Raw genomic sequence first — 144,179 nt, 5'->3', positions numbered from 1 at the left:
GAATAATCAAAACATTAAACACCCATCCCTACTGTAAACAGACATTTCTAAGATCTTTTTTTCAGACTCGACAGCAAAGAAAGTATTGCCAAGAAACATAAATACCTCCTACTTTTATATCACATCAAAATGATTTCACAAATGCAAAATACACAGTTACTGTTTTAACAAACTCAGTTTTCTGTAAACAAGTGCTGTAACATGGAAATATGGCCAATAAACCCGATAACCCAATAAAGGTGTGTAGTAATTTAACCTTTTTTTTGTAAAAAAAAAAATTCTCGCTGATATGAAAGATACATGCCGCGCAACGCAAGAGATGGGTGTTAATGTTTAGTGCAAGAGTCTGGGCTCTTAACATCAGTCCCCTGATCAGCAGATACTATCGTCAATAGATGCTAAAGCAGTTAGCGTCTATGAATTTATTTATTTTACCTTTATTTAACCAGGCAAGTCAATTAGGAAACAAATTCTTATTTTCAATGACGGCCTAGGAGCAGTGGGTTAACTGCCTGTTCAGGGGCAGAACGATAGATTTGCACCTTGTCAGCTCTAGGGTTTGAACTTCCAACCTTCCGGTTACTAGTCCAGCCGCACCATGAATGGGGTAGGTGCAAACAGGGGGGATGAGTCCCAGAAGATGGAGCAAACAGATTGTTTTTTTTTATTTTTTATTGAACCTTTATTTAACTACACTCTCTAATTGTATGGGTTCAATATGGAGAATGCATGTGCCACTGTTTTGAAAAGAAATAGCCTAGACCAGTGTTTCCCACATTCCAGTCCTCAAGTACCCCAACCAGTACACATTTTAATTGTAGCCCTGGACGAGCACACCTTATTCAACTAATCATCAAGACCTCGTTAAGTTGAATCAGGTGAGTTTGTCCGGAGCTACAACAAAAGTGTATGGTGTTGGAGTAGACTGGAGTTGTGAAGTGCTGGTCTAGACAAACTGCTACATTCTGAAATACACATTACAGAACACAATGTTTAGGGCAATTGGTGGTTCTGAGAAAAGTACAGGCAACAACTAACATTGTGATGGAAAAACAGGAGGCAGTCAGTATGTAACACAGGCTATCCCAAGAGGGCTGTCCTGTGGCTGCCGATGTGGTTGCTATGTACTGTCTGTACTATAGACTCCACTACATTTACTGGCTTGCATCATGCAGTCAGCATCTGGCGAGGGAAGTAAAGATGCCTCTCCTTAACCCATTAGTCAATTGTTTTTCATAACATACCTGGAAAATAATGATCCTTCTCAGTTGAAGCTGCATAAGAGTAAGGCACACGTGTGCACTTTTACAACATGTTTCCAGCTGACAGAATGGGAACATGTTACCATGGGAATCTCCATTGAGGATAGCATATCCTGAATGGGTAGGAAACTAATCCTGCCTTTCTTCCCTATAGTGATCCTGGTTCATGCGTCTCTGAGGCTGCGCAACATGAAGAACAGACTGGAGAATAAGATGGAGGGAGTGGGCATGAAAAAGTCCCCGATGGGCATCATCCTGGATCTGCTAGACCAACAGGAGGAGAAGATCAACAAGATCCAGGACTTCCTGGAGTCAAAGCTAAACAAGGATTGAGGGGAGAGAGCCAAAATGGCACCCGCAACCTCATTCTGATTAAATTCAACATGGTTTGCTTTTTCCTTTAACACCAAAATCAAGTGTGTTGATTTGTACCCCATATAATATCAGTGTTGTCGCATTCCCCCTATTTATCATTCTCACTCCATTTGTTTTGTTATATTGAAACACCTTTGTACATTTTGTGTCACACAGTCCCTGATTTTCTTTGGAGCATTTCAGAAAGATTTGTACTGTCGTGTATGGATCAGATGTTGGGGGGAAGGCACTTGGCACAATGAAATGAGGCATGAGCATTCCTGTGTATATTGTGTGTCCATTCAAATAAACACACAATACACATGTCATTATGTAATTGCAATGTGTATCCAGGCACATTTTGACTTTTGAGTGTGCGTGTACAATGTCAACAACAAAAAAAGCTGCATGCCAGAATGCAACTATTGCATGTTAAACCAATTGTGTTCAGTAGCGTAGCATTTTTAATTATCTTTTTTAATTTTTTTAGGTCAAAGCATTTAATCAGAACCAATTTATTTGCTACCTCAGAAGAATAATCATCGCTGTATTTTCTCTTAAGCTGAACTGGTGTCGCTGGGCTCCCCCTTAAATTCACTGGACCAGTGACTGCTTATCGACAAGTAGCAATAATGTCCCTCTTGTTACTTCAGACCCTGTGGGTTGGGCTTGAGATGAACATTATCAGATCATAGTTATGCAATATGGGAAAATGAATGGCAAATGCAGCTTTATTAATTGAAGTAGTCATGTTGTATATGTTAAAGTTGTGCGTTCATGTATCACCAAATCTTCTGTACTTGTGTATTCAGCATAAAGCATGCAGAAAACAAATGTTTGCATTACAAAAAGGACAGGGTAAGGCACCAAAGTATTAATGGAAAAAATATTAGTGCAAGAAAATTACCTCTGTACTATTAAATATTACACACATTATGAATGTTTGGTGTATTTTTGTTGTGTATTTGAAAATAGGGATTCTGATTGTATTTTCCTGTATTTCCCAGATGTTTGGATATTTTTTTTAGCCATATTAAAATGCCAATCCAATTTATCCAATTCCAGGGATCACCATTGGTAATTCATATAAAACGATTAAATTGATTTTAAGACGCTGTTCAGATCCCAGAATGAAAGGCCCAGTGCAGTCAAAAACATGATTTCCTGTGTTTTATACATAACCTCAGCAAAAAAAGAAACGTCCTCTCACTGTCAACTGTGTTTATTTTCAGCAAACTTAACGTGTGTAAATATTTGTGTTTCAGGGATGCCCTCATGCCCTCCCCCAACTGTTGCTTTCAGATCTCGCTATGCGTTTCGGATGGGATTCAGATCTGTACTCTTAGCTGGCCACTCCAGAACAGTCCAGCATCTCTTATTGAATCATTCCTGAGTGCTTTTTGACGTGTGTTTGGGGTTGTTGTCCTGCTGTGGGGTTGCTTTGCTGCCTCTGGTACTGGGGGCCTTGAATGTGTGCAAGACATCATGAAATCACCAGGCTATCAAGGTGTTTTGTAGTCCAATGTTCAACCCAGTGTCCAAAAACTGTGTTTCTGTTGAAGGTTGTGGGTCTTCCAGAAAAACAACGACCCAAAACACACATCAAAAGCACCCTGGAGTGGTTTAAGAAGAAACACTGGACTGTTCTGGGGTGGCCAGCGAAGAGACTGGATCTGAAAACAGCAGTTGGTGGAGGGAACCCGTCTAACATTGAAGAATTAGAACAGTTTGCTGCTGAAGAGTGGGACAAATTGCCAGTAGAAAGGTGCAGCAAGCTAATTGATGGCTACAAGAAGCATTTGTTGGCAGTTATCTTGGCCAAAGGTGGTGCAACCAAGTACTAGCTCCGGGGTGCCAATAATTGTGTCCATGCCATTTGTCTTTATTTTTTGAATTAAAATAAAAAATATTTTACAAAAATAAAATGGGTTCTGAAATGTTGAAAATCCAATAACAAGGTGTGGAGAGTTATTTTCAATTTCAACTTCGAAGAAATAGGGAATGACGCAACTGTAAGGTCATACAAATGTATGTTAATGAAGGAAAGATTGATATCTGAAACATTTTGTATGTACACTGATTTTTTATGTCAATACAGTTTTTATTCCAGATCTGATCCACAGTTATACAGTTATACCACATTATACTTCCAGACTGATCCACAGTGTTTTACACAGTAAAAGACTAAGGGCTGGATTCAATCCGTATCGCCAAAGTATCATGGAAGATCCACATTATAGCTCATTGAAATGTAGGGCTTGATTCAATCTGTATTGCTAAAGTGTTACAGATTGCGCAATCAAAATGTTAAGCTAATTTACTATTGAGCTGACATATGCAGCGTTTACCGTGAATGCAGTCTCTGCAAATACTGTATATTCTCTATATGGTGTTCAGCTATATCTATATTGAAAAGTTGGCAGTTAGACACCATAGTGGTTTTAAAATCCCATATATGAAAGATCCAAGTCATCAGTAGAGGATGTATTATGGTTTTGGGGCTGTACAAAGTCATGGAATTATACACAAACAAATATAACTATTTTTTTCTTAGACATTCTTCATTGAGTCTACTTATGATGCACATTCTATGGTGCATTTTCCAGCTGTAGACTCATATCCAAATACCATAAAAGTTCTTCCAAACCTCAAAGAACAAAACTTGTTCTGCCTGACCATGAGAACTGTGGCAGACAATTGTTACAAGTGGAAGACATTAAACACATCATGTTGAACAAACACAGCCTGGTGTTGTAAATTCCTCAGAGATTGAAGAGACTGGTTTCTCTTGATTCCAATTCTTTGGGGAGCGGCACCTGTATGAGTAATACATTACGCAAAGAAACAGCTGTGAGAAAGCTTTGATTGGTAGTGGAGGATAAACAGATATATCACCTAATTTGAATTTCACACTATAACTCTGGTGTACATATTTGCTAGTGTGTGTCTAACATGGGTTAAAGCTAACAAGCTTGATTGGACTAAGTTTCTCCAGTTCAAGAGTGTTCCACAATACATAAACTCAGCAAAAGAATAAACATCCTCTCACTGTCAACTGTGTTTAGTTTCAGCAAACTTAACATGTGTAAATATTTGTATGAACATAAGATTCAACAGCTGAGACATAAACTGAACAAGTTCCACAGCCATGTGACGAACAGAAATGGAATAATGTGTCCCTGAACAAAGGGGGTGTCAAAATCAAAAGCGACAGTCAGTGTCTGGTGTGGCCACCAGCTGCATTAAGTACTGCAGTGCATCTCTTCCTCATGGACTGCACCAGATTTGCCAATTCTTGCTGTGAGATGTTACCCCACTCTTCCAACAAGGCACCTGCAAGATCCCAGACATTTCTAGAGGGAATGGCCCTAGCCCTCACCCTCCGATCCAACAGGTCCCAGACGTGCTCAATGGGATTGAGATCCGGGCTCTTCGCTGGCCATGGCAGAACTCTGACATTCCTGTCTTGCAGGAAATCACTCACAGAACGAGCAGTATGGCTGGTGCCATTGTCATGCTGGAGGGTCATGTCAGGATGAGCCTGCAGGAAGGGTACCACAGGGAGGAGGATGTCTTCCCTGTAAAGCACAGCGTTGAGATTGCCTGCAATGAAAACAAGCTCAGTCCGATGATGACACACCGCCCCAGACCATGACGGACCCTCCACCTCAAAATCGATCTCACTCCAGAGTACAGGCCTTGGTGTAACGCTCATTCCTTCGACGATAAACGCGAATCCGACCATCACCCCTGGTGAGACAAAACCACGACTCATCATTGAAGAGCACTTTTTGCCAGTCCTGTCTGGTCCAGCGACGGTGGGTTTGTGCCTATAGGCGACGTTGTTGCCGGTGATGTCTGGTGAGGACCTGCCTTACAACAGGCCTACAAGCCCTCAGTCCAGCCTCTCTCAGCCTACTGCGGACAATCTGAGCACTGATGGAGGGATTGTGCGTTCCTGGTGTAACACCGGCAGTTGTTGTTGCCATCCTGTACCTGTCCCGCAGGTGTGATGTTCGGATGTACTGGTCCTGTGCAGGTGTCGGATGTACCGGTCCTGTGCAGGTGTTGTTACACATGATCTGCCACTGAGAGGACGATCAGCTGTCCGTCCTGTCTCCCTGTAGCACTGTCTTAGGCGTCTCACAGTACGGACATTGCAAATTATTGCCCTGGGGAACATCTGCAGTCCTCATGCCTCCTTGCAGCATGCCCAAGGCACGTTCACGCAGATGAGCAGGGACCCTGGGCATCTTTCTTTTTGTGTTTTTCAGAGCCAGTAGAAAGGCCTCTTTAGTCCTAAGTTTTCATAACTGTGACCTTAACTGCCTACTGTCTGTAAGCTGTCTGTCTACTGTCTGTCTTAATGACCGTTCCACAGGTGCATGCTCATTAATTCATTAAAGCATGAGAAACAGTGTTTAAACCCTTTACAATAATAATGTTATTCGGATTTTTATAAATTATCTTTGAAAGACAGGGTCCTGAAAAAGGGAAGTTTCTTTTTTTTGCTGAGTTTATATTACAAAAAAATGTTTTAAGCAATAATCAGACAACTTCTGACATCTGACTAAAAACTGTGAAGGCTGGTCAGATCAAGTTTGCTAACAATATGTCTGTTAGTGCTAATCTAATTTGAGAATCATCAGTTGAACTCATTCATGGCTTTGAGATAGGCCACATTGCTCTTTACATTTTTTTTTTTACCCCTTTTTCTCCCCAATTTCATGGTATCTAATTGTTGTAGTAGCTACTATCTTGTCTCATCGCTACAACTCCCGTACGGGCTCGGGAGAGATGAAGGTTGAAAGTCATGCGTCCTCCGATACACAACCCAACCAAGCCGCACTGCTTCTTAACACAGCACGCATCCAACCCGGAAGCCAGCCGCACCAATGTGTCGGAGGAAACACACCGTGTACCTGGCCACCTTGGTTAGCGCGCACTGCGCCCGCCCGCCACAGGAGTCGCTGCTGCGCGATGAGACAAGGACACCCCTACCTGCCGCCTTCGAGGAACAGGCTTTAATGTCTTCATCACATCTTTCAGAGTGGCCTTCAGTTCTACCATCTCATCAATGCCGGTACACCTCTGTTTTCCTGTTGTCTTCCTGAGCTGGACGTTCAGCCTCTCTGCTCTCCTGTCGTCCCTTGGGTCCACATCCAGAAAAGGGTCACGCTTTTTGGGGGTCCTCTTCAGCTGGATGTTTCTTAGAGGGTTACCAGACGAGTCCATGCTGGGGAGTTGTTGTGGAATGGGGTTGCGCTGTGGAGCGTGGTAAATCTGCTTGTGTTGATACTGTGGAGAAGTGTTGGACTGCTTGACTCGGGAGGAGGGCTCTGGTTTGGGTTCCATGGGACCCTGTGGACCCTTGGGCAGCTGCGGCATGAGGGCCGCGATTTCGTGAGGGACGTAGCCAAGCAACGCCAATAGCCCTGAGGGCAGGTTCAGAGCCCGTTCATACATCTCAAACACCTCCTTCTGCTCCTGCTTCTGCTGCTTGCTCTGCTCCTCGTTCCTCTGTTGTCTCTGGCGGTCCAGGTTCCTGGTCAGTAGGTTAGTCACCACCATCCTAGGCCCTGCCTGCTCAAAGTGGTAGCCCATCTTCAGGAGGGTATTGTTGGCCTTGAGCAGGCGCGACACCTCCATCTCCGCGTGGTGGCCCAGCATGTGTCTCTGGTTGTGGAAGCGGAGCTCAGTGAGCGTCTCTTTGAACTGTAGGCAGCGGATAATGGCGATGATGCCCTTCCCTGTTATGAAGTTAGACTCTATGTTCAGTGTGGTGATGCAACGGTTCTCTCTCAGCATGTTGGCCAGGGTGAAGGCAATGTTTTCGTCTGCATCGGTGTTGGCTATGCTAAAGGTTTTTACGTGTTTGTTCTTCTTCAAGGCATTGACGTATTCTATAAGCATTTCTTTGGGAATGTTTTCTATGTTGTTCAGGTTTACATCTGTGATAGTGGGGTTGTTGTTGCAGATCTTATCCAGGGTGGTGTCCAGGTTTGTCTCATTCCCTGAGGGTCTTGATGTCTTCTTGGCCCCATCAAGGTCACCAAGGCCCCCGCCAAGGGCCAGCGATGGAATATTTAGCTTGTTTATTACTCTCGCCCCTTTCTCCGGGACAAAACAGGCCCTCTTCTCCTCTGGAGTCGTCTATGTTACTTCAGGAGTCTCTGTGGTGTTCATTTCTACTTTCTCAGATATTTGTGATGTGCTCTTTTTTTGCTCTCTGCTCTCAGTCTCTTTCTTGTTGGTGAACTCTGGAGGGGGCTGCAAGGGACTGGTAGTGTATACAGGGTTTGTGCTGTTGTCATCCAATGACTCATTTAAATGTTTATTCACTGGATGTTCATGTTTTCCTATGACCCTTTCATAGTTTATGTCCTTTTTATCCTCATCCTCTTCCTCCACTACAATTTCCTCTCCTTCAACACCATCTGTAGCTTCCACCTCAATGACTTCTTCTTGCACCTCATACACAATTTCCATGTGTTCGGCATTTTCTTTATTTTCAGCATCCTCTTCCATGGTTTTCTGATGAAGACAAGTAGTACAATCATTTAATAAACTTAGCCTTGTAGAACATACAGTCAGTCAGTTAATTATGTTTGTTTATAATGTTATAATAATTAAAGTGGTATACAGTATGATATATTAAGATGTTTCACCAGATAGGTGCAGTGAAATGTATTGTTTTACAGGGTCAGCCATAGTAGTACGGCACCCCTGAAGCAAATTGGGGTTAAGTGCCTTGCTCAAGGGCACATCAACAGATTCTTCACCTTGTCGACTCAGATATTCAAACCAGCAATCTTTTGATTTCTGGCCCAATGCTCTAACCGCTAGGCTACAAGCCACCCTATTTGAAGGCTATATCTACGGTATATTGACCATTGGTTATGTAGTCCCTTACCTTATTGGGCAGGAGAGTGACGGGGATCCTCTTCTCCTCCAGCATGCGTTTGGACTCCTTCTCCCAGTACAGATAATCCACCAGGCCCCTGTGGTCAAACGAACCTTCTCTGTCTGGCTTTTCTGCCTCTGACCCACAGGTACCCTCTCATCTGGGGCTATAACGTCCATCTCTTTCTGGAGCTCTTTCAGCTCCTCAGGAGACAAGTTTGCCAGGATGTCATTTTCATCGATGTCTTCATCATCAGAGTCTGCGGATGGCTTTTCTTTCTTCTGGTCCTTCTGTCTCTGACCAAGCGGCACTCTCTCGTCTGGAGCTAAAACATCCATCTCTTTCTGGAGTTCTTGAAGCTCCTCAGGAGACAAGCTAGCCAGGATATCATCTTCATCAATGTCTTCCTCATTTATGTCCTCCATGTCCCAGGTCTCTTTGGTTGGACATATCCATCTAGAAGTCGTTTGACAAAATAAACTGTTTGTCAATCAACCTAAAGGGTAAAAAGCATATCCACAATGACTGAACAGTTCTAGAGCTGAGTGGACAGTGCTACTGGCTCTGTCTCTAGCTGGTAAATGGCCTGCTCACGCCTCAGACAAAGTCTAAAATTAACACATAGGATCACATGGAAATATGTTTGGTGCAAGAGGGTCAGGGGAGACATACTAACATATTCCTTTTTCAGCAGCTTGAGTCAGCTCAACAAACTTCATGATCTTGCAGCATGGCAGTTGATTGTGAGACAACAAGAGGGGGAGATAGACAGTAACAGGTGGATTGTTTTTTTACAAGCCTGGGGAGGAATCCTAGGGTCCACTGCGTAGAGGGCTCCGCCCAATCCCCCAGAGTTCCCTGAAAAATGTAATAATATCTCCCTAAAGTGATGCACAACAATGAACAGCTTATATAAATGAGAATATCTGATATGTAGGGGGTTGCTATACTCAATAGGAATGTCCTGTTATCAGTATGACACCCTGTAGCATGTAATTGAGAAAGTCTTGTTTATCACACACAGGGCTAAAGAAGTCACACTACAAATAAAGTCTCACACTGTTTTTTATTAATGTCCCAAATCCAAATGGGAGATATTCACTCAGAGTAGGAGAAGACAAACAATACATGGACAATGTAGAAATATGTAGAGAAACAAATAAAGGAACATTATTTGAGGGTTATCCAGTTCAAAGACATATTTTTTTACATCATACAAAAAACCTACTTATCAAAAGTTTATGTTCTCCACATGAAAGCAATTTACATCACAATAACACATTCACAAATAATAATAATCTATAAACATGTACATTCAGATTCATACTTGGGAGAGGAGAGAGTGTCAGTCCATGGACTGACAACCTGGGACTAAAGAAGGGTTAGTATATTATTTTGTTATCACATTTTGTGAATAATAACTCCAAAATGTATACCTAAAATGTTTTACAAAGATATTAAAGTTGATTTACAATATGTATAATGTCATAATACAATTGGTTCAATATATTTGGGTCAAAGATATCCCAGGGTTCGAAATTCACAATGATGAAGCTTCTTTTCCAGATCAGCAAAACTTTTGTGCCATCACCACATCCATGTCTTCCTGAATAATATTGATCTCCATCCAATCCAAGGCACATGGGAGAGTCATTCTCAAGCTTCATAGTATGTATACAGATTGGTTAGTTGGCATCCATCCAGAGGTCTGTGCTTCCAGTGTCAGGGTCATTGTGACAGATTTCATTCCAGTCCTCTTACCTTCAGTAGATGCTCATGTAATTTCCATCCATGAATATTCTCCTGTAATAAAGAGATGAAAACAGACACATTTGAGTCAAGGTCAATATAAAAGACTCTCATACTTTAGGATAGCATATTACTGCATGAAACCCCCTGCATGCTGCAACAGCTGAGATGATAATCTACTGTACAGGCATGGAAATGGAACAGAACAAACCAGGGATAAACATCATGAAGAAATATGTTATTAGAAATAAGGATGTTTAACAAAAGCAAATTACCTACTGTCTTGTCAAGCATGCCATGCAATAATATAAGGAATGTAACATGTGAAATTAGAACTTTCCACTTAATATGGATCACAATTTACACTAATGAGAGGCAAGCGAAAGTAGGTACATTCTACTACTGGTGCTATGAGGTACAGTATGTGCAGGATGTGGTGTGTAAACTGTGCATGTGAAGGTAGACAATGTGAAAGTGGGGTTTCTAGCTACAGGATGTAATGTACCATTTGCTTCACATTTCACTGGGCACAGACGTCGTTAGCTCAACGTCTAGTTTTGATTTAAATGGTTGAGTTGTCCACTAATGTGAATTCAATGTGAAATCAACAAACCATTTCATCATGTCATTGGATTTAGGTTAAAAGTTGGGTTAAAAATGCTAAATTCCCTTACATTGATGACATTTTGAAAGTCCAATCAATTTTCCATGATGATTCAACATCGTCACATTTCATTATTTTGTTGAAATGACATGGAAAGTTTTTCCCAGTGGGATGCAGCCATACTGAATTTGTGAGCCTGCTAATAGACCAAGATAATTTGGCAAAATCTTTGATCGAGCGGGTAAGGCATGGTCATCCATGAGCTAGAAGTATCTGGATTGGGCCTTGGCAGAATGTGTTACCACTGCTCTGGCTGTACATTTAATGGATGGTCTACATATTGATTTCACCTTGATTTTCACAGCACTAAATGAGCTACGCTATATTGATCAATCTGGCAAATGATGAGACGCAGATGGAAACTGAAAACAGTGGCACTGATGGAAATGGATTAGCACTACCACAGCCTATTTGCATCTCACCCTTCTGTGTTTGAATGACTGCCTAATGGTCTTCCTCAGCGCTATTGGCCACAGCACCAAACATCTTTACTGAATCTACCGGCATCGTATCAGACCTCTTCAACACATTGCATTCTGGGGGAAATCTATGTACATGAGGATTGAGGATGGACAGATCGTGAAAGGAGAGAAAGAAAGGAAGAAAGCGAAAAGATCACCAGTTCACAAAGAACACACCCACACTCATTAGAGACTGCTTCGTTATTGGGGTTTAGTTTCACACCAACAGGCCAAACACACTGATGTCACTTACTATCAAAGACTGTTCATAGATAAGGATAACATCTTAAAGTGTATCTGACAGCCAAAATGACCTGTCCAATCATGAGGAATAGGATGAAGGTGGAGAAGAGGAGAGGATGCAGGAATATTAAGAGCAGGTGGAAGGATAGTGGTAAGTGGTGACAACGAACGCTAGGATGGTCCTGAGGTTCAATGTCATTACAGGCAAACACAGAGAGTCAACAGAGATGACATCCACAAGAATACCTGCCATTGTGCATAGGGAGGAGAAAAATATGAGCATGTTTTTACCTGGTAAGTTGACTGAGAACACATTCTCATTTACAGCTTCAATCTTGGGCATAGTTACAGGGGAGATGAATGAGTCAATTGGAAACTGGGGATGATTAGGTGGCCATGATGGTATGAGGACCAGATTGGGAATTTATCCAAGACACTCCTACTCTTATGATAGATGCCATGAGATATTTAGTGACCACAGAGAGTCACCTGGAGAGAGACCACAGAGAGGACACCTGTTTAACATCCAACCCCTACACAGGGCAATGTCTCCAATCACTGCCCTTGGAAATTGAGATGTTTATTTTGACCAGGGGAAAGAGTGCCTCCTACTGGCCCTCTAACACCACTTCCAGCAGCATCTGGTCTCCTATCCAGGGACCAACCCTGCTTAGCTTTATATTTAAGCCAGCAGTGGCTGCAAGATGGTATGCTGCTGGCTAAATAACCCTCATAAGACTGGTCTTGATTGAAACATTTTATTTCCCTTAGTTTAGGTCACACAATGAATGCTACTATTTCCTCTAAAATCATGTGGGATATATAGATGACTACATGTAGGTGTGGGGTTGTAGTAGGTACTCACCTGATATGGGTGGGGCTCCGGTTGTAGGTGCCATGGGCTCCTGGGTGATGGTGCTGTGGTGACTCTGCCATGTTATCATTGTCTGTTAGACCCACAGTTAGCTGGCTGCGCCAATTTCTTGTGCTGGTGGATGAGGAAACTAGAAAGATAACACTTTTTAGTTGCAAAAATAAAGGTGAGTCTCAGTGAATGACACCCTAATCCTAACAATTAATACAGAATAATATTTTCATACAGTATGTTAGGAATGTATGAATTGTATTAATAAAAAATAAAAACATGTCCCTCTGTGTTACCGAGGGTGAACAGACAGAGTATGGTTTCTGAGGTGACCTGTATGATGAGAAGCAGGATCAACTACTACCTGAGGAGTAGGAGGTGGTTCGGCTGGAGTGGCTGAAGGGGGCTGGCATGGTCTGGTATCCAAGGCTGAGCTGAGAGCCGTTATCGTAGTCATACCCAGCCAGACCTCTACCTGCCTCTATGTGGCCCCCGCTGCGGTGGTACCAGCCTCTCAGGTGCTCAGCCACCATGGCCTTCTGCATGTTCTTCTGTAAGGGCTCATTGCGGGGCCCATGTCTGGTCCGGGGCAATCTCATGGTAGCGTAGGGGTTCTGAGCAAGGCTGTCCGCCCGATCACTACTGTAGGTCCTGTATCGCTCGTGTCCGTAATTGTGGACTTGGTAGGAGGGGTTGACATTGTAGTGGCCCTCCATCTCGTTCTCATAGACGTAAGCACCGTTGGAGTAGGGCTCCATGTCTGGACAGGGGTAGCCTGCCACGTAGTAAGCAGTTGGCGCGTAGTGTGCCTGGGGCTCGTAAGTATCACTAAAGCCGATATGGTTCTGGACCAAATTGGGCATACTGCCTGTATTACCGTAGACCTCCACCCTCCTGTGCAGCTGATGGTTGCGGGTCCGAGAGTCCAGGGTGCAGTAGTGGGGGTTGCCTGCGTAGTCCAAGCTGGACTGGCTGGTGTAGGAGGAGCAGTCCTCCAGGGCTTCTGTGCTGTTGTTCCTGCGGGCAGGGGACTGGGTAAACACTGGCTTCTCTGAGTCAGTATCCTTTAATAGCCGTTGCTGTGACTCCAGACTCCCACTGCGGTGCCTGAAGGACTGAGAGTTCCCATCCGACCTGCAAAAGTCACACACACAAAAGAAGCAAATAGTATGGTTAAGAAATCCAGATGTACAGCACACTAAATTACAATTGTTTTCTGCATCCTGCATTCCACCCTGCATCCCACTGCTGGCTTGCTTCTGAAGCTAAGCAGGGTTGGTCCTGGTTGGTCCCTGGATAGGAGACCAGATGCTGCTGGAAGTGGTATTGGAGGGCCAGTAGGACGCACTCTTTCCTCTGGTCTAAAAAATATATATTCCAATGCCCCAGGGCAGTGATTGGGGACACTGCTCTGTGTAGGGTGCTGTCTTTCGGATGGGATGTTAAACGGGTGTCCTGACTCTCTGAGGTCATTAAAGATCCCATGGCACTTATCGTAAGAGTAGGGGTGTTAACCCCGGTGTCCTGGCTAAATTCCCAAGCTGTCCCGCATACCATCACGGTCACCTAATCATCCCCAGCTTACAATTAGCTCATTCATCCCCCTGTAACTATTCCCCAGGTCGTTGCTGTAAATGAGAATGTGTTCTCAGTTAACTTACCTGGTAAAATAACGGTAAAATAAAATAAACAATTGTTTTCTGTTAAACGGTGGGATGCAGGTAAGGTAGGAGAGTATAGGATAAATGTTCAGGGTCGGGGTGAGAGGGTAAGAGTTTGGCTAGGCATGGTCTGAGGGGTGGTGGAGGGTCTCACCTGAGCTGGCTGCTGCTGTAGGCGTTGCGGGTCATAACGGGAGTGGAGGGCATGCTGCGTGCGTCCCGTGAAGGTCTGGGTAAGGTTTTGTAGGGGCTGCTGTGTGCGGATGACACCTCTCTGGGGTGGTAGTGGTGTGAAGCATCCTGGCCGTCAAACGCTAACCTGTTGAGACTCTTGTTGTTGTGGTGATCTAGGGAGTGCGTGGGGCTGAGCTGAGGGGAGCACTGGACAGACCGTGACCGGGGCCTCTGAGCACCATCAGAGTCATCTGGACCAAAATACAAAACTCATGATCAGATGGGATTGGTAAAGCAGCTGTGCAACAAAGGTCAGGTAGCTACTGTATGACTGAACTCTGTGTCCCACTCACCGTCATCCAGAATCTGACTATCTGACAGGGAGCTGGTCTCTAAACGGATAAATTCATCTGGGGAAGAAGAAGGAAAGTATATTATAGGCTACAGATTAAAGTACAAATGTATAAAGTCATATTGTGGAATGTGAGTGCATGTGTTTGTCGATCTTTATCCCCAGTACCTGTGATAATCATAGAGGCTCTTTGGGTAGGCTTCTTGCCTTTCTTGATTCTGTACTGGTTCATCTCGTCTTCAACCTGCTGCAGTTTCCTCATGGCGTCCTGACAGTTCCTCCTCCTCTTCCTCTTCACAGTCTTACAGAGCTCTGCCTCTGAGGCCAGCTTCTTAGCTGCTTCTACGATCTTCTGCTGCAGAGCAAACATGCTCTCCAGGTTCCTCAGATAAGGGTCCTAAAGATCAGAGTACAGACATTATTATAGACATTATTACATCAGAGAATGGCAGATCCATTTCAATATCCACTGAGCACTTTAAATGCAATATCCAATTGTAAATTACAGTAGAATGTAGTCATATCAACAACATAATATTTTACAGTATGTGCCTGTATTGGGAAAAGCATCAGGCAACTCATCAACACGTGATCCATACGAAACAGGACAGGACATGATCCTAACTTCGTCACATTCCATTCATGACACAACATTTTTTTTTTCTTCAGTGTACAGTATATGTGTTTCTCTGCTTACAGTAATATCCTAAAACCCCAAGTTCAAATCCCTGAGGAATTCATGGAATTCATGTTATGTCATATTCTGCAAAATATTAGTCTTGTTACAAACTTAACAAGGCCAACATGTACAACGGACGTCACACTGCTTGCTTAGCAGGTACCGCTTCCTGATTGGGCTCACACAAAGGCTGGAACACAGGACCTCTGCCTTGCTAGCACGCATGACTGCCCTCCTGAAGCGTATTACCAGTTTGGCACCACCGAAAAGTTAATAATTAGGCAGCGCAAATGACAGCACTTCAGGCTGAGGAGTAAATTTCACACATCACATTCACACTGTCATGACTTCCACCGAAGTCGGTCCCTCTCCTTATTCAGGCGGTGTTCGACGGTCGGCGATCTACCTTTCATTTTCCATTTGTTTTGTCTTGTCTCCCCACACCTGGTTCCAATTACATAATTACATGTTGTGTATTTAACCCTCTGTTTCCCCCACATGTCCTTGTCCAGAATTGTTCATTGTGAGTGCTTGTGCACGTTATGTCTGGGGGTTTTCTCCCATTGTATATATATTGTTTGGTCACAGTGATTTTTATCATTAAACTGCGCCGTTGTAACACAGTCTTTGCTCTCCTGCGCCTGACTTCTCTACCGCCAGTACGCACGGCTTAAACATCCCCATGTGCTACACATGAACGTGAGATTTGGTTCTGGGTTCCTAGATCAGTTTGCAAAATATATGTCATATACTGAACAGTGCAGTTTCAATACAGACCTCGTTGTATGGGAAGAGGTCATCCAGTTTGAAGGTCGTTCCAACGCGTCGTCTGACATGAGGAGGTCTCTCGCCTGCAAACAAGGGATACTCTTTTGGCAGTTTGCCCGTGAGCTCCTGGAAACACACAACAAAATATCCAGGTCAGTTAGCTTTACAGAAAACAATGTGAGAAAACACAAAACAGACACTCTCTGTGGCACACTGGCTCGTACAGTTACACAGTGTTTCACTCCAATAGTCTCAATTGCCCAAACTAAAGCAATTTGTACAGTAGCTTGACTGATGTTTCACTGACTGACCCTGACTGAAATGAATTGCTGAAGTGTATCAGCCTAGCACCTCCAGAAATCAATGTAAGTAATTGTCCAAGAGAAAAATGGGCCTTTCACCGCCTCCAGCAAGCAGATTTTCTTCAGCTCCTTTGTTTTCTGGGTCAAGACGTCTTGGATCTCTTGTTCCTTCTTCTTTAGCTCAGAGATCTTCTCCTTTCTCTGCTCTTCGTCCACCGCTGAATCGGCAGACCCTGTAGTGGCGACATTTTTTACACTATAAATGTACCGCAGGCCTATGTTTTAGTTTTGGTTGTACTTTTCTAACACAGTGCATACAAATAAGGGTATATTTTTTCCTAGCCCTTTATACAGGTATTTTAAAACACTTAGCTAAATATAGACTTTCAGCTACCAGAATGCTGACCTACCTGTTGACGCCAGGCTACCAGTGCTAGCCATAATGAGGTTGTGCTTTAGGTTATCTCCTAGTCTGGTTATCTTGGTTCCTCCTCCATGCTCTGTTAGATCGACGGCAATATCACCCAAACTTTTCGCTGCAGTTATTTTACCCTGTTGGATTAGGGATTTATGGGGTGAATACATACTACAAACCTACACTGTCTACATGTAAATATCAGCATTTAATCCGACATGAATACATGTAATAATTTAGGGACGCATGAAGGTACAGAACACAGGTACACTGATTAGGTCAGGACTAAAAAGAGATAATATGACATGGTACCTTGCTTTGCTTCCTGTCCAAGTAAAACTGGTGCTGACTGATGGCCATGACCCAGATGGTTTTGATCAGTGAATGGCTGGCGTACCATGTGTGGATGACCAAGCCGGTCTGGCCGAATGTACGCTTGGTCACTGCCCGCCTGTTTAGAGGAAATACATTAGGCTCAGGAAGAAGAGCTTCTTTAGCTGTCTAGGAAATGTAGTTGTGATACATATTTATAGTTTGACTTGCCCTCACCTGTGAGGGTCATTCACCTCAACAGCAAATTTCTTCTCCCGAAAATACAAGTTCTCCAGTTGCTTCCACTGATACAGCTATGGAGGTAAACACAGAGAGACACAGAGAAACAACTGATTAATGATTGGTGAAACATTTACTTGAACTTTAACTCTCAAATCCTGCATATGACACCTTTATATAAACTCATATAAAGTATATGATTAAATAATAAGCATCTGTAATGATGAATCACAACAGATATATTACAATGACCTTATACTGACCTGGCTATGTCATAACACATGCCCACATAGTCAATCCCATGATGTAATAACTAGCAAACCGCAACCTTTAATCAAGTAAGTTAAATCACAACTATAACTTCAACAGGTCTATGATAGCATTATATCATTATGCAGGTGCTAGTCCAGAGTAAATAGCATTTTGCTACAAAGGGGCATACCACAAAGACAAATAGCAATGTGTAACAGCTTCCATGGCTCATCACATTGCTCAGTAACCCCTCCAGGTGCTGACTGTTTACAGTAAGATATGAAGAATCCACAGAGGTGCATGACTCATCACCATGTCTAGGTTCGCCACACGAGGCAGGCATTTACAGCCTTGTTACAGACCCAAACGAATGGTTGGATTTTGTAATCCACCCCTCTCTCTCCTATTATAGCTAGTTCTGTAGCCTATCTGTAACATTTACCAACCCTATTGTACCTATTACATAATATCAGGGACAGAAAAAAACAATAACCCAGATTGTGCTACCATCAAAAATCACATCATAAAAAAGCATGATATCATCATATATGTAGTTGTTTTTCATTTAACAAAATGTTATTGTCAATATAAAATATGTAAAACTGTTGCTTTATCTCTTACCAGTAGAGGTCCAGTAATCCCGTTTCTATAGTAATGCTGTCTCTAATCCTTTTTGTCAAGGTCAAACAACACAAACAACTCCTTCTCTCTGCTTCCAACAAGTCTCCTCAGGTACTCTCAGCACTCTGAAGAGTAACGCCCAGTACCCTGCCTTCCTGTCTTTGACATCACATACACACCATCCTCCCTCCTCTCAACACTAAATGTCTGCCCAACCAGATCTCCTTCTCTCTCCGTGTTCAAACTGATACGCACATAGATCATTAACTTAACACCGTGATCATGTAGAGGCAGACCACAAAGCTTGGTGTTTGTCCAGGAGAACAGCAAGCTATAAAACATCCACTGAACCAGAAGAGCGGGTTACACACTTGACACTTTATGTAGGACTCTCAGAATGATGGATATATCTACATGTATTAACTGATCTGGTAGAAGTTGAGCAGGCATACCTCTGTTATAAGTGATAGGCATAAATATTATAAATACAGGCCTCCAAAGTAATGTTTACCTAAAGGGATTGATCACAGAGTTGTTATAAACTATATATTCAAGTCTGGCCTTCTTCAGCTGTATTGAGGGCCTAACCCCGATCAGATGAATAGGTGATGAATGTGTGTGAGAGGTTAGTGAATCATGATAGTGCTACGTGCTGGAGGTATCTTTATCACTGTCATTTTCATCTTTCCTCAAACAGCCTGCTGAAGCTCCTAGCGCTGTCAGGTATAATGCTACAGTAGCAGGCCGACATCTTATCTGCTAAATTAATCTCCTATATACCTGTAAAGACTATACTGCAAAACAACCGCTGTATGCTGACAATAAAATATCTCATGCAAAACTAATCCTGTACTCCTCCATAGTGTAAGAAGAACACAAATGGGAACAAACAAATAACTGTACCTTCCTTGGTTTCAATTTGTCCTGCAAATCATATTGGCCAATTCCTTTGTAGCTGATCCCAAGCCACCATGGGATACCTTGCTTGTCCTGTAAGGCAAAAGCATAGTTTCATGACTGAACTGCATACATCCATTCCCTTACAGAAATCTGATTTATAATTGTATTTATTAGGATGTATAAGTGCAATGCACAGCTGTTGTTGTGTGCATAATGCAATATACTGTATTATTACCTTTACTTCATAATAATGAACACCATACGTGGGTAAGGATTCCACTAGAGTCAAATACCTGAAATAAAATAATTTTATTTTACAGTAACATCCCAGAATCACTCTTTAACTTCCAAAAGGTGGTTTCCAGGGATATTATAGATGGTACAGGACAATGAGAGCATGATATGTTAAAGGTGCCTACAGTGAATCACAATGATTCACTGGCCAGACAGTAACTGAACTGGGTTATTGATTTCTATCAGGCCTTGGCTACGAGAAAGGAGAGTGTGAGAAAGAGAGCGAGAGAGAGAGAGAGAGTAAGGGAGAGAAGAAAAAAGAGAGGGTAAAGAGAGAGAAGAGAGTAACGAGAGAGTATTTGAGAGAGAAAACAGAGAGCAAGAAAGGGAGTAAGAGATAGAAAGAGAAAAAGAGAGAGGACTGAGAGATAGCCAGGGCCTGATGTTTTCAATCTTATGACTTGTGGTAAACAGGAGTGTGTGAGGGCAATGAGGGATCATTGTTTTTCCAATACTCACTGCACTATGGCATGTCCGCGGGAGACTCCTTTCAGCTGTTTGTAGTGCTCTATCACTCGATCCTCACTATAATAAACATTGTAAAAATGCATGATGATGACACCTTCAACTTCGAAGTTATGGGCTGCATCCCTCCTCCCTCTCAGGAATGCATCATACATCCTAAATCATTGTCTGCTACAACATTTCTTTTGCAACAATTTTTATTTAGCAGTTTTGTAAACTAAAAAGTTACTAAGGATGCACATCATATTCAAGGTTATTTTACCAGTATGTAAGTGATGGGTGCTCCTTTAGCACCTTGTTGGGAAGAGTTGGGAGCTTCTTCAGATCCATTCTGGTGGTTTCATCACTGATAATAATGATAAAACAGAATGTGGATAGTGAAATACAATATACTGTAGGCCCAATGCAGCCATTTTTATCTCAATATCAAATAGTATCTGTGTAACAGTTAAGTACCTTACTGTGATTGTTTTCATACTTTTTTCTCTCCAAAATAAACAAAAATAGCATCTTAGCAAAGAACATTTCTCAAGCAAGACTTTTACTAGGACTGCCTGGGAGTGGTCAGTGGGGAGGGGAACACTGAAAACCTGCTTTCTAATGTATCACCTGGTGATTTCACCAGGTAGGCCAAAACTCCATCCCACCAAAATATCATAGTGTGGAAATGTATATAAAACACAGGATAATCACGTTTTTGCCTGCACCAGGCCTTTAAATAATATTCTGTACATAACAGTTAGCAAATTACCATACAGAAATGATGTAGAGAAACCAGTGCAATAAGGTCTTCTAAAGTACAAACAACTTGGAATGAGCTGCTAAAGGATATCACCCCTATTTAATCAGACTGTCTGACCTGACCCACTGGTGCAGAAACCTCATTGGCAGACATGTTCCAGGTGCATGGCCACATGCAGAGGAAGGTTCTTCATAATGAACTAACTGAAGCTCCATTCTCTGGCCATCTAACCCCTGTAATTAATTTTAATTTGGAATGAGACAGGTGTGAATACAGACAAAGATCCACAGTGTTCCATAAGTCTCTGTCTACAGTATGGTTCCAACTGAATGCTCCCTGACAGTAAAGAGGATGCTGCTCCTGCAATAGACGCTTTATTAAAAGTGGTAGAGCTTTGATGTTAGAATGCAGCCCTGCAGACTGTAGTAGTCTTGGCCGAGCTGTCAGTGGTATGATACTCATTCGAAGGCCTGTGTGAGATTTCAACACATCGTGGCAGGCCTCACAATACACAACATCTCTGCCTTCCCTCTTATAACTGCCTTCGCTGTCATTGTTTTAATGTTTTGTCTGGAAAACCAGCTCCAATATTTAAAGTCTTTGCTAAATGTGTGATGTTGTCTTGTTGCTTAGGTAGCTGTTGTGTTTGATACTCATTAGAATGTATGTCCTTACCTTGAGTAATTCCCCTTTGCTTCCTGAATTGATATAAAAACAGCATGTCAGAAGATGTATGCTTTAGAGTGGCCAATTAATATACAGTACAAATCCCAAGAAAATAAGAAACTAACCTGCAAGGCGTTTGCTGCTAATTTGAATACATTCTCACTTTCCACCTCTATATCCCCCTGTAAGAAATAAAGCATCATCATAAATGTGTTAATGTACTTATGGGCTGCTGAGACACTTTGCAGATGTCTGTATCTCAGCTCTGTTCCTATGACTAACACATATTCATCAAAATATAATTATTTTCAACTAAACAGCAATCTACTCTTTCTGACTGTCTCATCTCATTCCAACAAAACAGTGTCTCACGGCCACAGTCAGACTGAGGTTTGGTGGTTTATAAAGAGGGACAATGAGACGGTGAATCACCATTTATCTCAACACACAACAGAATAAGATAAGTAGCTTACATTGTAGACGGCAACTTTTGCATTTAGGAAGAATAATTCCACCGTTGTGTTGTCTTTCAGCAGTGTTATACTCTCGATGTAAAACCTGCAGGGATACGTACAAAGACGTTTCAAAGACTATTTGTTGAATTTAATTATAATGTACATATTCCATGCATAATCAGTAAGACATCTCATCACCCACTACTAGATATTCCCTAATGTAATAAAACTACTGCCGTCATTATCATCTTAAACCAATAACAGGATATATGTGGTACAGATATGGACCTGGTGCAATAACTACCTGACCAGGAAGTTGAGGGCAATAGGCCCAGTAGCCCTCTTAGAAAAGTCATGTTCTAGAACTCTTCGGTCCAACTGCAAGTATTTACACTGGCCACTACAAGAGACAATGAAGAAAAGTGTTAAGTAAACAAACAGCACTGGTAAGAAGCATACAAGCAGACATTTATCAGTGGAGGATCCTCATGGGAGGAAAGGGAGGACCATCCTACTCAGTGAATTTCCCAAAAAATGTAAATAGATAAAACATATACTAAATATATTCTCGGCAATATATTAACGTGTGATTAAAACACACTGTTTTTAATGAAGGTTACAGTAGCCTCAACAGCACTCTCTGGGGTAGCATCATGGTGTAGCCGGGGGACAGCTATTTTCTGTGTGCATTGACTTCAATACAAAACCTATGAGGCTCATGGTTCTCACCCCCTTCCACAGACTTACACAATAATTATGACGACTTCCGGAGGTCGTCCTCCAACCTATCAGAGCTCTTGCAGCATGAACTGACGTGTTTTCCACCCAATCAAAGATTCAGAGAATTAATCTAGTAATGAAAGCATAATCTACAGCTAGCTAGCACTGCAATGCTAAAATGTGGTGAGTAGTTGACTCAAAGAGAGAGAAAGACAATAGTTGAACAGTTTTTAACTAATTTATTTCTTTAAAAATTAAGGAGAAGCACCAGAGAGAGAGAGAGAGAGAGAGAGATTTCATTGTATTTTTTAAAACTTTTACTTTCACTTACTTAGCTAGCTAATTTAGCCTACTCAAACACCAGGCTCAAACAGAGAGGAATGCCATTTATTTTTGTTAGCTAGCTAAGGCTATCCAACAATAGAACTCAAGGTCAAGGTAAGCTTTCGGTTTTATTAATTTATTGCCACCGGGGCCCGCCGGTGTAACTGCTAAACTGCTTGCTGTACACAGTACTGTGTGATCGTAATGAGTTAACTAATGCTCTAGCTCTAGTGATCAGGGGTGTATTCATTCCACCGATTCATTCCATCAAAAAACTTTTCTTAAAAGAAAGCACACAGAACGAAACGGGGATAAACCTACCTGAATTTGTGCTTGTCTCCACCCCCCTCCAGGTGACGCCCATCTTCCCCATTATCCCCTGTGCATTTATACCTGTGTTCTCTGTTTGTCTGTTGCCAGTTCGTCTTGTCTTGTCAAGCCTACCAGGGTGTTTTTCTTACTCCTGTTTCCTTGAGGCCGTTTTCTAGTTTTCCATTTTTTTTATCATTCTGCCTGCCCTTACCGAGTCTGCCTGCCGCTCTGTACCTTTTGGACTCTGCCTGGACTACCGACCCCTGCCTGCCCTTAACCTGTCCTTTGCCTGCCCCCTGTTTAAATAATAAACGTCCGTTATTCGAACACTCTGCATCTGGGTCTTTTCCTGAGCCGTGATAGTTGGACTAATGATTACACTCTAGATCAGCTAGATGACGGTATTTGGTGTGTCACTGTCTGTCACCTTGATTACTCAAATTTGTCTCTCGACCTGTGCACCTACGTTATAAACTTTCATTCATAGGCTAGTTTGTAGCAACCTCATGATGGGTATAGGGAAAAATACGGTATCATGTAGTAGCCTAAACCTATCAATGTTACATTGTGAATGGAATATGAATGACAGTCATCCAATATGCTGTAATAGAAATATGCTCATAAAATGTTTAATTGTCCTCCCTAATCTTAAATCGCAAGCACTCACACACACTGGCACAAACACACACACACACACACACACACACGCACGCGCACGCGCACACACACACACACACACACACACACACACACACACACACACACACTGTATGCTCTAACACCCATATACTTACAAAATAAGCAGTGTCTTACCTGTCATCAACAAATGTTAGGCCGAAGTATTCCTTCTCTTTGAGGTTAAAATGGGAGGACACCAGATCTAGCAGTTCACGGGACAACAGCTTGGGCTGTGGAATAGGAAATTGTTTAAAGAGGGCATTAGGCCTATCTATTTGAGGGCATTATCATTTTTGGTCCAAATGATTTGAAATTCATAGGAAACTAAAGTACTGTTACAATAATCTCATAAAATTATTTAAGATATTGTACCTGAACCAGCAGATCAAGTTTCCTGCCGTCAAGGAGATGAACCTGGCAGAGTCTCCCCTCCGTCATCTACAATGGAGTACAGGAAGTAAATGCTGAGTATTGGATTTGTTCATACTGTCAATCAACACCAACCCTGCTTAGATGCAAATGCAATTGATGACAATTGTAGGACATTTCAGTTGTGTAGAAATCTTGTCTCAGTCAATACAAATTGACCAAAATCAAACATCAGCCATGGCTTTCTTTCTTTTTGTAAAACCTTATATTTACCCCTTTTCTCCCCAATTTCATGATATCCAATTGGTAGTTACAGTCTTGTCCCATCGCTGCAACTCCCGTACAGACTCGGGAGAGGCGAAGGTTGAGAGCCATGCGTCCTCCGAAACATGACCCTGCCTAGCTGCACTGTTTCTTGACACACTGTTCACTTAACCCAGAAGCCAGCCGCACCAATGTGCGGCTACAAAGGAATTGGCCACAGTGCAGCTACAAAGGAATTGGCCACAGTGCAGCTACAAAGGAATTGGCCACAGTGCATCTACAAAGGAATTGGCCACAACTGAAGTCAGCGTGCGTGCACCCTGCCCGCCACAAGGAGTCTCTAGAGTGTGATGGGACAAGGACATCCCGGCCAGCCAAACCCTCCCCTAACCCGGACAGCGCTGGGCCAATTGTACGCCCCGCTTCATGGGTCTCCCAGTCGCGGCCAGCTGCGACACTGCCTGGGATCGAACACAGGTCTGTAGTGACGCCGCACGCACTGCGGTGCAAGGCCTTAGACTGCTGCACCACTCAGGACTCAGGACTCACCACTTTTTAACAAAGTCAATGCACAGGATAGAGAGCTTAATCACGTTCAGGAAATAATAACTGATGTTGTTTTTAATTACAAGGACTCCATTGTCTCATGGATTTAGCACTAAAGTAACCCAAAGAGGATTTGTTGTTCTGAAGGTTTTTAAGTAATTCTGTAGGGGAGAGTGGGGTAAGTTGAGGTTTTTTACATTCAGCATCACTCCGTCAAGGGAAACATAGTATTCCTTCCAACAAAGATATGTACATGTATTTCAATATGTTGTGTATCCCTAAAACTAATCAGAATTCATGTACATTTCAGTTTTGAAAACATAGCTTATCTAAAAAAAAGTGGTCTCTTGGCACAAATTACACCGGGTATTGGGTAAGTTGAGCCGCAGGTCAGGGTAAGTTAAAACCTCTACAGGATTGGTGGCTCCCCTGCGGAACGGTTGAGCTAACCTAGGCTAATGTGATTAGCATGAGGTTGTAATTAACAATAACATTTCCAAGGACATAGACATATTTGATATTGGCAGAAAGCTTGAATTTTTGTTAATCTAACTTCACTATCCAATTTACAGTAGCTATTACAGTGAAATAATACCATGCTATTGTTTGAGGAGAGTGCACAGTTATGAACTTGAAAATGTATTAATAAACCAATTAGGCACATTTGGGCAGTCTTGATATAAAATGTTGAACAGAAATACAATGGTTCATTGGATCAGTCTAAAACGTTGCACATACACTGCTGCTATCTAGTGGTCAAAATCTAAATTGCGCCTGGGCTGAAATAATACATTATGGCCTTTCGGTTGCATTTCAAAGATGATGGTACAAAAAATATGTTTGTATTATCTTTTACTAGATCTAATGTGTTATATTCTCCTACATTAATTTAACATTTCCAGAAACGTCAAAGTGTTTCCTTTCAAATGATATCAAGAATACCATATCCTTGCTTCAGGTCCTGATCTATAGGCAGTTAGATTTGGGTATGTCATTTTAGGTGAAAATTGAAAAAAAGGGGCGGATCTTTAAGCAGATTTCAGTACTGAATTAAATATTAGCACTACCTTTTAAAAAACATGTCTATCTTTATTTCCAAAACACAATTAAACTAAATCACTAAATCATCACTTTTTTTGTCTTTTAATCCTTTGAAGCATCTTTTAACATAGGCTTAACAACTATCAAACACTCTGTACTTTTTTTTACATAGGCCAGGCCCTGTTGTTGCCTCATATCCAATTGAAAAATGCCTTGCATTACGCCTGTGAAGAAAACACTTCAATTTGCTCAACTTGCCATGGGCTCAACCGTTGGCTTAACTTACCCCATGGCTATTGTCCCAATTTATCCCAAAACGTTTTGACTATATTAGTCCACACAGCTACAAGGATGCACTTTCATGCTAGGTACAGCCATTTTAAAATGATCTACTTTGGTTTAGATACAAGCATCATGATCCCTCTAACACAATAAATTAATTTGACTTGGCGAAAATCTATTTTTTGGACCTAACTTTCTACCACTTTTTTCATGTGATTTCTTCCTTCACAGACTACATGAAATGATGACATCTACCTAAATATTGAGTAAATTATACATTTTTTGTATGGTTTCATAGAAATAAGGGTGGCTCAACTTACCCCTTTGGCTCACCTTACCCTACTCTTCCCCCAAAAGCCTTTTGTAGCACTGAAAAACGTAAAATACATACACATACTCCAAAAACAATCAACACCACACCTGACTCTAATCTGTGTCCACCAAATTATGGCATGAAGTGCTAAAATATAAAATATACAACCTGCAATGGCTCACAAAACATTCTCAATATCACATATAGTAGTTACAGGTAACACTAAAGCAGGCAAAGACACACACCTCCACCAGCCCTGTCCTCTAACAGCCCTATACTGTAAATGACAGATGAAGTCCTACTGATCTATAAAGTGCTGCTGTACCTGGTAGAGTTCCCCTGGGAGGACACACGTCTGAACACATCCCTGTCCAGAGCTCATCATCCCTAGCATGTAGCCCTTCTTCCTCAAGATCCACACACTGACAACCAGCACAAAGCGAGCACCTCTGACCAACAGCTTGTCCATACTGCACGCTAGCTAACACCCAGCCGGGCTTTGGCTTGGCTGTCCCTGCATGGCAACGCCTGATACCTACCAAACCCAAGTCTGGCTGGGTTGGTTTGCGTAACAATATCATTGATATGTGCTGCTAACCCATTGAGCTAAGGCACGTCTGGGTCAGATGCTAGACTACAGACTTTTCTTTCAGAGCACTGCTTCTGCTAAGCCTGAGGGAAAATGGGTCAGCCAGGAGACGTGGTGCAGGTGACTCCTATTGTAGCCAAATCATTTATGCTCTAGGAAACATAGAGCATGAGGAAACCGAGGTGTTGGATACCAGACAGTAATACCGCCTCTGTCTCAGACAAATCTAATAATACATTTTGTATAGCGCTTTTCATTACATAAAATAATCTCAAAGAGCCTAAAAAGCTAAACCAACTAATTTAAATTGAGATGGTAGAGATGGAGATTGAATGTCTCTATTTGGCTTTGGACAAAAGGCTGGGAGTTGAAGCAGTTCGGATAGGAAAGTCATAATTAACAAATCACCCTCTGTTAATTATGTTAATTAACAATCATTCAATTAAGGGGTCTGATTTAAAGGCCCTGTAACACTGACAATGTGATCAATTAAAAAAATATGATATAATGTTAAATATGCACATTCAATGGATCCAATTAATTTTGCATGACTGCATGTCTCTCACAGAGACCTACAGTATTTGTCACAATGCACTGACATTGTTATGCCAGTATTATAGCAGCAGGATGTCTAGTGTATTTGTGATGACAATGCCATCATGCTTTAATGTGTGCAGATTGCAGAACCAGCTGCCAGGAGCCGGACAGTTGTAGGTAGCTATTACATTTTCAGAATTAGATGGGTCATGGTGATTTGTCACTACAGTGAGTATTCTGGGGCGGCAGGGTAGCCTAGTGGTTAGAGCGTTGGACTAGTAACCGGAAGGTTTTGAGTTCAAACCCCCGAGCTGACAAGGTACAAATCTGTCGTTCTGCCCCTGAACAGGCAGTTAACCCACTGTTCCCAGGCCGTCATTGAAAATAAGAATTTGTTCTTAACTGACTTGCCTGGTTAAATAAAGGTAAATAAAAAAATAAAAAATTCTATGTGGGGCAAAAAATGTCAAGAAAATGTTTTTTACTTAAGGCCCTCATGTGCATGAACATGTGAGGATTCATTTCCAATGTGTACTTAGAGTATCAGCCAATTTAATTGAATGAGCGTTTTGTGATTGGTTTTCCCACATTTAACATTTGGTCAGTGGGAAATGTCAAATCCTCTCAACATGATCTATTTTTATCACTCTGGACAGAGCTTTCCACAAGCTTTTCCAGATGCACAGATCTAGGAGCTAAACGCTAACTTCTATGTCACTTCTAAATTCTATTTCACTTTTCTTTTAGGATATTTATAGCCAACCCATCCTCATATCAAGTCCCGTTGAGATTCAGCCTGTACATACTGTAGCAATAATATTTGCACGTATAACCATATAAAGTCCATTTATGCTAATGCATGAGATGATAATGATATTGATTTATTGACTGGAATACTGATTCCAGTTTTCCAGTGTTGTGTTTATCCAAGACCACTGACACTGCTTAGTCAACCAAACGCATTACATTCAACAGCTCTCAAGAAAACACCACTTGCCTTCAGACATGCAATTAATCCCACGTGGCAGAGATGTAGCGGGACATGATGAAAGAAGTGTAAAGGCTTTCTGTGTGTTTTTGGAGCCTGACTGCTGTCTGAGAAGTGGGCCACAGGCAATGGGCATGGGACTATAAGGAATAGGGCCTAGGGGCCTGGGTGATATGGAGAGCTTGTCATGGATGGCCTGTTACGGATTGGCGCTGGCCCTCTGCACTAATATCAACTGTGTTAAGTGGGTCTAAACATTACCCTCTTATAATGCTTGACTTGCATATATGTCATCATAAATGTCTTGCTTCACATAACGTTATCAACAATGGCACTTTCACATGGCAGTTTGTAATGATTATAGACTACGTGACAATGATGATGAGGTTTAATGACAGGCTAAGTATTCAGGCATATTGTTGCATGAACCAGTATCTGAGCAAAAGTGACGATGAATATGACGAGATCTCCTCTCTGCCCAGAAAGCTTCCATTCATCTTCCCATTAGACAGCTCTGCAAGCGTTATAATGTTAAAATAAGTTCTTTACACACCAAATATGCCTGCCCTGCCTGCAACTATCCTCATTTACTGCCGTCACACCCAGCATGTACTTCCAAGAAAGGTCTAAATAAAAATGGTCAAGCAACCCCCCAAAAAAGGTATGGATTGTTTTTGACCGGAAGAGGTGTGTCTTCCGGTCAAAAACAATCCATTCATATTTTTCCGGTTGCTTGTACATTTTGATTTAGACCTGTTTTAGAAGTACATACCAGGTGTGACGGCAGTAAATCACAAGAAACGGCTGGTTTTGTCATCATGGCCTGGCTGCACCTCCTCTTATCTCGGTTTCCTGGCTTCATGCATTATTGATGAAACCTGGTCTCGCACGCCAGCCCACGTCTGCTCTTTAGACTTATATACTTGTCCTCTGCACATGGTTTAGACATGTACTGTGACGCATGGCTAAATGATCTCTTGATTCCTTTATACACATTTCTATGATCAGGTTGACATTTCCTGGAGTCATACTGCAAAGCAATGTTTAAGACTTAGTCTATGTTTTTGTGGTAATTTGCCTTGATGTGTCAAGGGTGGATTTGACAACTTTAGTTCAGTAAAAACTCATTAGAAACTGAACGAGTTAACATCAGGGTTCCCACTCCAAAAGAAAACCAAACACTCTTAAGCAGCCAAAACAATGTCTTCCTGTGATTTCAGGTGTCTGTAAACAGGATACCCAGCTCCAATTCTATCAAGCCAGGGTGACCTCAATGTAATCAAGTAGTTTTCCATTCAGTCACAACACTCTTTTCAGCTAGGGCACCACAAAACCTCTCCGGTGTTGTGACACGAGACCACTTGTTGGTTGCTTGGGAAGGAAATGACCCAAAATCAACTTGTAACTTGCATCTTTGACTTCTGCTGATGACTGGTCATGACCTCCAGCACCATAGCTAACCTCTAGGTAAGGCTACACAGAGCAGCAGTATTTGAGGGGAGGCTGAGACACCTGTTCCCCCAGGGATCCTGAGGCAGTGAGTTGATAGGAGTGGTGTTTGGAATTCTACCATATCTGATTTCTCCTTTGGCCAAATTTAGTCATTGGTAAAATATAATGACCATGGCCTTCATCTAGCTGGAAACTGCTGATTTTTTTAATGGAATATCTACATAGGAGTTCAGAGGCCCATTATCAGCAACCATCACTCCTGTGTTCCAATGGCACATTGTGTTAGCTAATCCAAGTTAATAATTTTAAAAGGCTAATTGATCATTAGAAAATCCTTTCGCAATTATGTTAGCGCAGCTGAAAATGTTGTGATGATTAAAGAAGCAATAAAACTGGCCTTCTTTAGTCTAGTTGAGTATCTGGAGCATCAGCATTTGTGGGTTCGATTACAGTGTCACGATCGTCGTAAGAAGCGGACTGGCCGCTCTGGAGGATCTTGGCTGAATGGCAGCTCTGGAGGATCCTGGCTGACTGGCAGCTCTGGAGGATCCTGGCTGACTGGCAGAGACAACGACTAACACCTGCTTCTGATTGAGAACCATATCAGGCCAAACACAGAAAAGACAAACTAGACATCCAACATAGAATGCCCATCCAGCTCACATCCTGACCAACACTAAAACAAGGAAAACACAAAAGAACTATGGTCAGAATGTGACATACAAGCTCAAAATGGCTAGAAACATAGCACTTTCTTCTGAAACTCGTCAGTTTATTCTTGTTCTGTGAAATGAAGGCTATTTGAATGAAGGCCAGTTGAGAACAAGTTCTCATTTACAACTGTGACCTGGCCAAGATAAAGCAAAGCAGTGTGACACAAACAACAACACAGAGTTACACATGGAATAAACAAACGTACAGTCAATAACACAATAGGGGAAAAATCTATATACATTGTGTGCAAATGAGGTAAGATAATGGAGGTAAGGCAATAAATAGGCCACAGTGGCGAAGTAATTACAATTTAGCAATTAAACACTGGAGTGATAGATGTGCAGAAGATGCATGTGAAAGTAGAGATATTGGGGTGCAAAGGAGCAAAATATAAATAACAATATGGGGATGAGGTAGTTGGATGGGCTATTTACAGATGGGCTATGTACAGATGCAGTGGTCTGTGAGCTGCTCTGACAGCTGATGCTTAAAGTTAGTGAGGGAGATATGAGTCTCCAGCTTCAGTGATTTTTGCAGTTCGTTCCAGTCATTGTCAGTAGAGAACTGGAAGGAAAGGCGGCCAAAGGAGGAATAGGCTTTGGGGGTGACCAGTGAAATACAGTAGGGCAAAAAAGTATTTAGTCAGCCACCAATTGTGCAAGTTCTCCCACTTAAAAAGATGAGAGAGGCCTGTAATTTCATCATAGGTACACTTCAACTATGACAGACAAAATGAGAAAAAAAATCCAGAAAATCACATTGTATGATTTTTAGTGAATTTATTTGCAAATTATGGTGGAAAATAAGTATTTGGTCAATAACAAAAGTTTATCTCAATACTTTGTTATATACCCTTTGTTGGCAATGACAGAGGTCAAACATTTTCTGTCTTCACAGAAAATCTTCAAGTCTTCACAAGGTTTTCACACACTGTTGCTGGTATTTTGGCCCATTCCTCCATGCAAATCTCCTCTAGAGCAGTGATGTTTTGGGGCTGTTGCTGGGCAACACGGACTTTCAACTCCCTCCAAAGATTTTCTATGGGGTTGAGATCTGGAGACTGGCTAGGCCACTCCAGGACCTTGAAATGCTTCTTACGAAGCCACTCCTTCATTGCCCGGGCGGTGTGTTTGGGATCACTGTCATGCTGAAAGACCCAGCCACGTTTCATCTTCAATGCCCTTGCTGATGGAATGAGGTTTTCACTCAAAATCTCATGATACATGGCCCCATTCATTCTTTCCTTTACACAGATCAGTCGTCCTGGTCCCTTTGCAGAAAAACAGCCCCAAAGCATGATGTTTCCACCCCCATGCTTCACAGTAGGTATGGTGTTCTTTGGATGCAACTCAGCATTCTTTGTCCTCCAAACACGACGAGTTGAGTTTTTACCAAAAAGTTATATTTTGGTTTCATCTGACCATATGACATTCTCCCAATCTTCTTCTGGATCATCCAAATGCTCTCTAGCAAACTTCAGACGGGCCTGGACATGTACTGGCTTAAGCAGGGGGACACGTCTGGCACTGCAGGATTTGAGTCCCTGGCGGCGTAGTGTGTTACTGATGGTAGGCTTTGTTACTTCGGTCCCAGCTCTCTGCAGGTCATTCACTAGGTCCCCCCGTGTGGTTCTGTGATTTTTGCTCACCGTTCTTGTGATCATTTTGACCCCACGGGGTGAGATCTTGCATGGAGCCCCAGATCGAGGGAGATTATCAGTGGTCTTGTATGTCTTCCATTTCCTAATAATTGCTCCCACAGTTGATTTCTTCAAACCACGCTGCTTACCTATTGCAGATTCAGTCTTCCCAGCCTGGTGCAGGTCTACAATTTTGTTTCTGGTGTCCTTTGACAGCTCTTTGGTCTTGGCCATAGTGGAGTTTGGAGTGTGACTGTTTGAGGTTGTGGACAGGTGTCTTTTATATTGATAACAAGTTCAAACATGTGCCATTAATACAGATAACGAGTGGAGGACAGAGGAACCTCTTAAAGAAGAAGTTACAGGTCTGTAAGAGCCAGAAATCTTGCATGTTTGTAGGTGACCAAATACTTATTTTCCACGATAATTTGCAAATAAACTCTTTAAAAATCCTTCAATGTGATTTTCTGGAATTTTTTTTTCTCATTTTGTCTGTCATAGTTGAAGTGTACATATGATGAAAATTACAGGCCTCTCTCATCTTTTTAAGTGGGAGAACTTGCACAATTGGTGGCTGACTAAATACTTTTTTGCCCCACTGTATACCTGTGGGAGCATGTGCTACGAGTGGGTGCTGCTATAGTGACCAGTGAGCTGAGATAAGGCGGCACTTTACTTAGCAAAGACTTATAGATGACCTGGAGCCAATGGGTTTGGCGACGAATATGAAGCGAGGGCCAGCCAACGAGAGCATACAGGTCGCAGTGGTGGGTAGTATATGGGACTTTGGTGACAAAACGGATGGCACTGTGATAGACTGCATCCAATTTGCTGAGTAGAGTGTTGTTTTGGCTATTTTAGAAATGACATCGCCAATGTCAAGGATCGGTAGGATAGTCAGTTTTACGAGGGTATGTTTGGCAGCATGAGTGAAGGATGCTTTGTTGCGAAATAGGAAGCTAGATTTCTAGATTTGATTTTGGATTGGAGATTCTTAATGTGAGTCTGGAAGTAGAGTTTACAGTCTAACCAGACACCTAGGCATTTGTAATTGTCCACAAATTATGTCAGAACCGTCCAGAGTAGTGATGCTGGACGGGCAGGCAGGTGTGGGCAGCGATCGGTTGCATTTAGTTTTACTTGTATTTAAGAGCAGATGGAGGCCACTGAAGGAGAGTTGTATGACATTGAAGCTTGTCTGGAGGTTAGTTAACACAGCGTCCAAAGAAGGGCCATAAGTATACAGAATGGTGTCGTCTGCGTAGAGGTGGATCAGAGAATCACCAGCAGCAAGAGCAACATCATTGATGTATACAGAGAAAAGAGTCGGCCTGAGAATTTAACCCTGTGGTACCCCCATACAGACTGCCAGAGGTCCTGACAACAGGCCCTCCTATTTGACACACTGAACTCTGTCTGAGAAGTAGTTGGTGAACCAGGCGAGGCAGTCGTTTGAGAAACGAAGGTTGTTGAGTCTGCCGATAAGAATGTGGTGATTGACAGAGTCGAAAGCCTTGGCCAGGTCGATGAATACGGCTGCACAGATTTGTCTTTTATCGATGGCGGTTCTGTTATCGTTTAGGACCTTGAGCATGGCTGAGGTGCACCCATGACCAGCTCGGAAACTAGATTGCATGGCGGAGAAGGTACGGTGGGATTCGAAATGGTCGGTGATCTGTTTGTTAACTTGGCTTTCGAAGACCTTAGAAAGGCAGGGTAGAATAGATATCGGTCTGTAACAGTTTGGGTCTAGAGTGTCTCCCCCTTTGAAGATGGGGATGACCGTGGCAGCTTTCCAATCTTTGGGGATCTCAGACGATACGAAAGAGAGGTTGAACAGGCTAGTAATAGAGGTTGCAACAATTTCGGCTGATCATTTTAGAAAGAGAGGGTCCAGGTTGTCTAGCCCAGCCCAACATTAGAGTGTCTAGTTTGAGAAACAGACAAGTCCTCAACTGGCAGCTTCATTAAATACTACCCGCAAAACACCCGTCTTAACGTCAACAGTGAAGAGGCGACTCCGGGATGCTGGCCTTCTAGGCAGTGTTCCTCTGTCTAGTGTCTGTGTTCTTTTGCACATCTTAATATTTTCTTTTTATTGGCCAGTCTGAGATTTGGCTTTTGCTTTGCAACTCTGCCTAGAATGCCAGCATCCCGGAGTCGCCTCTTCACTGTTGACGTTGAGACTGGTGTTTTGCAACTACTGCAATCAAAGAGCACTCAGCACTGCACACTAGCCATGCTGTCTACGCTGTCTAATAATGACAGCTGTAGTAGCAGTATTTTCAGAAGTAGTGGAAGTATTAGCACTAAGTAGTGGTTAAGGTAGCAGTAGAGGTAGTAGGCTAGTAGGTGTAGAAGTAAAGTAGTAGCAGCAGTAGTAGCAGTAGTAGTAGTAGTAGTAGTAGTAGTAGTGGTAGTAGCAGTAGTAGCAGCAGTAGTAGCAGTAGTAGTAGTAGTAGTAGTAGTAGTAGTAGCGGTAGAAGCGGTAGTAGTAGGAGTGGTAGTAGTAGTAGAAGTAATAGTATTGGTATTAGTAGTAGTAGTGGTAGTAGTAGTTGTAGTATAAACAGTAGTAGTAGTAGTAATAGTAGTAGTAGTAGTAGTAGTAGCAGTAGTAGCAGCAGTAGTAGCAGTTGTAGTAGTAGTAGTAGTAGGGGTGGTAGGAGTAGTTGTATTATAAGTAGTAGTGGTAGTAGTAGTAGTAGTAGCAGTAGTAGTAGTGGTAGTAACAGTAGTAGCAGCAGAAGTAGCAGCAGTAGGAGTGGGAGTGGTATTAGTAGTAGTAGTGGTAGTGGTAGTAGTAGTTGTAGTATAAGCAGTAGTAGTAGTAGTAGTAGTAGTAGTAGTAGTAGTGGTAGTAGTAGTTGTAGTATAAGTAGTAGTAGTAGTAATAGTAGTAGCAGTAATAGTTGTAGTACTAGTTGGAATTGTTGGAGTAACAGTAGTAGTGTAGTATTAGTAGTAGGTAGTAGTGGTAGTAATAGTAGTAAATCAAATCAAATCAAATTTTATTTGTCACATACACATGGTTAGCAGATGTTAATGCGAGTGTAGCGAAATGCTTGTGCTTCTAGTTCCGACAATGCAGTAATAACAAGTAATCTAACTAACAATTCCAAAACTACTGTCTTGTACACAGTGTAAGGGGATAAAGAATATGTACATAAGGATATATGAATGAGTGATGGTACAGAGCAGCATAGGCAAGATACAGTAGATGGTATCGGGTACAGTATGTACAAATGAGATGAGTATGTAAACAAAGTGGCATAGTATAGTATAAAGTGGCTAGTGATACATGTATTACATAAGGATACCGTCGATGATATAGAGTACAGTATATACGTATGCATATGAGATGAATAATGTAGGGTAAGTAACATTTATATAAGGTAGCATTGTTTAAAGTGGCTAGTGATATATTTACATCATTTCCCATCAATTCCCATTATTAAAGTGGCTGGAGTTGAGTCAGTGTCAGTGTGTTGGCAGCAGCCACTCAGTGTTAGTGGTGGCTGTTTAACAGTCTGATGGCCTTGAGATAGAAGCTGTTTTTCAGTCTCTCGGTCCCAGCTTTGATGCAACTGTACTGACCTCGCCTTCTGGATGATAGCGGGGTGAACAGGCAGTGGCTCGGGTGGTTGATGTCCTTGATGATCTTTATGGCCTTCCTGTGACATCGGGTGGTGTAGGTGTCCTGGAGGGCAGGTAGTTTGCCCCCGGTGATGCGTTGTGCAGACCTCACTACCTTCTGGAGAGCCTTACGGTTGAGGGCGGTGCAGTTGCCATACCAGGCGGTGATACAGCCCGCCAGGATGCTCTCGATTGTGCATCTGTAGAAGTTTGTGAGTGCTTTTGGTGACAAGCCAAATTTCTTCAGCCTCCTGAGGTTGAAGAGGCGCTGCTGCGCCTTCTTCACGACGCTGTCCGTGTGAGTGGACCAATTCAGTTTGTCTGTGATGTGTATGCCGAGGAACTTAAAACTTGCTACCCTCTCCACTACTGTTCCATCGATGTGGATAGGGGGGTGTTCCCTCTGCTGTTTCCTGAAGTCCACAATCATCTCCTTAGTTTTGTTGACGTTGAGTGTGAGGTTGTTTTCCTGACACCACACTCCGAGGGCCCTCACCTCCTCCCTGTAGGCCGTCTCATCGTTGTTGGTAATCAAGCCTACCACTGTTGTGTCGTCCGCAAACTTGATGATTGAGTTGGAGGCGTGCGTGGCCACGCAGTCGTGGGTGAACAGGGAGTACAGGAGAGGGCTCAGAACGCAACCTTGTGGGGCCCCAGTGTTGAGGATCAGCGGGGAGGAGATGTTGTTGCCTACCCTCACCACCTGGGGGCGGCCCGTCAGGAAGTCCAGTACCCAGTTGCACAGGGCGGGGTCGAGACCCAGGGTCTCGAGCTTGATGACGAGCTTGGAGGGTACTATGGTGTTGAATGCCGAGCTGTAGTCGATGAACAGCATTCTCACATAGGTATTCCTCTTGTCCAGATGGGTTAGGGCAGTGTGCAGTGTGGTTGAGATTGCATCGTCTGTGGACCTATTTGGGCGGTAAGCAAATTGGAGTGGGTCTAGGGTGTCAGGTAGGGTGGAGGTGATATGGTCCTTGACTAGTCTCTCAAAGCACTTCATGATGACGGATGTGAGTGCTACGGGGCGGTAGTCATTTAGCTCAGTTACCTTAGCTTTCTTGGGAACAGGAACAATGGTGGCCCTCTTGAAGCATGTGGGAACAGCAGACTGGTATAGGGATTGATTGAATATGTCCGTAAACACACCGGCCAGCTGGTCTGCGCATGCTCTGAGGGCGCGGCTGGGGATGCCATCTGGGCCTGCAGCCTTGCGAGGGTTAACACGTTTAAATGTCTTACTCACCTCGGCTGCAGTGAAGGAGAGACCGCATGCCGTGTCAGTGGCACTGTATTGTCCTCAAAGCGGGCAAAAAAGTTATTTAGTCTGCCTGGGAGCAAGACATCCTGGTCCGTGACTGGGCTGGGTTTCTTCCTGTAGTCCGTGATTGACTGTAGACCCTGCCACATGCCTCTTGTGTCTGAGCCGTTGAATTGAGATTCTACTTTGTCTCTGTACTGGCGCTTAGCTTGTTTGATAGCCTTGCGGAGGGAATAGCTGCACTGTTTGTATTCGGTCATGTTACCAGACACCTTGCCCTGATTAAAAGCAGTGGTTCGCGCTTTCAGTTTCACACGAATGCTGCCATCAATCCACGGTTTCTGGTTAGGGAATGTTTTAATCGTTGCTATGGGAACGACATCTTCAACGCACGTTCTAATGAACTCGCACACCGAATCAGCGTATTCGTCAATGTTGTTATCTGACGCAATACGAAACATCTCCCAGTCCACGTGATGGAAGCAGTCTTGGAGTGTGGAGTCAGCTTGGTCGGACCAGCGTTGGACAGACCTCAGCGTGGGAGCCTCTTGTTTTAGTTTCTGTCTGTAGGCAGGGATCAACAAAATGGAGTCGTGGTCAGCTTTTCCGAAAGGGGGGCGGGGCAGGGCCTTATATGCGTCGCGGAAGTTAGAGTAACAATGGTCCAAGGTCTTTCCTCCCCTGGTTGCGCAATCGATATGCTGATAAAATTTGGGGAGTCTTGTTTTCAGATTAGCCTTGTTAAAATCCCCAGCTACAATGAATGCAGCCTCCGGATAAATTGTTTCCAGTTTGCAGAGAGTTAAATAAAGTTTGTTCAGAGCCATCGATGTGTCTGCTTGGGGGGGGATATATACGGCTGTGATTATAATCGAAGAGAATTCTCTTGGTAGATAATGCGGTCTACATTTGATTGTGAGGAATTCTAAATCAGGTGAACAGAAGGATTTGAGTTCCTGTATGTTTCTTTCATCGCACCATGTCACGTTAGTCATAAGGCATACGCCCCCGCCCCTCTTTTTACCAGAAAGATGTTTTTTCCTGTCTGCGCGATGCGTGGAGAAACCTGTTGGCTGCACCGCTTCGGATAGCGTCTCTCCAGTAAGCCACGTTTCCGTGAAGCAAAGAACGTTACAGTCTCTGATGTCCCTCTGGAATGCTACCCTTGCTCGGATTTCATCAACCTTGTTGTCAAGAGACTGGACATTGGCAAGAAGAATGCTAGGGAGTGGTGCGCGCTGTGCCCGTCTCCGGAGTCTGACCAGAAGACCGCCTCGTTTCCCTCTCTTTCGGAGTCGTTTTTTTGGGTCGCTGCATAGGATCCACTCCGTTGTCCTGTTTGTAAGGCAGAACACAGGATCCGCGTCGCGAAAAACATATTCTTGGTCGTACTGATGGTGAGTTGATGCTGATCTTATATTCAGTAGTTCTTCTCGACTGTATGTAATGAAACCTAAGATGACCTGGGGTACTAATGTAAGAAATAACACGTAAAAAAACAAAAAACTGCATAGTTTCCTAGGAACGCGAAGCGAGGCGGCCATCTCTGTCGGCGCCGGAAGTAGAACTTAGTAGCAGCAGTAGTGGTGGTAGTAGTAGTGGTGGTAGTAGTAGTAGTAGTAGTTGTAGTACTAGTTGGGGTTGTTGGAGTAATAGTAGTAGTGTAGTATTAGTAGTAGAGTATTAGTAGTACCCGTAACTGTTGCTATCCCTTCACTACAGCTGCTATGCGACTAGAATGAAAAGCTGTTTCTCTATAGGGTGTCAGAAGCAGGTGCTGTAGTGAGGGGTATTTATGCCTACTGAAAGGGACTGCAACGTTGTATTATCTGGAGCTGTTGTGACTTTCTGCAGAGCCCTGGGGAAGGAGCGAGGCACTCAGTCACTGAGGAGCAGAGTAGAGATTGGGATATTAATGATGTTGCAACGCTTGATGTGGGTAACAGAACTACGAATCACAAAGCTTTTATAGATGCTATCATCAAAAGATAACATTGGCTGTCAAAACAATATTATCGTGACATGTAGCACTATTAATTTTATTGAAAATTAGCATTTACTGTCATCAGTTATAATAGGTACTAGCAAAAGCCGATAATCTGGAGTATGTAGAGTTATGGAGTTGAACAGGTGTGTGATTACCAATGAATGCTTGAGGATGAAGACTGATGTAACACTTATGCAGTTTCATAGAATGTGTATACTTCCCTACCTATGGACTTGTAATGTAACAATATTTAACTCTTCCAGGTTATGAATAAATGCAGGATAACCAGCCTTTCCAAAAAGAATCCTCTCTTTAGACAGTGTTTCATGTAAATCCTCAGGAGACGTCAAGGTTCCTGAAAGGAAAACTGCCAACTGAGTGATGTGGTGTGTTGCTCATCACCAGCATCAAACAGCCTCACAAACCATCTCTCATGTACTGAGGTACACTCACAAGAGGAAAATATGTAGAGGCAGTAAACTAGCAGAAGTATATGCCTACATGGTGTATGTTTACTGTTAAAGGTACAATGTATTATTTCAGTTTACTGTATATTTAGTTACCCACTTAAACAACACTTGTTTGTTATGACCCCTGTTGCTTGTTTCAAGGGGTCAGTCATTGCTTTATGTCGTGGGTTTTAAACAATGCAGTGGTGCTGCTTTGCATTAGTCACCATACTGTTTTCAACAGGATATCCTGACCAACAACGGCAGGGGCCATCACAACGGGATAAGTCTCAGGATAGTGAAGTTCATCCACTTCCATTTCTAAAAAAAAACAGCCATCAAACTAGAAATTCCTGTTTACCATGCAGGCTGCCTAAAACTACGTCAAAAGCCTTTCTTTTCCTGAATCTCACAGAGAACATGACAATTAGTGACAACTTGTAGACAAATAGTGACAACACTATCATCACTATCAGTGATGGTTTTTCTATTCTTTCTTTGTTCTATTCACTGCAAAATCTGTACAGTGTAAAAAAAAAAGTTTTGAGAATTGAGTTTACTTTTTCAAATAGTTTTAACGAATTCACTACGTAGTCAATCGGTAACATCAGGCCAGAGCTGGCACTGCCACCTGTACCATGACATTATACTGTATGCTGCTGTTTGCTTTGGCTGCTACTACACAGGTGACACGTTTCTCATGAAAATTATGGAGTGAGCCTGCTAGCTGCCTTAGAGCAGTCACTGACAACGTACAATGCAAAATAAAGGATGCAAATAATCCACAACTCTTTATTACTATCCACATGTAGCCTAAGTAGGCATACACAGCATGGATATACACCGCATGAACAAAAACAGATCGGTAAAACGGATAGACAGTATACTTGCAGAGTAAAATTATGTTGCGAATTAATCAACTGGACTTCGTTTCTGATGCTTATATATGAATTGAAATCGCTTACTGTATTTACTTACAACAGGCCTAATCCTAAATATATCCTTTATGTAGATAAATAAAGCTACATAATCGTTGCCTTAATATTAATGTACCGAATCCAATTTCTGTAAGGAAGCCTTCTTTCTGCACTGTATCCTTCCTCACTGACCAAACCCCGGTCCATATCGGTCCCTAACCGATCCCTTCTATACACTGCTGTTTAGTGCAGACTAGACTGGATAGCAAGGTGTGTCAGGCAGAATGCAAATGTATTATGTGTCTTATCTCATCATCAAAAACATATTTTAGTTTATTCCATTCACATAAAGAAAATTATTTACCAATTGTATACAGTAGGCTAATGACCCATTAAAACGTTGTATGCTAACAGGAACACGTATTTCACAATGGGGTAGGAACAATGACTAGGTTACTACTTACTGTACATTGGTGGTTATTTTCAGTCAAATGACGAACCTGAGTCCCCGATTACAGAAAAAGCTAAATAAAAGTATATGAATTGGCATGATTCTTTTGTTGAAAGAAAAAACACTGATGCCAATATTGATAATACAATTACAATAGGATAGCCAAGCCTACAATGATATGATAAAGCCGGTTAATTAATTGATCACTCGAGTGGGATCCCATTCCGATGCGTGAATGACCTGGTATACTTTGTTCCCTGCACAGTTCAGAGAATACTCTCCCCATTATCGTTTATTGTCACGTTGTAATGGGACAGTCTTACCTTCGTTTTGGGCGTTTCCTTCTATTTCAGCTAGTTGGTTTCTTGAATCTAACATAGGTCTCCTCCAGCATATTGGAAACGCATTCAATGCATCCCTGTTACGTTTTCAGCAAAAGGAGGAGAGAGTCAGTGAACTGTATCGCTGTCAACTATTAGTAGCCTTCTCTCGTAGGGCTACTCGCGCACGCTTGCTTTCTTCCACGCTCACCACGCCTTCACCCCGCAGTTATTTACGTGAAAGGAGATTTTAGCGCTCGCTGTCCTCAGCTACGGCGGCTGTACTGAACTGTACACAATGGGCCACAATATGCTCATTGCTGGTAATAAAGGTTAATGTTTTAGAATTAGACATGATGCAGACCCATGCGGAATACCATTTTTTTTTCTACCCAGGTATTATCGCAAACCTATCTACATGCCTATCAGGGTTTTAAAATAATTATTATTATTGTAGCCAATTGTAGCCATTGTATAAATTAATGCATGTCCAAAATACTGTGTGTTGGCTGTGACATAAACCCCACCCATCCATTGCCTTCAAAAAAATCTATTCATCAACAATTAATAGGATTGAACTAAAGTGACATAAACTGCTCTATATTTCAGAAAATCTCAAATGTAAATCTCATGAAAGCAACCTGAGGCAATTTGTGGTTTATAACATGCTGCCAAGAAGAACCAGATCAAATAATCTCATTGTCGGGAGTGATCAGCCAATGATCATTGTCATCTTTTTGGGTTGCCTATGGTTTGTATCCAAAGACTAAAGATAATATCCAGGAGCCAAGACCAATATTTCTACCAGGACATTGGTCCCAAGATCCAGACACAGTGAGTTGAGACCATGACAATATAAAAACCAAATGAATATGGTCTTGAGTGGTCTCAAGTCCAAGACCATTAGGGACCCAGGGACCCTCCATTATATGTTAGCAAAAAAAAAAAACTCACATATTGTCATCACATGAATGATAATGAGAGGTAAAGGGTTTCAACATTTTAAAATGAATACGTTTGCTAGACAGTTTCAATACATATACACTACCGTTCCAAAGTTTGGGGTCACTTAGAAATGTTCTGGTTTTTGAAAGACATCAAATTGATCAGAAATACAGTATAGACATTGTTAATGTTGTAAATGACTATTAATATCTACATAGGTGTACAGAGGCCCATTATTAGCAACCATCACTCCTGTGTTCCACTGGCACGTTGTGTTAGCTAACCCAAGTTTATCATTATAAAAGGCTAACTGATCCTTAGAAAACCCTTTTGCAATTATGTTAGCACAGCTGAAAACTGTTGTTCAGATTAAAGAAGCAATAAAACTGGCCTTCTTTAGACTAGTTGAGTATCTGGAGCATCAGCATTTGTGGGTTCGATTACAGGTTCAAAATGGCCAGAAACATAGCACTTTCTTCGTAAACTCGTCAGTCTATTCTTGTTCTGAGAAATGAAGGCTATTCCATGCAAAAAATTGCCAAGAAACTGAAGATCTCGTACAACGCTGTGTACTACTCCCTTCACAGAACAGCGCAAACTGGCTCTAACCAGAATAGAAAGAGGAGTGTGAGGCCCCGGTTCACAACTGAGCAAGAGGACAAGTACATTACAGTGTCTAGTTTGAGAAACAGACACCTTGCAAGTCCTCAACTGGCAGCTTCATTAAACAGCACCCGCATAACACCAGTCTCAACGTCAACAGTGAAGAGGCGACTCCGGGATGCTGACCTTCTAGGCAGAGTTCCTCTGTCCAGTGTCTGTGTTCTTTTGCCCATCTTAATATTTTATTTTTATTGACCAGTCTGAGATATGGCTTTTTCTTTGCAACTCTGCCTCGAAGGCCAGCATCCTAGAGTAACCTCTTCACTGTTGACATTGAGACTAAGGTGTTTTGCAGGAAAAAAAACCTGTATTTATTTGCAATGACTGTAATTTCATCTATATTTAAGGGATAGTAAGAGATTTTGTCAATGAAACCTTTTCTCTACTTCCCCAGATCCGGTTGAACAGGAACAGCTAGAACTGGTTATCATTGGCTTGTGAAACTAGCTCTAACTTCTTTCATACTGGACACAGAGACATAAAAAGGGTGGTATTTTATTGCAGCTAGCGATATTCATAAAATATTTATTTTTTTCACATGACTAAATCCCGCAAATATTTTTTTTTAAATAGAGCACAATACAGTAGAGCACAGTACAGTAAAGTACAATACATTACAGTACAGTACTGTAGAGCACATTATAGACATCTATGTTTGGACCAAATAGATGTCAATGTTTGGGCTCTTGGAGGGTTGGAACCCCCCAGCTGGCTATGCATCTCTATACTCTACACTTTTTCCTGAAGTGTGCACTTGTCCACTACCCACATGGTGGTCCTCTGCAGCACGCATGCTACCAGTGGTGTCTCAAACGCCATAATGACACAGATACAAAGATGAGACCTCTATATAACTCTATGTAGTCAATTATTTTGGTTGTGACTATTGGTAAATTTTAACATATTTTGGACTTTAATGAATCCCCATAGCGTTCTTTCTTTTTGACAGATGTACATCCCAGCAAACACATATTTTAGTCCCACAACCATACTTTACATATTTATGGATATATTAGATTGTTCAGTGGTGACACTTCTCAAAAATACATGATGACTTACCAACTTGCTCAGTCATTTTCTCCAAAATGTTTGCAGACAGGCTACTCACCATCTGGCCATGCTGGAGAGTGCATGTACAAAAGCTAAGGAACATATGCACATCTGTGTACTTTCCATACTTTCCAGTTACCATGCTGGTGATATTTGTAGGGGTGTGGCTTAAGGTACATTCATTCTACAGTCTTTTAATGTGTGTGTTCAAGAGACCCTCCACAACCAGCACCACTCATCGTAGTAGGACAGAAAGTACCAGTGGTAACAAGTACCAAGTACTGTATCTTGGTTTTCATCGAGACTCTAAACTCAGTGGTGACACACCTGTGAAACAGTCAGTGAGAAAGGCCACAAAGCGCCTGCACTTTTTGACTGTTCTTGACAGAAATGGCCTACCCACTGAAGATCTGGTAACAGAACTACACTGGTCAGACGTTGTCTGGAATACGGTGGATTGGTGGTGGTGCTACATCCAGAAAGGCTCCTGAGAAACTCTTTACTGTAACTGCCTGGTTTTAACAATTACATTTTAACATTTCAGTTTCCATCATGAGAAAATGTAATGTAAAGTTTTAGGTGTCCAAACTTTTTTCAGCAAACATCAATGACATCACACCTGCTCAGACCCACGTGTTCCCACCACAACCACACACATCCCATTTGTCTCACAACAATTGCCCTCATCCTTCATCCCCTGGACATTTCCAGTGATTGTAACACTCTATGCCATATGGCCTCAAATTGCGCTATTCTGTTTCTCTCCATAGCCCATAGTTTTCCAATATTTAAATAATAATGTGTTTCATTCATCCACTGTCTTAACAATGGAGGATTATTTGATTTACAGTTTTTAAGTGAAGGATTTTTCAAAATTATTGACGAGAAAAGTATGTTCCAACCCATTGGGAATCTCATTCCATTCTCATATGCCATGTCGTGAAATATGCAGATTAAATTTAACTTAAATTGTAAAACTTCTGACAGCCAACATTCTAACTCCGCCCATAATTTTTGGACTTAATAGCCATTCCAGAAGGCATTAATTATTGAGTTGTTGTTAGTTTTACACATAAGACATGACTCTGCTGTTGTGCTGTAGAATGTGTAAAGTTTGTCTCTTGTGTAATACATTTTATACATTAGTTTATACTGGATTAAATGTACATTTTCGTTAACTGTAATTTTGGTAGTTATGTTCCAACATTGCCTCCATCTATCAGTTCCTGTCACACCCTGATCTGTTTCACCTGTCTTTGTGATTGTCTCTACCCCCCTCCTGGTGTCACCCATCTTCCCCATTATCCCCTGTGTATTTATCTATACCTTTGTTCTCTGTTGTCTGTTGCCAGTTCATCTTGTTTGTCAAGTCAACCAGCGGTTTTCTTTTTCTCGCCCTCCTGGTTTTGACCCTTGCCTGTCCTGACTCTGAGCCTACCTGCCTGACCAGTCTGCCTGCCCCTGACCCTGCCTGCCTTGACCTGTCTATTGCCTGCTCGACGCCCTTATTGCTTTGACCATCCACATCGACGGGCGATTGTGGGAACGACGGATGGAGAGGAAATTCGATTTCGCTCGCACGTCCAGGGATTCCACCTCGCCTCCGAGTCAACCCGGAAGACCCAGACGTTGCCGAGTGCACCTGATGTTTCCCAACCTTCCTCGAGAGTCACAAAAGACGGCCGAAGCAGTTGTGTTGTCATCCTGTACCTGTCCCACAGGTGTGATGTTCTGATGTACCGATCTTGTGCAGATGGTGTTACACGTGGTCTGCCACTGCAAGGACAATCATCGACCCTGGGCTTCTTTCTTTTGGTGTTTTTCAGGGTCAGTAGAAAGGCCTCTTTAGTGTCCTAAGTTTTTATAACCGTGACCTTAATTGCTTACCATCTGTAAGCTGTTAGTGTCTTAACGACCGTTCCACAGTTTGCATGTTTATTAATTGTTTATGGTTCATTGAACAAGCATGGGAAACAGTGTTTAATCCCTTTACAATGAAGATCTGTGAAGTTATTTGGATTTTTAGGAATTATCTTTGAAAGACAGGGTCCTGAAAAAGGGACGTTTCTTTTTATGCTGATTTTATATAGAACTTGTGAACATGTTGGCTGAGCAAACATTTAACAGAGGACAAAGTACTTATTTGTACTTTAATGCACTGTGCCTTTAAAGTATAGTGACTTCTGGGGCTCTACTTGGGGAGAGTTTAAAGACCGAAGTGAGATGAGTGAAGGCACCACACATACAGCACTTCAAGGAAGTGTCTGATGCCCTATCAGCCACCCCATCCCAATCCCTCGGAAGGAGCCCCTCTCCACTCTCACCAATAACCACCATGGGATCTTACCTATAATGGCGGCAAACAAGGAATAATAATGACTCGATATCCTCTCCTAATCTTGCAAGAACTGTTATTCATTTTACAGCAGGTTTGCAAGTCACAAAAAGAAATACAAGTACATTGTAACATAGATCAATCCCTCCTTCCCTCTCTCCCAAGCCAAACTTATCACTCTCCACCTTTCCCTTCCAGTTTCCTCCCCCCTGTACCCCACCCAGCCCATGTACTATATACATTTAACAATATGTTTATAGCCATTCCATTGAATTAGAAAATATCATAATATAAATAAATGTCCTAAGATGGAGACTTAAAAGTTTTTTTGAATCGTATTTTTGGGGTGGGACTGCAATTTGCACCACTTCTGTAGAAGCACCCATAAAGCATTTTGAATTGAAACTCTTCAGTTGTCTTATTTTAAAAGGTTTTGCTGAAAAATTTCAGCAAGTACATCTTCTGTAGCTGTCACACTCTGACCATTATTTGAGTTGTTTGTTTCTATGTTTTGTTTGGTCAGGGTGTGATATAAGTGGGCATTCTATGTTGCATGTCTAGTTAGTCTGTGTCTATGTGTTTTGGCCTGATATGGTTCTCAATCAGTGGCAGGTGTTTGTCGTTGTCTCTGATTGGGAACCATATTTAGGTAGCCTGTTTTGTATTGTGGTTTGTGGGTTATTGTCTATGTTATAGGTTAGCACAGTGTTTCTATAGCAGTCACGTTAGTTTGTTTAGTGTACTTCGTGTTTTTTTTTCATTCACACCACGCTGCGCTTTGGTCTACTCCATACGACGATCGTGACAGTAGCCTATTAATTTGTCAAGCCTCCCAGCCTACTGTAAACAATGTACCACCCCCCCATTCCCTCATTCCCCCCATTCCAACCCCCCAACCCCCAGCTCTAGGGTTTCATTAGACATTAATGAATAAGGATCTCATTATGATTCCCCCAAACCATCTGTCCTCTGGATATCTCCTCCTCACAGCCAAGAACCAACCATCTGAGTGGTTTAGATATTGATGATGCATAAACTATACAACTGGATTGCTGTCATAATATTGTGTAAGTTAAATTGCTAACACGCAGTTTAGTTCAGATTCTTTTTGGCATATCTGCTATGAACACCCTGTTAACATTGTGCACTGGTTTATCCAGATAATTCCCTTCTTCAGTAACAATCTAGGCAAGACTACAGGAAAAATCAACACTATACTGTATTTACTTAAACCATTCCATCAATAGAGGTTGAATCAATAAAGGATGGGTACACTGAAATCATTGGAGCATGAGGTTTTTATAGTAGCCTGCCACAGTCATTGAGAGCAGCTACTGCAAGTTCAAAAATGTTGTTGCCTTGACTGTTGTTCTCGGTGGATTCTTGCATTCCTAGAATTCATTTGCTTGTATGTTGATTTTTCACATGGTGAAATGTAGGTCTGTGAGCCAGTTGACCAGGATGACACAAACGCAAATTTCGAACTTGCAAGTCTTGCATGCTCTGTCAAGGCAGGTTAATCAAATAGCTACCCGGAGTATCTGCATTGGCCCTTTTTCCACAAACTTGTTTTGTCTCAACACATAAGCTGCTGCTGCTACTGTTTATTATTGGTTACTGTATTCCTAGTTATATGTACATACAGTATCTACCTTACTTCATACCCCTGCAAATCAACTCAGTGCTGTATATAACCAAGTTATCGTTACTCATTGTGTATTTATTATAACTTTTATTATTATGTGTTTTACTTTTCTATTATTTATATATTTTCTTTCTGTATACATTGTTGGGAAGGGCCCCTCAGTAAGCATTTCACTGTTCGTCTACACCTGTTGTTTATAAAGCATGTGACAAATAAAATTATATTTTATTTTATTTGTCACCTGCAGACTCAATGGTGATGATGATTGTCCTAGCTTTACACTGCCGCCCAGTGGAGAATAAGGGACTTTTAAATGGGGACAGTGCAGATTGCAAGGCACAGGAGAGTCGCCTGTGGGGATCTGGCTTTTGCTTTTAACCTTTCCACGGTACAGCCTGTAATGTAATGTGACACTATGCTATGGCAATACCTAACTGGTTGTAAATTAAACTTTATGTTCAGACTCCAGTACCATTGCTAGAGAGCAGTAGGGTACAAGCTCAGATAATAATAACCTACATTAATAAACATAATACATAACCTACCCACATTTTAAGATCACATTTTCTTAATGTTATTTTCCCAAAAAAAACATAAAACACGAGATTTCCTCAAATATTTTCAAACATAATCAATATTTGGGTCAATGCTATTAACACGGCTATGTAGTCTACAAAATGTAGAAATAGTCAACTCATCTGATGGTTTGCAATGTGACTTGGACATGGTAGTTGGATCGTAGTTACAATGTAATTACACTATAGGTATACAAATTAGGCTTATAGTTGTAGTTACACTGTAGCCTACCTTTCATAGAAAGAAAAGTAGGGTATGTGTGAAAATGATGGAGATGTTAATAAGGCTATTATTTTTAAGAACAAATACTGATATTTGTACATTGAAACAATGTATCCTGCTATGGTATTTTACCAGAGCAGATTTGAAGGTAAAATGTGGTAAAATCCCATCGGATGTTGCGACCAATGAAAAAGCTGCTGACATTGACAGAGCAATACACCAAACGTGTGGCTTATGGTGCTTGTAGTTTTCCATACCACAAACTCCCATTTCTACGAGCGTCATTCCCTGCTCTACAGAACTTCATATGTTTTTGCGTTGTTTGCGCGCTGGGTCTTGGAGCAAGACGGGTTTGCGTTTTCAGTGGCTGTTACAGCGAGTGTTTTAGAGAGGTGGCCATAACATCGTTGGTTTCTTTATAATTTGAAATTGCCAAGAAGTTGACAGCCGCAAGTATGCAAGCGGAATCGGGTATAGTTCCCGACTTCGAGGTTGGAGAAGAGTTTCAAGAGGAACCAAAAACGTATTACGAATTGAAGAGTCAGCCCTTGAAAAAAAACAGGTCGGTGTTTTGACTGTGCACTGCTATTTTATGCAGTAAAGAGGAATTTGATATTCGAGGGATGTTTGCAAAAGTTTTAATTATTGTGGAAATGTTTTTTTTGTGTGGGTATAATTATATTATTTCCAATGAAGGCGATTCCACAGAGATGTTATCCTATAGCAAAATGTCCTATCCTATTGAGGACTTTCTAGGAGGGATTTGTTTGCTTCCCATTCCTTATGTCTCTTCTATATTGCACATTTAGTTATGCAACACTTGGGTGTTGTCTTGTTAACATGCAACCTCAAATATTAGCTTGTGAAGAATACAGTTTGTTTGTGGATTTTGAACAGCCATACCAGGGAGTAAACTATGATGTCTTCTTCACTGTGATTACCATAACGAACTTAACTCCATTCCATGGTGAACTTCCTTCAGTTTATTCCGCTGCCATAGTTATTTTCCACATGTATAGTCTAAATGCATTTTCTTTTGAAATAAATATATTTCATGCATTGTAAATGTCATTACAATGTCAAGAGAAATGTCATGTTAAATGGTGTTGTAATGTATGTGTTCAATGTGATCAAATGTGTGTCACATTTCACTGGTGCATCAGTTTGTGCATCTGCTGTAGGGATATTCCTAGTGCTCAGTGAATTCTTAATATTATTTATATCAATAGAGACCTAGTAAGAAAATGCGTTATACATTCTAAAATTAAGTAAATAAATATTGTAGGAACCATGTTACTTTCCAAAATAGCTCATTTAACTACATAAAGGAAAATGTATAGATATTTTCCTAAACAGTTGACAAATTACTTAATAGAGAGCTATTTGCATCCATATTGTGTCCTCTGTCCCTAGCGCTGAATAAAGAGCAGGGAGCTGAGTCAGGTCTGTTCTCTGGACATTACCTTTTACCCCTCTGCCGCCTGGGGTCCAGGCCTCCCCTGAATTATTGTCACTTTGGTTATGTCTCTCTGTGTAAGATTAGAATGTACAAATAACTGGGGCTTTTCTATTCTAAAGACTAATGGATCAGTGGAGGCTGCTGAGGGGAGGACGGCTCATAATAATGTCTGGAATGGAGTCAATGGTGTGGTATCAAAAACATCAAAGACGTGGTTTACATGTGTTTGATACCATTCCATTGATCATTCCAGTCATTATTATGAGCCGTCCTCCCCTCAGCAGCCTCCACTGTTATACATTTAAGTCCTTATACCATAATATTGCCTTCTGTGTAATTGCGTAGTTCATGGGGATGCCGACTGTGAAGCTTGATTGACTGGGACAAGCGTTACATTGAGCAATGGTCTAAAATGCCTGTCAATACTGTGTGCTTGGCTGCATGCCCATTGCCAGGAAGTAGTTCAAAGCAATATTGTCTCTTTTTGTCTGTTAATTATGTATGACTTCATTATTGTGCTTAGTGGTGGAGACATGTGACCTTTCTAAACATGACAGTACTCTTCTGTGTCTAGATTTCCGATAGAATACTTGTGGTGGACCCAATCAGTCTTTCCTTTCTGGATCTTTTTTTCCCTCTCTTTTTTTTAGGGGCTAGATCAGCTATGAAATGATCAGATATAATTTAAGTCTATCAAATAACATTACATGCATCATTTCTAATCCCCTTTTTTTAGTATATATATTTTATATACACTACCGTTCAAAAGTTTGGGGGCACTTAGAAATGTCCTTGTTTTTTAAAGAAAAGCACATATTTTGTCCATTAAAATGACATCAAATTGATCAGAAATACAGTGTAGTCATTGTTAATGTTGTAAATGACTATAGTAGCTGGAAATGGCAGATTTTTTATGGAATATCTACATAGGCGTACAGAGGCCCATCATCAGCAACCATCACACCTGTGTTCCAATGGCACGTTGTGTTAGCTAATCCAAGTTTATCATTTTAAACGGATAATTGATTAGAAAACCCTTTTGCAATTATGTTAGTGTGGCCGATGTGAAATGGCTTGCTAGTTAGCGGTGGTGCGCTAATAGTGTTTCAGTCGGTGACGTCACTCTCTCTGAGACCTAGAAGTAGTTGTTCCCCTTGCTCTGCAAGAGCTGCGGCTTTTGTGGCACGATGGGTAACGATGCTTCATGATTGACTGTGGTTGATGTGTGCAGAGGGTCCCTGGTTCGAGCCCAGGTTGGGGCGAGGAGAGGGACGGAAGCTGTACTGTTACATTGGTGCCGTGACCCGGATCACTGGTTGCTGTGGAAAAGGAGGAGGTCAAAAGGGTAAACTGAAGATCTCTTACAACGCTGTGTACTACTCCCTTTACAGAACAGCGCAAACTGGCTCTAACCAGAATATAAATAGTACTTTATTAAATAGTACCCACAAAACATCCGTCTCAACGTCAACAGTGAAGAGGCGACTCCGGGATGCTGGCCTTCTAGGCAGAGTTGCAAAGAGAAAGCCATATCTCAGACTGGCCAATAAAAATAAAATATTAAGATGGGCAAAAGAACACAGACACTGTTTTCCACACAGATCCTCTTTTCCACAGAGGATCTGTCCCATATATTGAGCATTCTTTTTGTGGCGAAAATTTTATATAATAGTTTAAATGTTATTTTGTGTATAGGTTCATTAATCCAATGCCATGTATTTCCTTTCCGGAACTTGCGATTTTGTCAGCAATTTGTTTGATATTTTTTGCAATGACACATTGCTGTGGAGTTTCTTGCTTTTATTTTCCACAAAATTTCATTGAAATGTCAGAGAGAACGAGAAAGCAATCACCATCTTGTGTAATTCATAATTTAAAACGATTTTCTTCATTAGTACATTTCATTACATTGATACTAAATCAACACTATATGGGCTTGCTGTAGCAGATGCTTGAAGTTGTGATTTAATTACATTTTTTATTGTGACTTCTATGTGTCTCCAAAATTATCTGACATGCATGAATTAATACACTTTTCTGCTTTTCCTCTTGAACCTGAGAATGCCCCGCTAAAAGCAGGCAATCTAATGGCTTTGCAACCACGACAGAAAGCCAAACATTGAGTGCAGTCGTTTTAACCATGCTTATCCTTATATACCCTTGTGGTTATGACACTGTGGTTCATTTGTTTGATAAAAATAAAATAAAATTGTATTTTTTAAATGCGCTGAATACAACAGGTGGCGTAGACCTTACAGTGAAATGCTTACTTAGAAGCCCTTAATCAACAATGCAGTTTTAAGAAAAATACCTAAAAAATAATAAAAATAAAAGTAACAAATAATTAAAGAGCAGCAGTAAAATAACAATAGCGAAGCTTTATACAGGGGGTACTGGTACCGAGTCAATGTGCGGGGGCACCGGTTAGTCGAGGTAATTGAGGTAATATGTACATGTAGGTAGCGTTATTAAAGTGACTATGCATAGATAATAACAGAGAGTAGCAGCAGCGTAAAAGAGGGGGGGTCAATACAAATAGTCTGGCTAGCCATTTGATTAGATGTTCAGGTGTCTTATTGCTTGGTGGTAGAAGCTGTTTAGAAGCCTCTTGGACCTAGACTTGATGCTCCGGTACCGCTTGCCTTGCGGTAGCAGAGAGAACAGTCTATGATTAGGGTGGCTGGAGTCTCTTGACAATTTTTAGGCCATTCCTCTGACACCGCCTGGCATAGAGGTCTTGGATGTCAGGAAGCTTGGCCCCAGTGATGTACTGGGCCATACGCACTACCCTTTGTAGAGGCCAAGCAGTTGCCATTCCAGGCAGTGATGCAACCTGTCAGGATGCTCTCGATGGTGCAGCTGTAAAACCTTTTGAGGATCTGAGGACCCATGACAAATCTTTTCAGTCTCCTAAAGGGGAATAGGTTTTGTCGTGCCCTCTTCACGACTGTCTGGGTGTGCTTGGACCATGTTAGTTTGTTGTTGATGTGGACACCAAGGAACTTGAAGCTCTCAACCTCAACCTCCACTACAGCTCTGTCGATGAGAATGGGGGCGTGCTCGGTCCTCCTTTTCCTGTAGTCCACAATCATCTCCTTTGTCTTGATCACTTGTTGGCCTTGCACTGCACCACATGGTCAGGTTTCTGACCTCCTCTCTATAGACTGTCTCGTCGTTGTCAGTGATCAGGCCTACCACTGTTTTGTCATCTGCAAACTTAATGATGGTGTTGGAGTCGTGCCTGGCCGTGCAGTCATGAGTGAACAGGGAGTACAGGAGGGGACTGTGCACGCACCCCCGTGTTGAGGATCAGCGTGGCGGATGTGTTGTTACCTACCCTTTCCACCTGGGGTGGCCCGTCAGGAAGTCCAGGATCCAGTAGCAGAAGGAGGTGTTTAGTCCCAGGGTCCTTAGCTTAGTGATGAGCTTTGAGGGCAATATGGTGTTGAACGCTGAGCTGTAGTCAATTAATAGCATTCCCACATTGTAACGGCCGTTGTTGGCGGAAGAAGGTGAGGACCAATGCGCAGCATGGTAAGTGTCCATATTTTTTATAAAGAAATTGAACACTGAGCAAAAACAACAAAGTGAACGAACGAAACCAAAACAGTTCTGTCTGGTGCAGAATACAAACACTCAACAGAAAATAATCGCCCACAACTCAAGGGTGAAAACAGGCAGCCTAAGTATGGTTCTCAATCAGGGACAACGATTGACAGATGCCTCTGATTGAGAACCATACCAGGCTAAACACAGAAATACCAAATCATAGAAAAACGAACATAGACAACCCACCCGACTCATGCCCTGACCATACTAAAACAAAGACATAACAAAAGAACTAAGGTCAGAACGTGACACACATAAGTGTTCCTTTTGTCCAGGTGTGAAAGGGCAGTGTGGCTGCGGAGAGCGTGATCACACAGTCGTCCAGAACAGCTGATGCTCTCATGCATGTTTCAGGATGGCTTACCTAGAAGTGAGCATAGAAGTAATTTAGCTCGTCTGTGGGCTTGTGTCACTGGGCAGCTCTCTGATGTGTTTCCCTTTGTAGTCTGTAATAGTTTGCAAACCCAGCCATATAAGACGAGCGTCAGAACCTATTCCAGTCTGTGCTAGCAAAACAGTCCTGTAGCTTAGCATCTGCTTCATCTGAGCTTAGTACGTGTCTCTGTGTGTGGAGTAAAGGCGGTCTAGAGTTTTATCCTTCTGGTTGCACATTTAACATGCTGGTAGAAATTAGGTAAAATGGATGTAAGTTTTCCTTCATTAAAGTCCCCGGCCACTAGGAGCGATGCCTCTGAATAAGTGTTTTCCTGTTTGCTTATGGCCGTATCCAGCTCATTGTGTGAGGTCTTAGTGCCAGCATCGGTTTATGGTGGTAAATAGACAGCTACGAAGAATATAGTTGAAAACTCTGTAGGTAGATAGTGTGGTCTACAGCTTATCAGCTGTTCTCTACAAATATACATAGATCATCACCCCATGTCTTAGAAGCTGCTGTTGTATCCTGCCGATACAGTGTATAACCCGCCAGCTGTATGTTTTTCATGTCGTTGTTCAGCCACGACTCGGTGAAACATAAGATATTACAGTTTTTAATGTCCCGTTGGTAGGATATACATGCTTGTAGTTTGTCCACTTTATTATCAAGTGATTGTACGTTGGCCAATAGTACCGATGGCAAAGGCAGATTAGTCACTCGTCGCCGGATCCTCACAAGGCACCCCGATCTCCTTCCGCAAAACCTGTCTCTTTCTCCTGCGAATGACGAGGATGAGGGCCTGTTCGGGTGTCTGGAGTAAATCCCTCTCGTCCGACTCATTAAAGAAAAATTATTCTTCCAGCTCAAGCGGAGTAATTGCTGTTCTGATGTCCAGAAGCTCTTTTCGGTCATAAGAGACGGTATCAGCAACATTATGTACAAAATAAGTTACAAACAATGCAAAAAAACAAACAAATGCTACACACCCGGACTACTACAGTAACGCAAGGCCAAAGATAAGACATAGATTGACCGGCCTGTTAGGTCTAAAATGCAGTTTTTCTTCACTTGGAATCATGATGTTGATAACATCATGAATTATCTTGTTTTTACTGACGGAGGTTACTTCGCTTCTGGCTGTCTCAGAAAGCTTTTGGCACAGACAACCGAACGAACCCCTGCAGAGTCAGAGCCTGAGCTGTGTGTTCTTAATATAGACGTGAGACAGACGGTGAAACTTGTCTTCTATGCGGTGTAAATTAGCTCTGTAAATTTAGCAATGGATATGTCACCTCCAATGCAAAGCAAGCCTTGCGTTGTTTGTTGCTGGGATTTTTTTGCAAGTTAACTTATGGAGTCAGCTTCACATTCTAATTAGACTGTCAATATTCTGCACGTCTCTTGACAGGATTTGTTCACGTCTCAGCTCATATATTTTGCTTCTGGTAGGCCCAGAGTCTGGATTGGTCAAAATATGTAATGCACCATTTGTAGGGCTACAGCACTAAATGGTGAAATTTACAATAAAATAGTGATGACATAGTTAAAAGCAAAAATGTAGATACAGTTTAGAGAGATATTCCATGTCATGACATTATGATTAAAAAAAGATGTAACGTCACTGCCCAATGGTCACATACCTGTATCTTTCATCTGTCAAAGATGTGAATGAGAGGTAAAGTGTCAATGTAGCATGAACCTTGTCAAAGCATGTGGCATGGGCTCCCGAGGGGCGATGCATCTCAGTGCTAGAGGTGTCACTACAGACACCCTGGTTCGAATCCAGGCTGTATCACAACTGGCCGTGTTTGAGAGTCCCATAGGGCGACCGTCAATTGGCCCAGCGTCGTCCGAGTTTAGCCGGTGTAGGCCGTCATTGTAAATAAGAATTTGTTCTTAATTGACTTGCCTAGTTAAATAAAGGTTAAATAACAAAGAAAATGTCTGTAAGTCAATGTCAATGTTTTCTTTTTCCACTATGTATCTTCCCGTCTATGTAATATGGTGACTCATTGAGCGGTTAAGGATACACTATTCATGCAGTCAAACACTACGTAGAGTATGTGACTATATGACGCTTTTAAGGAGCAGAGATGTCCCAGTTGTCCTCCAGTGACCATGCACTCCATGCCCACGAACTGGTTTTATCGACTCCCTACAAGCCCCGTTTGACCTAGAAGTTAAATAATATCAAAGAGCAGAGGTTGTCTTTATTGTGTTCAATGCTCTTCCCAAGCCACATCTTGGCCTAGGCATTGAAGTAGATATATGGTAAAAATGTATTCACAGAAAGTACATACTGCATTGCATTATGATATGTGTTTTTACATGAGCATCCACTCTCCAGTGCTGGTGTCAATGTGGCCTCTGTAAGGGACACTCAAAGTCTCAGGGAGCGCTCTGTCCTGTTCTGTTTCTGGGAGTCCATATCATATACCAAAGAGGGAGGTCCGGACCAGGGTGTTCCTCTCCCGATCCAGGATGGGGATCCGATGTGGTCTGAGTGACACATACAGGTGCTAGAGTTGAGTGAGACACTACACAACCCAATGGTTACGTAATCACTCTGACCGCATCCTTACTCCCACTTTGGCTCTAAACACATTCACTGGACAGTGGCCATGATGGTGTTAATTTCATTTCTCCATAATTCCAGTTAGATCTGACAGTCTGAGTAAACAGATGTGAGACTGACAAAGGATTTTCTTTATCAATAAATCAAATGTATTTATACATTCGTTTTTACTTTAGCCGATGTCACAAAGTGCTGTATAGAAACCCAGGCTAAACCCCAAACAGCAAACAATGCAGATGTAGAAGCACGGTGGCTAGGAAAAACTCCCTAGAAAGACCAGAACCTAGGAAGAAACAACATTATGGTAGCCACTACATTACCAAGAGTATGTGGACACCTGCTTGTCGAACATCTCATTCCAAAATCATGGGTATTAGTATGAAACTCACTTTGCTGCTATAACAGCCTCCACTCATCTAGGAAGGCTTTCTTCTAGATGTTGGAAACATTGCTGTGGGGACTTGCTTCCATTCAGTAAAACTGTTGCCACAAAAATTGGAAGCACAGAATCGTCTAGAATGTCATTGTATGCTGTAGCGTTAAGATTTCCCTTCACAGGAAATAAGGGGTCTAGCCCGAACCATGAAAAACAGATCCAGACCATTATTCCTCTTCCATCTAACTCCACAGTTGTCCCTATGCACTGGGGCAGGTGGTGTTCTCCTGGCATCCGTCAAACCCAGATTCGTCCGTTCGACTGCCAGTTGGTAAAGTGTGATTCATCACTCCAGAGAACGCGTTTCCACTGCTTCAGAGTCCAATGGCATCCAAGCTTTACACCACTCCAGCCGATGCTTGGCATTTTGCATGGTGATCCTAGGCTTGTGTGCGGCTGCTCGGCCATGGAAACCCATTTTATGAAGTTCCCGACAAACAGTTATTGTACTGACGATTGCTTCCAGATGCAGTTTGGATCTCGGTAGTGAGTGTTGTGTGCTCAATTTGATACACCAGTCAGCAATGGCTGTGGCTGAAATAGTAGAATCCACTAATTTGAACGGGTGTCAACATACTTTTGTATATATAGTGTATTTTCAAATAGAGAACACATTGATGCTGTCAAGGATAATTTGAAGAGCATGCCTGTAGTAGGGCGCAACTTATCACACATTATAGCCACCCACCATTCTGTATGCAGCAGCAGTAATATTACTGCAATACATTGATCATCTGTGTGGTTGTTTTTTGATGTGCTTCAGAGTGCTGTCCTAGTCATAGCATGCAGAGAGGGGAAGGCGAGCTGGACTAGAGTAGGCCATACTACTGTAAACAAGTGCAGAGACTCATGAAAGTCATAAAACCTAATTACAGAAATAGGACCCGGCAAGTTCAAATTATCCCAACCGGACCTTCTCTGCCCGTAACTACGACAACAAAGAACCGCATTATCTGTTGTGGTAGTAGGCAACTTGCAGTTTTGTTTTCCTTGCATAACACACACTGAGTAGACAAAACATTAAGAACACCTGCTCTTTCATGACATAGACTGACCAGTTGAATCCAGGTGAAAGCTATGATCCCTTATTGACGTCACTTGTTAAATCCACTTCAATCAGTGTAGATGAAGGGGAGGAGACAGGTTAAAGAAGCCTTGGGACAATTGAGACATGGATTGTGTAAGTGTGTCATTCAGTGGGTGAATGGGCAAGACAAAATATTTAAGTGCCTTTAAACAGGGTATGTTAGTAGGTGCCAGGTGCGCTGGTTTGTGTCACACTCAACAGTTTCCTGTGTGTATCAAGAATGGTCCACCACCCAAAGGACATCTAGCCAACTTGACATAATTGTGGGAAGCATTGGTGTCAACATGAGCCAGCATCCCTGTGGATGCTTTCGATAACTTGTAGAGTCCATGCCCCAACGAATTGAGGCTGTTCTGAGGGAAAAAGGAGGGGTGCAACTCAATATTAGGAAGGTGTTCTTAATGTTTGGAGCACTCGGTGTATGCATCAATTTTATTTATTTGTGACCATAGCGCTCTTAACTTGTCTTACTTACCCAAAGCACTGTATACAGAGCCTTTCCTCACTGTGAGTGTTCTTCACCGGTATGTCATGATCCGGTTTATCTGTGTTAATGTGTCTCTTTCCTTACTGTAGTCAATGTTTTAGTTTACATGACCTTTTCACCAGTTTATACATTTGAACTGCTTGGCCATAATGACCATTGTTATGTTTGCAGGAAAAAGGGGGAGACTTGCAAGCCATATAGGTGAACTTCACAAAATAGATGGCATCATGAGGACGGAAAATTATGTGGATATATGTCTTGAGATGTTGCTTCAATATATCCACATAATTTTCCGTCCTCATGATGCCATCTATTTTGTGAAGTTCACCAGTCCCTCCTACAGCAAAGCACCCCCACAACATGATGCTGCCACCCCCGTGCTTCACGTTTGGGATGGAGTTCTTCGGCTTGCAAGTCTCCCCCTTTTTCCTGCAAACATAACAATGGTCATTATGGCCAACCAGTTCTATTTTTGTTTCATCAAACCAGAGGTCATTTCTCCAAAAAGTACGATCTTTGTCCCCATGTACAGTTGCAAACCGTCTGGCTCTTTTATGACGGTTTTGGAGCAGTGTCTTCTTCCTTGCTTAGTGGACTTTCAGGTTATGTCGAAATAGGAATCATTTTACTGTGGATATAGATACTTTTGTACCTGTTTCCTCCAGCATGTTCACAAGGTCCTTTGCTGTTGTTCTGGGATTAATTTGCACTTTTCGCACCAAAGTACGTTCATCTCTAGGAGACCGAACGTGTCTCCTTCCTGAGCGGTATGACGGCTGTGTGGTCCCATGGTGTTTAAACTTGTGTACTATTGTTTGTACAGATGAATGTGGTACCTTCAGGCGTTTGGAAATTGCTCCCAAGGATGAACCAGACTTGTGGAGGTCTACAATTTTTTTTCTGTCTTGGCTGATTTCCCCATAATGTCAAGCAAAGAGGCGCTGAGTTTGAAGGTAGGCCTTGAAATACATCCACAGGTACGCCTCCAATTGACTCAAATTATATCAATTGGGCTATCAGAAGCTTCTAAAGCCATGACATAATTTTCTGGAATTTTCCAAGCATTTTAGAGGCACAGTCAACTTAGTGTATGTAAACTTCCACTGGAATTGTGATACAGTGAATTATAAGTGAAATAATCTGTCTGTAAACAATTGTTGGAAAAATGACTTGTGTCATGCGCAAAGTAGATGTCCTAACCGACTTGCCAAAACTATAGTTTGTTAACAAGAAATTTGTGGAGTGGTTGAAAAACAAGTTTTAATGACTCCAACCTAAGTGTATGTAAATTTCCGACTTCAACTGTATATGCTCTCGGGCACCAGGCAGCAGTGTTCTGAGCAGAGGGGGTTGATTGGGTAGGTCAAGGTTCTGAGCAGTGGGGGTTGGTTGGGTAGGTCAAGGTTCTGAGCAGTGGGGGTTGGTTGGGTAGGTCAAGGTTCTGAGCAGTGGGGGTTGGTTGGGTAGGTCATGGTTCTGAGCAGAACAGTGTGCAGTTGTGCTGCTCAAACTCCACCTCCAGCAGGGAGACTGTGTAGTGCTGTCAGGAACACCTGATCCAACCAGGAACCAAGACACCTGCAAACTGCAGTCACTGGACTGGGCTCTGTGTGTCTCAGAAGGTGATTGTGAAGGTGAGCCCAGAGGAAGAAGTGTACCTTATGGTGGGGGAAAGGGGCGGGGCCAGGATAACTCCTTGTATTTACTTCTGTCCTTCTGCACACATGGCTACTCATTGTTTGACCAGGGTCAATCTTTCCGGTCTGAGGATCTTGATGTTGATGCAGTAAGGAATCTAAGTAGCGCAGTTAGTGTACAGCACCTCCTGTTTGATAGATCATGTCTTGAACAGACAACACAGCACTGCTCCTGTGCTCTAGCTTACTCTCTCTCTCTCTCTCTCTCTCTCTCTCACTCCCTCTCTCTCTCTCCCTCTCTCTCTCTCTCTCTCTCTCTCTCTCTCTCTCTCTCTCTCTCACTCACTCACTCCCCCTCTCTCACTCTCACTCGCTCTCTCTCACTCTCTCTCTCTCTCTCTCTCTCTCTCTCTCTCTCTCTCGCTCTCTCTCTCTCACTGTGTGTGGATTGGTGTTGACCGGACGGGGCTGTTCCTCCCTGGGTAGCTCTATGTAGGGATTGGAGTTCCCAGGCCTGGCCCTGGAGCCTCCCCCTTGTGACACACTTACAGGGCTGCATTGGCAACATGACTTTCACTGCTCTCCAAGGACAGCTGTCTGATGCACCTTCAGGAAAAACGAACCAACATGGAGGCCTTAGGAGCCCAAGTGCACAGACCCTGCTCCTTTTACACTAACCACCTGTGAGTAGCTGCACCTCCATGCTGCTATGTGTGCATGCATGTGTGTTTATATTTGAGAGTTGAATGTGCGTGTGTTAGAAAGAGTGAGATAGAAGGTTTATATGTGTGCAGAGTGAAACGTGCATTTGGACTATAAATACAATACATCTATATGGCTATTAATAGCACTCTCTCTAGGCAGTAACTTTAGGTTGCGGTTTGTTTACTGCTCAGAGTTTTACTTGCCAATGCAGTGTTTTGATTTTGGACAGATAGGTCAGAAGCTTTTGCATTGAATTTCAAGAAATGTATGTGCAGTTTGGGCTAAGTACTATAGCCAGAATGCATTTAAAGCTTTGGTGCATTATCCTTTTGTTTGGAACTCATATGTAATTATACAGATATGTAGATGTTGAAATGTGAAAGAGATTCAGCCAAGATTGAAGGACAATTAAAAGTTGTCTAGAGAAATACTTATTTAAATGTTTTGTCTAAAAGCATTGTTATGATGTTTGTAGACAGAATACAAAGCACATAGATATGATATAACATGTATTGTTTATTGTGTTGTCATTATCACTATTTGTTTTTTATAGGTATTAGTATTGTTATTGAGCTGTTATTGTGCCATTGTTCATTGTGAAGCAAGATTGATGGCTCTCCCACTAGGCCAAGCCATTCTTTATCCAGCAGGTCATTAAGGTGTGTGAGGGTGGGCTGCAGCCATTGAACCACCTTCAGTCCAGGAGCTCTCTCTCTACATTAAAAAACTCTTGGCCAGGGGGTGTGGCCATGCGAGACTGTGCAGCCATTGTGTTTCCTGATACATATGCACAGAGAGGAGGTGTGTGCACACACAATAGTGGAAAGTTGAATCAGACAAAAGGTCTTTTTATGGGTTTCAGTATTCTGCTTAGGAACAACTGGGCAAAAAGCCATCTGGCAGCCGGTCAATGTGTTAGTGAGGGCAGAACCTACACACACAGTGCTCAATGGTTGTAATCTTGAGTCTGCCTCAATACAGTTCTGCTTATTCTCCTATGTAAGATGATAGAGGTATACCATATACACAAGGGTATACTGGTTATGAAACTTGAGTTGAGAATCAACATTTGTGTCTCTTGAATGCATGTTGAGGGAAGCCCTACAGATGAACTTAATGAAGGGCCACAGAAGCACAACAGATCGATATTATCTGGAGATTCCAAAATGTAAAGTGAGGATGAAAATTATTTTGGATCCACCACAGGAAGCATTTTGGTCTTGTGTAAGTCAGGTCTCCCAACCAATGTGTGTCAAAAGAGATGATTCACTTGCTCCAGACAAGCCATAATCAGTTTGCAAAAATGGGGAAAAGGCACCGACTGAATTTCGTCCATGTTCTTGACCTCAAATATGTATATTAAACCTCTCTCATTGTGGTTAAAGTGTGGAAAATTACATTTGGTGTCAGGCTTCTTCAAATTTCGGAACATTTTTGGGCCTAAAATGTTGTGTTCGTATGATTACAATAAAAAACGCTACATAAAGTGTGTAGGCCTATCTTTAATGTGATGCGTAAGATCACTTTCTTATTTGATGAGAGGGTTGACATGAGCTTCTATAAAATAAAGGGAAAGTTCAGTGCGGAGGGATGGCTGTAGACCAAGGTTGCGTTTGACCAGACTGGCTAATTAGTCCGATTACTGCACAGCTTGATTGGTAAGACGTTTTGCTGAGTTTTTTTTATCAAATCACTCACTCAGGGAAGGCTTCATCCAGACAGCTTCATCTGCTCCAGCACACCCTGTATATTTTAGGCCTACAGCAGGATTCTGTCTGGGAAAACAGCAAGTGTCTACATTTGAGACCATAGGGAGAACTGAAACTGAGTGAAGAAAAGTTCCCCTTTCTGAGTCATTGTTTTGTTCCAAGTATGGGATGTTGGCTACATTTAAACACTATACAGACAAGACTAGAAGGAGATGTGTTAGGGTTAAGATTCCTCCTCAGTGATGGTGTTCAGTATTCTGCAGCAGACACAACTTTCTGGCTTGCAGACCAGCAGGAGACATTTAGAATAAATCTTTAGGTTTTCTCACTGTGATGTGGCGTCTTCCTGATTCCAGTACTGTAGATCCTAATGCTCTAATGCCACTCTCTTTTCCCTGACCTCTCGTTCACTCCTTAACACTCACTCTCACCTCCCTAACCCCGCCCCCTCCCCTCCTCCTCTCTCCTGATGCCCTGCCTGGTGTTTGTCTCTCCGTTCTGCAGTAATCCGTTAGACCAGCAATGCTCGTCTTCCAAGCCCCCGTTGGGCTCTTCCGCCATGACATCACGAATCCTGCTGCGGCAGCAGTTGATGCGAGAGCAGCTCCAGGAGCAGGAGCGGCGGGAGCAGCAGAGACGTCAGGCCTCCTCCACCTCGCTGCACCACCAGACCACCGACAGCCACATCCACACCCAGACCCCGGCCATCAACGTCAGCGCGCCCCCCAGCCTCCCCCCCGCATCCCAGCTGCCAATGGAGGTGCTGAAGGTAAGCAATGAGTATTGTCCACAGTTCTCACACCTGATGACACAGGTGACACACCCCCTCTCTGGCTGGCTGCTTCACTGTGGTCTTCCAAACATGCCACTCCTCACACAATTCCAGAGGTCTCACTATCACCTCTAGATGCAGGCATTCACACTCAGATGTTGTTTTAAGAAGTTACTGTGGGTTGGATGACTCTATATGGGCAACTTCTGGACAGTAGAGCAAGCACGGTTTACTATGATACGGTGTAAAACACGTGGAGGTGAGAAGTGTTTTAAAATATGAGAGAATTTCCTGAGAGAATTCCTCTTTAATGCATGCTGTGCTTCCATCCATTTGGATTTAGCCATCTTTAATCCTATTTGCTGAGCTACATTCATATCTTTTCATAGCTTTGATTCATTGTTAATCTGCTCTGGCTGACTAGAGACTGTTGTAAATTTTCTGAAAGCTAGGGGAGACAGATTGATAACTACCACAACACACTACTATACTATAGTACATCCAGAAAAACAAAGACCATTTGGTAAGTTTTAAAAAAATCCTTTACATTTGTTTGTCCTTCTTTAGAAAAAGAATAACTAAATATAAAAAATTATATAAAAAAAGGTCAAGATTAAATGTTGAAGTGTATCCAAAACTTCATACAGTGAGGGAAAAAAGTATTTGATCCCCTGATGATTTTGTATGTTTGCCCACTGACAAAAAAATGATCAGTCTATCATTTTAATGGTAGGTTTATTTGAACAGTGAGAGACAGAATAACAACAACAAAATCCAGAGAAACGCATGTCAAAAATGTTAGAAATTGATTTGCATTTTTATGAGGGAAATAAGTATTTGACCCCTCTGCAAAACATGACTTAGTACTTGGTGGCAAAACCCTTTCTTTTTCTTGTAGTTGGCCACCAGATTTGCACACATCTCAGGAGGGATTTTGTCCCACTCCTCTTTTCAGATCTTCTCCAAGTCATTAAGGTTTTGAGGCTGATGTTTGGCAACTCGAACCTTCAGCTCCCTCCACAGATTTTCTATGGGATTAAGGTCAGGAGACTGGCTAGGCCACTCCAGGACCTTAATGTGCTTCTTCTTGAGCCACTCCTTTGTTGCCTTGGCCGTGTGTTTTGGGTCATTGTCATGCTGGAATAACCATCCACGACCCATTTTCAATGCCCTGGCTGAGGGAAGGAGGTTCTCGCCAAAGATTTGACGGTACATGGCCCCATCCATCGTCCCTTTGATGCCGTGAAGTTGTCCTGTCCCCTTAGCAGAAAAACACTCCCAAAGCATAATGTTTCCACCTCCAAGTTTGACAGTGGGGATGGTGTTCTTGGGGTCATAGGCAGCATTCCTCCTCCTCCAAACACGGCGAGTTGAGTTGATGCCAAAGAGCTCAATTTTGGTCTCATCTGACCACAACACTTTCACCCAGTTGTCCTATGAATCATTCAGATGTTCATTGGCAAACTTCAGACGGGCATGAATATGTGCTTTCTTGAGCAGGGGGACCTTGCGGGCGCTGCAGGATTTCAGTGCTTCACGGCGTAGTGTGTTACCTATTGTTTTCTTGGTGACTATGGTCCCAGCTGCCTTGAGATCATTGACAAGATCCTCCCGTGTAGTTATGGGCTGATTCCTCACCGTTCTCATGATCATTGCAACTCCACGAGGTGAGATCTTGCATGGAGCCCCAGGCCGAAGGAGATCGGCTCTTTTGTGTTTCTTCCATTTGCAAACAATGGCACCAACTGTTGTCACCTTCTCGCCAAGCTGCTTGGCGATGGTCTTGTAGCCCATGCCAGCCTTGTGTAGGTCTACAATCTTGTCCCTGACATCCTTGGAGAGCTCTTTGGTCTTGGCCATGGTGGAGAGTTTGGAATCTGATTGATTGATTGCTTCTGTGGACAGGTGTCTTTTATACAGGTAACAAGCTGAGACTAGGAGCACTCCCTTTAAGAGTGTGCTCCTAATCTCAGCTTGTTACCTGTATAAAAGACACCTGGGAGCCAGAAATCTTTCTGATTGAGAGGGGGTCAAATACTTCATTAAAATGCAAATCAATTGATAACATTTTTGACATGCGTTTTCCTGGATTTTTTTGTTGATATTCTGTCTCTCACTGTTCAAATAAACGTACCATTAAAATTATAGACTGATCATTTCTTTGTCAGTGGGCAAACGTACAAAATCAGCAGGGGATCAAATACTTTTTTCCCCTCACTGTATCTAAAGCATGACTGGATAGATATTTCTCCTTTGCGTTTTCCTTTGAATATGACAATTTTCCTGTTGTCTCGAACATTGTCACTGCACCATTCTCATTGATTGTTATCATTGGAAAAAATTGAATGTTTTCATTTCTTAAGAAAATTATGAGAATATGAATCATAACAATAAAGATAATAACACAATGATACCGTTTTATGACACAATGATACAGGACGTGGTAGTTTCATAGCATGAACTGCCTGACAAGCATTTCTTAAGAGCATACTGCCACCCATTCAGAAAACAGCGAGGATATGTTTTTACAATGTATGCATTCTTTTTTACATTTTCACACTTTTCTGGGGCACAACCTAATTTTAAGGAGATCAGGCGAGACTGAGTCATTTATAATTCTGATTATGACTGCTTTAGGACTTGTTTATTTCTGAACCCTCTGAACATATAGATTCACTGCAGATTTACTAAAAGTATTGTAGTAATTTAGCAGTAGAAAAGCCCTAGTCCATGTTTTACTGCAATTCGTGTGATTGTTGTGATTGAAGTTTACGCTGGTAGGAATTTGCCATCTGGGTAGTCCAGATGGCAAAGTAGGTTGTATGTGTGCAAGTATTCTATATCAATGTAATATTTCATTATAGCAAATAGGTTTAATATAGTATTGATTGATAGCTTTTGTGGAAATATGACACAGATTATATATTTACAGTGCATTCGGGAAAGTATTCAGACGCCTTTACTTTTCCCACACTTTGATACAGTACATTACAGGCTTATTCTAAAAATAAAAAATTAATTTAATCTCTCATCAATCTACACCAATACCCCATAATGATAAAGCAAAAACACTTTTTTAGAAATTGTTACAAATTTAATACAAATAATACACTGAAATATTACATTTACATAAGTATAGAGACCCTTTACTCAGTACTTTATTGAAGCACCGTTGGCAGCGATGACAACCTCTAGTCTTATTGGGTATGAAGCTATAAGCTTGGCACACCTGTATTTGGGGAGTTTCTCCCATTTGTCTCTGCAGATCCTCTCAATCTCTGTCAGGTTGGATGGGGAGCATTGCTGCACAGCTATTTTCAGGTCTCCCCAGAGATGTTCAATCGGATTCAAGTCTGGCCCACTCAAGGACATTAAGAGACTTGTCCCGAAGCCACTCCTGCGTTGTCTCGGCTGTGTGCTTAGGGTCGTTGTCCTGTTGGAAGGCGAACCTTCGCCCCAGTCTGAGGTCCTAAGCACTCTGGAGCAGGTTTTCATCAAGGATCTCTCTGTACTCTGCTCCATCATCTTTCCCTCGATCCTGACTAGTCTCCCAGTCCCTGCCGCTGAAAAACATCTCCACAGCATGATGCTGTGACAGGTTTCCTCCAATCAAATCAAATCAAATCAAATTTTATTTGTCACATACACATGGTTAGCAGATGTTAATGCGAGTGTAGCGAAATGCTTGTGCTTCTAGTTCCGACAATGCAGTGATAACAAGTAATCTAACTAACAATTCCAAAACTACTGTCTTGTACACAGTGTAAGGGGATAAAGAATATGTACATAAGGATATATGAATGAGTGATGGTACAGAGCAGCATAGGCAAGATACAGTAGATGGTATCGGGTACAGTATGTACAAATGAGATGAGTATGTAAACAAAGTGGCATAGTATAGTATAAAGTGGCTAGTGATACATGTATTACATAAGGATACCGTCGATGATATAGAGTACAGTATATACGTATGCATATGAGATGAATAATGTAGGGTAAGTAACATTTATATAAGGTAGCATTGTTTAAAGTGGCTAGTGATATATTGACATCATTTCCCATCAATTCCCATTATTAAAGTGGCTGGAGTTGAGTCAGTGTCAGTGTGTTGGCAGCAGCCACTCAGTGTTAGTGGTGGCTGTTTAACAGTCTGATGGCCTTGAGATAGAAGCTGTTTTTCAGTCTCTCGGTCCCAGCTTTGATGCACCTGTACTGACCTCGCCTTCTGGATGATAGCGGGGTGAACAGGCAGTGGCTCGGGTGGTTGATGTCCTTGATGATCTTTATGGCCTTCCTGTGACATCGGGTGGTGTAGGTGTCCTGGAGGGCAGGTAGTTTGCCCCCGGTGATGCGTTGTGCAGACCTCACTACCCTCTGGAGAGCCTTACGGTTGAGGGCGGTGCAGTTGCCATACCAGGCGGTGATACAGCCCGCCAGGATGCTCTCGATTGTGCATCTGTAGAAGTTTGTGAGTGCTTTTGGTGACAAGCCGAATTTCTTCAGCCTCCTGAGGTTGAAGAGGCGCTGCTGCGCCTTCTTCACGATGCTGTCTGTGTGAGTGGACCAATTCAGTTTGTCTGTGATGTGTATGCCGAGGAACTTAAAACTTGCTACCCTCTCCACTACTGTTCCATCGATGTGGATAGGGGGGTGTTCCCTCTGCTGTTTCCTGAAGTCCACAATCATCTCCTTAGTTTTGTTGACGTTGAGTGTGAGGTTATTTTCCTGACACCACACTCCGAGGGCCCTCACCTCCTCCCTGTAGGCCGTCTCATCGTTGTTGGTAATCAAGCCTACCACTGTTGTGTCGTCCGCAAACTTGATGATTGAGTTGGAGGCGTGCGTGGCCACGCAGTCGTGGGTGAACAGGGAGTACAGGAGAGGGCTCAGAACGCACCCTTGTGGGGCCCCAGTGTTGAGGATCAGCGGGGAGGAGATGTTGTTGCCTACCCTCACCACCTGGGGGCGGCCCGTCAGGAAGTCCAGTACCCAGTTGCACAGGGCGGGGTCGAGACCCAGGGTCTCGAGCTTGATGACGAGCTTGGAGGGTACTATGGTGTTGAATGCCGAGCTGTAGTCGATGAACAGCATTCTCACATAGGTATTCCTCTTGTCCAGATGGGTTAGGGCAGTGTGCAGTGTGGTTGAGATTGCATCGTCTGTGGACCTATTTGGGCGGTAAGCAAATTGGAGTGGGTCTAGGGTGTCAGGTAGGGTGGAGGTGATATGGTCCTTGACTAGTCTCTCAAAGCACTTCATGATGACGGATGTGAGTGCTACGGGGCGGTAGTCATTTAGCTCAGTTACCTTAGCTTTCTTGGGAACAGGAACAATGGTGGCCCTCTTGAAGCATGTGGGAACAGCAGACTGGTATAGGGATTGATTGAATATGTCCGTAAACACACCGGCCAGCTGGTCTGCGCATGCTCTGAGGGCGCGGCTGGGGATGCCATCTGGGCCTGCAGCCTTGCGAGGGTTAACACGTTTAAATGTCTTACTCACCTCGGCTGCAGTGAAGGAGAGACCGCATGTTTTCGTTGCAGGCCGTGTCAGTGGCACTGTATTGTCCTCAAAGCGGGCAAAAAAGTTATTTAGTCTGCCTGGGAGCAAGACATCCTGGTCCGTGACTGGGCTGGATTTCTTCCTGTAGTCCGTGATTGACTGTAGACCCTGCCACATGCCTCTTGTGTCTGAGCCGTTGAATTGAGATTCTACTTTGTCTCTGTACTGGCGCTTAGCTTGTTTGATAGCCTTGCGGAGGGAATAGCTGCACTGTTTGTATTCGGTCATGTTACCAGACACCTTGCCCTGATTAAAAGCAGTGGTTCGCGCTTTCAGTTTCACACGAATGCTGCCATCAATCCACGGTTTCTGGTTAGGGAATGTTTTAATCGTTGCTATGGGAACGACATCTTCAACGCACGTTCTAATGAACTCGCACACCGAATCAGCGTATTCGTCAATGTTGTTATCTGACGCAATACGAAACATCTCCCAGTCCACGTGATGGAAGCAGTCTTGGAGTGTGGAGTCAGCTTGGTCGGACCAGCGTTGGACAGACCTCAGCGTGGGAGCCTCTTGTTTTAGTTTCTGTCTGTAGGCAGGGATCAACAAAATGGAGTCGTGGTCAGCTTTTCCGAAAGGGGGGCGGGGCAGGGCCTTATATGCGTCGCGGAAGTTAGAGTAACAATGGTCCAAGGTCTTTCCTCCCCTGGTTGCGCAATCGATATGCTGATAAAATTTGGGGAGTCTTGTTTTCAGATTAGCCTTGTTAAAATCCCCAGCTACAATGAATGCAGCCTCCGGATAAATTGTTTCCAGTTTGCAGAGAGTTAAATAAAGTTCGTTCAGAGCCATCGATGTGTCTGCTTGGGGGGGGATATATACGGCTGTGATTATAATCGAAGAGAATTCTCTTGGTAGATAATGCAGTCTACATTTGATTGTGAGGAATTCTAAATCAGGTGAACAGAAGGATTTGAGTTCCTGTATGTTTCTTTCATCACACCATGTCACGTTGGCCATGAGGCATACGCCCCCTCCCCTCTTCTTACCAGAAAGATGTTTGTTTCTGTCTGCGCGATGTGTGGAGAAACCCGTTGGCTGCACCGCTTCGGATAGCGTCTCTCCAGTGAGCCATGTTTCAGTGAAGCAAAGGACGTTACAGTCTCTGATGTCCCTCTGGAATGCTACCCTTGCTCGGATTTCATCAACCTTGTTGTCAAGAGACTGGACATTGGCAAGAAGAATGCTAGGGAGTGGTGCGCGCTGTGCCCGTCTCCGGAGTCTGACCAGAAGACCGCCTCGTTTCCCTCTCTTTCGGAGTCGTTTTTTTGGGTCGCTGCATAGGATCCACTCCGTTGTCCTGTTTGTAAGGCAGAACACAGGATCCGCGTCGCGAAAAACATATTCTTGGTCGTACTGATGGTGAGTTGATGCTGATCTTATATTCAGTAGTTCTTCTCGACTGTATGTAATGAAACCTAAGATGACCTGGGGTACTAATGTAAGAAATAACACGTAAAAAAACAAAAAACTGCATAGTTTCCTAGGAACGCGAAGCGAGGCGGCCATCTCTGTCGGCGCCGGAAGTACGCCAGACGTGACGCTTGGCATTCAGAACAAATAGTTTAATCTTGGTTTCATCAGACCAGAGAATCTTGTTTCTCATGGTCTGAGAGTCTTTAGGTGCCTTTTGGCAAACTCCAAGCGGGCTGTCATGTGCCTTTTTCTGAGGAGTGGCTTCCGTCTTGCCACTCTACCAAAAAGGCCTGATTGGTGGAGTGTTGCAGAGATGGGATAACCTTCCAGAAGGACAACCATCTCCACAGAGGAACTCTGGAGCTCTGTCAGAGTGACCTTCGGGTTCTTGGTCACCTTGCTGACCAAGGCCCTTCTCCCCCGATTGCTCAGTTTGGCGAGGCGGCCAGCTCTAGAAAGAGTCTTGGTGATTCCAAACTTCTTCCATTTAAGAATGATAGAGGCCACTGTGTTCTTGGGGACCTTCAATGCTGCAGAACATTTTTGATACCCTACCCCAGACCTGTGCCTTGACACAGTCCAGTCTCGGAGCTCTGCGGACAATTCCTTCGACCTCATGTCTTGGTTTTTGCTCTGACATGCTCTGTCAACTGTGGGACCTCATATAGACAGGTGTGTGCCTTTCCAAACCATGTCCAATCAATTAAATGTACCACAGGTGGACTCCAATCAAGTTGTAGAACCATCTCAAGGATGATTAATGGAAACAGGATGCACCTGTGCAAAAAAATAATTGTGTGTAGATTCATGAGGAACATGTTTTATTTAATCAATTTTAGAATAAGGCTGTAATGTAACAAAATGTGGAAAAAATGTTTTAAGTTAAAGTCTTAATTACATTATGTAAAATTCCATTCCATATAGTATAAAGTAGTAGGATAGTAGTATAAATAGTGCCCCCCTCTTGTCATCATACTGAACATGTGTGGCATGGGTCCAACCATTGAAACCAGTGCCCTCCACATACAGCATAAACATTACTTATCCTATACTCTGTAAAATCGTTAGCTCTTTGAAAGGTTTAGGATAACCCCATAAAAGAGTACAATACGACAAGCTGGAAGACATTTCTGTGATTCAGGTTTGGAGCTTACGGGCATTCTTCATTGACTGAAATTCCCCCAAATTAAAGGCCTGTTCCTGTCTAGCACTAAGCACTGTAGAGCAGGGTTTACCTGCTCGCCTGTCTGTGACTAGATTAGCACAGTCCACACGCAAAGCTACACAAAATTAGCTTAGGGGTACCAGGCGGGGCTGCTGGACCTTAAAGGTGAAAACATTAAGCTCAGATGAGTTTGTCTAAAGACAGATTCGGCCCTTAATTAACCAAGTGACCACTGACCTTTGGAGAAATATGTACGGGATCAGTTTGGGGATCAGGACAAAGGCAAGCAGTCTTACCACACACCCTAACTCTAATTCAGCAAAGAATGCTCGTAATTAGCCCCACTGCTTTCATTCCATGGCATAAGGGGAAAAAAACACTAGCTTTGAAATTTATTTAGGATCATTTCCTAAAAGAGTTCAACATGATTTCTAGATTTAGTGAAAAGGAATTTAGTGTATTTGTCAGCGGTGGGTGTAGCTGGTGCATGGAAGTCAGGCGCAGGAGAGGAGAGATGAATGGACAAAGTACTTTACTAAGGCAATCATAATACAGAACGCAACCGCGTCACAAAACAAATGCCCACAGAACAAGTGAGGCAGCAAAAGTACAGAACCCAAGTATAAAGTACCGGCTGCCACAAAGCACGGGTAAAACAAAACCCGGCGCAAACCAGCCGGAAGCGTGCCAACCCTAACAATAAACAATACCCCACACAGACATGGAGGGAACAGAGGGTTAAATACACATGTTAATTAGTAGGAGATGTGAACCAGGTGTGCCGGAAGACAAGACAAAACAAATGGAAAATGAAAGGTGGATCGGTGATGGCTAGAAGACCGGCGACGTCGACCGCCGAACGCCGCCTGAACAAGGAGAGGAACCGACTTCGGCGGAAGTCGTGACAGTATTATGAGAAGAATAAAGCACTGTGCATAGTCATCAAAAAGAAAGGAGGACCAAGGCACTCTTCATATAATAGCGGAACACAAGTACGCCATACTGGTACAGGTAATTACCATACAGGTAATACCATACCATACAGGTAATGAAGACTACCCCATGGCAAGGCACTACAAGTCCCTACACCATGGCAACCCTGACTCCCTACAAGCTATGGGTATTGATCATATTCCGGCCTCTATTAGAAAAGGGGACCGTCTTAAACAGTTAAACCAAAGGGAAAGTTTTTGGATTTACAAACTACAGGACACCAAATACCCTGGTTTAAATAAAGATATGGATTTCTCACCCTTCCTGTAGGGTCGTGATGGGTCCATTTGCTGTCATCTAGTGGACATTTTGCTCAATTGCCCTCAGCTATGGTTAGACTGTTGTTGTTCATGTTTTGCTGTGTTCTAGTGTACTATGGAATATTTAGCTTTCTTATTCTTGACCCTTCTCCCAGTCATATTTAAGGTTAGAACTACCTTTTAGTGTTCTGATACTTCTAGTTTGGACTTGTATTTTTATGATAACATAGCTACAGTATTTCAATGTGTATAGTATTGCTTACTAGGTGTGTCCAATCAATTGTGTAACCACTCACTCTTCCAATTAGGGCTAATTGATAAGTTGTTTAAAAGAGGACCTTGTATTCCTTTTTTTGTTTGTTGTTTTTTTACTCCCTGACGAAGGCCATGCAGCCGAAACGCGTCGGTTTAAAAAAAACTTTGTTTCTATTGAACATGCCATACTAATAAAGGCATTTTTATCAATTATATGAAAAGTGCCTTGGTCCTCCTTTTTTTTTGATGACCAATTTACCCCTTTTACCAAAGAGCACCTTCTATCTACCAAAATCTTCTATTGTGTACCTTAGTAGCGCTTCCCTTCCTCCTCATTCCACTGTGCATAGTATTCAGCTCTGAAAATGACAGGATGTGTTTTTTGGATCATGCTGCATCAAAAGTATGCATTAATTAAACATTATGTACGGATGTAGGATCTTAATTTGAGCCAGCTTGCTACAGCAGGAAAATAATCCTGCAGCAACAAGAAATTTGAATTATAATGTGGGTTATAATTAATGGACATTTTTTGTAGGGATTGATACATTTTTCATTAGGGCAAATCAAGTCTGACATTTTAAAGTGCAAATTACAAACTTTAGAAGCATTTTTAAACCTCAAACACAACAAGTTTGTATTTCCTGCTGTTCAGGAAAATTATCAGAAACAAAGGAGTGATCAATTTAAGATCCTACATCTGTAATTATCCATGGGTGTCACATACTGTAATTTTCATATTTACTAGTTTACAGATGGTCACTTTGGTTTAGCCACAAAGAAACAGTTTAGTTAAACTTGAGAAATTCATCAAATACAATTATTGAACCTTTGAGACATTAGACATTGTAAGATTTCATAATATAATGAAATTAATAGATCAGGAAAAATTGCATTAGGTTTACTCTCATGGATTAGATCAGGGGTTCCGAAACTTTTTACTCAGCATTGGATATTGTGTATTCATGTGATATTGGAGTGACTAAAACATTACAACAAAATCAATGGGCTAAAAAAACCTAGCTAAAAAAAAATAATTGACTTTATTGAGGAGGAGTTGCTTGTTACCTCAGGACTGTGTTGGCCTGTCTTATTTTGGAAGTCAGATTATTTATTGTTTCTTTTATCCTATGAATGTCCCATTAATCAAGTTTGAGCTAAGACTAAATTCAAGCCATGTATCTTCTGACTTCACACTAGTTACTAGCGTTTCTCTCATGGAAGTTATAAACACCAAATGAGAACCGTAAGGCAAAGAACATGTAGTGTGGTTTGGAAGAACTTCTAGTTCAGTTACTAGAGGCATAAAGTTCAATCTGTATTGAGTGAAATCAATTCGACAAAGCCTGCATTCTGTATTCTGGCCAATTCTAATGCTTATTTTATATCATGTACAAGTAGTATAGATTTTTTGTGTGCTTCTTGGCTCACTATATTGAGGTAATCCAGTGTTATAATCCATGTTATTATTTCAATTTAAATGTCAATCAATCAATGTAAAAAATAACAAATAATTGCTGATCTTGTTCTGTTGTCTCAATAACACCCTGGTAAATAGATGTCGCTATCGATTCAAAGCAATTCATCATAACACTAGCAGTATTTACACACCTTCCATGTTCAATATTAGCAGAAGGAATTTGACCAGGTCAAGAAAATACTGAGGCAGATTGGCTGGAAGTATGCCTTGGTATTCTCTGATAGAAATGGATGTCGGACTGGTGTGAGAAAGTAGAAAGATGTACAACTCTGAAATGTACAGAACACATATTGTGTCAATGGATTCTAAACTTGTGTTTTCCATATGTCAGATTTGCAGCAACATTTGCCTTTCCACAGCACTGTACAATTATGAAATGTATTATTACTGTCGGAGGTCGTGCATGTGGCAGTCATATTAGTAGTAATAGTAGCGTTAATTGCATATTAAGACGTTAAGAGACTTGTTATCAGATTGTTCAGCATGTGGCGCTTTCTAAGAAAACATACATGCTAATTATTTACAAATTTTTAAATGAATAATCAAACACCCATATACACAAACAGTGCAACTAGTACTTACTCCTCAATTACAGCTCAGAAGCTAATTGCGTGTCTAGGATTGTTGGATGATTATTTGGTGTCCCATTTACAGCACATGAACACTATATAGATACAAATCAGGGATTGCTCACACCTCTCTGACATTTAAAAAATATTATTTGAACGGTTCGCTTTGTTTAGGATGCCTCTAATTCTACACAATTCCTCCACCTCTCATTGTTGACGAACAGTGCATTTAAAGGACATTTATTGCCTAATTGGTCAGGATGCATTCCCAACTTTGACCCCTTCAGTTATCACACGGCCAACATGCCTGAAATAACTTTCAACTCTCCCCAGGGGGATTCCCAAAATACCTCAGAGAGCTATTAATAGACCTGCCAGTTAGGATACATTCCTTATGGAATGACTAGAAATAGGGAATGCCAATTTACATTGAGCAATACACATCTATTGAATTACCTTTTTAATTTTTGTTGCATAAAACAAATAGGCCTACCAGTAAATGCTTATTACCATGTTATAGTAGAACAGTGTATGATATTCTCTATTGATGCTAGTGTGGTGTCAGTTGTTACTGTAGATACTATTTGCAAGGTTAAATAACCTCAGCCAATAAGGGCCCGGGGGAGGGACCGTCTGGTTCTGTTGCAGCGTTGTTGAGCCAAGAGTTCAGGAGGTGAATGGGGTTGTGAGGAGCTCCATCTGCCTCAAGCCTTTCCAAATAACCAGACTCTGTCATCCACACTTGGTTATCCTGAGCTCATTAACCACCTCACCAGTGAAATCAACTGTCATTCTGAGTTTGTCCAGGCATGGCTACAGTCAATTTACACACGTGTTGGATAAACACACATGCTTCAGTACAACCGATTCTAAACGGAATTCTCTCCCATTACTGGTTTATAATTGGTAATTTATCAGTTGGTTATCTTTGCTGTTGTTGGAACCCTTGAATGCAGTGATGTACTGTCCTGTTAGGATTCAGGAATAACTTCATATTAGAGATAATGTTACAGGTAGCTGAAATCTCATGTTTAGAAACATCTTATTACAATCTGCTTTCTGACAGGGTTGAGTAAAGAATGAATAAAGTAGCCTCCCTTTAGCAACGTAATCATTTTATGGATTTTTTGTTTCAATGAAGATGTTTAGACAAACAAAACAATACAGTATATATTTGACTACATTATGAAGCATGTAGTTTACAAGAATAGTTTTAGCTCAGTGAGCCTATCATCCAAAAATAGCAGAGTAACCAGCCAGTGTGCAACAGCCATGCATGTGGTTAAAGAGGAGATGAGAAGTTATCTGGCCTGGGGCAAGTTTCAGTAGACAGGGTGACCTGGTCTTGGTTGTAGAAAGAGCCTCTTTGTTAGACTCCCACTCTGACGTCAAACTAGCACCATAAAGGCATAAATTCATATTTTACATAAAGCATCACAATCTTAAAAAAGGTTCATTGTGTCTCACTTAGACTTATTAACATGTGTAGCTAATGCCTTTTATAAGCTGAACTAGAGGTGTTCCTCTCTGTATTATCAGTGTTGAAAGCAGCGGATGAAAGAGGAAGACAGCCTCTCTGGTCTTGCATAGACTTTGAAAGGGAATATAATTAGGTTTTAAGCATCTCTTATTTGTAGTTGGAATATAAATTGTGCTGGAGATGTTGGGGATGCTTGAATACCACCATTATCAAGTAGGTCCAGTATTATGCTGTTTGAAATATATTTTATTTTCCCCCCCTTTTCTTTTGGGGTATGGTAAGATAAACATAACATTTATTCAGATGGAACGTGTGACATGAATTGTGAATACATGTATTTATATCTAGGGATTATTTAGCTATCAAGAGATAGCACAGAAAAAATATAAATGAAAAGATAAGCTTACGGCTTACTGCTTTGGGATTTGCTAGTAATATTGATACTTTCTAACATTTCAATTCATACTTGACTTTCTCTGGTCAAGTCAAGGACTCTATCACTAGTTGAGCTGACAGGTATTTTATTTTCATATTAATTAGTAATCCAGTTCTCTTTATTATTATAAATGTATGGAAACATTTTCAAAGCTGTTTCTTGCTTATTTAGTGAGATAATATTCAGTGAGATATGAGAGCTGTTTCTTGAGTGCACAGCACAATTACAACATGACCAATGATTATCAACCCATCATAACAGCGTTTGAGGATTCTGACTCTCACTTATGTCTCTCCCTCTTTCACTCCATCTCTCCCTACCTCCTCCAGGTGCAGACTCACCTGGAGAACCCCACCAAGTACCACATCCAGCAGGCCCAGCAGCAGCAGGTGAAGCGCTACCTGGGCAAGCTTGGCTCCCTGCCCTGCCCCAACCAGTCCTCTGACCACAAGGGCTTGGCTCTGGGGCCGGGAAACAGTGCCCCCAACAGCCCCATGGCCTTACTCACCCTCAACATCAACTGTGAGAAAGAGGTAACACAAAACGTAACATGGCCATAGATGCCGAGCTACAATGCAGTGTGTGTAAATTCAGTGTGCTTTTCACACCATAATATCTGCCAATTTTCGATTACTTCTACTTCAAAGCCATGTGTATTTCAGTAATGAATGGTAGTAACACCATGGAGTTGGATAATACATATTCATTGATAAGGAAATGTGATCTTCTGTTGATTAACCCTCAACTGAATCACTGTCTGTTAGAAAATATGTTATCTCAAATTCAATTTTAGTTTTTTTATTATAGATGGATGATGTCATTGATGACATAATTAGTCTGGAATCGAGTTATAACGACGATATCCTTGGATTAATGGACCCAGGGCTTCAGATGGCCAATACGGTATGATTGCCTTAATTTACTGTCTGCTTGCATGAGGCCAGTAACCGAAAGGCTGCTGGTTTGAATACCTGAGCTGACAAGGGGAAATCTGTCTATGTGCCCTTGAGCAAGGCACTTAACCCTAATTTGCTCCAGGGGCGCAGTACTACTATGGCTGACCCTGTAGAGCAACACATCTCACTGCACCTATCCGGTGGAGGCCTATATGACAATTCATAGTAGATGTGTCTACGAATACAGCAAATGTTTGCTTCCAGATCATTGTGCAAACACATTTTTAAAGGGTTAACTACTCATGTGTCAAGCACCACATGTGCCAGGTATATTTGACCCTGCTAACATTACTATTGTCTGTGGTTATCTTTTCTCATCAGATCGCTGTCAACACTAACCTCTTGGACATTTATGGTAACCAGAGCATGCCCCATCCAGGCCTGGCCATCAACTCCTGCCCTGCCAACCTGCCCAACATCAAAAGGGAATACTCAGGTGAGCATGACCCCATTACATGGAAAACATCCAGATTCAAACATACTCTCCAGACCTTTGTGACTGAGCAATATGTTTGAAAGGGTCAGGGAAATGTTATGCATGTGCTTTGCATTGATATTGTTTTTGATTATTGTAAACTTTGTTATTTTGTCATTAAAAATAAAGTGAAATGCATTGAACATTTTATGTGCCAAATAGTTTCCCAATCTCCGGCCATCATGCACATGCTGGACAAGTCTGGATCGTGTAGCAAGTTTGAGAACTATCACAGGCCTGAAGGGTTTCCTGTAGGTATGTCTGCATAGTCATATTCATATTTACTTTAGCTAACTGTGAGTTTGAGTTAGGTTACACGGGTGCATATTGCCTAGCCTATAATGTGCTCAGCACAGTTTCATTTATTTTCTTCCCGAAACTAACTAAACATTTCTGGCATAACTGTTTTGTTGTGTGTCAACATCAATGTTTTGCCATTGTCCTACAGATGAAGGATCTTAAACTGATCCAGTTTGAAAATAATCCTGCAGCAACAAGAAATGTGAATTATTATATGGATTATAATTAATGGACGTTTTTGTAGGGGTTGATACATTTTTCATAAGGTAAAATAAAATCTGAAATTTCAAAGTGGAAATTACACATTTTAAACCTCAAATACACTACAAGTTTTACATTTCCTGCATTGTTCTCCTGCAACAGGGTTATCAAATGAAGATCCCACATCTGTAGTCATTGTCCATTCCTAATGCTAACTGCTTTGTTTCAGAAGCAGAGGTCAGGGCAATGGCAAAGGAACGACAGAAGAAGGATAACCATAATTTGAGTGAGTTTTGCTATACGGTAATTATCAGCTATCTAGTAATATCATGTGGGTTGTTTAGATATGCGGTGATATTACCTTTTCATTATTACATTTTGCATTGATTGTTTCTTATTGTTCTCTTCTCGTCCTATTTCCTGTAGTTGAGAGAAGACGGAGGTTTAACATCAACGACCGGATCAAAGAATTGGGGACCATGATTCCAAAATCAAATGATCCGTAAGTTGCGTATGTTTACTTGGATTTGAGGTCTTTCTACCAGATACAGCGCAGTCTGGAATTATTGGATCCCTTAATAAAGATGAGCAAAAAAATAACAGAAAATCAGTAATACAAATACTGAGCTATATTGTATACTCCAAAAATTAGAACAATTATATTATTTAATAATAATACTATTGCTCAGAGACCGAGATTTAGTGTAACAAGTAATTAAAACAAATCTCAAAAAGATATGGGTCAAAATGATTGGATCCCCTGTTTTCATTGCTCCAGTAAGGGAAAGGGATTCAGTTATACACCTGAATACATTCAACTGAAATGTGTCTTCCGCATTTAACCCAACCACTCTGAATCAGAGCTGCCATAATCGACATCCACGTCTTCGGTGCCCGGAGAACAGTGGGTTAACTGCCTTGCTCAGGGGCAGAACAACAGATTTTTAACTTGTCAGCTCGGGGATTCAATCCAGCAACCTTTCGGTTACTGGCCCAAAGCTCTAACCACTAGGCTACCTGCCGACCCCTCCCCTTGTAAGGATATTGACAATGAGCCTTTTTCTAAAATGTTTTATGAGATTGGGGAACACACTAGGAGGGATCTTAGACCATTCCTCCATACAGAATCTTTCCAGATCCTTGATATATTTTGTCTGCGCTAATTGATTGCCCTCTTCAATTCAAACCACAGGTTTTCAATATGGATCTGAGATGGCCATTGCAAAATGTTGATTTAGTTTTTTTCTTTGTGGTTTTTGATGTTTACTTGCTGGAATATTCACTTGCGGCCAAGTTTCAGCCTCTGGCAGAGGCAACCAGGTTTTTGGCTAACATGTCCTGGTACTTGGCAAAGTTCATAATGCCGTTGACCTTAACACGGACCCCAGGACCAGTGGAAGCAAAATAGCCCCATAACATCAACGATCCACCACCATATTTTACAGTAGTGATGAGGTATTTTACTACATATGCATTGTTCTTTCTAAGGCCAAACCCACCGCTGGTGTGTCTGGCCAAAGACCTCTATTTTCGTGTCATCTGACCATAGCACTGGTTCCAAACCAAGTGCCAATGATGTTTAGCAAACTCCAGGCGGTGCTATGGTCAGATGACATGAAAATAGAGGTATTTGGTCACGGGTTTGACCTTCGAGGATCTGGAAAGATCTCTCCCAAAGTGTTCTCCAATCTCATAAAACATTTTATAAAAAGGCTCAGTATTGTTATCCTTCCAAAGGGAGGGTACTGGAGTATTGAAAACAGGGGGTCCAATAATGCTGACCTCTATCTTTTAGCTTTTTTTTTTATTACTTGTTAAATAATATCTCTTTCTCTGAGAAATTCTATTAGTATAAAATAATATCATTTTTCATTTTTTAAGCATACAACATAGCTCAGTATTTGTATTATTTATTTTATACAGTCTTTTTTGCTCATCTCTATCAAAAGGTTCCAATAATTCCGGACCCCACTGTATATATCATGGGTCAGACATTGACCCTAGGCTAGAGTTTACGATAATTATAGATCAATGCCTCAGTTTATTTTCAGTGCATCCATACCCTTGAGAATTGTGTGAGTTAGAACGTTGTCAGTGTACTCCAGAATGCTAACAGTTCAGGCTGATAAAACCTTGCTGGCCTGCCGCGCCCCTCTCTGGTCCTCAGGGATATGCGATGGAACAAAGGCACCATTCTCAAGGCGTCAGTGGATTACATCAGGAAGCTACAGAGGGAGCAGCAGAGGGCCAAAGAGCTGGAGAACAGGCAGAAGAAGCTGGAGCATGCCAATAGACACCTGATGCTGCGGATACAGGTACAGCATGGTAGGCCGTGGGGCACTGGGAGAGATAAGGAGCAACTAGCCATGCCTTCAAAATGTCACATACTGTATTAGCCAATCAAAGTAGGATTGAATTGAGATGAGGCTCTTCTATATTCTGGATGGTATCAGATATGCAGCATGCAGACAGACAATGTTGATAACACTCTCTTTCCTTTCTCTTTCTCCCTCCCTTGATGGGGTTCAGGAGTTGGAGATGCAAGCTCGTGCCCATGGTCTGACCACAGACACATCTGCCCTCTGCTCAGCTGAGCTCTCAGTCCGAGGCATCAAGCAGGAGCCAGCCCTGGGAGACTGCCACCAGGATCTGTACCATGTCCACCCCCAGCACCAACACCACCCAGCCTGCACTCCAGACCAGGTTCAGTACACCATCTTGGAGCTCAACAATGGAGCATCTCCCTACACCAAGGGCCACAGGGGAGTCTCAGGTGACATGGGGCCTTACGGCAGTCATCCTAAGGGGGCCTTGATGGACATCCTGATGGATGACAACTTGTCCCCTGTGGGAGGGGGAGACCCCCTGCTTTCCTCTGTCTCGCCCAGAGCTTCTAAGGACAGCAGCTGCTCAGGCAGCAAAAGCATGGAAGAGAACGACCAGAGCTGTTAGCACTCACTGCTGCCCACTCCACTCACCTGCATCTTTATCTCCACCCCTTCAACCTGTTCTATGTTGTGTTGTGTTGAGGCCTCCTCAGACGTCTCCCGTCAGTAGCTAACTTCAGCCAACTGCTGGTTAGTTAGTTAGTTTGTTTTCAGGTGTTTACACATTTTACATTTTTCATTGTTTTGTTTTTTTTGTTTATTATATGGTATCATTGGGTTCTGAAAGCCGTCAAACTGAATTTAGTTCAGTTTCTCTTGTGTATTGATTATAAATTACTTTTTAATAGTTTGTTTTAATAGATCATGCTCTGATTTTATCAATACTGTTATGACAATGAGTCAGGGAGCGACATCTCACACATACTGTACCTGTGTAAGGTCATCATGGTATAGGGCAGGCTTATAATAGTTATAAAACCCTGATTGATAAGCTTATTGCTTTAAATAAAAGAAAAAATGCAATTCCCTCGAAGTGAAAACTAAAAATTGTGGTTTAATATATTGTTGGTGTGTTACACAGTCACACTACTTCCTTTATAGCATGTCTATTCAGCGCAATATGACAGAAACGATAATACATTATTTTGATTACTTTTGTTTGTGCATTACTTTTGTGCTTTTGAACTTGAATGAGATAACGTCTTAGTCAGGAGATTTGTAAACATTTCACATATAGCACAGAACATAATGTCAGTCTATCAATATTGGTAGAAATGCAACATTGATTTCCATACAGGCACATTTGGTTTATGATGATATTTATGGCAATAAGATTGAAATGTATTGCAGCAAATACTCACTAAGAAGTGGATCTCTAAGGAAGAAAAATACATTTTGTTTTTAACTTGTCCATTTTCTATTTTTATTTAATTTTTTTGTACACTTATTAGGATTTGCCTGTCCATCCATTTCGTGTTTAAGAGATATTCAGGATATTTTTTTGTCAATGATGTGAATGTTTATATTGCTAGGAATATAAGGAGATGTACATGTAGAAAATTGTTTAAACACTGGAATGACGTCCATAAATTGATTTAAATATATATTTACTAATGATTATATTTAGGTTTTTCAAATGATTGATTGTAGTTAAAACTATAAGCTGTACTGTTAATGTATATTTCTACTTTTTAACAACTGTAGGAAAGTACTCAAATATGCCTTTGATAATAACTACAGTGCCTTGCGAAAGTATTCGGCCCCCTTGAACTTTGCGACCTTTTGCCACATTTCAGGCTTCAAACATAAAGATATAAAACTTTATTTTTTTGTGAAGAATCAACAACAAGTGGGACACAATCATGAAGTGGAACAACATTTATTGGATATTTCAAACTTTTTTAACAAATCAAAAACTGAAAAATTAGGCGTGCAAAATTATTCAGCCCCTTTACTTTCAGTGCAGCAAACTCTCTCCAGAAGTTCAGTGAGGATCTCTGAATGATCCAATGTTGACCTAAATGACTAATGATGATAAATACAATCCACCTGTGTGTAATCAAGTCTCCGTATAAATGCACCTGCACTGTGATAGTCTCAGAGGTCCGTTAAAAGCGCAGAGAGCATCATGAAGAACAAGGAACACACCAGGCAGGTCCGAGATACTGTTGTGAAGAAGTTTAAAGCCGGATTTGGATACAGTAAGATTTCCCAAGCTTTAAACATCCCAAGGAGCACTGTGCAAGCGATGGTATTGAAATGGAAGGAGTATCAGACCACTGCAAATCTACCAAGACCTGGCCGTCCCTCTAAACTTTCAGCTCATACAAGGAGAAGACTGATCAGAGATGCAGCCAAGAGGCCCATGATCACTCTGGATGAACTGCAGAGATCTACAGCTGAGGTGGGAGACTCTGTCCATAGGACAACAATCAGTCGTATATTGCACAAATCTGGCCTTTATGGAAGAGTGGCAAGAAGAAAGCCATTTTTTAAAGATATCCATAAAAAGTGTCGTTTAAAGTTTGCCACAAGCCACCTGGGAGACACACCAAACATGTGGAAGAAGGTGCTCTGGTCAGATGAAACCAAAATTGAACTTTTTGGCAACAATGCAAAACGTTATGTTTGGCGTAAAAGCAACACAGCTGAACACACCATCCCCACTGTCAAACATGGTGGTGGCAGCATCATGGTTTGAGCCTGCTTTTCTTCAGCAGGGACAGGGAAGATGGTTAAAATTGATGGGAAGATGGATGGAGCCAAATACAGGACCATTCTGGAAGAAAACCTGATGGAGTCTGCAAAAGGCCTGAGACTGGGATGGAGATTTGTCTTCCAATAAGACAATGATCCAAAACATAAAGCAAAATCTACAATGGAATGGTTCAAAAATAAACATATCCAGGTGTTAGAATGGCCAAGTCAAAGTCCAGACCTGAATCCAATCGAGAATCTGTGGAAAGAACTGAAAACTGCTGTTCACAAATGCTCTCCATCCAACCTCACTGAGCTCGAGCTGTTTTGCAAGGAGGAATGGGAAGAAATTTCAGTCTCTCGATGTGCAAAACTGATAGACATACCCCAAGCGACTTACAGCTGTAATCACAGCAAAAGGTGGCGCTACAAAGTTTTAACTTAAGGGGGCTAAATAATTTTGCACGTCCAATTTTTCAGTTTTTGATTTGTTAAAAAAGTTTGAAATATCCAATAAATGTCGTTCCACTTCATGATTGTGTCCCACTTGTTGTTGATTCTTCACAAAAAATACAGTTTTATATCTTTATGTTTGAAGCCTGAAATGTGGCAAAAGGTCGCAAAGTTCAAGGGGGCCGAATACTTTCGCAAGGCACTGTATCTACTGTACATTACACCACTGTATTGAGAACATGGTTACAGTGCATCCTCAAGTCTGTGGAACTATGCAATGATTACAGTTGTGCCTGTTTTACCCAGAAGACATTAGACACATTAGGCTGGTCATATAATATGTTGTAATGATTAGTAAGAAGCACCTAGCAGAATGATTTACATTGAAGTGCCTTACTGTTAGTTTTTTGTTTTCCACAGATCTAGGAGGACTACTAGACACTGGTTTGTTGTTGTTGTTTCTGGTGTTTGGTGCTTCATGTATGAAGTGTTGAGCTGCAAGGTCCCTACGGGAAGCAGTAGGGCCTTCTGTCAGAGAGTAGAAAACCATGTTATGGGCCTCCAAATGTCTCTCTAGGCCATCCATTTTGTTTGGGATGTTTTTGATGCTAGAGTTCTGTTTTGAGGTCAGAATTCCACTCGGAGGGCAATAATCAAAACATTGCTTTACTGAATTCTCAGCTTCTTTTTTGAGACCAATTATTTTTCTGAATGTAATGTAACTCAGTGTTGACTGCCAAAATGTGTTGCCAAAATCAAAGTGAAGTCTAAAATATGCAAAGAAGGAATTAACGTTGTTATTTTTTGATGTTGTACTTTTGTGTAAGGATGTTTCTTCTTTATTTCTAGAGCAATAATTTAAGAATAATGGCTATCAGGCTGCACGTAAAGCTAAGCACAAAGTAGTCCATGTACTTATAGGCAAATTCTCTGCAGTACAAATCCACTGCAGAATGGCCCTCACTGCACCCAGGTCTGTCTGGTAATATCTAGACACAGGCCTGTCATTCACTCACTGTCCTTTGACTGAACCCAGATCAGCATATCATTTCCCTAGACAATGTCACCCTCTTGTGTTGATGAAACCACTATGCACCAAGATTGGTGTTTTCAACCATAGAACTAAAATGCATAGAACTAACATTTTCATTTAAAGCAATGGTGACAGTTGATTGATGCCCATTATTTGTAAATAAACATATTAATCGATCCGCTTGTTACCATGGCACAGTTTGGGTATACCAATAACATTTCAAAGAGCCATGTTTGTTCACACATTGAACACCTCAGGCTGACAGGTCTATTAATTGTATTTACATGGTTCAGATAGACGCCTCTGCCGAGATTGCCACTGTAATGTGATAATGACTCTGTTGCCAGGGGAGATGGAGGTAGTGATGGTCATACACTGGTTAGGGATGGATCAGTGATGTCAAGGCCATTCATTGGAACGGAGTGTGGAAAATAGCTTTTGACAAACATTAAAGTCAATTAAATATTTTTACTTGTGTTATTGCAGGAGTATGTTTCGTTCTATGATTTATTTTTATCAAAGTATTTCACTAATTGTCTCTGAACACTAATGATGGGTAAATAATATGAGAATAGATCATGTTCAACAGACACTCCAATATAATTAATGATAATATTTTATTGGTAGACTTCCAGGGCTCTATTCAATCCGCATTGGGGAAGTTCAGCTGTACAGCGTGCTTGAAATTTAAAGGCTATGTTCCCGCATTAGCAGAGACTGCATTCACGGTAAATGCTGCATATGTCGGCTCAATCAAAAATGATCTTTACCTTTGTATCACGGAATCTGTAACACTTCAGTTTAACATATTAAATAAAACCCTAAGTAAATGTGCGTTGACTGAAATATATTGAATATGAAACACAGCATTTCTTCTTCACCTGCTCATCATGGAATGGATATTATCACCAGCCTTCAAGAAGAACCAAGTTCATCACACAGACACCTACTAAAGCAGCACCGGCCTCTCAAGATTCTGAGCCTGCCTGGCAGGGTTGGTCCTGCAAAGCCAAAGCCCCCTGATGGGAGAGGATAATATGCAAGGAAATTCTCAAAGCTGCTAATTTGAACCTTGACGACCTTTTACCTAGCCGATGGGGATTCCGGTGGGGTGCCCCCACCCAGGTAGTGGCAGCGCTGGCATGAAGAGCTGCACTAACCCATGGGGAGGGGGCATATTATTGTGGCCCTGGTAGCACAAAATAATCAAAAGGTCTGACTGCACAGAGTTGCTTGGAAATTGGTCACAATGGGAGACCAGCGTGTGTGTGTGTTTCAGAGGAAGGGTCTGATCTCCATGTGTATCTGATCTCCATCAACTAGGACTTAACAAGTTAATGAAATCTCCTAATTTTTATATTTTTTGCAAAATGTTGCATGTCTTCTCAAACAGCTGCAACTGTATATGCATTCGTAAAACAAGTCCTTTCTTGAGTTGGGCTCAGGGATGAAACACCTGTCGAGCGTCTGAGCTTATGGTAGTTTATGGGGAAAAGGGGTTGAGTGTGTGTGTATGAATGTGTGTGTGTATGTATTCCACATCTGTTGCTAGGGGGTAATGATGTTAGGGACAATATAGGATGAATCATAATAAATGTGTGGTAAAATAATACTTGCTTACCAAAAATATAATTTTTGTAATGGCAATCCTGGTTATAGGTAATAATCCTTTGCATGAACAGTCTACATTATTACGCATATTATTTGTTAATTATGGGAATTAAGATACGCAGGATTTTTAATATACAGTGCATTTCGGAAAGTATTCAGACCCCTTGACTTTTTCTACATTTGTTACGTTACAGCCTTATTAAATTGCTTTGTTTTAGCAATCTACACACAATACCCCTTAATGACGAAGCAAAAACTGTTTAGACATTTTTGCAAATTTATAAAAAATCCCAAACTGAAATCTCACATTTGCATAAGTATTCAAACCCTTTACTCAGTACTTTGTTGAAGCACCGTTGGCAGTGATTACAGCGAGTCTTTTTGGGTATGACGCTACAAGCTTGGCACACTTGTATTTGGGGAGTTTCTCTCATTCTTTTCAAGTTCTGTCAGGTTAGATGGGGAGTGTCGCTGCACAACTATTTTCAGGCCTCTACAGAGATGTTCGACCGCATTCAAGTCCGGGCTCTGGCTGGGCTACTCAAGGACATTCAGAGACTTGCTCTGAAGCCACTCCTGTGTTGTCTTGGCTGTGTGCTTAGGGTCGTTGTCCTATTGGAAGGTAAACCTTCGCCCCAGTCTCAGGTCCTGACCAGGTTTTCATCAAGGATCTCGATGTACTTTGCTCTGTTCATCTTTTCCTCGATCCTGACTAGTCTCCCAGTCCCTGCCACTGAAAAACATCCCCACAGCTTGATGCTGCCACCACCATGCTTTACCGTAGGTATGGTGCCAGGTTTCCTCCAGACGTGATGCTCGGCATTCAGGCCAAAGAGTTTAATCTTGGTTTCATCAGACCAGAGAATCTTGTTTCTCATGGTCTGAGAGTTCTTTAGATGCCTTTTGGCAAACTCGGAGCAGGCTGTCATGTGCCTTTTACTGAAGAGTGGCTTCCATCTGGCCACTCTACGAAAAATACCTGATTGGTGGAGTGCTGCAGAGATGGTTGTCCTTCTGGAAGGTTCTCCCATCTCCACAGAGGAACTCCGCAGCTCTGTCAGAGTGACCATCAGGTTTTTGGTCAGGTCCCTGACCAAGGCCCTTCTCCCCCGATTGCTCAGTTTGGCCAGGCGGCCAGCTCTAGGAAGAGTCTTGGTGGTTCCAAACTTCTTCCATTTAAGATTTATGGAGGACACTTTGTTCTTGGGGACCTTCAATGCCGCAGACATTTTTTGATACCCTTCCCCAAATCTGTGCCTCGACACAATCCTGTCTCGGAGCTCTACGGACAATTCCTTTGACCTCATGTCTTGGTTTTTGCTCTGACATGCACTGTCAACTGTGGGACCTTAAATAGACAGGTGTGTGCCTTTCCAAATCATGTCCATTCAATTTAATTTACCACAGGTGGACTCCAATCAAGCTTGAGTTTCATAGTGAAGGGTCTGTAAGCTTATGTAAATAAGGTATTTCTGTTTTTTACTTCTAATAAATATGCTAACAATTCTACAAACTTTGTCTTATTTTTTTGATCCATTTCAGAATAAGACTAACGTAACAAATTGTGGAAAAAGTCAAGGGTTCAGAATACTTTTGAATGGACTGTATATACAGAACCAGTCAAAAGTTTGGACACACCTACTCATTCAAGGGTTTTTCTTTTTAAAACTATGAAATAACACATATAGAATCATGTAGTAACCAAAAAAAGTGTTAAACAAATCAAAATATATTTGAGATACTGTACTTCAACTTTGCACATGCTTGTTATTCACTCAACCAAGCTTCATGAGTTATTCACCTGGAATGCATTTCAATTAACAGGTGTTCTTTGTTAAAAGTTCATTTATGTTATTTCTTTTTGTTTGAGCCAATCAGTTGTGTTGTGACAAGGTAGGGATGGTATACAGAAGATGGCCCTATTTGGTAAAAGACCAAGTCCATATTATGGCAAGAACAGTTTAAATAAGCAAAGAGACACGACAGTCCATCATTACTTTAAGACATGAAGGTCAGACATTTCAAGAATTTCTTCAAGTGCAGTCACAAAAACCATCAAGCACTGAAACTGGCTGTCATGAGGACCACCACAGGAAAGGAAGACCCAGAGTTACCTCTGCTACAGAGAATGAGTTAATTCGAGTTACCAGCCTCAGAAAATGCAGCCCAAAGAAATGCTTCACAGAGACACATCTCAACATCAAATGTTCAGAAGAGAATGTGCGAATCAGGTCTTCATGGTCGAATTGCTGCAAAGAAACCATTACTAAAAGACACCAATAAGAAGAAGAGACTTGCTTGGGCAAAGAAACACGAGCAATGGACATTAGACCGGTGGAGATCTGTCCTTTGGTCTGATGAGTCCAAATTTGAGATTTTTGGTTCCAACCGCCGTGTCTTTGTGAGACACAGAGCAGGTGAACGGATGATCTCCGCATGTGTGGTTCCAACCGTGAAGCATGGAAGAGGAGGTGTGATGGTGTGTTGCTGGTGACTCTGTCTGTGATTTATTTAGAATTCAAAAGCACACTTGGCTACCACCAGCATGACTACCACAGCATTCTGCAGCGATACACCATCCCATCTGGTTTGCACTTAGTGGGACTATCATTTGTTTTTCAACAGGACAATGACCCAACACACCTCAAGGCTGTGTAAGGGCTATTTGACCAAGAAGGAGATGGATGGAGTGATGCATCAGATGACCTGGCCTCCAAAAGAATCTAAAATATATTTGGATTTGTTTAACACTTTCTTGGTTACTACATAGATTTGATGTCTTCACTATTATTGTACAATGTAGAAAATAGCACAAATAAAGAAAAACCCTTGAATGAGTATGTGTGTCCAAAACTTTGATTGGTACTGTATATGTAAATATATACATATACACACACACACACACACACACACACACACACACACACACACACACACACACACACACACACACACACACACATACAGTTGAAGTCGGAAGTTTACATACACCTTAGCCAAAAACATTTAAACTGACAGAGCTGGTGTAACTGAGTCAGGTTTGTAAGGCCTCCTTGTTCGCACACACTTTTTCAGTTCTGCCCACACATTTTTCATAGGATTGAGGTCAAGCTTTAACTTCCTGACTGATGTCTTGAGATGTTGCTTCAATATATCCACGTCATTTTCCTGCCTCATGATGCCATCTATTTTGTGAAGTTCACCAGTCCCTCCTACAGCAAAGCACCCCCACAACATGATGCTGCCACCCCCGTGCTTCACGGTTGGGATGGTGTTCTCCGGCTTGCAGGCATCCACCTTTTTCCTCCAAACTTAATGATGGTCATTATGGTCAAACAGTTATATTTTTGTTTCATCAGACCAGAGGTCATTTCTCCAAAAAGTACGATCTTTGTCCCCATGTGCAGTTGCAAACTGTAGTCTGGATTTTTTTAATGGCGGTTTTGGAGCAGTGTCTTCTTCCTTGCTGAGTGGAATTACAGGTGATGTCGATATCGGACTCGTTTTTACTGTGGATATAGATACTTTTGTAACTATTTCCTCCAGCATCTCACAAGGTCCTTTGCTGTTGTTCTGGGATTGATTTGCACTTTTTCACCAAAGTACGTTCATCTCTAGGAGACAGAACGCGTCTCCTTCCTGAGCGGTATGATGACTGCGTGGACCCATGGTGTTTAAACTTGCGTAGTATTGTTTGTACAGATGAACGTGATACCTTCAGGCATTTGGAAATTGCTCCCAAGGATGACTTTTTTTTCTGAGGTCTTGGCAGATTTCTTTTGATTTTCCCATGATGTCAAGCAAAGAGGCGCTGAGTTTGAAGGTAGGCCTTGAAATACATCCACAGGTACACCTCCAATTCACTCAAATGATGTCAATTAGCCTAACAGAAGCTTCTAAAGCCATGCCATCTGTAAACAATTGTTGGAAAAATGACTTGTGTCATGCATAAAGTAGATGTCCTAACCAACTTGCCAAAACTATAGTTTGTTAACAAGAAATTTGTGGAGTGGTTGAAAAACAAGTTTTAATGACTCCAACCTAAGTGTACGTAAACTTCCGACTTCAACTGTGTATATATATATATAGTTACAAAAATTTTTATGGGAGATTGGAAATGATGCAGACAATTATATTGATGAAAGCTACAATATATCTGCAATATTAAAGCTGATCAATATCAAAAGGTAATCACAGCTGCTCTTGAAAGCCTGACACAGAATGTCATCACCGATGTCATGGAAGATTTCTGTAGAGATGAGACTGTACAGTAAATGTGCTTGTGTAGCGGACGTACTGTAACATTGCTTGCTTAGCGAGAACAACTTCCTCCTAATTCGCTCAAACACAGGACCTCTGCCTTTTAACTGCCCCACCGAAGCGTAATACCAGTCGCTCCACAGGGAAAGCTAGGGAAAGCGAGCTATTCGGGACACAAGTGGGGACACTTCAGACCGAAGAGTGAGTTTCACACATCCCCATATGCTACATTCATCCCTCAAACTTACTCCACAGAGACCCCAGTGTTGAGCTGAGCGCAACTGCAGATCCAGGTCGCGGCACCATCTGTAACGGATGTCACGTTGCTTGCTTAGCGAGCACCACTTCCTACTGATTCAGCTCACACAGAGGCTTGAACCCAGGACCTCTGTCTTGCTAGCACACTTGACTGTCCTCCCGAAGCGTCTTATCAGTCCGGCCACGCAAAAAGCTAGCTATTCTGTGACAAAAGTAGGAACACTTCAGGCTGAGAATTGAGTTTCACACATCCCCATCGGATACATTTACTTGTTTTGGAAATTCCAAAACTCATACTGTATGGAATGTCTAGGAATGTTCTGATTTAAAAAAGCAGTTCGATGATGTTCTTAAAGCGTCAATCAGCAGTTGAGACAATAACAAAGTGGGCTCCCCACCCCTATTTTGGTAAAAAGCTGAGGGATGGGGTGGGAGAAATGTAACCACTCTCAAATTCAAAGAGGAAGCTATTGTTGCAAGGACAGACCATCGATGACATTACAATTACTGATATAACCATGTTTTGAGGCTGTTTGTTTACATTTATTTTGTTTACAAAAATAGGAGTAAAACAAGCTTATATTTTGGGTTCTGATGGGGTAAGACAGTTGAACTTAGCTCATGAGGCATTTATACATTATATTCTTCAATAATCAATGGGTACATATCTTTCCCCTTTAAAGGAAAGATGTCCAGACCTGCACAGCACAGGCATCCTCAGGGACCCTGCAGAGTGTTTAAAGACTCCTGCACCAGGGCCAGAGTGCAGTCCTGGTGCCACACAGGCAGCTCCAGCTCCATCATGCAGCGGCTGATCCGGGCCTTCTCCTCTTCCGTCTGGAACCCTTTCTGGTGGGCCACGTACACCATGAAGGACATGTCGATGTTCACGCCTCCCCGTGGAGCAGCACAGTCAGCACTTTCTGCAAAGAAGGTCAAGTTATACTGCATGCATATTTGCCAAATTGTCTCTTCACTTGTCAAAAATATATCTGAGCATTCATACCTTCCCTGATGCCGTTTTCTCCATCCTTTCATATCCCTTCCATATTAACTCAGTGATAAACGTTTTACCATTCGTAGCTCAGGGCTGACTAGGTGGCCAAAGTCCACCAGTCTGTCCAGGTCATCTTCCCACAGGTTGGGAGCCAACTCCTCTAGCATGGTTTCTATGGCAATCTGTGGGGATGTAGTGGCAACATCCTCCATGTCACAGCAGCCACTGGTCTTCTGGTCACAGGACTGGAAGCTGGAGTCCAGCAAGTCCCCACCTTCAGTCTCTAGGAGTTCAAACAGGCCCCTGTGTATCATCAGGGCCACCTAGAACACAAAGGATGATGGACATAGCTGATTTATTAGCTCCATACAGAGTTTGGAAACACAATGTAAGTAAGACACTACCAATGGGGTGGTTTAGGCTTGTAAAAAGTGTTTGTTCATTAGTAATGGTGATTAGTAAAGAGTGTAATAGACATGTAATAGAGAGCAGACAAATACAACCACATCTTGCTGTTAAGTGATGCTTGTCCCGTTGTCCAGATAGGTCTCGAAATGCACAGAACAGTGTTCAGTCGTTTTAGAAAGATGATATGCTCAGTTTGTAATGCTGACACATATTCAACCCACATACATATTGTGATGAGTACCTTCAACATTTCTGCCATCCCAATAGAAACCTGCCTGCGAGGAACAGTCTAAAAACATTGCGACTGGGGATGTAACTCCCTAGCTTGTTCTTTCCATTGACAAAGTTGACTCCAGTTTTAGCCCCCACACTGGCATCAATGTAGAAGAGCAGGGTGGTTGGGACACGGATATAGGGGGTTGTTCTCCGGTATAAAAAAATAGCTTGGCCCACCACATCCAGGCACACCCCTGCTCCAATAGCAATGAGGGGCTCAGAGCACCTGTCTATGCCAAACTTGTGGACCTCCTCCAGAATCCTGGTCACGTGCTCCATGGACTTGTTCTCCTCTGTAGTGGGCAGTGGGAGGATCCTATAGAGAACATTTAATGGACCTGTTCTCCTCTGTAGTGGGCAGTGGGAGGATCCTATAGAGAACATTTAATGGACCTGTTCTCCTCTGTAGTGGGCAGTGGGAGGATCCTATAGAGAACATTAATGGACCTGTTCTCCTCTGTAGTGGGCAGTGAGAGGATCCTATAGAGAACATTTCTGGCATCAAAGTACCTGGTGACCTGGGAGCCATATAGCTGATTGACTGTCTCATCAATGACAATGAAGCCGTTGATGCGCTTGGTGTTGCTTCTGATGGCCTTGAGCTCCTCCTGGTCCTCTATATGACCACACAGCAGTGGGTCGTTCCCATCATCCAGCAGGTTGTGGCATTGGATCACTCTGTAGGTGAACACATTGGAGCTGACCACTGTCCAGGACATATTGAGATGCTCTGGATGCTGAGGAGCCAGCAGAAATGGTAAGTGATCACAACAACAGTCAGAGAGTGGCACGTCTGAATGGTAACAGAATTGCCATCAGTTACAACCCATGGATTTATAAAGCTTTACTATTTTTGCCAGGCTTGTCTATAAATACTTAACATCTCAAATCTTTAATAATGAAAACAATTTTATGAAAAGTACACCATCAACAAGAACAGTAGTTGGGATGCAAAGTATAAGTGTACAGACAAAATGTAAAGTGTTAAACAGCTCTTCCAGTATCCTGGTCTACTGTACACCTACAGAACCACAAGCTGAAATGGCAGCTGCACCCAAAATAGAAAGAGATTCTGTCTTCCAGTAAATAAGTCACCGCTCTACAAAAAACACTGCTGACCCACATTTAGTCAACAGGAAATGATGCATCTCATAAGATTGAAATAGGCCCTGTTTTAAAATAACAAATATAGTTTAAATGAACACTAATCAAAAGTATTAAATAATGTATTGTTTCCTAAGATTTGGAAACAGAGGTATTCTGCCCTTTTTTACACTGCTGTTCAGCAAGATCATCATTTTGACATGCTTATGACTAGATGTGATAAATCCTTCAATTTGTTCCACATGAAAAAGACAACATGTAAATGATACATTTTAGCAGCTGACAACCATCCCTCCTGAGACTGTGCACCAGTCTGTCTGTTCCATGCCCAGTTCACTTGCAACAGACTGAACTCTGTTTGTTGGTTCGTACCACTATCAGACTCGTCGTGTCAGTGCAAGCCCTCATTTACTGAATGGGACACAGTTTGGAAGGATATGTACTGCGACCCAATTCTCCACCTTTCTCCTGTAGTTTGCACTCAGTTACTCCTCACTCTGTATTTGTATTTTATTGCCAGGGCAACTACTACTCTTGTTGGGGTCCAGCAATACTAAGGCAATTTACATACAGTTAAAACATGCTGAACGGGTGACATGTCTGGTGAGTATGTAGGCCATGGAAGAACTGGGACACTTTCAGTTTCCAGAAATTGTGCAAAGATCCTTGTGACATGGGGCCGTGCATTGTCATGTGGAAACGTGAGGTGATGGCGGCAGATTGATGGTTCGACAATGGGCCTCAGGATCTCGTCACAGTATCTCTGTGCATTGAAAATGCCATCAATAAAATCCAATTGTGTTCGTCGCCCGTAGCTTACGCCTGCCCATACCGTATCCCCACCGCCAGAATGTGGCACTCAGTTCATAACAATGACATCAGCAAACCGCTCGCCCTGCGGTCGTAAGGCTGGTTGGACATACTGCCAAATTCTCTAAAACGACAGCTTATGGTAGAGAAATGAACATTAAATTATGTGGCAACAGCTCTGGTGGACATTCCTGCAGTCAGCATGCCAATTGCATGCGTCGTCAAAACTTGAGACATCCGTGGCATTGTGTTGTGTGACAAAACTGCATATTTTAGAGTGGCCTGTCATTGTCCCCAGCACAAGGTGCACCTGTGTAATGATCAAACCTTTTAATCAGCTTCTTGATATACCACACCTGTCAGGTGGATAGATTATCTTGGCAAAGGAGAAACGCTCACTAACAGGGATCTAAATACATTTGTACACACAATTTGAGATAAATAAGCTTTTTGAGCGCATGGAACATTCTGGGATCTTTTATTTCAGTTCATGAGGGACAAGGGACCAACACTTTACATGTTGCGTTTATATTTTTGTTCAGTGTCATTTGTTTGGGGTATGGTGGCCATTGGGCTCAACTTACCCCAAGGTAAATATTTTTAAAACAGAGTCTGGTGCTCTCTAATGTGTGGATAGGCCACTAGGAGTAAACGAATAACGGACAGCACTCTGGTAAAAGGGTGATGACAGACACAGAAGCCCAGTCTAGGAGTTTAATGATGAAACAGAGCAAACGTGCTATTTGGTCAAAAACTGACAAATATCCCTGCAAATGGAAATGGTCCAATCTCCACGAAAGCCAACTGAGAAATACGTTTAGTTTTTATACTAACAAGTGGTTGCCATGGTGAATAATTCAATAATAATTGGTAGAACACATGAAAGGAACAAAGAGTTTACCAGAATCTCTAAATTAAAATTCTGGTAGATCAATAAAATGTCATTGTAGATCTAATTAAATTTAAAGGACACTAAATTAATATCTAAGGGGGTTTTATACAATTTTGACTACATTAGTCCACACCGCTACAAGGATGCACTTTCATGCTAGCTTTAGGACCTTATATTGTAGCTTAGAGACCCCAAATGATGTATAAAACAATCTTAAAACGATCTACTTTAGTTTAGATACTGTACAAGCATCATGAAACCTAGAACACAAATGAATTTGCCTTTGTGAAAAATATTTTTTTTAACCCAAATTACTTACCACTTTTTCCATGTAGTTTCTTCCTTCACAGACTCCAGGAAATGATGAACTCTTCCTAAATATTTGGTGACACAATTAATTTCATGTATGGATTCTTAGAAACAAGGGGTGGCTCAACTAACATTTTGGCTCAACTTACCCCACTCTCCCCTACAGAATACAAGTCTGCAGCAGTCAAGGTAGAATGGGACCACATTTGCTTAAGCACTCTTGCAATGGAAATTAATTCCCCACTATGATACTTGGCTCGACCATTAACCAGTAAATACAAAGATGACCCTAACCAGAAAAATAGAAGATAACCCATTTTTAAAAACAAAGCTTTTTCTCTAAAGATTCAGTTATTAAAAATGTTTGATAAGATTACCACATGCCCATGCAACCGAATAATATAACCTATGCGCCTATATAATATTTGCAGATCATATCCCATTCCTTTCACATATGCATATTTATGGTAAGATACTTATTCTTAATTATAAATCAAATTGACTTTCCCTGAAACAAAACTTCACAAAGGCTAACAAAAAAAATATTTATTGTCCACAAAGGGACAGAACCATCCAATCCTTGTAAAGCTGCTGGATCCTCGTGTGGATGAAGTGCAGCTTGGATCGCAGTGCTCTGTAAACGGGCAGGACAGGACACACCCCCATCTGGATCCGAGCCATAGCCAACCAGACAGCGTAAAAAGTTTTGGCAGGATGAGTTTTGGTCAATTGTAAGTATATTTTATCACTCTGACGACCTCAGTCAGATAGGTTATCACGGTATGAGCCTATATAGATGCCACTATAGGTTACCTACTCATCTCTATGCAGTGTGCACACATCCAGGCTGGTTGATGATGATGTGGTCTGAACTGAATGAAGGGACTATATTTACAGTAGAACATTCTCCTGCCAAACAACGTCTTCTTCCCATTGCCTGCCATCCATTAGATATCCACATTATATTGACCACTGAAGTATGGCCATTACCACACTGTTAAAACAAACTCCGGTCATAACTCAAAACCTGCACATAAACACAATAATGAATGCTTCAAACCAGACATTCACCACACACCTTTTATATGGAATGTATTAGAGACAGCATTTAGTGCACAACTATGGCAATGTATGATACAACACTAAATAAGTCCAAAAAGCCATGTTTGGGATAGTGGGGGGAAAAATACGATTATTAGGCTACATAAATAATAATATCCCAACAGATCGGTTACACATAAATCATATTTTTGGCAGTGTACAGCTCCCTTTTAAAAGTAACCAATTCTCAAGGATATCATGTCAAACAAAACAACTTGTTACAATCTGGTGGTTGTCTGGTACTCTCATATAAAAATTAATTAGGAGGAGAAAACAAAGATTCATCTTCATGAATATAAATATTGCCAATGCTCTGGTTATTGATATACACATTCTTGAAAGAAAATGTAAAAATATGTCTGCGTCACTGAGCCAGCTCCCCATAGGGCTTTGTCATTGGTTGTACAGCCTCACAATAAGCCGATAGGGATGCATTATTTGAGGACAAGGGGTGTTACAAAGGTTCCGCCATCAGCTCGTCTTCAATGTGAGCTCTAGGTGGATAAAACCCAATACAACAGCGAGGACAAAATATCCTCAATAAATAAAATAGTAATTTATTTCCTCAGCAGAAAATGTGTGTTTTTCCACTTGATATGAAGCAGTTCTATATTAATTTGGTATATTTCATAGTTGTCCAATGTGGGAGTCTTGCAGTGGAGAGTGACAGGTTTGAAAACAGTCCCTTTCACTGCGAAGGCACATGGGCCAAATGCAGGTTGGGTCTCTCTGGGCTACCGCCATCTTGGTCCACATCTGAGCTGTGCTCATCAGAGCTCTCAGTCTCTGAACAGTCATGGGGCACATTCTCATATGCCTCCTCATCCATTAGCTCTTCTTTCACGCTGAGAAGAAAAGTAATGATAAGGAAGAAATGTACTTATAATGAATTATGAAACATTTCTCCTCTATCAAATCTAGTTTTGAATGGTGATAGAACTCACAGAGGGTGAATTGGGTACTGCTCTTCACTGCTGTCACTGTAGGATCCATTCCCATACCAGAGAGCTGCATTCATCTCCTCCTGCTAGAACAGAGAACATAAAGGGAGCTCCTATAGAGGCTGGGTTGAATGGAGGTATACTACTCTCTAGCCATTCAGCCTGAAAAGACACGCCGAAGGTTTATCAAGGGCCGGTGCCAGAACAAATAAGTTGGACGGGCATTTGATTTCCATAGGCGGGGCACCTTTAATAAATATATATATTTAGGGGACCTCCCATGTGTGCACGCACACGCTTGCAAATACATTTTTTTCATGGGTGTTAAAGACCATAGGCAGCTCGTGAGTTTCAAGTTTGAGGAAGCTAACAATTTATCATACCATTTTTAAACTATCTGCATGCTAGTTATGATTATTTGTATATACGGTATGCACATTTTCACGAAACAGTTTAATTTTGATAACGTTTTCATTTCTCAAAATCATTGTCATGTGGTTAATCATAAAAATCTTAATTAAAATGATAAAAATCGAAAAGTTAAAATTCAACTAATGCAAGAACACCAGCCTCTGCCATATGGACACATTGATACACCGTGGCCCATTGGCGGCTAAAGAAATTAGTGCATGGAACTAGCCTATAGGCCAATGCAGCAGTAGGGCTACAATTTCCATCGTCAACCAAGTAAAATAGATAAACCTAAAGCCGACAAATAAAAACATCCTGATGAATGCGATTGAAAGAACTTGAATTGTCATCTCTACTCCACCTGTATGCCTCCCTTTCTATTTAATAAGCCTATTCCGGGCCCTCAGTGTTTCCAGTACCAGTGAGCACCGTACAGACAGCAGTTTTTTTTAATGACGTTTCCACTGAATATATGGGGTCACCAGATCATGATATATTTGCTCTTTCACACCGAGGCTTGATGATTATCGAGGCCAGGAGTGTTGGAAAGATTTTTCAAATACTGTGAGGAACTACTATCATTTGCAATGGCTGTAGGCTTCGTAGCCTTACAGTGTGAGGTAAAAAAAAAAATGTTTACTGAGAAGCTCAGTTTATTATTAGTAGTGGACGTGGTGAGTTAAGACAATCAGAAATCAAATGGGCACTTTCCTACATTTGCACACAGCAGGCCAAGTAGGCCTACTACTAGCGTGCTCAGGCGCGTGCTCCCTCACCGTTATCAGGACAGAGAAACCAGACATGCTCATTGCTCACATGAAGCACTCCAAATAAAAGACAATGAAAAAGTTTACAAAACTCTTAAATTATGGTTATGAAATAAACCTAAACTTGTGTTGCAGAGTTCACAACCTGCTAATAATGTTTCCACTCAGAATGAGAATAGTAAACGACAAATTATTACATGCATTAACAGAAATGTATGTAACCAAATGACAGGGATTGACGGTATATTCACTAGACCTACTGGTGACATACAGTTGAAGTCAGAAGTTACACCTTAGCCAAATACATTTAAACTCAGTTTTTCACAATTCCTGACATTTAATCCTAGTAAAAATCCCCTGTTTTAGGTCAGTTAGGATCACCACTTATTTTAAGAATGTGAAATGTCAGAATAATAGTCGAGAGAATGATTTATTTCAGCTTTTATTTATTTCATCACATTCCCAGTGTGTAAGAAGTTTACATACACTAAATTAGTATTTGGTAGCATTGCCTTTAAAATTGTTGAACTTGGGTCAAACGTTTTGGGGAGCCTTCTACAAGCTTCCCACAATAAGTTGGGTGAATTTTGGCCCATTCCTCCTGACAGAGCTGATGAAACGGAGTCAGGTTTGTAGGCCTTGCTCGCACACGCTTTTTCAGTTCTGCCCACAAATTTTCTATAGGATTGAGTTCAGGGCTTTATGACGGCCACTCCAATACCTTGACTTTGTTGTCCTTAAGTCATTTTGCCACAACTTTGGAAGTATGCTTGGGGTCATTGTCCATTTGGAAGACCCCTTTGCGACCAAGCTTTAACTTCCTGACTGATGTCTTGAGATGTTGCTTCAATATATCCACATAATTTTTCTGCCTCATGATGCCATCTATTTTCTGAAGTGCACCAGAGGCTCCTGCAGCAAAGCACCCCCACAACGTGATGCTGCCACCCCCATGATTCACGGTTGGGATGGTGTTCTTCAGCTTACAAGCCTCCCCCTTTTTCCTCCAAACATAACGATGGTCATTATGGCCAAACAGTTCTATTTTTGTTTCATCAGACCAGAGGACATTTCTCCAAAAAGTACAATCTTTGTCCCTATGTGCAGTTGCAAACCGTAGTCTGGCTTTTTAATGGCGGCCTTTCAGGTTATGTCGATATAGGACTTGTTTTACTGTGGATATATATACTTTTGTTCCTGTTTCCTCCAGCATCTTCACAAGGTCCTTTGCTGTTGTTCTAGGATTGATTTGCACTTTTCGCATCAAAGTACGTTCATCTCTAGGAGACAGAACGCGTCTCCTTCCTGAGCGGTATGGCGGCTCCGTGGTCCCATGGTGTTTAAACTTAAGTAATATTGTTTGTACAGATGAATGTGGTACCTTCAGGCGTTTGGAAAATGCTCCCAAGGATGAACCAGACTTGAGAAGGTCTACAAATTTTTTCTGAGATCTTGACTGATTTCTTTGGATTTTCCCATGATGTCAAGGAGTTTGAAGGTAGGCCTTGAAATACATCCACAGGTACACCTCCAATTGACTCAAATTATGTCAATTACCCTATCAGAAGCCATGACATCATTTTCTGGAATTTTCCAAGCTGTTTAAAGGTACTTAGTGTATGTCAACTTCTGACCCACTGGAATTGTGATACAGTGAATTATAAGTGAAATATTCTGTCTGTAAACAATTGTTGGAAAAATTACTTGTGTCATGCACAAAGTAGATGTCCTAACCGACTTGCCAAAACTATAGTTTGTTAACAAGACATTTGTGGTGGTTGAAAAACTAGTTTTAATGACTCCAACCTAAGTGTATGTAAACTTCCGACTTAAACTGTATATATGAGCGATTGGAAATGATGCAGACAATTACATTGATGGAAGCTACAATCTGCAATATTAAAGCTGATCAATATTAAAGGTAATCACAGCTGCTCTTGAAAGCCTGACAGAATATCATTGGGCTTATTCTGGACAGAGTTTGTGGCGAGAGTGAGCCCTCGTGTCACCTCTTCCTTTCTGCTGAAACTCTCACCGGAGAAAGCATCCGAGCAAGCGAAACAGCACTCCTCTGTCTGACTATATGTAGACCATCTATCTGACGCTGTCTGGACAGAAATAGTATGACATGCCATATTGTTTTTGTCCAGACAGCATCAGATACACAGTCTACACATACTGAGACAGAGAGGAACTGTTTCACTCTGATGCTTATCTGAGATGAATGAGTCTTTCTGTCGGCACGCTTCTCGGCCCAATGAATTATCAAGATTTCAATATTTTATTTGGACGGGAAAGGAGGTACAGTATGTGGCCAGGCCCCCTAACGCCGGTCCTGGGTTTAGCACTCAAAGTTGTCAAAAGAGCATTTACCTTAGGAGTAAGGAAAGCTGAGCAGTGACCATGGTCAGTGTTCTCCCTCTTGAGAGACCTGCAGTTACAAATAAACACATGTTCATCTATTCAACACACACTGGAAAATAGAGGGACAACATATCCTCACAAGACACTTTTATTTTAGTTACTAGTGCTGAGCAAATAACCGAAATATCAGTTATTTTATATTTTTTAAACAACTGATTGACCGATGTTCGATTCAATTATATGAATTCCATTTAGTTTGGATTTTTCTGTGAGCTCAATGTGCACATTGCTCTGCAGGTTTTCTAGAGAAAAATCTGATCATGCCCAAACTTAGTTACATGGTTTGTATTAGTATAATACCAACAAAAATGCAGGTTTAACATGTTGAGAAACAGAGACATACATGGAGCTTTACTGGAGATACCGAGCATGTTAAACATACCCTTCACCAGCAGGCTTCTGGGGCCTTCTCCTCTGGAACTCCATCTCATCAACTGTCCACACAGCTCCTTTTACATTCTCCACTCTCACAAAACACTTGTGGAGGCTGAGGTTGTGTCTCACTGCATTCTGCAGAGTCAGAAAGAAGAACATTATTCCATACAAGTTGATCTAATACCATGTAACATTCTTAAAAAAACGTAATGAATATGGCATGGCAACTAAACGTAGGACAAGGGTATTCATATACATGTAAATTACCCTTTAAATAGACAACGAAATACCTTCCATGTTGCGGCGTTGCGTCTAAAATAGGAAAATGTTCGCGTGAACCAATTGTAGATTTCATTTAGTGTCAGCTGCTTATAGGGGGATTCAAATATTGCCTGGAAAAATGCAAACATTCAATTAGCAAACAATAGACTCACTCCTTACGAATAGCTAACATTTAGTCATCGGAGGGTAAACCAGGGTGAAATAAAATAAAAGATTTCTTACCTGTCTTATTAGGGCTGCATATGTAAATGGCGGTCTAGCTTCTTTATTCTGAACAATATCTGTTAAGGAATTAACTAAATGTGTTTTATTAAAATCAATGATTGAAGCCATTCAAGTAGATAAACTACCACAGGCATCAAAAAAATGTACCCTACTACCCTCATTAGGTTCAGCATCACTCTGCTAACTCACCTTGATTCATGGTCTTGCTGTATTTCATGGTCTTGCTGTCTGAGTACCATCTCCTTCCAGGGCTCACAGTGAGCAGGGTGTGGGGAGGGAGGATAGAGGAGGAGGTTGGGGGTGGTGTCAGGGGTGTAGAAGGAGCAGTGGCATTTTGAGACAAGGTCATGGAAGGAAGCACCTTGGGAAATGTCACCTGGGAGAAGGAGACATTGGGCACAAGATTCCCCTAGAAAATAAAAAGTAAAGATGAATTTAAAACGCAATACAGAGAACACAGCTGTAGGGAATGCAAACTTGAAGGGTGATTATTTTACCATTGTGGCTAATTCTCGTCTTACTCTGTTAGTAACATGATTTGAATTTAAGACATGCCCACTTTAATACTCCAGAGACTTACCGTTGGGGTTGCTGGTTTGGACTTTTGATCAGAGGATTTGAGGTGAGACATCATGGCTTGCAGACGCTCTTTGTCTTTTTTCAACTTCATTGAGGAGAAGATAAAACAACAAAGATGTCATGTGAAGTTGATTACAGTGAGAAGGTACTGTACAATGAATGGGCTTTATTTAAACAAATGTCTTGTCTACTGTGTACCTGCAGTTCTAGCTGCTGAACAACCTGCATCTGCACTCTACACTGTGCTGTACTCTTGTCATCCAGTGTATGTTCACTGTTTAGATGCCTGGGGGGAAAACACATTCTATTATAAAACAAGAAAACACTGAAGAAGCCACTAGAACCCAGTGTTACTATTATAGTAAGAGAGATTGACCTTAATTTGTCTCTCTGAGAGATTGAATAGATGAGGAGAAACTCACTTGAGAAAAACTTGAATGTCTCCAAAGACAGCCTCACAGCCAGACCATTTGCACATGCCGTGTCCATAGAGAGGGTGAGTGTTTTGTGTGTGATTATCCACAGGCACACTGCAGAGAGACATACATATATATATATATCATCAATGTAACACTTCAGGAAGAGGTTGGACAGATGAGAATGAATAAACACTGTTCCGAAATGACTAATCACCTGTCTTTCTTCTTTAGGATCTGTGATGGATGATTCCCATTGGTGGTGGAATGCTGACTGTGGAGCAGGTTCTTCTGAAGAGTAGCTGGATTCTCACCACCAGAGAGCAGGCTGGTGCCATTCTCACACCCTTTCATTAAACCTAGGAGAAATACATAAGTAATTCAGCCAAATAACTATAATATTTTTGCCCAAAAACAACCAAAACAAATGTAGCTGCCTTGCAGCCATGGAGGAGGACAGCAACAACAAACAAAGCATGGGGCATATACTTGATGGGGGAAGGTATGTTAGATTAGGGTTGGGGCTGAGGGGGTAGACACTTACCCTGAGCTGCAGAGGGGCTCATGGAGGGCAGGACAGACAGGAGACCCTGTCTCTGGAGGCTAAGGAGGTGCTGCTGTTGGACCTGCAGGAGCTGCTGCTGGATGGCCATGTGCTGAGCAGCTAGCTGCTGTAGGGGAGTGGGGAAGAGATACACATGAGGCCTCAGCAATACTATAATAATACATTGATTTTATATAGCGCTTTGGAACATTTAGATGACAGCAAAATACAGACGTATGACAAAAAATAAGTATGTCGGCCTACCTCTTGGCCTGACTTCTCAGCATGCTTCTGCTGTAGGAGCTGGGCGTTGAACTGGTCCTGCTGTTTCTGGCAGAGATCCTGTATGTGTTGCTGTAGAAAAAAAAGAAGGAAAAAACACCTTGAGTTAATGGAAGGTCATGAGGAAATACAGTGGTCACGTTCAAGCCATCAGCATCTCACTGGAAGATCCACATGAAAAATAGGTGACGTACAGAGAAATTAACAAAAATTCCTGCTAATATTACAATTGTGAAACAGAACACAATAAAGCATTTACATGTAGATTTGTGTGGTGAATATGATGTAGTTACCTGGTGTAACATGAGTGCTTTCTGCTGCTGGAGCAGGGCCTGGATCTGCTGTGGGTTGAGGACCTGCTGCTGTGTCTGCTGAGTCTCCACCGGAGGGGTCATCATAGACACTGAAACTGTAACCTGCCAACACACAAATACAGATGAGCACAGATTAGACATAGCCATGCCGGAAAATTACAGAAAAACAAAATGCCAACAACACCATTGAAGTGTTTTTTTTTTACATTTTAAAACCAAAACATATGAACAACCTTTGCTAGGCATCCAGCAATTACCCCTCCCTTTCTGCCTAACACCCACAGCTCTGGGGATGTTTACAGTAAACATAATAATTAAAGCCAAATAAATTCACTGCACAAAAATATAAATGCAACGTGTAAAGTGTTGGTCCAATGCGTCATGAGCAGAAATAAAAAAAATCCCATAAATGTTCCATACACACAAAAATATTATTTCTCTCAAATTTGGTGCACACATGTGTTTACATCCCTGTTAGTGAGCATTTCTCCTTTGCCAAGATAATCCATCCACCTGACAGGTGAGGGATATCAAGAAGCTGATTAAAACAGCATGGTCATTACACATTGGGTGGGCCTATGCCCTCACCCCTGCCCAGTCATGTGAAATCCATAGATTAAGGTCCAATTTATTTATTTCAATTGACTGATTTCTGTATATGAAATGTAACTCAGTAAAATCTTTGAAATTGTTGCATGTTTCGTTTATATTTTTGTTTAGTATAGATACTAAATGAATACAAAGCCAGGGATGCATGGCAAGTTTTGCAAAAACAGAACTGCATTGCATTTTAGAGCCTCACACTTACAATACTTTTTGTAAAAATATCATCGGATAGACATAATATTCAAATGTAAACTTGCGTACTTGCAGGAACTTGGGGGTTCCTGGGGCCCAGAGTTATTCTTGATCTGATAGTAGGCTAATCTGACCAACTCTGGACCCTAGTTGTAGTGTATGACATAAATCAGCTAGAAAAAAATATCAAAAAACATTCATAAACTGTTTTATATGGGCTATGATGGGACCAGATTTATTAAGTCATATGGTTTAAAAATTTGACAAAAACGAACAGGGCTGAGCTCTCTGTATGGCTGGTTGTATCGTGTAGAACTCATATAGCATGTCATCACTATTGTATTGATTGATTCATTCCAGTCAATCATTTTGGATTAAAAAGACCTACACTACATAACCAAAAGTATGTGGACACCTGCTCGTCGAACATCTCATTCCAAAATCATGGGCACTCGGAGATCCTGTTCTATGAGCTTGTGTGGCCTACCACTTTGCGACTGAGCCGTTGTTGCTCCTAGACGTTTCCACTTCACAATAACAGCACTTAAAGGTGACATCCTATGAAAGTTGAAAGTCACTGAGCTCTTCAGTAAGGCCATTCTACAGTCAATGTTGGACTATGGAGATTGCATAGCTGTGTGCTCGATTTTATAAACCTGTCAGCAACGGGTGTGGCTGAAATAGCCGAATCCACTATTTTGAAGGGATGTCCATATACTTTTGTATATATAGTGTAGGTTGCCTTGCCACCTGAAGTGTGAATATAAAATCACTTTCTCAGAACAAATAAATGGGCCTATTTTAGGCTATAAAAACATGACATTACGTTTCCCCTGGCCAAGCCCAGATGGGATCAGAGCGCATAGGCTTCTCTGGCTACCTTCAGCTGTGGTTGTCGTCAGTAGGCTGTAGTTGGTCAGACTGAAGCACAGACTAATTGTGCACGTTGACAAATCATCAGTCTTTTTACTAAACAAATTTGGTGGCGGGTATAGACTTCCATATAAAACAGCTTGTCGTGGTGAAAACAGCTCGAGCTCAGTGAGGTTGGATGGAGAGCATTTGTGAACAGCAGTTTTCAGTTCTTTCCACAGATTCTCGATTGGATTCAGGTCTGGACTTTGACTTCTCCATTCTAACACCTGGATATGTTTATTTTTGAACCATTCAATTGTAGATTTTGCTTTATGTTTTGGATCATTGTCTTATTGGAAGACAAAATCTCCGTCCCAGTCCCAAACCATGATGCTGCCACCACCATGTTTGACAGTGGGGATGGTGTGTTCAGCTGTGTTGCTTTTACGCCAAACATAACGTTTTGCATTGTTGACAAAAAGTTCAATTTTGGTTTCATCTGACCAGAGCACCTTCTTCCACATGTTTGGTGTGTCTCCCAGGTGGCTTGTGGCAAACTTTAAACAACACTTTTTATGGATATCTTTAAGAAATGGCTTTCTTCTTGCCACTCTTCCATAAAGGCCAGATTTGTGCAATATACGACTGATTGTTGTCCTATGGACAGAGTCTCCCACCTCAGCTGTAGATCTCCGCAGTTCATCCAGAGTGATCATGGGCCTCTTGGCTGCATCTCTGATCAGTCTTCTCCTTGTATGAGCTGAAAGTTTAGAGGGACGGCCAGTTCTTGGTAGATTTGCAGTGGTCTGATACTCCTTCCATTTCAATATTATCGCTTGCACAGTGCTCCTTGGGAGGTTTAAAGCTTGGGAAATATTTTTGTATCCAAATCCGGCTTTGAACTTCTTCACAACAGTATCTCGGACCTGCCTGGTGTGTTCCTTGTTCTTCCTGATGCTCTCTGCGCTTTTAACGGACCTCTGAGACTATCACAGTGCAGGTGCATTTATACGGAGACTTGATTACACACAGGTGGATTGTATTTATCATCATTAGTCATTTAGGTCAACATTGGATCATTCAGAGATCCTCACTGAACTTCTGGAGAGAGTTTGCTGCACTGAAAGTAAAGGGGCTGAATAATTTTGCACGCCCAATTCTTCAGTTTTTGATTTGTTAAAAAAGTTTGAAATATCCAATAAATGTCGTTCCACTTCATGATTGTGTCCCACTTGTTGTTGATTCTTCACAAAAAAAATACAGTTTCATATCTTTATGTTTGAAGTCTGAAATGTGGCAAAAGGTCGCAAAGTTCAAGTGGGCCGAATACTTTCGCAAGGCACTGTATCTTCATGATATTGTTCAAAATGAAGCCTGGTTTGTTGTGATGTTGTAATGTAGGCCTACTGTACTTTATAATAATATGAGAGGGTTAAATCATTCATTTTTGATATGCTAACGTTACTTGATGAAGACATTTTGTTAACAGTAACTCTGTGCTTTTGTCTTGAAGCTAAAAATATTTTGAGTGTAGCCTACAGACGAGAAAATAAACCATTTAAATTGACTGCACATACATGCTTGTGAATTGTTGCAGTGTAATATGGTTTGGGTGCATTATTCAACAGTGTAATATGTTTTAGAAGAAACTTTTGTCAATGTTGAATAGTTTGTGCTTTCTGGCTAGTGGCTGTGATATTTACGGTCAATTTGAACTACGGAGCAAGATTGTCATGTGGCAAGCCACAACGAAAGGTAAGGCAAGGATGTAATGTGAATTGAAAAGTTGAATTCTCTTTCGCCACCCCGCTCCTTAGAGTCTTCTTCATATCTCCTAGTGGGAATAGGGCCTTAATTAAGGTCTGAACCACAAACAAACAATTCCCACTAAGGCTGGCTCTGTTTGGGATCCAGTAAACAAACTGCTGGAGGATGTCACATACACTCTAGGCTAACAATAACAGTGGATTGCCAAGGAGATGGCCCTTTCCCACATGGACTAAACATGCTCTGATGCTCATCAAGATCCTTATAGACCTATACCCTGGAGCAGATACTGAGGATAAACTCATGGCTTACATGACTTAAAGCAGAAGGTAAAATAATTGCATCAGCTGGACTTAAAGTCTGCAGTACAGAAGAAAAAAAACTTCAGAGAGCCAGATAGGGCCAGTTAGTCACTGTATATGGTATGGGAAAGGCTCATCTTTTGTATGCACAACATCAGCAAAACCTAATCCTGCACCTAATCCTTGTTTCCATGACGTCAGGGCAGACCAGCCCAAACATCTTTTGTTATTATTATTGTTGATGTGACAGAAACCCACATACCCATGAAGGACAATGTAAACACTGGGCTAGTCCTCAAAGAGAGGTATGTGCTCTATGACTAATGTTGCACATCCCTTTTCTGAAACCCAGAAAATATCATCCCTTTTCATATAACAGACCCTTATACTTAATCTCTCCCTGAACTGAGATAAGGACATTTTCATATGATTTAAGTCAATTACCTTTGATTATACAGTAGAATAACATTATAAATATGTTAGGTAGTAGAGACACATGCAAATTCACTTTAACTAACACAGTCACAATTACTATCTTGGTCCTTAGTTTACACAGATGACCAGTGTTTCACTTTAACGTAGTCCTTTTCATCCAGCAAATTCTACCAATGTATATACCAGTAAACATAGAGCGTTATCTATCTACATGTAGAAATAGGCTAGCTGACCAAAATACAATAATAAAGCTGACAAACCTGACCAACTCCATTTACAGTGGTCGTCTTTGGCAGTTAGAGACGCAGGGTGGAGAAAGACAGAGCAGTAAGCCGAGCACAACATTACACTGTCTGGCAGTCTGACAAAGTGCTTGTGTGCATAAACAAAACTAACCAATAACACAGATCTATCCTTCTCCACCAATCACAAAGTATCTCAGCAGTCTCTGTCTGCAGCACTACAGTTGGCTCAAAGTTCAGTGAGAGATATCCTACCTATCATACAAACAAAGAAAGATGCTAAATGTGACAATTTGAGAACCCATATGCTTTAGTTGTGGAAAGTAAGCATGTGGCACACTTTATAAAATACGTTTGGTAACCTGGTTTTGCTGCTGACTGTCAGCCCCAGAACCCTCTGGAGTTAGTGGCTTAGCACTCAGACAATCATCCTTCTCAGCACTGTCCCCATTCTCCGTCTGATTGGCTGGACTGGTGCAGGCTGTCTGTTCTGACCCAGACTCATGCATCTGGACTCACTGACCTGAGAACAGAACAAGAACAAGAGAGCCGCTGTAAACCTCATGTAAATCCACAGTGACTTTCCACAATACTGATTTTAGGCTACATTTTTTTTGTTGGAACAATTACATATGCACATGGGCAATTCCACGATAACGGAATTAAGCTTGAATTCAGATTGCCCATATAACTACATGCACATGGACTACTTTGAACAATTTACACAGAAATTTCACAAAAACACATTTACTGAACAAACTGTGTAGATGCAAAGTTTGGTAACAGAATTACGTTAAAATCTCCCTCAGTTGTTTTGTTCAACCACATTCTCCAAAAATGCTTAAATATCAGCTCTGAAATAAGATTCAAAGAGGTCTGCAGAAAGAATGGGGTGTCAGCTACATGACACCTTGAGTTTGAAAATATATTTTGGTTACTGAACTACAGTAGGGGAAGTGGATTTACATCCGGTAATGGAATTACATCCTGACCTGTACTATACAGAAATGCATAATTATGGACATGAATATCATTCTCTTCATGGTGATGTATCCTGAATAGGTACATAAAAGTAGAAATATGCAATATCCTTATTTTGCATATTTGGGTATAATGCTTCACACTAGCTATTATTGTAACAAGACCACATCTGAAACAATCAGACGTCTTCGTTTTACAAGTTTAGACGCCACAGTACAGCACAGTAGAGTGCTGTAGGTATGTTCAGTACATTATATTGTACTCCACTCTAGTGTGCTCTACTTTTCTGTACTGTTTTGTCCAAACCTGTGAAATATAGAAGCTTATGAAAGGTTCAGATTTGGTCCGGCCAGGGCGGACTGACCAAATTTCAACTTCCATCGGTCGATGGTCAGTGGGTGAGGATGCTTGTTACACTAAATGGAAAGTGGGTAGTTGGTAGAAAGAATCAGAAGAGGTGACATTAACTGAAAGACAGACAGACAGACAGACAGACATAACCAGACTGTTTTCAGTCTTGCTTTGACCACCAGACAAAAGGTATGAGCTGAACAGTATGCCAGTGGAAGGAAGGACAGTAGCAGGTGACCCAGCTGTGGTTTGTGAATAGGATTTCCAATTGTAGCCAATTCAATTGCAGTAATTACGTGATTGATTTGGTAACAGAATTATGTGTTTTAATCACTTAATAATTCATAAACAAATAAAAACTAACTAATTGGTAGGTCTACCTTTACTTGTTATTTCTGTGAATGTTCCTTATCCTCTCTCATAAGGGAGAGAAATTAGAAAATAACTTAAAAGATATGGAGTTTTGGTAACAGAATTACAAGGCACAAGGCAATGTTTCTTACATTTAAAGAAGGCAAATAATGTCTAACTATAATTTATAGAAGGCTTTCATTTAACATGCTCCTACAAACTTCACATTAGTGCTCATGGTTCCTTTTACATGGAAATGCCCACATGCGGTTTCTTACTGAAGACAATCTTAGAAACATCTTCAATATTGTTGCAGATCAGAGAAAGACAAGATGTTACTCTGCTTTAACTAATCAAGGCAACAGTTTCCCTCTTGTCAACATAAACCGGAGATATTTGTTGAGTAGCTGATTGCTGCCATGGCTACGGTAAACAAAGGGACCCTGGTTCGGTGTTTATGAGTAAACATGTCGTCCTTCTGGAGCAATTTAACATTAACCAGGTGGTGCGATAAACAGATCTGGCAGGTAGCACAATACCGCATTAAAGGGAGGGTCGTGTGTACAGTTAGGGAAGCGTTCGACTCAAATGCAACACAGCTAAAATAAACAGCAAATGTCCCCTCAGCTGAAAACGTAGATTCATCAAATGTATGTATTTATGACTTATCGACTTCTGGAGCAAGCTGAAACATAGGCTAACCTACTGTTAGATACAATATTGCATTGCCTATCAAGTCTGACTTCAGTACCTACTGGCCTTTTCATTCCACAGCAAAACTGATTCCTGTTTATTTTAGGCTACAGCAGCCAAGGGTGTATTTGCACACAAAACAGTGTTTCATCCTAATGCCCTTCAACATTCCCAATGTCGGATCCAGTGCTGCTAGCAAAGCAGACAAGCAACACAAACATTAGGTTTTTAGGGTAGAGGGGAATCTTCTGAATACCTACTTCAACAGTCAGGACCGAAAATATAGGCCTAGTCTATACCACAATGCAACAATGCATTTCAATCCTGACTCTTAGATAAAGCCTAGCCTACCACAGATCTGTAATACAGATCAATGAGAAAGAAAAATCACATTAAGAATTATAACAAAGCAAACTATAGAAAGGTCAAATTAGTAGAACAATCATCAACAAGAGTTTGGGGTTCTAGCCAAAATATCAAATCAACTGTTATGCACATCTTTACAATAGTACACCATCCTTACCTTGGCAGAAAAGGCACAGCACTGTAGGTGTTCAACTGAGTTCAAAGCAGTAGCGTAAGAAGTGTGTAGCCTATGTGGACTGTGAACACATGAACAGGTGCTGTGGTTTAAAATGCAGGAGTACGCCTGTTTGCATAAACACGAACACTCTGCAAATAGAACAAGGGCAAACCATATGCCCACTGCAATTCCTGTCTGTCCAGGCATACACAATGAATACCTACATTCTGTTAATTTTATTGAATGCACATTGCATTGTCTAATGTTCAGCTCCTTGCTACTTTTTGGGGATCAACATTTCCCCTGTGTTTCCATTGGGAGTTGTCACTCTTTTTAGTCAAAACTATAATTCAGAGCCACAAACAAAAGGCATTGTATGCCTGCACCAAAGCATTAGTAGGGCACTATAAAATCATAGGCGTGGGAAAAACAACATTGGATGTTTTAAGTCCACAACAATGTTTAAACCACATCAGGTGACCACTTTGGAAGTCTGGGAAAAATAGAAGACATTTTTATTTTTGGGTGTAGTTAACCTTTAATACAAGCGTGCACCAGCAAGAGACCTTTGGTTAGTGATGTTTCTGTAGTGCTCATGTGATTGCAGAGTTTGTTAAGCAAATGGCCTGTGGATTGATGCATATAATCATGGTATCATTCTAACAGGCTAATTGAGAAGGTTTTCGGAAAAGCCTTTCCATCTTTACCAGAAGGTAATCATTAGCATAATTGCTAACAGTTACACAAAGTGTAGACATGCGCACTCCCCCACACACGTTTCAGAAAGTTGCAGTAAAATAAAAATCACTGATGCATTTTGTTCATGACATTATTAATTTGGGCAAATTAATGAATTGTCAAATAAGTTCAATACATTTAGTTGATTTCCTACAAAGTTCAAAACTTTTTTGAATATTGTTGAATTACATTTTAATGTCTGGAATCCGTGATTCTGTCCGCATTCTCTGCAACGTGGATATTATAGGGCCCTACATACTGTAAGGCTATCCTTTATAAGTGAATGTGTGTTAATCAATCACTTGCATGCTAAGTTTACCACTCTGGGGAACAATTACCGGATAATGCAAATAGAAATAAGCAAATGTGAAATTCAATCAAATGTTTTCATTGAACATTTGCATAGCTGACCCGCAGGAAGTTTAGTTTTATTGCCATTTTCATAAACAAGGTGGATGATGCTAGACTAGGCCTATATCATCATCTTCTTTGTTGCTGTGGGAGAGACACCACAGGATAGTTATTCTGAAAAGAATATCCACTCAAAGCCATCAAACTCTATAATGGATCAGCTTGAGCAGCAGTATAACATTAAGCATCTGTTCTGTCAGCCAGGTTGACTGGTCCCTACATGATCATAATATGCTGTATGCCAGGGATCATCAATTAGATTCAGTCGTGGAGCTAATTCTTCTTGAGTGGAGTGGATGGTTGGGGGGACGGAACATAATTACAAATAATTACAAATTGACCGCAAGAAGCACAAACAGATAAAAAGTTTGACTAAAACATAATCATTTCAAATCTTGCTTACATTTGAATACGATCACGTCGTGTCTCTCTATTATCCGTGGGAATACTTGGGAACAGATTTCTTCAATTAAAATCACTTGATGTTTTTTACAGTCTTATGTCCAACAATGAAAATGAAAATGAAAAATACAACAAGTTCCTGTAAAGATGTTGGGAAATGCAAGATCTCTGGAATTAAAATGACAAGGGAACTCATCACTAGGTGCAAAATGTGGATTTAATATCTTTCTGAGTTGTTGCTGTTTTTTGTAGAACCACCTGCAACTGGACATGAACATTTCTAAGATATATTTTTTTCTCCATAGAATTGAGAATTAAGAAAATATCATTAATAACAGGTTAGTTAAAATTCCTTGTGCGAGGCTTTCCATTAGCAAACCTGTAAAGGGTATGGAGAATCACATATCCTGTAGCAACTTCTAGCCTAAATAACTACATTGGAAACCATGCAAAAATATACAAAACAGCATGGGGTGATAACGTTTCAGCGCATTACATCTAATGTGAATGCTTTAATGACAGCACACCTGCCAGACATACACCTGCCCAACTGAAAACTATTTGCAGTTGTTATAAGTAAACTCCGGGTTTGGCACAAGACGCTATGGGTATAGTATGTGTGGGGGCCACATTCATCCAGTTTACGGGGGCCACATCCATCCATGAATCAGACAAACACATGGGAACAGAAGAGGGACAGTCAATTGGTCTTAAGAGGCTACAAGTTCTTAGCTGGTGTTGTTGAAATGGGGCATTGCGGGCATTTCACAGCGAGAAAAAAGGAAATGCCAGTGGTGTACTTAAGTAAAAATTATTTCAAGTGCTACTCAAGTTGTTTTTGGGGGTAGCTGTACTTTACTATTTATATTGACAACTTTTACTTTTGGTACCTTTATTAAACTAGGCAACTTCACTACATTTGTAAATAATTTTATTCTACTTTTTACTCCATACATTTTCCATGACACCCAAAAGTACTCTTAACATTTTGAATGAATAGTAGGATAGGAAAATGGTCCAATTCACACACTTATCAAGAGAACATCCCTGGTTATCCCTACTGCCTATGATCTGGTAGACTCACTAAACACAAATGCTGTTTTTAAATGATGTCTGAGTGTTAGTGTGCCCTTGGCTATCCATACATTTAAAAATAATATTATTGTGCCGTCTGGTTTGCTTAATATAAGGAATTTGAAATAATTTATACTTTAACTTTTGATACTTAAGTATATGTAAAACCAAATACTTTTAGACTTTTACTCAATTTGTAATTTACTGGGTAAATTTCACTTTTACTTGAGTCATTTTCTATTAAGGTATCTTTACTTTTACTCAAGTATGACAATTGTAGTACTTTTTCCACCACTGGGAAATGCATTGTTTTAGCTAACGTTATCTAGCTAAAGACGGCAAAATATCTACAACATAACTACGGACCATGGAAATGTACTTTTCTAGCTAACGTTAGCTAGCTAGTATTAACACAGAACAACGAACAGGATAAAACACCGGATGTATAGATGTGAAGCGTCCGCTTGGCGGTTCCACTTACTACCAAATTTGGTAGTGAGAGGAAGGCTAGTTGCCAGCAGTGATAGAATAGGGAACAAGATGGATTTGGGCCGAAATTCTGCACATTGTTTAATTGAAACTTTTGAACTCAATCGTTTTCTGTTGCCAAAACTATAATGTTACAAACAGTATGTAAACTTGACCCTTTGCTAAAGTAAAAAAAAAATAAAAAATGCGTTGCTGAGGAGTGCAAAGGCGAATCGAGTTATTGCACACGCGCACTTCAGAGTAGGCGGTCCCTAACGGAAATATGCAAATATATGCTAGAACGCGCCAATAGGAACTCACTAATAGTTGCTTGACTCTGCCCAACTCCTTTATTGTTCTGTCCACTATGACTCATTTCTTCCCATTTTTAACGTATGGCTGTGGGCTATCTTGGTTTATTTATAAATACATATTTGGTATTAAAGCTAACGTTAGCTAGCAAGTAAATGTAGCGAACAGCTAGCAGTCGTAGATTGCCAATGTTGTTCGGTAACTTGCCTTTCGTTAACCTTAGCTAGCTATCCAAGAGAACATCAAACATATTGGTTAGTTAACTCGCTGTTAAAAGCCACTTCGTCGTTGTTGTACAACGTGAATGTTATTTAGCTAAACAACGGGTTGGTGTGGTTGTTTACCGCCTATGTTGGCTAGTAGCTGACTAGGCTAGTTAACGAGATGAATAAATAGCATCAGCTATCCAATAACAGCATTCTACCATTTACTTACCGGGGCATCAATGTGTAGCCTGAGCTACTAGCTAGCTATTTGGCACGTCTTGTTGAGCAAGATAAGAAGCGATTGAAATACACTCACTCAGCAACCACCGTTAGCAAACACAGATAGATAAACAGTTGACACTGGACTGTGCATTTGATGACATCACAGCCACCTGATTAAAAAACAAACAAAAAACAGCACCAGAGACCATAGATAACAACAAGGCATGATTGTTTAGCATTTCATTTTTCCAACATTTCCAAATCTATATCAGCAAAAATATTGATTTTACATTTTGACTGGTTCAATGTTAAAAATAAACAACTTTCAAGACTGAAACCCTTGGAAAACACAAGGCACCATTCCAAAGATTAATAATCAGTTGAGATCTCACCTTGACTGGGCACTATAGTAAAAACTGCCAGAAAGTCCAGCTACATTATGTTCAATTATTTGTTCTTTCAACAAAAACGTCCCTAATTAATGTGCTTAGTGTTTGAACATGGATGACCTGAGTCACAGAGAAGCTCCAAAGCATCTGATGACAATTACAACCAACAGGTTACAAAACTTAAAAAGCTTGGCAGGGTGCATACACACACATGCATGCTTGTGCACACACACGACAGAGAGAGAGAGGGTTAGAAAGGTCTTTGGTAAAGATAAGTACTCATTCAACCCAAAGCACAGTTCATACATCATATCGTTTTTTGAATTTCAAAATGGTTCTTTTAGTTTGTAGGACTTAAATGAGAACAATATTCATGATAGAAATGTAATAAACACAAAAGTGAAGAAAAAAATTTGAATGAACCAATTGACATGTGCAATTGATCTTCTTCAGAAAACTGATACCCATCTAGGCGTAGTCTAGATTCCTTGCTTAGTAATCGTGTTCATTACAGTAAAAATTAAAAAGGCCTGTTGTGCATTTCGGAAACAACAATTGAGTGTGTTTGTACAATGACCCACTGCTGATTACCAAAACACTCAGGGTAAACTAAACTATAGCATTTATCTGGTAACACGCAGTGTTGATTTAGTTTTTGTAAAAAAGTTGGTGTTATTTAACAAATCTAACAACCAGTAACAGTTAAGATCTCCCCCCCCCCCGCCAAAAATAAACTACAAACCCCAAAAAACAAATAAATAAAACATTTGAATGTGCAACATTTTCACATAAAACTGTATGAATAATACTGGCTTGAGGAAAATACTCTCCATTCATTCTAGAATCAGGGAACAATGTAAATTCAATGTAAGATCAGGAAACTGTGAAAACTAAAAGGCTCTGGTAAAAGTGCACTGGTGAGATAAAGTGTGGTTTAGCTAAATATTTTTGTATAAAAAAACTAAACACTAAGGAACATGTATCAGTCATCCTAAAATGAAGCCTAGCTATGACATTTTCTGTCTGCCCAAATTGAAGTAATTGTATAACACATTCATGAAAGACAGTAGAGCTCAGAAGATTCAGTCAATTTCCATGACCAAAAACAACAAAGTGTCAAATGTGCAAAGCTTGCTAATGTCTTGGGCGACCTCCTTCGAAGGCATGGTGCTCCTCATGTGCTGAAATAGAAACAAACACATTCATCTCATGAATTATCAATAGGCTCATTTATAGTAAGGGAAGAGTAACGTTGTTTTGATGGAGTGAACTAGCACGTACTCTACTCTTGTTTTTAATCATGTCATACAAGATTGAAAGTACTCACGCTTATAAAATACTGCTTTAAAAGTTATCTGTGGAAGAAGTTCATAGATCCTTCCTAGGATGTTTGCGTCGTTAGCAAAAAAGGCATTTCCATTCCAGACTTGAACAACATCTTCTCTGTCTCGAACGCTGACACTAACACCAACCACCTCATCCTCTGAAACATAACCAAAGATTTTTTTCTTTCTTCAGATAAACACATCAATACCCTTCAGTATTTTGAAGTACAATTTTATAATGGAATATTGTAAAGCTGTGATACTTTTTACAACTTTTGAGTCATTTAGCAGAACCTTAATTTCTCCTGTAAGTCACTCCGGATAAGAATAAATGTCTTTCTCAAGGGCACATCAGGAGATTTTTCACCTAGTCAGCTCAGGCATTCGAACCAGCAACCTTTTGGTTACTGGCCCAATGCGCTTAACCGATAGCCGACTACGTTATATTACAAACACACTCTGTAATACATATAGGGTATTTCATCTTATACAATAATTATTAATAATAACATATCCATTCAGAACAAAATACATACCATCTAATATAAGATGATAGACAGATGTAAGATTACATCTCTTTACAAACAATCAAGTAAAGCATCTTCATAAAGCCTGTAAGTTGATATACAGCGTGACAAGAGCAGGGTTTCTGAAGCGCAACTCACAGCAATATCAGATGTCACACATTAAGATGATAACATCTAGCATAACATCAGAGGAGTGTAGTTGTCATTTAATACTACCCTTCTGTTTGTGCCAAGGTTTAGAAAAATTGCTTTTGGGGTCTTCATCACCACTACCACCAAATCAAACTTTATTTGTCACATGCGTGGAATACAACAGGTGTTACCGTGAAATGCTTACTTACAAGCCTTTACCCAACAATGCAGTTCAAGAAAGAGTTAAGAAAATATTTACCAAATAAACTAAAAAGAATAAAAAGTAACAATAAAATAACTATAACTAGGCTATATACAGGGCATAACAGTAATGAATCAATGTGCGGGGGTACAGGTTAGTCATGGTCATTTTTACATGTAGGTAGGGGTAAAGTGACTATGCATAGATAAACAGCGAGTAGCAGCAGTGTAAAGACACTAAATCAAATAGTCCGGGTGGCCATTTGATTAATTGTTCAGCAGTCATGTCTTGGGGATAGAAGCTGTTAAGGAGCCTTTTGGTCCTAGACTTCGCACTCCGGTACCACTTGCCGTGCAGTAGCAGAGAGAACAGGCTATGACTTGGGTGACTGGAGTCTGACTATTCTTTGGGACTTCCTCTGATGCCGCCTAGTACAGAGGTCCTGGATGGCAGGAAGCTTGGCCCCAGTGATGTACTGGGCCGTACGGACTGCCCTCTCTAGCACCTTATGGTCAGATGTCGAGCAGTTGCCATACCTGGCCATACCTGGCGGTGATGCAACCGTTCATACTAAAAGCAAATCCAGGAGATTGAAGTACAGGGTTGAAGGCAAATTAAATATTTCTTTGTGCAGAAAGAATGTCTCCAAACAGAATCTCACACACACCTGTTTAAAACCACTACTAAATCCATACAAGACATTACTACTAGAAGGTCTGGTCGTGAGACATGCAGAGTTAGAAGGTTAGTAGGTAAACAAAACACTGGTTTATTCTGAATCGGACCCAACTACATTGGAGCAGCTACACACAGTATGTGATTGACTCAAGACAGATGTCACTAGCGCCACCATTAGAAATGTCCCCCGAGAGAAGATCTACTCATCGCTTTTGACTACTGGACACACACACTTAGTATGTGATTGCATCAATACATTGATGACCGTGAGATTTGCTGATTGTATTAGAGTTCAGTTAGATAGAGGTTGTGTGATTGGTTAGTGTGATTTCTCTAGTATAACAGCTCTTGATCAGGGTCCAATTAGGTGGGTGAAATACAACAATCTATAAAGTGCACAAGTTGCTGGATAGTCAGCAAGCCGAGGATATTACTTTGTATATAGGACATCCTCTGACCTTACAGACAGTCTAAAGCAGAGGTTACTGCATATATAGAGAATAAGGATTCCTATCAGACAGGTCTCAGATCTTCAGTATGTGATAATACTGCAGCAGGTCATTAGTATGGGATCTGGTAATACTGAAGCATATTGTAGGTCTTGCTCCTGCTGCTGAGGAAGCAAATCTGGATGACCTTGAAAGCAGCAACCTCATGAGGTTGAGTTGCTGCTTGGGCAGTTTGATGGTCTGTCCTCTGAAGCATGGTAGTCCAGTGTCCAGCATCAGAGTGACTAGAGACACCACTGCATCCATGTAGGACCTGACAGCCAGGTACCCCCCGACACACCTCCATAAACCATTTGAAAGGTATGGCCTCCATCTTGCCGCCCATGATCACCACCATCTCATCAGTCAGCTTGAGGTCTGGCTCCCAGCCCAGGTTACCACCAGGAGAACTCTCAAACATGAGCCAAAGTTGATGTGGATAAGCCGTCCCTTGCTGTCCTGCATGATGTTCCTGTTGTGTCCATCTTTGATTTGTAGCAGAAAGAGCAGCAGGGTGTAAGCAGCCATATTACAGATGAAGTTATGCCTCGCCTTCTGGAAGGCTAGAGTGGACTCGTCTTCATACTGGTTTCTGAAGTACTCATACATCCCAAAGTCTGTCTGCCCATCTGGTCATGGGATTTACAGTCTGGGATACACTCGATCACACCACACCCAGGGTCGGGAGCCACCACTCTGTAGGGAAACAAAAACAGGTCCAGTCCCGCCTGTTGGAAGATGTTCTTAGACAAATGATCTGGAGAGCCAGCACGTCCTGTCTGCAGTCATCTTACTTTAAAGATGGCGACCTGCCAGACGATCCTGCAAGTTACGTCTTCGCCCAGCTCCACGTCCTGGGCGTCAGTCTGACAACGCAGATCTTTCCTCTCCAGCTCACTGACCCCACAACACTTCACCTTAAACTTAGCCAGGTACAGGGCATTGGCAGCACTCTGTATGGGTGTTCTAGACTCATAGTCAATGTCCAGTACAATGACCTCTGGGTTACTGGGCAGGTAGCAGCCTTGCTAGACCTTGTCAAACAGCTTTGAGACATGCCCTCTTCCTCTCATCTCCCTTTGGGGTGAGCTTGATGGTGGATACGTTGGTGATTTTGTTGAAGTCAAACTCTCTCTGGTAGTATTTAACTGCACCAGACAGAGCCTATTATCTCCTCAATCATCTCCCCCAAAAGATCCCTGATGTCAGGGTCTTCGTGGTGTGCCTCCTCATTCAGGTAGATGTTAGTCTTCATGTTCCAGATGAACTAGTGTTGGATTCTGTGTTTACATTATAGCCATTACCATATATATGACTGAATATTATCTGCTGTTGGCTTGTGTGGATGTATGTATGTGTTATGCAACATAGCTGACTTGAAACATTGTTAACAGTTTCAGGGCCATGGGCCTTTCTCATAATGGAAAAATACAGAGTAGCATGAAGACAGGAACTGTTCAATGAGTTGGGGGGGCACATTCAGAGCGGGGTGTTGCGAGAACAAGCGGTCTTTTGTTAGATAACAGGAGCCAGGTGCGAGATAACGGTATCGAGCATGAGCGCATGGATGTTCTTCACAGCAACAGTTACATATATCAACAGAAGCGCAAAGAGGCGGGGACCTGCCTGAGCGCCTGCAATAGGCTGAGCAAGTTAAAACCACGCCCAGCCTCTACTGTGATAGCATAGACAGTGAGCCCGTATATACGAAAGTTGCATTTGCCATTTATTACTTAGCTAATAAAAAATACATAGTATAAAATCGGTGACTCATTGTTATATTTATCCTGATACCAGATTCGAATTTACGCAACCCTAAAACTAGCAGGCCAAGAGCTGAGACGTCTGGGCCACCCACTGGATGTACTCTCTCATAGCCCATCCTGTCATAGCGCAGGACCTGAACAATCTGAGGAATGTAGAACAGGATGGCATCCGAAGGCCCAGAAACCATTGGATGAGCATGGTATTTCACAGAGTTATTCTGTATGGTTGACTGACTCATTAGACATGACTGTACAAGCTGACAACAGACCATGTAAACCAAAACCCACAGTTGGAGTCTGAAAAACACTGCACACGATGTACTCTCTCCCTTCACACTCTTACCTGAAGCACAGTAATCAGTAAATTGCTCCCCAATAGTGGCCAGCAGTAACTCCTTCCATACAGCAGGCTGGGGAAATGAAGACACATTGAGTATGTAACCAACACTATACACATTTACTCAACAAACATGATAAATTACATTTGTATGAATTATTAAAAAATAACAGATTACTTGTATCGTACTTACAGTGCTTTCTTTGGGTACTTTCATTTTCCAAACTCCCCCCTTTGCATTACTCTCTTCTTCCCTGGATAAAAAAAGACAAGAGTAAATGAAAGGTCATATAATTATGCACAGACTTGTGTTTATGTACAAATTAGGTGAGTTAGGCTCACCAGAGTGGTCTTCTCTCTCCTCTCATTAGGTGATAGCTACATCTCAGTGGTAGGCTGGATACTCCAGGTATATTGTTGTACACACTCCAAAAGCTCTATTCAAAAAGATGCAAAGGAAAATAGGTTATTTACCATGATTATCAAATTCATATTATTGCTGCATTATTGTTGAAAAACACAAAGCCATAACATAGAGTACAGTACATGTATGTATAATAATGTGATGCAGGCAGATCTTAACACGCTCAACTAACACGCAAACCTTACCTGAACTGTTTGCACAGTGTAGATTTTTTTCAGACCTGATTCACATTCTGCTGCCGTTGTTCCTGGTAAAGATCTGGAGGAAAGATAAACAAAACATTAGTGCTGAGCGATTAACTGAAATGTTTTTCGATGACCGATGGCGTTTCTTTAGAGAGATCTGAGACATGTTATCCAACTTAAGCGCAAAAAAAACGTGGTCCTTAACTACAATGATCAGAATACATTGCGCATGCAGCTGCTTGTTGTCGTTGGTTCTTGCCAAGCAAGCCTGTGGGGCCCAAGCACCGTGGTATAATAAAAACTGGAAACTCATGTTAGACTACGCCGATTCATGAACCGTCTATATCCGGGTTGCATCCGATTTGTACAGACCAACATCACATGCGCAATAGCACTCCGTGCGCACAAGGAGCAGTGCGAGCAGCGACGACGCGATCACGTATTCCAAAAACATGACAGACATTGGATGAATCTAACAAGTTAGACGGCTGAGACGGCTGCGCCACTCAGGAGACCAATAAGTCAAAGTAAATGGACAGTCATTACCATCACTTTGTTTATTCTGTGTTGTTACAGCATGTAACCCACATAATGCATTTTATTTTATCGAAACCGAAAACTCACAATTTTTTCCAAAACGACCTAGTAATCACAACATCAATATTTAAACAAATGTATAACTCCGCATCTGGCATGATCTATCTAGCAGTCCTAAAAAGATCCCAAAACGAAACCGAACTCGGAATCGCTCAGCACTACAAAATATCAATAGTTAAACGAATTTATCTAGCAATCAGACCTAAAATAACCTGTTTAGTTTTGTACCTATAGCAAGCCTTCCTCCCACTCTGTAAACAGGCCTTACTAGATAACTCAGCCAAAAGAGGTTGTGCTCAAAGCAGCCAGGTCGGAGATCAGGTGTCAATCCCCTTTCCACTGGACTCTAGCCCAGCAGTAAACAAGAATGACCCCCTTTAAATTGTCTGCGTTCTCTTGGCCAGAGCAGTACATTGACGGATATACAATTTTAATAAAAACACATTGAAAGGAAATATCTGTATATGCAAAATGATAATCTATGGCCATTATTGTGACATCCATCACAATGAACATGTTTTTATTAGAAAAAAATATAAATTGAAACCAAGACAGAGAAAAATTGCCCACATTAAAGTGTCAATGGATGGCAATAGCCTAAACAAAAACAGACCAGCCTATGATTTGACTTTTAGTCTTGAGATTGGAAATAAACACTTTCGCCACTAGGCCGATGTTTCATAAAAAAACATGTTTACAACAAATCAGAGGGCCAAGTGCTTTCTCCAACCCAATGTCTTAACAGACTATGCCCCAATACAAGCACTCAGTGTTCATGAAAATAGACAAAGTCCAATTTCTGCAGGTCATGTGGACACCTCCCATAATATAATAATATTTACAAATACAGTGAAGCAGTGATCTGAAGTTTTAAAATAAATCAAAGACTGAGTTTGAGAACATGTTCTAATGGTGCGCATGGTATCAAATCACCAGAGAAATAAGAAACAATGTATCGTGATTGCGAAAACAGACTTATAGTCAAGTGTAATAATCATATAATGTATAATGAATATGGTATTCATCTTGCCTTTCTGCGGCGTTATACGCATAACTGATTGCAAGGCCTACTCCTTTGTTTTGGCAAGAAGGCTTTCTAGCTATCGCAAATGCAATTTTGTTGACAAACTCATCCCATGAAAGCATAGAAAGAATCGCCATTAAGTCCACGTAATGATAAAATGGTGAGCTTACCTATCAAGCCAAAAAGTCCACGGAGAATGTAATGGGAGAGTTCCGTTTCCATCGTTGTTCGTGATGTTCTCCAATTCTCTTTCGTCGATATGGATGTTACGTTCGGGGGAGTTTTGACTTACTGTTTTGTTCAATTGCAGATTCGGGACAGCAGGAACTGCCATTTCCTTGCTTGTAAAAAATTATCGATTTGATTGTTTTTTTAAAAGATCTCGTTTCCCCCTTTGATTGTATAGGAAGTGCCTACTCTGCTGACTCATTCGTCGCTTCACTGTTCTGCCGCCACAACAGTAAAATGACGTATTGCTGTCTGCAGACCAAACGTTCTTGCCAAAAGCGGCAGGCGCGATGCTGTAGATTATAATACATTTGTTCTCTACTTTTCACAGTCCATTACACAAACATCAATAAAGTAAATATGTCTAAATCATCCAGAATTATCATAATATTCAATCAGTATCATGACCTTAAACATCTATGGCCAGCATGGGTACCAGTCTGTTAATCTAACATTCCACACCTTGAACGCCATGTCATTATGCTGAAGTTTGAAAATAAAAAATAAAAGAGAGCCGCACACTCTAGGAGCTCAGATGCAAAAATGTAATACCAACGTTGACAGCCAAGCTGTCTTCATCAGGGTATAAATTATGCAAAAGTTTATCATGACAGGAGTAGCAAAGAGTAGAATAAACTAAACAAACTGGTACTCAGACTAAAACATCTAAGCATGACAGTGATATTTTCAGTGACAATTGCATCTGCCAATATAAAATAGATTGATGAATTGAATGTGTGAATGAACATTATAAATGTCCTTTATAATCAAAAACATTTCCATTGTCACATGCTTCCTAAACAAAAGGTGTAGACTAACAGTTACAATGCTTACTTACTGTCGTTTCCCAACAATGCAGAATACAAAAATAAAATAAAAATAAAAAATAAAAACTAACACAAGGAATAAATACACAATGAACAATGATAGCTACCAGTACCAAGTCGATGTGTACGAGGAAATGGAAGTTGATATGTACATATACAGTGCAAATTGTGTTTCCCCCTCAATCTACACAATACCCATAATGTCTCAAGATATTGCTCCCCTGAGGTAGAGTACCTCAAGATCAGCTGTAGACCACACTATCCACCGAGAGAGTTGTCATCTATATTTTTCATGTACTAAACAGAAAACAACTACCCCCAAAAACCATGTGGGAAAAAGCTACCTAAGTATGGTTCCCAACCCTACCCTGCCAAAACAAAGAAATACAAAAACATAGAAGAACATAGAAGAACATAGAATGCCCACCCAAATCACACCCTGACCAAGCCAAAATAGAGACATAAAAAGCTCTCTAAGGTCAGGGCGTGACAATGTTAAATGTGTGTGGGGGGGGTAATTATAGACCACCTTTACTCCACACACAGAGATACGTACAAAGCTCTCCCTCGCCCTCCATTTGGCAAATCTGACCATAACTCTATTCTCCTGATTCCTGCTTACAAGCAAAAATTAAACAGGAAGCACCAGTGACTCGGTCAATAAAAAAGTGGTCAGATGAAGCAGATGTTAAACTACAGAACTGTTTTGCTAGCACAGACTGGAAATGTTCTGGGATTCTTCCGATGGCATTGAGGAGTACACCACATCAGTCAATGGCTTTATCAATAAGTGCATCGAGGACGTTGTCCCCACAATGACTGTACCTACATACCTCAACCAGAAGCCATGGATTACAGGCAACATTTGCACTGAGCTAAAGGGTAGAGCTGCCGCTTTCAAGTAGCGGGACTCAAACCCGGAGGCTTATAAGAAATCCTGCTATGCCCTCCGACGAACCATTAAACAGACAAAGAATCAATACAGGACTCAGATCGAATTGTACCACACCGGCTCCGATGCTTGTCGGATATGGCAGGGCTTGCAAACTATTACAGATTCCAAAGGGAAGCACAGCCGAGAGCTGCCCAGTGACACGAGCCTACCAGACAAACTAAATGACTTCTATGCTCGCTTCGAGGCAATTAACACTGAAACATGCATGAGAGCATCAGCTGTTCCAGACGACTGTGTGATCACGCTCTCCGCAGCCGATGTGACTAAGACCTTTAAACAGGTCAACATTCACAAGGCTGCTGGGCCAGATGGATTACCAGGATGTGTACTCCGAGCATGCGCTGACCAACTGGCAAATGTCTTCACAGGCATTTTCAACTTCCCCCTGTCTGAGTCTGTAATAGCAACATGTTTCAAGCAAACCACCATAGTCCCTGTGTCCAAGAACACGAAGGTAACCTGCCTAAATGACTACAGACCCGTATCACTCACATCTGTAGCCATGAAATGCGTTGAAAAACTGGTCATGGCTCTCACATCAACACCATTATCCCAGAAACCCTAGACCCACTCAATTTGCATACTGCACCAACAGATCCACAGATGACGCAATCTCTATTGCACTCCTCACTGCCCTTTCCCTCCTGGACAAAAGGAACACCTATAAGAATGCTATTCATTGACTACAGCTCAGCGTTCAACAACATAGTGCCCTCAAAGCGCATCACTAAGCTAAGGACCCTGGGACTAAACACCTCCCTCTGCAACTGGATCCTGGACTTCCTGATGGGCTGCCCCCAAGTGGTAAGGGTAGGTAACAACACATCCGCTACGATGATCCTCAACACGGGGGCCCCTCAAGGGTGCGTGCTCAGTCCCTTCCTGTACTCCATGTTCACTCATGACTGCATGGCCAGGCACGGCTCCAACACTATCATTTGCTGATGACACAACAGTGGTAGGCCTGATCATCGACAACGATGAGACAGCCTATAGGGAGGAGGTCAGAGGCCTTGACTGTGAGGTGCAAGGACAACAACCTCTCACTCAACGTGATCAAGACAAAGGAGATGGTTGTGGACTACAGGAAAAGGAGGACTGAGCACGTCCCCATTCTCATCAACAGGGCTGTAGTGGAGTAGGTTGAGAGCTTCAAGTTCCTTGGCGTCCACATCACCAACAAACTAACATGGTCCAAGCACAGTTCATGCTTGGACCAAGTCGTGAAGAGGGAATGACAAAACCTATTCCCCGCCAGGAGGCTGAAAAGACTTGGTATGGGTCCTCAGATCCTCAAAGGTTTTACAGCTGCACCTTCGAGAGAATCCTGACGGGTTGCATCACTGCCTGGTATGGTAACTGTTCGGCCTTCGACCGCAAGGCACTACAGAGGTAGTGCGTACGGCCCAGTACATCACTGGGGCCAAGCTTCCTGCCATCCAGGACCTCTATACCAGGCGGTGTCAGAGGAAGGCCCTAAAAATTGTCAAAAACTCCAGCCACAGACTGTTCATTCTGTTACAGCAGGGGAAATGGTACCGGAGCATCAAGTTTAGGTACAAAAGGCTTCTAAACAGCTTCTACCCCCAAGCCATAAAACTCCTGAACAGCTAATCAAATGGCTACCCAGACTATTTGCATTGCCCCCCCCCCCCCCCCCCCCCCCCCCCCACGCTGCTGCTAGCCTCTGTTATTATCTATGCATAGTCACTTTAATAACTCTACCTACATGTACATAATTACCTCGACACCGGTGCCCCCGCACATTGACACATTGACTCTGTACCGGTACCCCCTGTATATAGCCCCGCTTTTGTTATTTGCTGTTGCTCTTTAATTATTTGTTATTCTTGTCTCTTACTTTTTTTGTGGTATTTTCTTAAAACTGCATAGTTGGTTAAGGGCTTGGAAGTAAGCATTTCACTGTAAAGTCTATACCTGTTGTATTCGGTGCATTTGACAGGGGCTAGATATTCAGGTCCCACTGGTCCGCAGGGAAGACAAGTTCTTGATCCGGGCAAAAGGCCTCGATCTTTAGCAAAAAGGGAGTGGGATGCTAGTAGTAAGGGGAGGCAATCCCTTACAAAAAAATGTGCAGTCAGCGTGCAGTATAACTGCAGTACGCTGTAGTATAACTGTAGTTAAAATGCAGTATAACTGCAGTATGCTAATAATACTGCGTCCAAAAGAACACCGTTATTTTTACTGCAGTAACTTTGAAGTGTAACTGCTGTTACAGTGCAGTATAACTGCAGTACATTGCAGTTATTCAGTAATCACAAAATAGCAATATTTTTTTGTAAGGGATTTTATCCCGTGCATCGATCATTAAAGGAAGAGGTGGGGAGTATGGGATGTAGGAGAGAGAAAGTTCTGTGGAGTAGACGATGGTCTGGGCAGACAGGTTTGAATGCCATGCTGTGGATGATTGGGAGACATGAAACAGGTCTGTGTGGTGAGTGTTTAGTGGAGGAAACGGTGGAGCATGTGTTGATATTTTGTGATTATGTAGATAGGGAGAGATTGTGTGAAAGGGTTAGAGAGGCTCGACGGGGTTAAGATTTGGGTGTTTAGGGCTCTATTTCACTTTCTTAGAGGAACAGGACTATCGAAGATAATTTAATGTAGGTAGGCTGTGACTGGCCTCACACTCCAGTACAGTAGGTGGCGGGGAACGCACCTTAAAAGTTGGATGCGATCCGTCAAACCAATCCCAAAGAAGAAGGCCGGTTTGCCAGACATACTCTGACTGGACATGCCCAGTTGTGTGGGTAGCTAACGTTAGCCTGCAAGTGTGAGTCAAACGGCGCCATAAACTCACTGGGATGCATTGTTGCTAGCTAGCGGTAGCTAGCTTTTTCTGATTTCCTGTCGCTGGTGTGTAGGGGACTTCGGTTGCCATAAAATAGCTTACGTTACAACCATGGAAATCGACACACTTTTGGAGTGTTTTACGGGTAAGTCAACTCGCGTTTGCTGATTTTCCGTATATGTACATGATTAACCAGCTACATTTGTATTTACAAGCGTAACGTTAAGTAGCTGCAAAAATTATACTCGTTGGACGGCTAACTTGGCTAGCTAGCTGGGGCTATCAGTCGAAATTGTTAGCTAGCTAACTCGCGCTAGGCCTATTTTATTTAGATAACGTTACTGTACTTGTATAATTCAAAACGTATGTGAATAGGTGTATTGTGTTGAAGCTATTTTACCCACATTGTAGTTACATAGTTATCCGGTCGCTGTAACCTAGTTTGTTGGCCATGGATGGTTAATTAGTTTTCTAGCTAGGTACTGTTAGATCGCTAACGCTGTGGTTGCCGTGCAGTTAATTATTGGTGCCTGCTAACGTTACCCAACACTGCACATAACTTGAAATAGTTTCCTATTTTCATGCATCTACGTTCAGACTTCGAGAAGAAAGGGAAGAAAGATGCCTGCCCTGCCCTGGATCAGTTTCTGTGTCATGTCGCCAAAACGGGAGAAACGATGTGAGTGTCTGATAAATGATCCCAACGGTGCCAGCCACTTTTCTAAGGAGAAGACAATGTGTCAATACAGGATAAAAATAAAACGACTGATAAATTACAACTCGTGGATAGTCATATTCCAGAAATCACGATATGCTACCAAATCCAAAGTTGTTTGAGGAGACATGATTGTGTGGTCCCAAGACTGGTAGTTATCACAGCATCAAGGCTGCATCTCTGTTGGATAGGTTACAAGGTGTCTGATCTAGAGAGGATAACTTTTTGGTCTCATCTTTTCCAGGATTTCATGGTCACAGTTCAAAAGTTATTTCCTGTTTAAACTTGAGAAGGTAATGGATGACTTCAGAGCCTCGACACCAGACCAGCGAGGGCCAGCCAATCCTAATGTGGAGTACATTCCGTTTGAAGAGATGAAGGAGAGGATTCTCAAAATCGTAGAAGGATACAACGGGTGAGTATCCTCTACTAACCAGTGTTGAAACGTCTAATAAAATGACCCTTTTTCTTGTTTTACTAGTAGGTCTTTGTGTAGCCCTAGTATACAGCCACGGTGAGGAAAGTATACCTTCTTGACAAATCCATATTTTTCCAGGATTCCGTTCACCATCCAGCGTCTGTGTGAGTTACTGACTGAGCCAAAGAGAAACTACACAGGAACAGACAAGTTCCTCAGGGGAGTGGAGAAGGTAAGTATCGTCACTTCTACTGACATCATTACTTGTAATGGGTGTTTGAATGAGGGTATTAAGCCTAGTAAGAATACCTATGTCACATATACATGTCCTTGTGTTGAGTAATGTATTCTTGCATGGCCCAGTTAAATTTTTTATAAACAAGTTAGAATTGCTTGTATTAATATAAATGCTTGGGGATTGATGGTGTTTATGTTTTGCAGAATGTGATGGTGGTCAGCTGTGTGTGTCCTACGTCAGAGTAAGTATTCTGTCATGTTTCTCTACCTACCCCTTTAGCTTATACCTAAAATTATTATTTTTTTATATAGCAAAATATACTTAAAAGGTGCTAATGTACACAGGATTTTTTGCATTGTAATTACAGAAAATATTGGTGGCTAATAGTGGAATGATAGTGTTTCAAAAGTATTACAGTGTTGCATTTTGATTCACTGTGATATTCACTTGTTGATTTCTTCCGCCAGTGCGGCATCTTTTGTCAAACTGGGAAAGCCTTTCTGACGTTGGCTGTGTTATCTAGTGGAAATGGCTAATTTCCTGGTTGCTAAAATTCTACACTGTTCGCTCAATTTTCACTTATGTGAGAAAACAAGCACTCAATATTGTAGGGAATCATTGTACCATCTAAATCGCTGTGAAACGTATTTTCAGCAACAACAAAAATCATATTTACAGCTGTTTGAAGCTGGTGGACCAAAAAACGAAAGTAACTTTTTTTTTGTTTTGGCTCACCCTCTTCAAACAGCTGACAAATAAGAGTTTTGTTGTTGTTATTGATTTAGATGGTACAATGATTCCCTACATTATTGTGCTTGTTTTCTCACAGAAATTGAGCGAATGTAACAATAGTGCTTTCGTCCCTCTCCTCGCCCCTACCTTGGCTCGAACCAGGGACCCCCTGCACACATCGACAAGTCACCCTTGAAGCAACGTTAGGGAAACAACTACATCAAGGTCTCAGAGCGAGTGACGTCACTGATTGAAACGCTATTGGCGCGCACCCCGCTAACTAGCTAGCCATTTCACACGTTCACAAGAACAGTGTAGAATTTTAGCAACCAAGAAATTAGTTTCCACTAGATAACACAGCCACAAAGTCAGAACAGCTATCCTAGTTTGACAACAGATGCCGCACCGGCAGGCAGAATCAATAGACGAATATCACAGCCAATCACAACACTGTGGGTAAGCGATACTGTGAAACACTATCCTTCCACCATTAGTGCCTGATATATTATGGAAATGTACTGAAATTACAATGCAAAAAAAAAAAGCTATGTATAGCATTTTAAAGCTAACAATCATTTAGATTTGTTGACTTGCTGTGCCTCTTTTTAAAGGAAAAATGGGGCTACCAGTGTAAATAGAATGAATGGAGTGATGTTCCCTGGCAATACCGCTATTTATTCAGAAAGGTGAGATATACCTACTTGTCAATGGTTAACCTACAGTTATGCTATTAAAAAACATAAAAAAGGGATAAGGAACCCAAATTAAACCCAACCTTTCTTTCCAGGGATCCCTGAACATAGGGGGAGAAGGTTTACTAATTTACTCATACCAAATATGATTGTTAGACAGTGGGTGGCACTGTAGTGTTGCTTGAATTAATCTCCTTGTTATTAATTAAATTAAATTGCAACATAGATTCAGTTGCAACAACATTTGATTGTATGAAAGTATTAGATTATGCAGAGATTATTTCCTCTCCTTACGGTAGGAATGTAAATGGACCAGACACCCCAAGGCCACTGAACAGACCAAAGCTATCACTATCCACCTCTCTGGCTACAAACGGTCTCCCTGACAGCACAGACGATAAGGAGCCACTCACAGAACAAGAGGAGGAGCATGTTGTCAGGTAAATAGCATTGTGTGAAAAGCCAGGTTACTGTCAGCAGAAATATAATGTACTGATACCACATGTAAATGTTTTATAAGAAATATATATATATATATAATTAGAGCAACTGGTTCTGATGTTTTGACCCTTCCTTTAGTGATTCCTCGGTATCGGAAAGTGATGCCACACAGAGCAGTCCGATGAAGACCAAGCATCCGGAAGAGGATGCAACGGAGGCAGAGAGCCACGAAGTCAAGAGGCTGAAGTTTGACAAAGACATGGATGAAGAGGAGGAAGAGGTAGACAAGGAGATGTCATGTCCTGCACCTGCCCAAAGTTCATCAGACATGCCAGAATCGTCAACAGATGTTGTTGAGGAAGAAAAAGATAAGTCTGCTGATATGCTCACCACAGACGATCATGGTATGTATTTTGTACAATGGGGAATTTTCAAATTACATTGCGTGATTTGTGAAAGGGAAAATGACATGAATCTAAAAATAACATTGCTAAAAATGGATTGATTTATGGAAGGATGTAATGGTATTATTGTTCTTGCCTTCTGTCCCCCAGAGCCCTCCAGTACTCAGACAGAAGATCCCTTTGATGACGAGGAAGAGACATCAGAGAGGGAGGCTGAGTATGGCCCCACCCACAGACTAAAGAGTGACAACACCATGGACCAGTCAGAGGAGCAGCTTGCTCAGTCAGGGAATGATCTGAGTTTAGAGGAACAGGAGGAAGGTGATTGCAGTGACCCAGTAAGTAGCAGCAGTAGCAGCAATGGGGAGGGAGCACCCAGTGAAGAGCCTATCCCCTCTGCCTCTCCCAGCAGTACAGCTGAGTCGTTGGCAGAGGGCTCTGCTGCAGAAAACTGTTCGGAAAGCTCAGAGACTGCAGATGAGCCCATGGAACAGGACTAACCTGAGGCCAACGGCCCCCCCCCAACATTACTTTACACTGTATATTGACACTGTACCAAACCCAGGAGATCTCTGTACCACTATGGACCTGTATCTCCCAGCACAGGGATGCTTTTTGTGTGAGGCCTCAGAGGATTTTCACCCTCAGGTCTCTTCACGCCTTGTAAGACCCACCCACCTCCTGACGGCCACGCATTAGTCCGTTTTTAAAAACTGGAACTTATCATTTAAAGTTCCCCTCCAGCTAGATTTTTTTTTAAAGCCTGTGGCATTCAAAAAAACGACTCAGCTGTACTTTTTTATCACCTTGATAGTTTTTATTTCTCTCATGGATCACTGTCATTTTAATATTTACTGCTATTTTAGACACCAGTTCTAAAGCTGCTTGGTTAACATTGTCATAAGGAATGAATCAGCCACTTCTGTGTGTTTGTTGTGATCTCAATCTGTGGTGAAAGTATCATGTTGGCCGGCCCAGTTGGGGTCTCCTCTGGATCTGTGGGATGCCTTGGGTTTTCCCTTGGTAAAGCTACCGTTCACATCTGTTTAAATTTCTAGTGTAGTTGTCCATACTTTGGAATGTAAAGTATGAAGGATTGTCCATGACACACATCTGTTCCATAAAACCACTGGAAGCCCTTGCCCTGCAAGTTTGGTAATCTTGCAAAGTAAACATACCGAAACCATGGATTGCAACCAATCCTCATGTACTATTGCACTCTGATTGAACAAAACAGTGCTTTCAGAAAGTATTCATACCCCTCGACTTATTCCCCCAAAAATGTACAGCTTGAATTCAAAATAGCTTAAATGTTAACACACAATAACCCAGAATGAAAACACATTTTTAGAAGTCTTTGCAAATTTATTGAAAATGAAATAAATATCTAATTTAAAGGTATACACACCCCTTTGTTATGTCACACCAAACTGAGCTCAGGAGCAGCCAACTTCCTTTGATCATCCTTGAGCTGTCACTACAACTTGATTGGAGTCCACCTGTGGCTAATTAATTTGTTTGGACATGATTTAGACAAACAAGGTTCCACAGTAGACAGTTCATGTCAAAGCAGAAACTATTACCATGAAGTCCAAGGAGCTGTCCGTAGAGTGCCGAGACACGATTGTGATGAGGCATATATCTGGGGGAAGGGTATAAAACAATTTTAGAGTTTTTGCGAGCACAGTGGTCTCTATCATTGGGACATTGAAAAAATCTAGAATTACCCAGCTGTCCGACCAAGGCAAGAAAGACTTTTGGTAAGGGAGGTGAGTGACTAAGAACCCAATGACTACTCTGACAGAACTAGAGTTCCTTGGTTGAGATGGGAGAACCTGCCAGAAGGTCTTGATTTTTTTTTTATTACCTTTATTTAACTAGGCAAGTCAGTTATGAACAAATTCTCATTTTCAATGACGGCCTAGGAACAGTGGGTTAACTGCCTGTTCAGGGGCAGAACAACAGATTTATACTTTGTCGGCTCAGGGATTAGAACTTGCAACCTTCCGGTTACTAGTCCAACACTAACCACTAGGCTATCCTGCTGTTCTCAGAAGCCAGAAGTCTTTGCGCACTTCACCAATCTGAGCTTTATGGGAGAGTGGCCAGACGGAAGCCGCTCCTAACAAAAAGGGACATGATGGAAGGCCTGGAGTTTGCAAAAAGGCATATGAAAGATGGAGCATAAGGCAAAAGATTCTGTTGTCTGATGAGAAACAAATTGGCCTGAATGCAAAGCGCTGTCTAGAGAGAAACAGGCACAGCTAATCACCCATCTAACACCATCCCTACTGTATAGCGGTGGTGGCAGCATCTTGCTATAGGGATGCTTTTCAGTGGCAGGGATTGAGAGACTGGTAAGGATACCGCGAACAATGAATGGTGTCAAATCCCTGATGACAACCTGCTTCAGAGTGCAAATGACCTTGGACTGGGGTGAAGATTTACATTCCAACAGGACAATGACCCCAAGCATATAGCCAAAGCAATGCTGGAATGACTTCAGCACAAGAGTTTGAAAGTCATTGAGTGGCTCAACCAAAGCCCATTGAAAATCTATGGAAAGACTTGAAGATTGCTGTTCACCGCCACTTCCCATTTAACTTAACAGAGCTTGAGAAAATCTGCAAGGAAGAATGGGAGGAAATCCCCAAATCCAAATGTGCAAAGCTGATGCAGACGTACCCAAGACGACACAAAGCTGTAATCGCCACCAAAGGTGTTTTTGACTCGGGTGTGAATACTTATGTAAATTATATGTATTTATGATTCAATACATTTGCAAAAATAAATGTTTTCACTTTGACATTATGGGCTATTTTGTGTAGGAAAATTGAATTTGGGCTTTACCCCAACAAAATGTGGAATAGGTTGAGGGGAATGAATACTTTCTGACAGCACTGTATAGCTGTGAACAAATTGCTCTAAACTTTCCAGGAGCACTCTATCTCACTGTTCTCTACCTTCTCACCTGTTGCTAAGTCTTCCAAAACATCAGAAGACAATATTGCCAATTTCCTGATTTCTGTTGTCTGACAGTATTGAGTGAATGCTTTTGTTTGTTGACCACAGTTACTGTCAGTTTTTGTGTCCGATTTACTCAAATGGTAAGAAAACATGGTTTACTTTAGTTCTCACAATCTTTTCAATTCAATAAAATTACATTTGTCAAATTGAAATGTCAATATCAGCACTAAATGTCATTGATCACAAGAATCTGGTTTGATTTTATTTTGAGAGTTTACTGGCTGCCATATCTTTACCAGTTTCTGCAACTGTCTTTTTATATATTAGGATAAACATTTCTGTAAAGTAGATTTTGTAGATTGTAATATGTGTTCACTGCCTTTGTGAAACCGATTGACATCTCTGTAAATTGAATGATTGGCTTTCAGCACAGTATTCATATGAAGCAATAAATGCTAACATTTTAAGTGTGGGGTTTGCTTAATTTGTATCAGTACGTTTTTCAAGTAAATTTTGCTAACTGAATACATCCTTTGAATATATTATGTCCTTATCTACATTTTCAGAGAAAGTTATGAGAGTATCTCCAGATGGCCTTGACACTCAGGCTAATGATACTTATCTGTGTCCCTATGAAACACCTAGTCAGCAGATTACATGAGCCAAGATGTGCTAGACGGGGGTGTTCAGTCAACACACTGGGAATATCTCAATTGCATATTCCTCGCGTCCTCAAAATCCAATGGCGGAGATCAGAGGGGAGGGACCTCTGGCTTTCTGATCCAATTGGTTTTGAGAAGGAGCTGAAGAGAGAGGACACAAGGAGAATGCAATTGAGATCTTCACACTGTTCAACTATAGGAAACAAGGACAGTCAGTCCCACAAGTGTGTTTCCAACCTCTGCAACCTGTCTCTTTAGTGTATATAAATTTGATAAATGTTTCTCATATCGATATCAGGATTTTCACATCTTCCATACAAAAATATAACAAGGGGTATTTGGAGACACAGTCAACTGGTAAAATGTTAGGCCTACTACTGAGCCATGGAATACAATAATAAATGTTTATCATAAAGTTGATGTACTTATGACATAATTATGCTGCAACGGAGACAATGTACATTCTGTCACACAGGTTATCAAGGAAGGTCCTAAGAAATAGCATCACCTTAAAGAGGGATTACCAAATGCCTGGCCTTTATGAGTCATCAGATTTGCAAACAAAAAGGAGGATCCCATTTAAGGGACATTGTGTAACTAACCTTTGGCAAGACATGGACTTCATATTTCACCATGGGAATATACTGGGTCCTGCCTGTATATGGCTCAATGTAATTCTCTGTAGAGATGACATGGGATAGTTTCCTGGACCCTGATTAAACCTAGTCCTGGATGAAAAAATTAATTTTCAATTGATAGTTGTTGGTGAATAATCAGAATTGGTTGGTAACAGGTAAGATGTTTTATATTCATCATATGTTTGTATAATTATCCCATAATTCTACTATTAACTTTTTTAATCATGATTATAATACAGATCAGTATCTCAATGCATTCTTAATCTAAATTACTACAATTTACATGGTGTAGACCTCTTCAATCAACCTGATACCACAAAAGTATAAACAATTTTAATGGCACAGTTGACCAACCCCCCCTCTCAGGCACTGCATCTTCTGGCGTCTCTTTCGTTTTTCTTCAGATAGCTTTACAGTTCAAAGTGGACGGCCCATGATAATGTCCCAATTCCAATGTCTCATCTTTACCACTCATGTCTTGTCCATTCGTCAACCAATATACCAGCATCATAAGAAAATGTTAGAACAGATCTTTCTCCATGATCACTCCAAGTGGACTCTCACAGTATGAGAGAAACATGAAAGAAAAGCAGTTGATAGCTTAGATCTGATACTGTACACCAATTTCTGGCTTGGTTCTTTTCTCTCGATAGAAGTGGTTTGGAAAGCCTCCTTCAACGCCTTTGTCACCCTTCTTCAGCCAGTTAGAGGGGGTTTTGAGGTACACACACCATTCGGTTCAATTATCTCTTCCATGCATTAAGATACCGTCTGATGTCACTTTTCATGATAACCTCGAACAGATCAGAACAACAGTTTAGTTCAGTTCATTAACTACATGATAAATGATTACTTTTACCAATTATTCTTAATAGACATATCTAAACATATTTCACAGAGAATATCAAAACATTCTATTGAAACTATTCTTTCAAATTGGTTTATACTCCCCATCTCACTGTCAACTCCATCGTAGAGCCAAGGATCAAGAAGTTAGACCTATACAGAGAGATGTGAAGATGTTTTATATTCATCATATGTTTAAGTTACTTCTCATCAGAATGTTATTTTTGTATAATACTGTGGCGGGGTTGCAGTATCTGTTCTATGTCAAGACTAAGTTGCTTGGGCCGGAGAGAGGGGAGAGGTCAAGCGTGTATCTCTTGGCTCCACAATGTCTGTGTGCCAGTCAGTGTGTCTCTGTGATCTTGTCAAGATAGGATGGATTTGATATATGCCTGTTGATATGGAGGATTGGTTTATGGTTCTGAGTTTGAGAAAATAACATAGTTTAGGAGACAAAGCTGAACAATAAATTATGCCTATGCTGTCTGGATATGTGTGTCTTTGCTATAAAGGATCTCAGTAACAATGTGAGAGGGACTCTCAGAGAATTAATTGATAGACACTGAATTGATCTGAGAGTCACAGGGTTGTGATAGAGCTCATATAATTAAAGATGGACTTTGTGATAACTAACTCTGACTTGTGTGTGGTTTGCTCTCATGATTTGGTAAATAGAGGAAATTTCCACGACATAGTTTCCATTGAAAGTGCATTTTAGTCCAGGACTAAACTGGGTCTGGGTCTGAGAAACTGGCCTTGTACCTTTTCCACAATGACTTGTATGCTGATTTAAATTTCCTCATGTCACACTATTACCATGATCAAAGAAAAATGTCAAGTCAAGGGCTCTTCCTTTTAGGTTTAGTAGTCTAAATTAGCAGTTCAGTTAGCAGTTTAACATCTTTATACCTATTATTTTGTTCCCCCGCCTGTCTGTTGCAGTAGTTCTAGCAGGTTCACTTGCCTTGGACTGACTGGACTTCTTACACTGATGATGGGGCAATAGAAGATGAACAATAGCAAATCTTCTCAAGAACTCACTATGAACTAATTGATCCAGACAGTAGGCATATATTCCTAATCCCTTGTGTCATGTGATCTACATCAGTCCTTGCCCAGTCTCTACCATCAGTGGAGAATTGTCAGACAAGGGGTAATATAGTAACTCACTGTTTCTGTCCGCATTGTTTTTGTTTATGTGTGGTACCTTTATGGAAATATATATATTTTTTCAGTAATAGTACAGACACAGTGGACTGATTAAAAAGTTGCAGTTGTGATGGAAATTAAGTTGGAAGAGCAAAATCATATGTGGAACTTTCAACCATGAGAGACAACTTCTTCAACTAAGGAGTCCAATCAAACATGAGCGACAACACCTTCAACTAAAGAGTCTCATCACAGTATTTGAGAACTATTTCCGTGATACCATATCACCTCCACCCTACCTGACACCCTAGACCCACTCCAATTTGCTTACCGCCCCAATAGGTCCACAGACGACGCAATCGCAACCACACTGCCCTAACCCATCTGGACAAGAGGAATTTAACATCATAGTACCCTCCAAACTCATCATCAAGCTTGAGACCCTGGGTCTCGACCCCACCCTGTGCAACTGGATACTGAATTTCCTGATGGGCCGCCCCCAGGTGGTGAGGGTAGGTAACATCTCCACCCCGCTGATCCTCAACACTGGGGCCACACAAACAAGGGTGCGTTCTGAGCCCTCTCCTGTACTCCCTGTTCACCCACGACTGCGTGGCCATGCACGCCTCCAACTCAATCATCAAGTTTGCAGACAACACTACAGTGGTAGGCTTGATTACCAGAGGTGAGGGCCCTCGGAGTGTGGTGTCAGGAAGATAACCTCACACTCAACGTCAACAAAACAAAGGAGATGATTGTGGACTTCAGCAGCGCCTCTTCAACCTCAGGAGGTTGAAGAAATTCGGCTTGTCACCAAAAGCACTCGCAAACTTTTACAGATGCACAATCGAGAGCATCCTGTCGGGCTGTATCACCGCCTGGTACGGCAACTGCTCCACCCACATACCGTAAGGCTCTCCAGAGGGTAGTGAGGTCTGCACAATGCCTCACCAGGGGCAAACTACCTGCCCTCCAGGACACCTACACCACCCAATGTCACAGGAAGGACTTAAAGATCATCAAGGACAACAACCACCCGAGCCACTGCCTGTTCACCCCGCTATCATCCAGAAGGCGAGGTCAGTACAGGTGTATCAAAGCAGGGACCGAAAGACTGAAAAACAGCTTCTATCTCAAGGCCATCAGACTGTTAAACAGCCACCACTAACATAGAGTGGCTACAGCCAACATACTGACTCAACTCCAGTCACTTTAATAATGAAAAAAATTGATGTAAAAATTTATCACTAGCCACTTTAAACAATGCCACTTAATATAATGTTTACATACCCTACATTACTCATCTCATATGTATATACTGTACCCTATACCATCTACTGCATCTTGCCATCTTTATGTAATACATGTATCACTAGCCACTTTAAACAACGCCATTTTTATGTTTACATACCCTACATTACTCATCTCATATGTATATACTGTACTCAATACCAGCTACTGCATCTTGCCTATGCCGTTCTGTACCATCACTCATTCATATATTTTTATGTACATATTCTTCATCCCTTTACACTTGTGTGTATAAGGTAGTTGTGGAATTGTTAGGTTAGATTAGCACAAGCATTTCGCTACACTCGCATTAACATCTGCTAACCATGTGTATGTGACAAATAAAATTTGATTTGATGGGTCAGCGACTGAGTGAGGAGAGTGATTCAGACCAGGAAATTGATGTTGCAGAGCTGCAGGACTGGTATAAGAAGTTTGTGGTGGAGTGCCCAAGTGGAACACTCTTCATGCACGAGTTCAAGAGCTTCTTCGGTGTTACTAACAACAAGAACGCTACCGATTATATTGAGAATATGTTTCGCGTATTTGACAAGAACGGAGTGAGTAGCCTACAGATTACAGTCATCTGATGGGGGCCTTTGAGGGCCACAGTGTCCACATGTCCTTCAAGTGATAACTGTTGAACATCACTTTCTCTTCATTTCTGTATTTCTTGATGAGTATCATAAAATTAGTTTATAATTTCTTTCCTTTGCAGGACAATACAATTGATTTTCTAGAGTATGTTGCAGCCTTGAACCTGGTCTTGAGGAGCAAGTTGGAACATAAACTGAAATGGACTTTCAAAATGTATGACAAAGATGGAAGTGGCTGCATTGACAAGACAGAGCTGCTGGAGATTGTAGAGGTAACAGACGTTCAAAGATTAGTGTAGGATAACATAAAATATCCCATACATATATGATGGTGAGGACGCTTTCTTTACCCTCTTACTGTTCTCTGACAGCTTGATCTGTGGTTTTAATAATGTAATGATTTAGCAGGTTCTCACTGTGATTCCATATCCTTATGACTGTGTGCAACATATTATTGTGTGTAACAGTCTAAAGTATTTGGAAAATTGGACCATTGGACAATGGGTGTTAGTAATGTTTTTCCCTCATTGTAAACAGTGTTTGGTTTCAGTAGTTAGTGAGTCATGCTAACTGTGTCTTCCCTCAGGGGAGTTGTCTCTGGATGAGTTCATCGGCGGGGCCAGGAAGGACAAGTGGGTGATGAAGATGCTGCAGATGGACGTCAACCCTGGGGACTGGATCAGTGTACGGCGACGCAAGAGCTCTGAAGCTGAACCTCTGTAATAAGTTTATAGACTTCTTTCAATCAAAATTTGAATCCATCTACCAGCAGCTTCAGCTATCCTGTGCCCTGCCCCTGTGCCCAGGTGGTGGCTGACACTACCACCATACCCATGGGGACTATGGACTCTTGTGCAGAGGGGGCAACCGTTGCTGTATTACCCTCTCTCCCCATAACCTGCACACCACACACCATCACTTGTTGCTTCTTTCATAACTTTCTTTGTTTTCTCTTTTGAAATCCCTAATGTGTACATATCTGCGTGTTTCTGTTCCCACTGATGGTTATGTGTGTGTTCTACTGCCCATGATTTCATTTTGTATGTGCAGTGTAAAGTAAAAGTGACCAGTTTTCTCCATCTCTATATGGTTGATAGACAACATGCAGTGGCAGATCGTAAAGTTTATTTTGCAATTATGTTTTGCTTGGGAAAAATATCAATGGTTAGAGCTGACAATGATATAGTATTCCGGTAGCAGACTTGGTTGTTACATACAGTATCTGGCACAATTTTTGCATTTGTAGAACAACTCATTTTGTGTATGTTGAACAGTAAATGTGTATGAAGATGTATAATAAACACACCAATGTTGACCTATTTTATGGAAAGTAAGTCTATTATATAACCCTGAATAAATGCACTATCAATTTCAGAGTATATGAGGGTAGCTCGTACATCACAATATCATAAATAACCTGACAATATGGAAACCATACTGCCCATCTTTGACAGTATTCACTTCATCACATTCCAGAATGGATGATGGAGGTAGGTACTGGAGCAGGAGCAGAATCAACCTTCAGCTCCTCCTACCTCTATATACTTGTAGATATGAAATGATTGGATATGTTTAAGCAGCTTCACCTTGGGTAATGGCGGTAGGCAGCAGACAATTGCGGCTGGTAGAGCTTTATGAGTCGACGAGACATGGCGGCAAATTCAAGATACAAGAACCATTTGCTACTACAGCTGATGAAGGAGTGGAAAGTGCGTGGAGGTTTGTGGAAATGGACATCAAGGAAGAAGGAAAGGAGCTAAGTGTAGAGGGAAGCAGTGTGGTGAGGAATATTTAAGTCAAGTACAAAGAGAAAAAATGTAACCTGACAAGAGTGAGGATGAATTACCTGTGGTGCCATGTGCGGGTTTGAGCCTTTTTTGAGAGAACAGATCCTTTCCTTCTTGTGGATCCATATGTGATGTCAGGTTGGGTGGAGAAGAGGTTGGGGACTGTTGAATCGGTGAAAGTAACTCGAAGTGGACTCGTGATGATATTTGTGTGTCTTCCGCCAAGAGGGAGCGGGCACTCTGCACCACGCACCTTGGGACAAGACCTGTGACTTTCTTTGCTCCCTGGATCAGGGTGCCATTGAAAGTAGTGATAACTGGTGTGGTGTGAATGTTGAGAAGGATCAACTGAAATGGAAGATTCCCGGTGTTTGTGACGTACAGCGTTTGGTGCGACGTAGACCCGGTGGAGAGCGTGATGAAACAGAGTCTGTCTTTACCCAACAAAGTCAGTTAGGATGTTTACAGTATTTTAGGTGTCAAACTTATGGTAATGTTGCAGCAGTGTGTAAGAGGGAGATTCCTAGATGTGAGAAGTGTGCAGGAGGGCATGAGACAAAGGAATGTGTGGTATGGGTGGGAAAAGCTGTGTGTGTGTTAACTGTAGGGGTACCCATGTTGTTGGAGATCAGAAGTGTCCGTGAGAGAAAGGCAGGTCGAGGTTGTCAGGGTCAGAGTAGTACAGAAGGTGTCGTATGATGAGGCAGTTAAGAGAGTAGTAGAGGAAGATGGGTCCAGGGTGAGGGATCCTAAGACGATCCCTGTGAGTAGCCCGAGGCCAATAGAGAGTGATAGGAATAACATGTTCTTCAGTAAGGTTAGCTTCTTAGCATTATTAGCCATGGTTATCAACTGTACCACAGAAATGGAATGTAAATCACAGAAAATATATGTTGTGGTGGCAGCTGCAGAGATGTACTTGGGTGTACAAAATGTTACTGCAAAAGAGTTACAGCACGGTGTGTTGAACAATGCCCTCTCAGGCTGACGGCC

The 144,179-nt window shown here is 41.5% G+C and overlaps 9 protein-coding genes across 18 annotated transcripts in view; 4 read left to right on the top strand and 5 right to left on the bottom strand.

Annotated features, from left to right (window-relative positions):
* The window catches only part of LOC110532446 (PRA1 family protein 3), a 5,013-nt gene extending 2,461 nt beyond the window's left edge, over positions 1-2,552 (top strand). The window contains exon 3 of the mRNA XM_021616356.2: positions 1,417-2,552. Within this exon, the coding sequence (XP_021472031.1) occupies positions 1,417-1,595 (179 nt within the window). The 3' untranslated portion in view covers positions 1,596-2,552. The remainder of the gene's footprint in view (positions 1-1,416) is intronic.
* A 3,960-nt stretch (positions 2,553-6,512) lies between these two features.
* LOC110531214 (leiomodin-3-like) lies at positions 6,513-7,763 on the bottom strand (the record flags this gene model as incomplete). Its single annotated transcript, XM_021614442.2, has 1 exon — positions 6,513-7,763. A coding segment is annotated over one exon (1,212 nt), but the record flags the coding sequence as incomplete, so codon positions are not given.
* Positions 7,762-9,089, bottom strand: LOC110532447 (leiomodin-3). The gene is made up of 2 exons (XM_021616357.2): positions 8,530-9,089; positions 7,762-8,150 (listed from the first exon to the last, which is right to left on the bottom strand). Exons 1-2 carry the CDS (start codon positions 8,943-8,945, stop codon positions 8,027-8,029), a joined length of 540 nt encoding a protein of 179 aa, XP_021472032.2. The 5' UTR covers positions 8,946-9,089; the 3' UTR covers positions 7,762-8,026.
* A 478-nt stretch (positions 9,090-9,567) lies between these two features.
* LOC110532445 (FERM domain-containing protein 4B) lies at positions 9,568-41,985 on the bottom strand. 4 transcript variants are annotated; one of them, XM_021616354.2, is made up of 23 exons: positions 41,593-41,985; positions 24,207-24,272; positions 23,970-24,064; positions 22,105-22,200; positions 21,819-21,903; positions 21,471-21,527; positions 21,355-21,377; positions 20,200-20,283; positions 19,932-19,997; positions 19,414-19,471; positions 19,182-19,268; positions 17,403-17,479; positions 17,166-17,304; positions 16,849-16,990; positions 16,538-16,671; positions 16,146-16,262; positions 14,858-15,086; positions 14,691-14,747; positions 14,483-14,588; positions 12,867-13,636; positions 12,503-12,641; positions 11,356-11,480; positions 9,568-10,323 (listed from the first exon to the last, which is right to left on the bottom strand). In XM_021616354.2, the coding sequence occupies exons 2-22, from the start codon at positions 24,270-24,272 to the stop codon at positions 11,378-11,380; spliced, it is 2,730 nt and encodes a 909-aa protein (XP_021472029.2). In that variant the 5' UTR covers positions 41,593-41,985; the 3' UTR covers positions 9,568-10,323; positions 11,356-11,377. The 4 variants fall into 4 exon arrangements, with proteins under 4 accessions (XP_021472029.2, XP_021472027.2, XP_036844331.1 ...); XM_021616352.2 differs by having other exon boundaries at positions 14,318-14,588; positions 41,593-41,973; XM_036988436.1 differs by lacking the exon at positions 41,593-41,985 and adding an exon at positions 41,283-41,502 and having other exon boundaries at positions 14,318-14,588.
* Positions 41,986-49,344: 7,359 nt separating this feature from the next.
* LOC110532443 (microphthalmia-associated transcription factor) lies at positions 49,345-83,663 on the top strand. Of its 4 annotated transcripts, none has more exons than XM_036988435.1 (10): positions 49,345-49,587; positions 63,610-63,874; positions 77,826-78,029; positions 78,304-78,399; positions 78,774-78,888; positions 79,090-79,182; positions 79,658-79,714; positions 79,855-79,930; positions 81,596-81,753; positions 81,958-82,450. In XM_036988435.1, the coding sequence occupies exons 1-10, from the start codon at positions 49,481-49,483 to the stop codon at positions 82,020-82,022; spliced, it is 1,236 nt and encodes a 411-aa protein (XP_036844330.1). In that variant the 5' UTR covers positions 49,345-49,480; the 3' UTR covers positions 82,023-82,450. The 4 variants fall into 4 exon arrangements, with proteins under 4 accessions (XP_036844330.1, XP_021472026.2, XP_021472025.2 ...); XM_021616351.2 differs by having other exon boundaries at positions 49,347-49,587; positions 79,661-79,714; positions 81,596-81,743; positions 81,958-83,663; XM_021616350.2 differs by having other exon boundaries at positions 49,347-49,587; positions 81,596-81,743; positions 81,958-83,663.
* Positions 83,664-92,689: 9,026 nt separating this feature from the next.
* Positions 92,690-116,850, bottom strand: LOC110532441 (forkhead box protein P1). The gene is given in 18 exon segments (XM_036988433.1): positions 92,690-92,868; positions 92,871-93,020; positions 93,023-93,050; positions 93,202-93,447; positions 102,517-102,574; positions 102,950-103,077; positions 103,233-103,334; positions 103,447-103,505; positions 103,639-103,858; positions 104,030-104,113; positions 104,227-104,314; positions 104,451-104,558; positions 104,662-104,803; positions 104,989-105,112; positions 105,253-105,342; positions 105,564-105,686; positions 110,346-110,506; positions 116,723-116,850. Coding segments are annotated over 17 exon segments (1,992 nt in total). The 5' UTR covers positions 110,493-110,506; positions 116,723-116,850; the 3' UTR covers positions 92,690-92,773.
* Positions 116,851-116,940: 90 nt separating this feature from the next.
* On the bottom strand, positions 116,941-125,823 carry LOC110532442 (eukaryotic translation initiation factor 4E type 3). 3 transcript variants are annotated; one of them, XM_021616347.2, is made up of 7 exons: positions 124,960-125,823; positions 123,169-123,241; positions 122,902-122,996; positions 122,753-122,813; positions 122,566-122,632; positions 118,432-118,587; positions 116,941-118,285 (listed from the first exon to the last, which is right to left on the bottom strand). In XM_021616347.2, exons 1-7 carry the CDS (start codon positions 125,121-125,123, stop codon positions 118,239-118,241), a joined length of 663 nt encoding a protein of 220 aa, XP_021472022.1. In that variant the 5' UTR covers positions 125,124-125,823; the 3' UTR covers positions 116,941-118,238. The 3 variants fall into 3 exon arrangements, with proteins under 3 accessions (XP_021472022.1, XP_021472024.1, XP_021472023.1); XM_021616349.2 differs by lacking the exon at positions 124,960-125,823 and adding an exon at positions 123,374-124,182; XM_021616348.2 differs by lacking the exon at positions 124,960-125,823 and adding an exon at positions 123,391-124,182.
* A 3,668-nt stretch (positions 125,824-129,491) lies between these two features.
* Positions 129,492-136,685, top strand: LOC110532440 (serine/threonine-protein phosphatase 4 regulatory subunit 2-A). 2 transcript variants are annotated; one of them, XM_021616338.2, is made up of 9 exons: positions 129,492-129,756; positions 130,181-130,290; positions 130,571-130,741; positions 130,883-130,976; positions 131,186-131,223; positions 132,326-132,400; positions 132,706-132,846; positions 132,986-133,251; positions 133,402-136,685. In XM_021616338.2, exons 2-9 carry the CDS (start codon positions 130,193-130,195, stop codon positions 133,749-133,751), a joined length of 1,233 nt encoding a protein of 410 aa, XP_021472013.2. In that variant the 5' UTR covers positions 129,492-129,756; positions 130,181-130,192; the 3' UTR covers positions 133,752-136,685. The 2 variants fall into 2 exon arrangements, with proteins under 2 accessions (XP_021472013.2, XP_021472012.2); XM_021616337.2 differs by having other exon boundaries at positions 129,493-129,756; positions 130,209-130,290.
* A 4,447-nt stretch (positions 136,686-141,132) lies between these two features.
* On the top strand, positions 141,133-142,122 carry LOC110531213 (guanylyl cyclase-activating protein 2-like). The gene is made up of 4 exons (XM_036986956.1): positions 141,133-141,363; positions 141,522-141,694; positions 141,771-141,781; positions 141,986-142,122. The coding sequence occupies exons 1-4, from the start codon at positions 141,160-141,162 to the stop codon at positions 142,120-142,122; spliced, it is 525 nt and encodes a 174-aa protein (XP_036842851.1). The 5' UTR covers positions 141,133-141,159.
* Positions 142,123-144,179: the final 2,057 nt, after the last annotated feature.

The sequence above is a fragment of the Oncorhynchus mykiss genome, chromosome 9 (assembly GCF_013265735.2).
Source record: "Oncorhynchus mykiss isolate Arlee chromosome 9, USDA_OmykA_1.1, whole genome shotgun sequence".
Lineage (NCBI taxonomy): Eukaryota > Metazoa > Chordata > Actinopteri > Salmoniformes > Salmonidae > Oncorhynchus > Oncorhynchus mykiss.
This window is presented reverse-complemented; position numbering and strand designations above follow the sequence as displayed.

Coding starts and splice junctions, on each gene's coding strand:
- LOC110532440 (XM_021616337.2), top strand. CDS start 129,723: ATGGAAATCGACACACTTTTGGAGTGTTTTACGG. Junction 132,401..132,705: donor ACCGCTATTTATTCAGAAAG/GTGAGATATACC, acceptor TCCTTACGGTAG/GAATGTAAATGGACCAGACA. Junction 133,252..133,401: donor GCTCACCACAGACGATCATG/GTATGTATTTTG, acceptor TCTGTCCCCCAG/AGCCCTCCAGTACTCAGACA.
- LOC110532445 (XM_021616352.2), bottom strand. CDS start 24,272: ATGACGGAGGGGAGACTCTGCCAGGTTCATCTCCTTGACGGCAGGAAA. Junction 20,284..21,354: donor GCAAAGGGGAATTACTCAAG/GTAAGGACATAC, acceptor CATTATTATCAG/TGATGAAACCACCAGAATGG. Junction 11,481..12,502: donor CGGAGCCCCACCCATATCAG/GTGAGTACCTAC, acceptor TCATGTACATAG/ATTTCCCCCAGAATGCAATG.
- LOC110532447 (XM_021616357.2), bottom strand. CDS start 8,945: ATGGAGGACATAAATGAGGAAGACATTGATGAAGATGATATCCTGGCT. Junction 8,151..8,529: donor TCACTCTCCTGCCCAATAAG/GTAAGGGACTAC, acceptor TGTCTTCATCAG/AAAACCATGGAAGAGGATGC.
- LOC110531213 (XM_036986956.1), top strand. CDS start 141,160: ATGGGTCAGCGACTGAGTGAGGAGAGTGATTCAGACCAGGAAATTGAT. Junction 141,364..141,521: donor GCGTATTTGACAAGAACGGA/GTGAGTAGCCTA, acceptor TTTCCTTTGCAG/GACAATACAATTGATTTTCT.
- LOC110532442 (XM_021616347.2), bottom strand. CDS start 125,123: ATGGCAGTTCCTGCTGTCCCGAATCTGCAATTGAACAAAACAGTAAGT. Junction 122,814..122,901: donor GGAGAGAGAAGACCACTCTG/GTGAGCCTAACT, acceptor TTTTTTATCCAG/GGAAGAAGAGAGTAATGCAA. Junction 122,633..122,752: donor AAGTACCCAAAGAAAGCACT/GTAAGTACGATA, acceptor TCATTTCCCCAG/CCTGCTGTATGGAAGGAGTT.
- LOC110532443 (XM_021616350.2), top strand. CDS start 49,481: ATGCAAGCGGAATCGGGTATAGTTCCCGACTTCGAGGTTGGAGAAGAG. Junction 78,889..79,089: donor CATCAAAAGGGAATACTCAG/GTGAGCATGACC, acceptor TGTGCCAAATAG/TTTCCCAATCTCCGGCCATC. Junction 79,183..79,657: donor GCCTGAAGGGTTTCCTGTAG/GTATGTCTGCAT, acceptor GCTTTGTTTCAG/AAGCAGAGGTCAGGGCAATG.